Genomic DNA, 105629 nt, shown 5'->3' on the forward strand with positions numbered 1-105629 from the left:
ATATGGAGAGGGGGGAGCTGTGTGAGCTGGACCAGCGATGGAAGATGAGTATGTTCATGTTTAAGTGAATGGTGTAAGAGGGAATGTGTATTTGTTCGTGTTTGGTGTACTGTATGGTGGCAGAGTGTTCATGTGTTAGTGTATGGTGTTAGAGAGAGTGTCTGTGTTACTGTATTTGTGTGGGTTGGTGAATGTTAGCATTAGTGTGTTTATGTCAGCATATGGTTTGAGTATATGTGTATCTTAGTGTATGGTGTTAGTGTGATTGTGTTTGGTGTCAGCATGTGTTACCTTTAGTATATTGTGTTAGTATGAGTGTGTATGGAGCTATAGTGTAAGGGGTGAGCCTATTAGTATGCGCTTACGTTTTAGTTATGGGGGAGGCTTGCCGAAGAAATACTACATCCAGGTGCCACTAACCATAAGCTCACCCTACATATGATTAAAATAATAATTGTAGCACGTTTTGGAAAAAGAATGCATTTATATTATAATATATATGATATTAAAATATATATGCACATACACACACTCTACCATTCAAAAGTTTTTTAAAGACAAGGAAATGTTGTCCATTGAAGGACTATTGTAGCAGGAAATGTGTGGTTTTTAATGGAATAGCTTCATAAGCATACAGCAATCTTCAGTCCAGTGGCACGCTGTGTTTGCTAATCCAAGTTTACGCTTAAAAGGCTAATTGATCATTAAAAAACATTTAATTGTTTTTCATGAAAAGTGACCACACAATTTTAAATAGTAGTTTTTATATTGTCACAAAATACTCCCCTTTTGATGTTGGGATTTTGTCAAGGACCTTCTAGTAACCACACTTCTAGGGTAAATGATGCTCTGGAGATGTTCAGCTCAGTTTTCAAAGTTTATTCAGTGAATATAATAGTGGATATAAGTCAAAAAAATACATGACAAACCCCTTGCTCTTGCTAGACACAGCATCAGCTATCTACAATTGGGTGGCTTTCCCACTTGCCAGTAAGTTAGATTCCAATAGCAGAACACATCTTTTAGAGAGAAAAACTCCTCAGTCCACCAGCTTGGCTTGACAACGGCGTCTCTCAGCTGCATCAGACTGGTCCCTGGTTTTTACACACTGCCTGCTAATTGATCAGCCACAGGTGAGCTTCAATTAGTCCACACCTGTTGGGCTCTTGTCTAGAATACAGACCCTGGCCCGGATTTTAAACAGTGCGGTTGGTTGCTCCCTTACTATAGTTTGTAAATTACCAGCAATGTATTGTGTTTGGAAACCCAACATCTTTTCCATGAACATTCTTTTAACTGACAAAAAAGTTACCAAATCTTCCCTCAACTATTGTAACACACCTCCTCTAAGTGCTAGCGCTCATCTTTATGTTAAGGTAAGCCCCTACGGAAGACAGAAGACAGAAGACAAGGACTTAATGGTAGGTACTGGCTTCCATCTATATCCATTTTGGATGAAAATCCATTTGCATTCACATCATTATATCCAACCAATTTTATGATGCCTACAAAGACTTTTCAATGTTTTAATGTAGGAGGTACCAGTGGTCAGTATGCCTAGGGGTGGCTGTTAATCTAGCACTGTATACTGGATCACACGAACCTGGGCTTTCACTCAGAGTTTTTTTAGGCTATGTTTTCTATTTGCTGAGTAATGCAACAAGGTGTGTGCCTACTCTGGCTTTGACAATTGAAAGACATATCTGTCAACTGCGAAATTGTGCCTGAATGGAATTGTTTTATCAACCATGCGCTTTAGATAATTTTAGGACTAATTCTACCAGTTTAAATTTAAAATTAACCTGTATTTTGCATGGAAAGTGAAAAGACAAAAACAACCTTTGATAAAAATGAACATTGTTTTTATTTGGTTTGGGCACATCTGGGAAAGACAGCCAATTGATGAATATTGCTGTGTGTAATAAATGCCATTTCCTGCTGACTGTATGATAGTTAGACATGACATGAGTGTAAAGGGCAAGCTGTAAATAATGTGCAACATATTGCTCTCTGCATAACTATCCCACGCCCTATATCATTTCTTTGCAGGTTGCCTTAAAAATGTGTTTTTACAGTTTTAACTGTTAAAGCTTTCCAAGAAATGTAATGGTTTCTCCTCAAAATATTGCAGTGACATTGTGAGGATCATTGACTGGTTAGAGAGATTTTCTGATTTATCCTGACTGGCCCAGGTATGTTTCACATAGTTACATAGTTCATAAGGTTGAAAAAAGATGTAAGTCCATCAAGTTCAACCTTTCTACCTAACCTTCATATTCTTGATCCAAAAGAAGGCAAAAAAAACCTTAATTAAGCTACTTCGAATTCTGCCATCAGTGTTGAATTTAGGAAGGGAAGAAGAAAAAGAAAGAAGAAGAAATCATGATTAGAACACCTGTCACCAGAACTATCCACAAACTGGGATATTATCTCTACCATGACAAAACATACAATTATAAAATACACACTCACTGGGTTATAATGACTACAACTCTGTACAGTGTCATTGGAACGTTACCTTCATTGTAGATTGTTATAGTGCCATTATTAGATTATCTCCACTAGTACTAATTATACAACCACTGGGACATTGCATTATACTCAACCTATAGAGATTCTGTAGCACTGCGGCAACAGGGGGAGTAAAAATAAACAATTACAATTTGACAATAACATCGACATGCATTAGACACACTTGTAAAGAAGACAGCCCTTCCATTATGGGCTTAGATAGAAATATTGATTTGATTTATTTTTTCTTCTGTTAACTCACTTTGCATTTTGTTAAATGATAAAAATAAAATATTAACATGTCTATTTTTAAAAACATTCTTACTTGCCTACCTAAACCTTTGCATAGTACTGCATGTGTGTGCATGTATAATATGTGTGCATGTGTGTATATGTGTATATATATATATATATATATATATATATATATATATATATATATATATATATAATATATATGTGTGTGTGTGTGTGTGTGCATATGTATGTGGGGCAGAATAGAAGTTAGTGGAAGTAAAAGGCAGTCAAGCACCATCAAAGAAAAACAGGGAAAAGAAAACAAGAGAATGAGACCTTCCTGTATAGTTTCTCCAAGGCCCAAAGCTCCTTAATCTGGCCTTGGGGATGAAGCAATCACTAAAAAGAATACACATTCAGATTCCAGGGTTCTGCTGAAACCAACAAATACTATTTAAACGCACCTATCCGAGGTATAAATATTGGGGATTGCTTAGCCTGACGATACAAAAATCAAGTTTGACAGGTCCTATCTAATTTTTCATGGCTATATTACTTACCATGGAGCTGAATCAGTCGGACTGGATGGCATTTTAACCCACTGAGACACTTGTGCAATTTAAAGACTTCTCTGGACACCAATAATGAGGCACCTGTGTGGTAAGTGGGGTGCTTAACACTGAGGTTTGGTTAGAAAAAAAGCATATACATTCAAATTCCAGAGTGCTGCTGAAATGACTACCATGTACACACAACAAAGCAAAAGATCAGCACACACCAAGCAAATACTCAAAGTACCCTAACTTACTCAGAACGGACCTGGGTAGTCTCAAAAGCTTACCAATAAATACAGTTAAATTAGCCAATAAATACATTTGATCATTATCAAATCTGCATTTGTTTTTCTTTCTACAGCTAGCATGGCGCAATTCTATTAACAGTCTCTTCATTGTCTTGCTCTATGAGTTCATGAGGCTCTTCCTACTAGGAATATATCTCTTTTTGGTTAAAGATGGTCTCAAATCTGTCAGTTTCAAAAGTGGTTATTAGTGTTTCAAAGATAGAACAACAGGAAACATGAAAAAGCAAATTCGCATAGGAACAGAACATTCTTAAGCAGGTATAATATGTTTAATGGAAGATCTGGAATTAGGTGGATGTCACTTTTCTCAAGCAAAAAGCATAAAAGGAAAACTGCACATTCACCTGCACCCTTTTTTAAAATAACGTAATACTCATCTGCTTTCATATACCAAGACCTTATTAAGCCAGACCTCAATAAATACACAGTACAAATTATCAGTGGTATAAAATACAAAGCATGTCCTGTATACAAAGCATGTCATGTATTTTAGAAACTGCTGATCTACTGGAATTTTCATGTACAACCATCTCTAGGGTTTACAGAGAATGGTCCGAAAAAGAGAAAATAGTGAGCGGCAGTTGTGTGGACAAAAATGCCTTGTTGATGTCAGAGGAGAATGGGAAGACTGGCTCGAGATGACAGAAAGGCAACATTATAAGCGTTACAACCAAGGTATGCAGAATACCATCTCTGAATGCACAACACTTCGAACCTTGAAGCAGATGGACTACAGCAGCAGAAGACCACACCAGGTGCCACTTCTGTCAGCTAAGAACAGAAAACTGAGGCTACAATTTGCACAGGCTCACAATGGAAGACAGGAAGTACGTTGCCTGGTCTGAAGAATCTCAAGTTCAATAAAAATCTGTAACATTGTAAAGTACGATAGATGCTGTAGGAAGCAGGTCAGGTAAGCTGGACTGGTAAACTCAGAACAGGCTAATAATAAGTAGCATTAATAAAGGGCTGCCTGGTTCTATCTTAATTCCCAGGTAAATGTAAGGTGTCAGGGCTTGTTTAACAGCCTATGTGTTAGCATTAACAGGGCTCCTTGATTGCATGTGAATTAACATACATAGTTATAGTTTCAGAGTAGAAGTGTTTATGCGCTGTAGTTTAGACCCACAACCCCCAATTCAGCATTAATGAAAGGGCTCCTTGACTGAGCATGGGATATCATTAACATACCCAGGGTTGAGCAAAGGTAACTAGATATAAGAAGGGGAGATTCAGTAGAAATCATAAGAGGTTATAAAAGGGAGATCTTTACTGATGTCAGACCTCTTTGTATAAATCTGCCACAAGGATTTGCCCCACCCCCCAGGGATTTTTTTTCTGGTCAAAATGATCAACACTGACATGGCATCCCAAAGGGCTGGCATCCGTGCAGAAATTGAGGTCTCTGAGGTATGACTAATTCAGCTGGCAAGTAGCTAAATGCATTCGCCGTGGGCTGGATCCCTGATGAGTGGCAACTAGGGTGTTTACCTTGCAGGGGTTGTTACATCAGTGATACTCATGTCAGTATTCTCAGGAACACCAGCCAGTCATCAAGATTACATCAGTTATACATGACTCCGAAACTCTATGCAACTGCAGGTTTAGGGAGATAGTTCTAAATGTTTTAAGTGTGCAGTGCAAGATGTGGATCTGTTTTATGGTCTCTGGGCGTGCCCATGTTTTGGAGAGAAATTCTTCAATATATATTGAGGGTGTTGGGTATTAAATTTCACTTAACGGTAGAGTAGGCTCTTTTTGGAATTCTGCTGCTTCCAGGTGTTGGGTCCTTTACAGGGTCCTTTACTGGCCCAATGGAGACAGTCTAGCCCACCACACCTGGAAATGGTCATAAGTCGGTTGAATATTATCTTTCGTATGGATTGATTAAAACCAGCAATACAATGGGAAGTGAAGGCCAAGGCCAAGTCCTTCTTTCAAAAATGGTCCACATTTATAGCTGTTATAGATGACTCCATTAAGATATCCCTCTACAACACATTTTGATCCAGTGGTTGTTTCTTCCTTCAGGCACTGCAAGGATCTTATCCAATAAGAGGCTTCCAACCTCCTCGGGCTTAGGTCGGGGAGGGGTCTCAGCGGGTGTGATAGATCTGGGCTCACCTATTTATTTATTCATTTATTTATTTTATTTTTGTGTGTTTCTTTTCCTTTGGAATGCCATTTGTAGGAAAGATGCTCATTCTTTTTACTACTTTTACTGTCTAACTTTCTCCCACTAGTTGTTGTTATGATGGTTTATGTTGAGGAATTTTCGCAATTGGGACTTGTGTGCTTTATATGACACTGATACATGTATATTGTGTTTGTGTACCATCGCTTAGTTTGCTTATAGTGTGTCAAGATATGTGCCATATCTTTCTTTGTATAGAAAGTGTTTTAAAAAAAGATTACATCAGTTAGAAACTTTAAGCTAAGTTTGATAATAATCAGTTCACTGCCAATAACATCCCCGGCCATCATGGCATTAAATGAGCTAAAACTGTGTTACTGAAGTGTCTTGATGTTGAGGCATTCAGCAACACCGAAATCTGCTTCAGAGACTGTCACGGAGCTGAATAGTCCCACTGACTACCTCCGCTGACTTGTGTTTCCTTAGCCAACACACTCTTTCCTGGGACAACACACTCTTTCCCTAGTTTCCCAGTCACTAGCCAAGACTCAGTGTAGGGTATAACCAAAACGAAGACTGCTTTACATTTCACAAAATGTAAAAAGAATCCTGGCATTGGGGTGTCTAGTTTTCAAAAATGTATAATTTGATAAGGTAAAATGAATTGGCCAGGTTCAAAGATGTCCCAAATAGGACATAGGCACAGATTGATCAGGTGGCAGTGGCATATAACAGCTGTAAATGCATACCTAAAGTGCAATATGTGTTAAATACAAAACACACAAAAATGACAACCACAAATTTTGAAAAAGGCTGGCGGTAGAATTAGCGCATGAAAAGAGTCAGGGGTGTTGCTAGGGGGCTACTGGGATGGAAGAAGTATGAAGAAAAGGGAGAGAGAGAGAGAGGAGGGATGATAAAGTGGAGAAGAGAGAAAAGTTAGGGCATATATACAAAAAGGGAAAAGATAGGAAAATGGTGAGGTAAAGAGTAAGAAGAGGAGTGACATATAGAAAGAGAAGAAAAAGAGAGATAAAATGAAATGTGGGATGATAGAGAACAACGAGACAAAAAAGAAAGAGGTTGCTGCAAATGAAGATGGTTTGATGAGGGTAAATTAAATTGGCCCAGTTTCATATGTGTCCTAAATAGGACATGGGGGCAAGCTGACCAGATGTCAAAGTTCCAAGTTGAAAAACTGAATGTCCTAAATCTGGCCTTTTATTCCCCAAACAACTCAACAGACTCATGCATGGATGATATCACTATACTTGGGAGATGATGCTGAACACCTTTAGGGGTGTTGTGTAGGGTGTTGTTGGGAGGAAGTATACTAGGAGCTGTAAGTTCCTACCACAAAAAATGACTACCATAAGCTTTGACAAAGGCTGGGGGAAAATTAGTGCATGGGAAGTGATAAAATACCAGTATTTGAAATAACCTGGGGTGTCTAGTTCTCAAAAATATATAGTTTCATAGGGGTAAGTTGAATTACCTTCAAAGATGTATCAAATAGGGCATAGGCCATGATTACAAGGTTTGAACAAACTGGTTTTGAAATAGAAAATGTTAATGCCCTATAACTTGCAAAAAAAACACAAAAGCCCCATAAAAATGTTGGGTAGAGAGAGAGAGAATAATGCATTTGGATTAAATGTTTAAGAAAAAATTGTACAATTCTCCAAAAATGAGGAGGGACCACAACAAAACAAACAAAGCAGAGAACACCGAATTCCCATTTGCATTTCATTGGTTTTTTTCACTTTCTCTCAATGTTTCCTTGTCCCTGTCTCCTTTTCGGCGGCTCCACTTTTTGCCTTGCCCCTTCTCATCCTTCTGTCTTCTGTATTTGTTATTTGTCTTCTCTCTTGGTTCACTGCTATCCGCTGCATTAAAGGCCCTTTGTAAACAATTTTAGACTGACCTGGGGGCAGACTGCTCCTGTGTGCTAAAGTCGCGCTCACACCCAGAGTAAAAGCTGTGGTTGAGGTAAGGGGGTGAGTGAGGGGGGAGGGAGTACTGTATGTACATTAGAGTGTATAAGTTCTTGTATGTGAACATGTATTTGTGTGTGTGTATCAGAATAAATGTGTATGTATAAGTATGTGAACATGGACAACCTTAGCACTGTTAAGCTGTCTGTGGACAAAGATTGTAAGATTAAGCTGTTTGGGCACAAAAATGGCACTGGGAAGCTGTTTGGGCACAAAAATGGCACTGCTAAGCTGTTTTGGGAAAAATGTGGCACAGTTAAGCTGTTTGAGGACAAAGATGGCACTGGTAAGCTATTTGGACACATATGTGGCACTTTTAAGCTGTTTGGGGACAACAATCGCATTGTTGAGCTGTTTGGACACAAAGATGGCACTGTATATATGGCACAAATGGCATGTGAATGTATAGTGCAACAGTGGTTGCTGTCACACACATGATGTTTGCATTATGGACTGACAACGTGCTAATTCAACCAATTTGAGCATCTGTGAGAAGTCTAGTATAGTTGACATGGATGACTGATCCTGGTGAAAATGGATGAATTTACACTCTTAATTATTTTATTTAAAAAATATATGTTAAAATAATAGAAACAACATTTACATTGAACATGGACAAGAAGAATTACAAGAATCAAAAATAAGGTGAAATGGGCAAAAAGAAGGGAGACAAGTAGCATCATAGTGGAAACATCATCATCATCAAACATAAAGTGCTATACATGGTTTATTACCAGTGAATAAAGGAAAGCCTACCATATAAGTATTGTCTTTGATATGCAAGTGAAATATGTCTTGGCAGGCGTTGTTCTTTGCAATTCATTTGCATTTATGAAATTTCCAATTTACACTTTGAATACACTGACTACAAAGCCTATACTGTCAAGCTAATTGAAAGAAAATGGAAATCAGGACCATACTGAAAACATTAATTATGAAGCATTTTCTTTACCTAGTAAAAGAATTTTGCAGAGTACAAAACTCTCCATGGCTCAAATACATTTTGGGAAATAGCTGTAATTTACCTTTCATTACTTACCTTCAAATATATGAAGTTAGATATTTTCATAATTGCTCAAGAGTAGGCAATAATAGATTGAGTTTATTTTATACTTGCACTTTCTATAAACGTATCTTCTTCTTTGATATTCCAGGGTACAAACAGATTTTGTACTTACCTGCAGTGGAAACGTTAGTGAATGACAGGTTCACTTTAAAGCCAATGTTTTTTCATCTAAAGGATATATGTCCATACAGTGAAACAAGCAAAACATTTTTTTTCCTTGGAGAACCAAATACTGTATGGCAAAAACATCCTTCATCTTATAAGCATAACAGGAATAATTTATTATATGAATATAGAACATCATCAGATGACAGTATCTATCTATACTCATGTTTCATGTAATTGACACACGCAAAATAGTCCAAATTGGTGAAGTGAAATGAAATAATAACTTCAAAAAAAAAATCATCCCCTTTGCTAAGAAGCCCCTAAATAAGATATGGTGAAACCAATTACCTTTATAAGTCACAATTAGTTAAATAAAGTCGACCTGTGTGCAATCTAAGTGTCACATGATCTGTCACATCAGACACATACTGATCTCAGTACATATACACCAGTTCTAAAAGGGCCCCGAAGTCTGCAACACCACTGAGTAAGGGGTACCAGCAAGCAAGTGGCACCATGAAGACCAATGAGCTTTCCAAACAGGTCAGGAACAAAGCTGTGTAATAGTACAGATCAGGGCTGAGTTATAGAAAAATATATCCTAAACTTTGAACACCCCACGGAGCACTATTGAATCCCTTATTGAGAAATGGAAAGAATATGGCACCACAACAAACCTGCCAAGAGAGGAGTGGCCACCAAAATTCAAGGACAAGGCAAGGAGGGTACTATTCAGAGGCGACAAAGAGACCAAAGATAACTCTAAAGGAGATGCAAAGCTCCACAGCAGGGATTGGAGTATATGTCCATGGGACCACTTTAATCAGTAAACTCCACAGAGCTGGGTTTTACGGAAGGTTGGCCAGAAAAAAAGCCATTGTTTGAAGAAAATAATAGGAAAATGGGTTTGCTGTTCGCAAAAGGCATGTGGGAGACTCCCCAAACATATGGAAGAAGGTACTCTGGTCAGATGAGACGAAAATGTCTGGTCTATGTCTATGTCTGGTGCAAAGCCAACACCTCTCATCACCCCGAGAACACCTTCGGCAGGGACTAGGAAACTGGCCAGGATTAAAGGATTGATGGAGTGCACTAAGGAAAATTCTTGAGGGAAACCTGTTCCCGTCTTCCAGATATTTGAGACTTGGACGGAGGTTCACCCTCCAGCAGGACAATGACCTTAAGAATAAAGCATTAGAGAAGTTTAAGGGGAAACGTCGAAATGTCTTGGAATGGCCTAATCAAAGCCCAGACCTCAATCCAATTGAGAATCTGTGGTATGACTTAAGGATTGCTGTATACCAGCGGAACCCATCCAACTTGAAGGAGCTGGAGCAGTTTTGCCTTGAGGAATGGGTAAAAATCCCAGTGACTAGATGTTCCAAGCCTATAGAGATGTACTCTAAAAGACTTGCAGCTGTAATTGCTGGAAAAGGTGCCTTTACATAGGTATTGACTTGGGGGAGTGGTAAATAGTTATGCACTCTCAGGTTTTCTGTTTTTTGTCTTATTTCTTGTTTGCTTCACAATAAAAACTATTTTGCATTTTGTAGGCATGTTGTGTAAATCAAATGATGCCAGGCTGTAATGCATCAAAATAGGAAAAATGCCAAGGGGGGGGATACTTTTGCAAGGCACTGTTCTCATGGTTTTCACAGTGAAGATTAGTGCACAGCTGTGGTGCACAACTCTGGGCCTTCAGGAACGCAGAGAGGCCACACATTTTGGATACTGCAGCTTGAACTCAGGTTCAGTTAAGAAAGTAATTCAACTGGCCTGCTTCCCCTCCTCAATAACTGGAGTTGAGCACCACTGGTATAGAGTTTTAATGTTAATAAAATTCAGGGTACAAATATCAATTGCCCTAATAAACCATTTTTTAATAAAAAAAAGTGTTCTAGATTATCCACTTCCTCCCATCCACAGGAGACAGAGTATTTTGAAAGTTTTAAGGGAGGAAAGTCTTGTATACTTTGCATAATTAAATTCTTATCACATACAGTATTGTTGCCAGCATTAATAGTGCTAATGTAAATCATTGCAAGTCTGCTTCTTTAGTTTCTTCATTGCCACTGTACCAAAGCTGTGAAAATCCTCTGCTTGAATATTTTGCAAGTTTCTGCACTTGAAGGCCTACAAAAGTTTATACAATTTATTGTCTATTTCAATGTTTAAACAGTATGGTTTTAATTCTAATAAATGCATAATCTATACTTATTTTCAGTCATTTTATATAGCAGATATAATTACTACAACATATATTTGTTATTAATAAAACTTACATTTGATAACTAATTCTAATTGAAATAAGCTGCTTTATTAATATATAACTATAACACATGTTATATTTCTGCATCTGAAAAAACAGAAGAAAGTAATCATTAAGCCTTAACTAAACCACGAATCTGCAGGCTAGCTGAAACAGTTAATGTTACTGCTAGCATTAAAGGGATGCCCCAGCCATTATACGCACTTTAATGTATGTGACTGCTGAGTGGCCCTTTCAAATTTTAGTTTTCTTCCTCTTGCAAATATATGGAGGTTTCAGCACAATGGTTTCAGCTCCAAGACTTGCAGTAGGTGTTGTTGGCCAAACACATCTCCTGCTTACCACTGCACAAGATTTGCAAGCATTGCCTGTCTCTTTTCTCCACTTTTTTCTTTCTCACTTTCATGTAGAGAGAATCAGAACAGTAATTCCCAAGCAGTAGCATACCTAGCGGGGGGTGGGGCGGTTCGCCCCGGGTGCCGTCCGTCAGGGCGGTGCTACGGGCTAGGGTGACCACATGTCCGGATCCCCGACAGCATCGTCACTTTTTTTTTTACAAAAAAGAGAGAGGGGCGCCTACCAACTGCTCGGCGCCCTTCAGTCTCCTTCGCGAGGCCTCTAACGCCGTTGCGGTGCACCATATTTGGTTTCGGACAGGTAAATGCTGGATTTTTGGTTTCAGTCCAGAATTTTCGTTTCGGTGCATCCCTAAGCCAGACAATGAAGTGGTAGGCCTACACCACATCAATATTTGGCTTAGTATTTGGTGATAGGAGTTATGCTGCACTATTATCAGTGTCTGGCTCAATGTATAGTGATAGGGATTACGCTGTACCAGCTGTACCAAAAAAATGTACTACCGTAAACTTTGGCAGAGGCTGGTGGTAGAATCTCATGCATGAAAAGTACCAACATTTGAAATAGTAAATTGAATTAGCCAGATTAAAATAAAGTAAATGACACAAAACCTTTACTTTTCCTCTCACTGATTTCTGGGCTTAGAAAGTTTTGCGACTACAAATTCAGGATTCTGGATAAGTAAAAATGAAATAGTTCTATTTATCCTAGGCATACACCTAAATTTCTGGACCAAAACCAAAAATTCAGGGTTCACTAAGCCAAAACCCGAAAACCACCACCCCCACCTTTAAAAATATAAAAAATCCCACACTTTTAATAAAAGTAAGTTACACACCAAAATTGTACAAAAAAATTATAACAATGTTAAAATATATATATATATAATTATGATTGTTAACAGCAATCTCAGGGATACCCAGATTCCAGCATGTACTGGTTGGCTGGGCATGATAGGAGTGTGATTGCTGTCAACAATCATATATACATTAATATTGTTATTGTATTTTTTTGTACAATTTTGGTGTGTTAACCACACTTTTATTAAAAGTAAGTAACACACCACAATTGGACCAAAAAAATCAACAATATGGCTTGGCATGATATGCTGTTAGCAATCACACTCCTTTATAGCCAGGCAACCAGTAAATGCTGGAACCTAGGCATGATGGGACTGTGATTGCTACTAGCAATCACACTCCTATCATGCCAAGTCAGCCAGTCTATGCTGGTACAGGGTGGCTGTATGTGCAGACCCCATACTGCTGGCAGCATCAATACACAAGTGGGGCAGCTAGCCAGGTTTCAGCATGCACTGGCTGACTTGGCATGATAGGAGTGTGATTGCTAACATCCCATCATGTCTAGGTTCCAGCACTTACACATCCATGCTATCACACCACACACACTAATTCATTCACAAATGAATTCCCTCAATCACGCATACTCATTCAAACTCCCTCCCCCACCCCCTTACCTGGACTGCAGCTCTCTCGATGCCTCGATGCCGCTCACAGACTTCAGCAGGGGGCGCGGCCTCCCTCTGCATTCTTTTGTACTGCACAGAGGAAGCAGTACTGGAGCAGAGTCATGTGATGTCACGTGAACTGAGTTCCGCTTCCTCTGTGGAGTACAAATGACCCTCCCACAAGTAAGCAGCAGGGCTTTTATGATCCTGGTTGTCCTGGTTGCCGATCTCACGCGGGCCGCATGTTGGACGCCCCTGTGGTATGCGTTACTATCAAAAAACACCCCAATATGTGTTCAGCAACATCTCCTGAATGCAGTGATACCCAACATGCATGGGTTTGTCGGGTTATTTGGCTGGTAAAAGGCTACTTTTGGAACATGCGTAATTCAGGTTTTCAATACAGGTCATTGATCGCCTACTAAACTCTTTTAAAATGGGCCTCCACTGCCATATAGAGTATTGCAGACATTGACGCCCCGGGGAGGAGCCAGACACGACCCCTGATGCCGATCTCGGTGTTACTGAATGCCTCGACATCAAGGCATTACAGCAACGCCATTTAAGCAAGGAAAGTGATCATTGATCACTTTTTAAGTTTTTTTAATGATGCTTCTGAACCGGCATCGCCCATTAAGGGGTTAATAAGACTTCAAGCTACTACAATTAAATATTGTGGGTGCAGTACAAGATTCCCCAAGACTAACAAACACTGGCTTGAATAGAAAAATAATGTTTCTCCCTCCATTTGCCCTAAAATATGATATAATCCTATCTTAAAAGGAGGTTAAATTATCATGAACCCCAAATGTAGCATGTATATAGTGTAAACCATTAATCCCAAAGCATTTCTCCGTGACCGTCATCAATGGCTTTATTAAGTCCTTTAACTTCTGTGATCTAGCGGGAATTCTAATATATTTTAGGGCAGGTGAGTGAGGCAACATTAGTTTTCTTTTTAAGCCACTGTTTGTTATTTTTGAGGAATCTTGTGCCTCTCTATTTTTGCGTATTTGTTCTCATTCAGATCATTCAACTCATTTGAATATAAGACAAAGACAATGTGAATAAACACAAAATGCAGCTTTTAAATAATAATTTCATTTATTGAAGGTAAAGAGTTAATCAAAACCGAAGGAGTAATTGCCCCTCTAAGCCTAATAACTGGTTGTGCTACCCTTGGCAACAACAGCTGTAATCCAACATTTGCAATAACTGGCAAAGAGTCTTTTGCATGGCCGTGGAGGAATTTTTTGTCCACTCTTCTTGGCAGTAAGGTGTTAATTCGGCGACATTGGCACTGAATTAAATATGCATATACTTGTTATAACTAAAGCTGAGAACAGTATGTTATCTAATCTATAATAGTATGTTTTGTACATATATATATATATATATATATATATATATATATATATATATATATATATATATATATATATATATATATATATATATATACAATCAGCCATAATATTCTAACCACTGACAGGTGAAGTGAATGACACTGATAATCTTGTTATCATGGCACCTGTCAGTAGATGGGATATATTAGGCAGTAAGTAAAGATTTTGTCTGAGAAACTTTTACAAGGGCCAAATTGTGATGGCTATATGACCAGGTCAGAACATCTCCAGAAGTTACCGGTACTTCTGAGTCCCCGGTGTGTAGCTGGGGCAGCGTATAGATGTCTACGCGATTCGCGTAGACAACTTCCGCTGCAGCAGGAAGGAGGCGTGGCTAGCAGCGGGGGTTGTCTGCATCCATCGCGCAGACCTTCCCCGGCTGTCAGAGATCAGAGTTCCCCGCACCGGTGCCGCATAAAGCATTTCTGGAGGCAGAGTGCTCTGTGAAATGCCTTTTAACCCCCTTAATGCCACTCTGCCTCCAGAAATGCCTTTTTTTAACCCTCTATGCGCCACTCTGCCTCCTGAATGCCTAAAACCTCCCTATATGCCACTCTTCCCCATAATATGCCTTTTAACCCTCTAAATGCCAGAGTGGCATGTAGGGGTATAAGGCATTTCTGGAGGCAGAGTGGCACATAGGGGGTCAAAAGGCATATCATGGGGCACAGTGGCATATAGGGTTAAAAGGCATATCATGGGGCACAGTGGCATATAGGGGGTATAAGGCATTTCTGGGGCAGATGTGCATAACTGGGGGGCAGGTTGGAAAATAGAAGGAAATAAAACCAAAATATTTTTCTCAATCATAGCTTTTATAAAAAAAAATAGTTTAGATGAATTAACATTTACTGGTAAAACTTTTTTCCTATAGGGTCGTCTTATATTCAGGCTTTTTCTTTTTTTCCTAAATTAATATTCAGATTTGGGGGGTCGTCTTATAATCGAGCAAATACGGTAACTAAAAAAGTTAATTTTGGTTCTGATAGAAATGCGTCCGTACACACAGTTCATCGCAGTTTGTTGCGTATTGGGCTGCGTAGCCACAGACCAGTCAGGGTGCCCATGTTGATCCATGTCCTCTGCTGAAAGCTCTGCTGAAAGCTCCTCTGCCTCCTGAATGCCTAAAACCTCCCTATATGCCACTCTTCCCCATAATATGCCTTTTAACCCTCTAAATGCCAGAGTGGCATGTAGGGGTATAAGGCATTTCTGGAGGCAGAGTGGCACATAGGGGGTCAAAAGGCATATCATGGGGCACAGTGGCATATAGGGTTAAAAGGCATATCATGGGGCACAGTGGCATATAGGGGGTATAAGGCATTTCTGGGGCAGATGTGCATAACTGGGGGGCAGGTTGGAAAATAGAAGGAAATAAAACCAAAATATTTTTCTCAATCATAGCTTTTATAAAAAAAAAAATAGTTTAGATGAATTAACATTTACTGGTAAAACTTTTTTCCTATAGGGTCGTCTTATATTCAGGCTTTTTCTTTTTTTCCTAAATTAATATTCAGATTTGGGGGGTCGTCTTATAATCGAGCAAATACGGTAACTAAAAAAGTTAATTTTGGTTCTGATAGAAATGCGTCCATACACACAGTTCATCGCAGTTTGTTGCGTATTGGGCTGCGTAGCCACAGACCAGTCAGGGTGCCCATGTTGATCCATGTCCTCTGCTGAAAGCTCCTACAATGGGAACGTGAGCATAAGGCCTGGACCACAGAGCAATGGAAGAAGGTGGCCTGGTCTGAGAGGGGGTAGATATTAAGAAGGGAGAGAGGGGGTATATAGTAAGAAGGGGGCAGAGGGGATAGATAGTGAGAAGGGGTAGATAGTGAGTAGGGGGAGGAGATGGGGTAGATAGTAAGTAGGGGAGAGGAAGTAGATAGTGAAAAGGGTAGTAGAGGGGGTAGACAGTGAGTAGGGGGAAAGTGGGTAGATAGTGAGAAGGGGATGAGATTGTGAGAAAGGGAGGAGAGGGGTAAATAGTGAGAAGGGGAAGAGATCATGAGAAAGGGGGTAGTAAGAATCTTGAAAGAATGAGTAAGATAATGAATTAAGTAATGTGTGCATGAATGGTGAGAATGAATTGTGAGAATGCATTAATGAATATGTGTAAATTATTTGTGTGAATGAGTGAGAGAATGAATAATTGTGTGAAGGAATTGTGTAAATGACAGAGTGAATGAGTGAGTGACTGTATAAGTGTTTTGTGTGTATCACAGATGTATAAGTGATTTGGATAAATGCAAAGATGGCACAAGCAGGTTGTTTGAGCTTTGGGGACCAAGATGGCACAGGCACTGTGTTTATGGAACAAAGATGGCACAGGCAAGGTGTTTATGGGACAAAGATGACACAGGCAGGGTGTTTATGGGACAAAGATGTCTTATGCTGGGCTGTTTGGGGACAAAGATGTCTTCTGCTGCTGTTTGGGGACAAAGATGTCTTCTGCTGCTGTTTGGGGACAAAAATGGCTCACGGTGGGCTGTTTGTGACAAAGATGGCTCAGGCTGGGCTGTAATTTGTGTGTGTAATGTGGGTGCTGGTCAAGTTCTATGTGGACACCAGGGCTGGCTTTGAGGTGTGCAACCTGTGATCTATGCCTGTAATTTAGGGGGAGGGGTTTATTGTGCGGACCATTTCCTAAAAGATCCGCAGTTCGCCGAACCGCTACTTAATATTCAAACTTGCAGTGGGGAAAAGAAAGCTCTGCACAATCTTAAAGCCAGCGGAACGTCTGAAAGCCTGTGCAAACTGAAAACTTTAATATTAATTAGGAAACGGTTCGGCCGTTTCTTAATAAATATTCAAATTTGTAGTTTGCGCGGGATTTCAGTCGTTCCGCCGGCTCTTGACATCGGGCACAGCTTTCCCCCCACAGCAAAGTCACAGTTGGTTCCCACAGAGACAGTAGGCAGCGTACTGCTGAGCGAGCCTGTGGAGCAGCAGCAGTCTGGTAAGAACTTGCTTATATGCTCTTTCTTTCTTATTTAAATTTTAAATTATATATATTTATTATAAATATATATTTATTACTACTAGAATGGTAGTTAGCAATGCATTATGCATTGCTAACTACCATTATATTATTTATAAATATATTATTATTAGTAATTAATTAATGGTAATTAAAAGTCTGGTCATAACTTGCTTATGTTATTTTTCTTTATTTCTTTCTTATTAATAAAATAAACATTTATTATTGTTAAATTTATCAATTTTATTATAAATATATAAAATGTATTTTTACTATAAAGGTAATTAGTATATTAGGTAATTAAAGTATGCACTGGTGCCTTTTTTTGGATTATTGATTTGCCAACCTGCCCCCCCCCGATATGCTTTATACCCCCAGATATGCCAATCTGCCTCCCTGATATTCCTTTTAACCCCCTATATGCCACTCTGCCCCCCAGATATGCCTTATACACCCCTAAATGCCACTCTGCCTCCCTGATATTCCTTTTAACCCCCTATCTGCCACTCTGCCTCCCAGGCATGCCTTATACACCCCTATATGCCACTCTGTGAATGAATTATGTGAATGAAAGTGTGAATTAGTGGGGGACTGTAAAAGTGTTTGCGTGTATCAGCTGTAAAATCATGGAAACCATCAGGGTGTTTGAGCCTTGGGACAAAGATGGCACAGGCTGGGCTGTTTGGGGACAAAGTTGACTCGTGCTGTGCTGTTTGGGGATAAATATGGCAAATCATATGTTTATAATTTGGGTGCTGATCAGGTTCTATGTGGACAGTGTGGACGCCAGGGCTGACTTTGGGGTTTGCAACCTGTGATCAACGCCTGTAGTTTAGGGCTGTTTAGGCTGTGTGCGATGGCCGCCTAGTGATGAGAGCAGCTTGAGGGGGTGAAAGCTCCGCCCCCTCGCACGGACCTTCCACCCCTCACGCTGCTCCCATCACTATGCGGCCATTAGATTGCTGGAAATCTAATCTAAACGGCCACTGCGTGCTGATCCCGCCGGCCAGCGCTACTTTAATACCTTATTTATTTTTAATATGGCAAGCCGATCCGGCATATTAAATAAATGTGAAAAAGGATTAAAGTAGCTCTGGCCGGCGGCATGAGCACGCATCGGCCGTTTAGATTTACATTTCCAGCAATCTGATGGCCGCCTAGTGATGATGAGACTGAGAGCAGGGTGAGGGGTGAAAGCTCCGCTCCCTCGCACTCAGACTGCTGGAGCACCGGATGTCAGGTCAGTGACATCCTGTTAGCACAGAAAACTGCAGCCTGCAGCTACCAGAGGACGGAGGACAAGATGAAAAAGCCCCAAAGTGGAAGAAGTAGAAGGTCAGTAAAGTAATTTATTTTTTGTACAAACTATATGTTTTAAAAACTAAAACAATCGGTATGTGTGTGTATGTAAGTGTATCCATGGGGGACAAACAACATAATGCTTTTTTAAATTATTAATTATTTTTAAATGATTAAACAAAAAAAAGAAATCTCTGTGTCTGTATGTGTTCACAAGTTCAGTTCCCCAGTGCCACCTCTGTCCCCTTTCAGCCCCCCCATGTCATTGCTGTCCCAATTCAGCCCCCCCATGTAATCTCTGTCCCCAATCAGCCCCTGTCCCCATTCAGCTCCCCAGTGTCACCTCTGTCCCCATTCTGGAGGCAGAGTGCCCCATGATATGCCTTTAACCCCCTTTATGCCACTCTGTCTCCAGTAATGTCTTTTAATCCCCTATATGCCACGCTGTCCCAATAAATGCCTTTTAACCCCCTATATACCACTCTGTCTCTATAAATGCCTTTTAACCCCCTATATGGCAGAGTGGTGTATAGGGGCATAAGGCATTTCTGGAGGCAGAGGGGCATATAGGAGGTAAAATGCATATCAGGGGGCAAAGTGGCAAGCCTGGGGCAGATGTGCACAACTGGGTGGGGGGTTGGCAAATAAAAGGAAATAAAAACAAAAAACAAAAATGCAGATGGAAGGGGGGTAGAGGGTGTGAGAGGGTTGTAGATTGGGTTGGGGGGGGCCTTAACAGATTCTCGCACCGGGGCCTTAGGCTTCTAGTTACGCCCCTGCCTTTAATGCTGAGTTTATATGTGATTTCCAGTTGATCTATACCTGCAAAGCTGGGTTTATGCCACTCTGCCCCAGGCAAACCTTATACACCCCTATATGCCACTCTGCCTCCCTGTTATTCCTTTTAACCCCCTATATGCCACTCTGCCCCCCTGTTATTCCTTTTAACCCCCTATATGCCACTCTGCCCCCCAGGCATGCCTTATACACCCCTTATACACCCCTATATGCCACTCTGTGAATGAATTATGTGAATGAAAGTGTGAATTAGTGGGGGACTGTAAAAGTGTTTGCGTGTATCAGCTGTATAATCATGGAAACCATCAGGGTGTTTGAGCCTTGGAACAAAGATGGCACAGGCTGGGCTGTTTGGGGACAAAGTTGACTCGTGCTGTGCTGTTTGGGGATAAATATGGCAAATCATATGTTTATAATTTGGGTGCTGATCAGGTTCTATGTGGACAGTGTGGACGCCAGGGCTGGCTTTGTGGTTTGCAAACTGTGATCAACGCCTGTAGTTTAGGGCTGTTTAGGCTGTGTGCGATGGCCGCCTAGTGATAGGAGCAGCTTGAGGGGGTGAAAGCTCCGCCCCCTCGCACGGGCAAATAAAAGGAAATAAAAACAAAAAACAAGTAGATAGTGGGAAGGGGGGTAGAGGGGGTAGAGGGTGTGAGAGGGGTGTAGATTGGGTTGGGGGAGGCCCTTAACAGATTCTCGCACTGGGGCCTTAGGCTTCTAGTTACGCCCCTGCCTTTAATGCTGAATTTATATGTGATTTCCAGTTGATCTATACCTGCAAAGCTGGGTTTTTGTGTAATTCTGTTGGACTATACCTGCAATGCTATACAAGCAAGCGTTGTTTACATGTGTTGTTTATTTGATCTATACCTGAAGTACAGGGAGGAAGGAAAAGAGAGGGGTGGCATAGTGAATGAGGGGACAAAGGGACCCTGGGGATGATTACGGGGGGAGAGGACCTTTCAAAGTCACAGTAGAGTGAGAAGGAGGGAAGACTGCACTGACTCTCACAGTGGCAAATATTTTTTTCGGTGTGGGAGTGGAGAGAGTTATTGCCTGCTAGGGTGCATGGAGGGAGTTCAAAGGAAATAATTGCCTAGGGTCCAATTTTTTCAATATTTAAAGGAAAAATGTTTTTGTTACAAATATTGTTTTTCCCCCTATATTTAATGTATTTAAGGTACATTATTGTTTCCAATTATATATTATTGTATTTGCTTGCACTTGCACATAAATAATCTCTAATTAAAACTAGTTGTTTGTTACAAGATGTTTTCCCTTTCTTTTTTGTCGAGGTGGGTGCCAGAGAAGTAGTCCGCACAGGGCGCCTGAACACTTAAGGCCGGCCCTGCGTATGCATCACTTACCTGGAGAACACATGGCACCAGGATGTATCCATGGAGGCTCCACCTTGCAACTTACAGGATATAAAATATATATACTGCTAATGTCTTGATACCAGATACCACAGCACACCTTCAGAGGTCTAGTGTAGTTCATGCCTTGATTGGTTCAGGGCTGTTTTGGCGGCAAAATGGAGACCTACACAATATTAGGCAGTTGGTGATAATGTTATGGCTGATCGATATATATATATATATATATATATATATATATATATATATATATATATATATATATATATATATATATATATATATATATACCTTGAGGCAGTAAAGTAGAAGGTAATGACCTTTAATTTGTCACTCTGGATCTTAAAATAAATGCCTTAGTGGACTGAAACATGGAAGCATTAAAACCACAAAGAAATATTTTTTCTTTTGAAGTATAGACCTATAAGTATAAATGAACACAATTAAGTCCTGACAGCATGAAAAAAACATTGGAGAATTCTGTGAGACAAGCTATGCATAGACCTTATATAATTTATTATGGCGTCAATGTTAAAGGAAGAGTCTGTAACAAGGTAGATTTCCAAACTCTAAATGGTTCAGTGAATTCAGGATCTGCAACAAGCCACCACTAGATACATGACATCCCATGAGATATATGTATAACAGGGGAAATTCAAAAGAACTCCGAACAGTAATCACTGTGATATTATAATAACTATAATAAGGTATAATTAAATGCCCTCAGAGTAGCAGGATAAGAGCATAATAAAAATTGTAATATGTCTAGATTTCTCGATACTGTCAGCAAACCGTACATTGTTTAAGAGTGTCTCAAAGGTTTTTATGATTTGTAAAGTTGTCTTGTAAATTTGGGCATTCACATTTATTTCATGGTTTCCTGCTACCCAAAACAAAACACAAAATGTGACCCCTCTGCAAAACTATCTGAGGGGGGCCCCTGTTACCCCACCCATGAGACACAAGCTCATAGTGAACCCACACAGCCTACAGTACTCATAGACAAGCACAGAAGATCACAACTCACAGACAGCTACTCTCACAAGAACAGCTCACAGCACATACAGATACTCATACACCCATTTTTTCTTTATGTTTAGTCCCCTTACTAAATACTTTCTACCACCACCATCATACCTCCTCATATTTAGCATACCGCGCAGGCTCTTAATATGTTAACATATACCGACCATGCTTTGTCACACTGAAGGAAATTGAAGAACATTGACTGCTCAACTGGGATAATGCAAACTGAAAAACACTATGGTAACCGCAGTCTATATTTTGGTCAGCTAAACCAACACACATGACATTCACAATTAAGTGACACCCACTTAAACATAAATTATCATAAATTATTCAAGGAGGCAAATCATTTACATGTAATATCAGTAAAACAGACCACAAACATTGAATATGAAAAAGGGGTGCATTATGCACTAATGCTATCATTCACAATAACACTGTGCATGTTGTCCCGGCCTGGTACTTGGTGGGAATCCTACTCTCCTGTGGTGGTCACCAGCATGTAGTTAGGAATAGTGTGCATGCTACACATAGTCATAGAGAATTTAAAGGCCAACACTTGCCCTATATATTGATATTGCCTGGTCCTAAGTCTTGCTCCGGCTTCCTGTTCCTTTGACTTGACCATGATTTATCTTATTCTACATCTAAATATCAGTCTGATCCTGCCCAAAAAAGGCAGTCTAGAAATGTGAGGCAAATGTCCTCTGTATGAAGACACCAACAACCAGAGATGTACGTTTCGGCCTTCATTGGTCTCATTAGTGGGGATTGGTTGGTATCCCGCTAGGCACAAGAGAGGAAGGAGGTCCATCTTCATAGCTTGAGATGCCCCAAGTGGGGATACACCATTGGACAGGCTATGAAGTGGCTGTCTGTTCTTGGTGAGCATCTCTCTCTTTTTTTATGGCATTTCACCCTTTAGGGATCTCTTCCAGTTCATCCTCTTTTTGTATGGTTTGTATTGTAGTGGAATAAACTCTTCATTGTGGATCCTTATCCAGTCACCTATACCTCGTGTGACAAACATAGATCTGTGAGAGACAGAATACCAACAAAAAAATCCAGAATAACGCATTTCAAATAAGTTATAAATTGATTCGAATTTTAGTCAGTGAAATAAGTATTTGATCCCCTATCAGTCAGCAAGATGTCTGGCTCCCAGGTGTTTTTTATACAGGTAACAAACTGAGATTAGGAGCACTTTCTTAAAGGGAGTGCTCCTAATCTCAGTTTGTTACCTGTCTAAAATGCACCTGTCCACAAAAGCAATCAATCAATCAGATTGTAAACTCTCTACAATGGCCAAGACCAAAGAGCTGTCAAGGGATGACAGGGACAAGATTGAAGACCTACACAAGGCTGGAATGGGCTACAAGACCATCGCCAAGCAGCTTGGTGAGAAGGTAACAACAGTTGGTGTGATTATTCGCAAATGGAAGAAACACAAAATAACTGTCAATCTCCCTTGGTCTGGGGCTCCATGCAAGATCTCACCTTGTGGAGTTTCAATGATCATGAGAACAATGAGGAATCAGCCCAGAACTACACAGGAGGATCTTGTCAATGAACTCAAGGCAGCTGGGACCATAGCCACCAAGAAAACAATTGGGAACACACTACGCCGTGAAGGACTGAAATCCTGCAGCGCCCGCAAGGTCCCCCTGCTCAAGAAAGTACATGTACAAGCCTGAAGTTTGCCGATGACCATCTGAATAATTCAAAGGAGAACTGGGTGAGTTTTGTGGTCAGATGGGACCAAAATCAAGTTATTTGGCATCAACTCAACTCGCAGTGTTTGGTGGAGGAGGAGTGCTGCCTATGACCTATGGATGAATATTCCAGCATGACAATGACCCAAAACACACGGCCAAGGCAACAAAGGAGTGGCTCAAGAAAAAGCACATTAAGATCATGGAGTCTCCAGCCCCTAATCTACAGAAAATCCGTGGAGGGAGCTGAAGGTTGCCAAACATCAGCCTCGAAACCTTAATGAATTGGAGAGGATCTGCAAAGAGGAGTAGGACAAAATCCCTACTGAGATGTGTGCAAACCTGGTGGCCAACTACAAGAAGGGTCTGACATCTGTGATTGCCAACAAGGTTTTTGCCACCAAGTATTAAGTCATATTTTGTAAAGGGGTCAAATTTCACTGAGTAAAATGCAAATCAATTTATAACTTATTTGAAATGCTTTATTCTGGATTTTTTGTTGTTATTCTGTCTCTCACTGTGCAAATAAACATACCATCAATATATATATATATATATATATATATATATATATATACGTGTACTTGTGTGAGGATGAGCATGGATGTGTACTTCCGTGTGTGTGTGTATTCTCTTAGCTTCTACAAATGTATGTACGACATGGGTGTATTTAAGTATATGTCTTGTGAAAGACTGTGATGTCTCAGCATACATTACACTTCAGCAAGCAGAAACTCCCTCTTTCTGCCCTCTATTGTACTTGTCAATGCTTTTGCAGACCATATTTTATATTTTTGCCCTTTATAAGAACTATTTTGGCTGCAACCATAATGGGGAAAAACTGCAGCAGGATCTTTATGATGAACTTTTAAAGGGTTAATATTTGAAGCATCTAAGAGTCAACTAATCCTCACGTATGCACATGATTAATAACAGCTTTCCCCAAAAGTTTTGCAGTATAACATACACTATATGGACAAAAGTATTGGGACACCTGACCATTACACTACTTTTATGACATTGCATTCTGAATACATATACATTAATATGTAGTTGGTCAAAACCCCCCCACACCACCACCACCACCTTTGCACATATAACAGCTGCCACCTTTCTGGGAAGGCTTTTTCCAAGATTTTAGAGTGTTTCTGTGGGAATTTTTGCCCATTCATCCAGTAGAGCATTTGTGAGGTCACATATAGACCAGCAGAAAAATGGCACTCTATTCCATCATATATAACGCAATCACACTTTCTACAAATTACAGCAACATTCATGCTCAACCTGCCATAGCAAATGGTAGACCATGGTAGAAGTTATGCTTTTCATCAGTTACCCTTCCCCTCCTTCAGACTTAAGCAAGCTGTTTTCCTTAGGATATGCATGTTGTTTAGTCAATCATTGTGAGTGATAAGAAAAAAAAAATCTCTTTTTTAAAGATGCTTATTTTTCCAAGCTGTTGAAGGAAGTGAAGTAGAAAAGAGTTTGACAGCTTCATGTGATGCCAACTGTTCCATAGTTTTATGAAAAGACACAGCAGAAACATATGCGGCTAAGTGACTGTAACAGTCTGGGATATTCATCTCTCTGAGCAATTTAGGTTTAGATCCAGAGATTCCTGCCAAATTCTCCACACACACACGCACACAAACACTGTCCAGCTACTGGATGTAGCTTTCTCAGAGGAGCTCAACAACCATTTATAGATCATTATAGTTTACAGATATGCACTTCAGCATGGAATTGTGCTCGCTTGGCAACAAAAGGGCAAATGAGCCATTATATACAGACACAGTTTGTCTAAAAATATATCCGTTTCAGATAATAGGGCTCAATCTATTATTACTGAGATTACAAGATAATTTATTCCGTTCATGAGATACAGTATATATGGGAAAAATACATTAAAACACCATAATACTACATGTACAGTATCTCACATTTTTGTAAATACTGAAGAAATGACACTCTGCTACAATGTAAAGTAGTGAGTGTACAACCTCTATAACAGTGTAAATGTGCTGTCCCCTCAAAATAGCTCAACACACAGCCATTAATGTCTAACACCTTGGCAACAAAAGTGAGTACACCCCTAAGTGGAAATGTCCAAATTGGGCCCAATGTGTCAATACTCTTTATTAAGCAGCAGCAGCAGCTGTTTTTCCTTAAGACTATGATGCTGGGGAGCTGTGCTTCAGGATTTCAGTAATGCAATCCAATGAACATCTAGACACTTGACCATCACACCTATGAGTTTGTTGGACATTCTATTCCAAAACCATGGGCATTTATATGAAACTGCCCCACTCCCCTTTGCAGTTATAAGCTCTGCACTCTTCTGGGAGGCACTTAGCATTGGCATTCTAATTCATCCCAAATGTGTTCAATGGGGTTAAGATCAGGGCTCTCTGTAGACTACTTGAGTTCTTTCAAACTAAGCTTGTCAAACCATGTCTTTATGGACCTTGCTTTGTGCACAGGGGCACAGTCGTACAGGAAGGGGCCTTCCCCAAACAGTTGGCATTTCCAATGCTACGGTATAGAAAGACATTTATATGCTTCCAAATTTGCGGCACCATTTTGCTCAAGGCCCTTTCCTGTTTTCAACAGTACTGTGCTCCATGCACAATGCAAGACCCATAAAGACATGGTTTCACAAGTCTTGTGTAGAGGAGCTCAAGTAGCTGATTGCGGGCCAGGCCTTCTCGACCAATGTCAATGCCTGACCCTACGCATGCACTTTTGGGTGAATGAGCATTAATTCACATAAGAACACTCCAAAATCTTGTGGAAAGTCTTCCCAGAGGAGTGGAGGCCATTATAGCTGCAACAGTGGCGCCAACTCCATATTAATGGTGTTTGAATGGGATGTCCAACAAGCTCATAAAGGGGCAATTGTCAAGTGTTCACATAGTTTTGGTCACATTGCGTGCAATCTAAAAGTTAATTTCTAGGTATATACATAACATAAACATGCAATACATACTGTCCTCAGAAAGATAATTCACAGTGTGAATTCATGATTAAACAGCAAAAACTATGCTCTGTTATCAAGTTAAAAAGTAGTTTGGAGAAATGAATTCCACAGTAACAGATCTGTCATACTTTGTTATGTACTTATTAGTTATTCAGAGCGAAGTGCCAGTAATGCTGTAACTGGAAATTGCTACGGCGCATATCCAAAGTGTGACATCGCACCATTCACTTCAGAGAATTCTTACAGGTCAGACACCTTACTGGTATAAGCATCATTCAGACTTCTTACATTAAAAGTGGGTCACAGGACCGGACTGAACTAAATGGGTTCAAACATAGAAAGTGATTCAGTTGCAATGGGATCCCTATATGACCCTCTTTATTAACTTTTTAACATGTGTTGAATTTGTCACTTTGAGCATATGTTACTGTTTCATCACATATGCTAAAAGTTAACCATCATCAGTTATCTCTTTGGCAACTTGGTAACGTGTGTAACATAGCTCATATTTTTAAACTAAAATGAAAATACCTAATATGTTCATCAGTACATATGGTCATATGTTTTACAGCTGGAAAAAAACAGTTTTGCTATCTGTTGTAATTGGTCTGGCTGCAGGGAAGCAAGGGCCCTGCAAGCGCCTAGCACCAGCCAACCCCCCCCCCCGACATACTGCTGTGAATATGAGGCCATTTCTCTGCGCTCAAATGGAAAATCCAATGCAGATATGTCCAAAAGCACTCCTGCTCCAATGAGTGCATAATAACACATTAATTCAAGAACAGAAAACACAGCACTCCAGGGATGTTGGAAGTGCATCCACACATTTAATAAGTGTGATGAAAGACAAGGGGGAAGCACAAATTTTTAGGGGTACACACATCCCTGTATCTGTACCCTTAAACATTTGTGCTTCCACCTTGTCCTTCATCACACTTAAACATGTGGATTCACTTGCAACATCTCTGGAGAACTGTGTGTAAGTGTAAGTAATTATATTATAAAATGATTTTCAAATAGGTGAAAAACATCGGTACAACATAGTACATAGCCATAGGTCCATTGTATGTTGTATCGCGTGATACAGCAAGATTGACAGCAAAGCTCCTGGTGAAATTATGACCAACGAGGCATGTATGAGCAGGTATATCAAGGGAGCCTTCTTGAGTCTTAACTTGGGCCATAACTGTAGGGGGTGGGACTGAACTTTGGGACGAGGGGAAGAAAAAAAAAGTCCACCTTGCCAAGAGAATGTATGTTGATATAATGAATCACCTTCCCGCAACAGCTGCCGGGTCTGTAGCCCTGCCATGAACTCCTATCAGCCTGCCACACCATTAGCCAAAAGGATCAGCTCCTCCAACTCGTGCTTACACTGTGTATTTTACTGTGTGTATGTTTAAGTATGTTAGTATGTGTGCGTATAAGTATGTTGCTGTATGTGTGTGGGAGGAGCTTGGGGGGTCCCCACCGTATATTTTTTGTTACGCCACTGAGAAGAGAGGCAGCCATATGTATTTGGTGCTAGCACGTATGTTTGGGTGTCAACATATGATGTTATCGTGAGTTTGTGTTTCAGTGTATGGTGTTGGAGTGTCAAATGTGGCGTCCCACTTGCTAAGATATATTTTTCATCATGGGTTTGGCAGAGAATCATGGGGATTTTGGTCCTACAGCAGCTTGGGAGGCACACAGATTTTGAGTTGTAATTGCACCATAATAGACTATAATGTGCCATTCTTTAAAAAAAATGCAGTGATACAGAATACAGAAAAGTGTTTTGTGAGCAAATTAAGCTTATTTCATTAGATGACATGCTGCTGCAGTTGTCATGAGATATTTTTTTCTGCCTACACATATCATTTGCTAAAATGTTTATTTGTTGATAGCTTTATGGCACATAATAAGTATGTATCCCATGAAATCTCAAGGCAACCAATGACATCTCACACAATATGTGTAAATATGTTTTTCGAATGGCTCCGGATAACAGGAAAATACCCCGTGCACATACCCACTTTATCAGCACCATATTGGGTCATCTATGACCAATCATAATTTATGAAGCCTAAATATAAGTTGCAGAACTGATGCCAAAGCAGAGGCCGAAAAAAGTGGCAGGTCATTAAAGACCCACACCGGAACACTCAACGAGACAGTACTGGAGCTGACTGGCGGTGCATATCCCGTGAATGCCATGTCCCTGCAAAAGTCTGGAATTTATTATTACTTCCTCTGCTACCACCACCACCAAAAAACCAGAGCTAATTATATGATGAGTATCAATTACCAAGGTCAGAAACACATACAAGTACAGTAGCTATTATCCATACAAAAAACAAAAGTGATTACCAGGCAGGCAGACAGAAAAAACAGATGTAGGCAAACTCATTGTTTTTGTTCAAGCGACCAATAAAAAATCTGCTTATCCAGGAACAAGTCAAATTAAAAGTACTCTTTGGTCTGCCTCCTGGAAAAAAAGTAACTGAGCGCCAACTATGACATCATAACATACTTACAAGTAGTTAAAATAAAAACAGCTCCGGTCTGTTGGGGCCATCGGGCAGCCATGTGCTGGTTTCCAAGCGCATTTGTTTTTGGATTGTATCCTGTGATTTCTCCTGTTTGTGTAGCTGGCTTCCGACACTGGCATTATTCCACTTCCCTGCGTGTTTGCATTTTACCTCTAAAATGTATTACCACACCAAATTAAACAAATCTAAGTTGACTGCCTTTGTGAGCCAGGCCTGATGGGGCTGTTCTGAAAAAGGTTTATCATGAACATCAGGAATATCCAAAAGATATAGGGATTATGGTGTTACAATCTTTCATTTTTGTTTGGATGCTACCTGTTGTAGAAGTGGTATTTCTAGTCTTAACATAAACATGTTGAATCTTCATATATAAGATTTGCTTAGATTTGGGTTTGCATTCTAGGAGGAAATGTACATTAACAACTACAATAAAAACTTAAATGAGAGTGTGAGGTGACAGGCCAATATATATATATATATATATATATATATATATACACACACACACGCACACATGTATAGGGTCTGAAGGTATGATATCAAAATCTGATTCCTGCATGGTTTATATATATTTGTCACATATGTTTGTTTTTATGTGACAAATGCAATTGATAAAACATCAAAAGAGGCATCTTAGATTTGTAAAAAAAATATATACTTTTTGAAAAAAGGTGATAACGGTATATACCAATTTGAGTCAAATTGTTTCTTGATGTACATGCAGTTTTCACCTTATTTCCAAGAAGTATATATATATATATATATATATATATATATTTTTTTTTTTTAAAATGTTTAGTGGCTCTTTAAATGTTTTATTAATAGCATGTGTCACATTAAAAATCTAAATTACCGGTACCTAAAAGGCACCAGTGCATACTTTTTCCATACTTATATTGAACACTTTGATATATGCTTTATATATATATATATATATTTGCTAAACAGCTTGAAATTCTTCAAAGTGCCTTTTTCACAGTACATTTTACTTACCGTATTTATGTGTGACTGCCTGAGTCTTTGTGTGTGTGTGTGTGAGAGAGAGAGACTGTCTGAGTCTCTGTGTGTGTTGTGTGTGAGACTGTCTGAGTCTCTGTGTGTGTGTGAGACTGCCTAAATATGTGTGTGTGTGTGTGTGAGAGAGAGAGAGAGAGAGACTGCCTGAGTCTGTGTGTGTGTGACTGCCTGAGTCTGTGTGTGTGTGAGAGAGAGACTGCCTGAGTCTCTGTGTGTGTGTGTGTGAGGTTTTTATTTTTTAGTAAGAAAGCTCGTTAGTGGTTACTATCCCACTACTGTATATATGACTAAATGAAATTGGCTGGCTTTACATCTTGTAGGAGCTTTTCTTTGAGGCAGCCAATTGTTGTCGCCTGTGGTTCTCTTTACTATATATTCTCCAGATCGCTGCCGAATAGATCCTTCCCCTGAAACGGAGCACTGCAGAGCCTGTTTTTTTTTTTTAATCAAAGACAGGGCAGTTGCATGGGCCTTAGATCGAACTGACGTGAACGCTGCTTCAGACATAAGATCTATGGCGAGACGTGTCCACAATCCTCTTAGCTACTAGTTCCGTGCCAGGAATGGTTGATAAATCTTCCATAACCTGCCAAATCTTCACTGCTCTGGATGTAGATGCTATGACAATTGCAGGTGTAAAGTTTGCAGCTGTAGCCTCAAAGGATCTTTTCACTAATCCTGCTTTTTTATCCATTGGGTCCCGAAAATGAAGACTATCCTCTAAGGCAGGGTTCTCAAACTGCGGCCCTCCAGCTGCTGCAGGACTATATCTCCCATAATGCGCCTTCAGCTAAGGGGCTGGCTGAGGAGTATGGGAGATGTAGTCCTGCAGCAGCTGGAGGGCCGCAGTTTGAGAACCCCTGCTCTAAGGTGATGGTAGACTTCCTAGCGGGCTTTGTGACAGACACATCCACTTTAGGGACTCCCATAGGTCTGACTGTTTAGAACAAAACACTCTGCTACAAGTGTTAAGCCCTTTTCTCCAGGTGACTGCTCTGAGATGATAGCCGCAAGTGTACAGGAAAGGTCTTCATCCTGCATGAATGCCCTTGAAAAGGGTCTGCTTTTTTAGCGGATACATCTTACTGCATGTCAAACGAGGATCTCGTAGCTGTAATCGACTTCTCTACTTCTTCCAGAGGGAAGAAAAAAAAGATTTCTCCTTGATCTCACCATATTTCAAAGAGGGAACCTGAAATCAGGCAGGATCTGCTACAGAAGATGAACATGGTTATTCCTCAGCATATGGGGCTTTATCTCCCTATATGATATGAAAATCTGTGGGGCTAGCAACTGAAGCTTGTGGGTAAGAGATATTTTTAAAATGATTGACAGTATCATATCCTGCGATTCTTCACTTAACCACCAAGTAATCCTGTCTGGCTCTGGTGCTGGAAGGATCTTCCAGTGTATTTTTGTTTCTTCTTCAAGGTCTGATGTTTTGACTTGGAATTGGCTTTTCTTGGGGTGTTTTCCTCTTCATGAGGTTAAGAGCCCCTGTTATCAGTCATTCTGCAAGAGTCATAATAATACAGTCTAATTAAGACCTGCTTGTTTGAAGCCAGTAAGGTGTATCCCAGGCAGAAATTGCTATTGAAACCAAGGCAGGACTCTCTTACCAGCATCAGAAAGCACCCGGTAACATGTAATTTATTAAAGGCATAATCAGTTCCCCTGCAATTTAGCTAAATCAGTATAGTGCTTGGGCACCTGATAGTAAACATGTGCATGGTGAAGTTTTTGCCGCATTAATTTTCAGGCACCAAATTCCGTTTCCTGGTCAGCAAAAATGTTCCCCCACAATAAGGACTGTCAAAGAGGAGCAGCAGCAGTGGTAGTAGTATTAACATGCAGGCACTGGCAGATGGTAGGCACATGCAGCCCCATGGAGCAGGACCAGATTTCCCCAATATTATATATTACGTTGCGACCAATATTTATCAATAAAGAATAGATGATATGAGAGAAAGATAATAAAAAAAATGAACTGGTCCACTACAGGTTTGGCTAGTAGCATAAACGTCCAACTGTGTAATCAACTAAACTCTATTCCGGAACAGGGGAAAAATTGTCTCCTGCAGTCCCTGTAATACACTACAGTAGTCACTACAGCTTCTCCAATCCACCCTACAACAGTACAGTTTCTGCACTAATATAGACTATTAATTAACTTGTAGTATTATTTATGAGCATTAATCTCAGTCTCACACTCCAACTCCCAGTCTGTATCTGCTACTGATTATATATATATATATATATATATATATATATATATATATATATATATATATATAGGTATATAATGCTTGTCTCTTCCCCTTGTAAATACCGAATGGACGAATGATGAATAATTCTCGGAACTTTTGCAGTTCGTTGGAGATAGCCCTCGATTTTGTTGATTTGTATGAAAGCACAAAACAGGCAATTTTTGTTGAAAATAAAGTTTGCATGAAAACAAATGCACAAGTCTACCTTATACTGGTTATGTTATTTGTTACTAGAGAAAGTTGATAGAAAAACATGCTTCAGCTCCTTGACGTTAGAAACAGCCAATCACGGAGAGTGCCAAGCTCTGGCCCTTTATAAGCCATAATTAAATCAGTTTAAGTGTCCTTGCTCATTAAATGATGCATTATACAAGGCAAGCTCAGCCCTTCTTGCTGGAGGAACCTGCAGGTGTTGGCCCATCATAATAGAAATAGAGAACCGCGGGAGCTGAAACAACAACTCTTCTTTTATTGAATAAACCCATGGTGTTGAAGTCATTTGTGTATTTTTAGGCAAGAGAAAAATGTTAATAATGGCAGCTGAGTACACACAGATTTTAAACAAGGAACTGTATTTTCCTGATTTTCAGAAATGGCATGAGTACATAACCTCAGCAGACAATCAGATGTTTCCTACATGATCACTTTGGTAGCATACTTGTAATTAGCTTCCGCTTCAATTACAGTGCTACTGCGTATGTGCAAGACACGCACATACTAATGCTTACTAGTTTCAGTGAAGGCAGCCAGGAGGGGAATGAGGCAGATGTCTCCTTTTCAGCTCCACTAACCAAAGAAAGCATGCACAATGTTGCATACAGTAAAATGCATCCCCCCCCCATTGTAAGTCCAACAGAAACTGCTGGCACTCCATAAATATATATGCAATGAATGCAACGAACTATTGTATATTAACATCTAAATTAAAACACATATTTTGTCTACCCACTTTTAAACTGATAGCCCTGTTTTTTGCTGAAAGGAAAATTAAATGCAAAAAGGACAACATAGTAATCTTATGTAAAAATTCCACTAACGTGCATATTAACTGGGTAATTCTTTAACAAAAAATTAAACCATCATTGAGCAGCTTAAAAATGTTAAATGTTTTAAAGCTGTAATCGGGTGATGTTTTACAGTGTATTGTTTGTATTGAGCTATAAAATGGTAGCCTTGGAAACCAGACCATCATCTGTAGATCTGAGGCAGAATGGCTGAAACCAGTAGTAAAAGTGTACGTTTAATTTATGTGACCATCTAAGAAATATTACATATTTCGTGTGATGTTCATAGCCTCATGAATTAATGATTCTAGAAACATTAACCAGTTTCTCAGTTAAAACAGCTATTTAAATTTTTTAAAGGAACACATAGAATGTAAGATTAAAAAAAAATACAGCAACAGGAATTGTAGAATAGAAAAAGGTGATGTTTGGCATCTAAGTGAAAACAGTTGACCACCACGGAACACAAGCTCAGAAAGTTAAGTCTCACATGTTGATGCATTGCATGAAGAGTTGCATTAAGATGCAAGCTTGACCCTTTTTAGTGCTAAGCATATAAAATTCATGTTGTTGGCAATATGGGCCAAATATGGTAAGAATGATCATCTACATGCAAGGATTACAGCAAATGTAAGAAAGATATTCCACATTTTCTTATTTGTATATGATATTTGTAAATTTTTTTCCTACTTTCACATCATGGACTTATTTGTGTTGATCACTAAAAAGAAAATCCTAATAAAACCAGGTTGAAACAAAATAATTGTGGAGTATTTGGAAAAACTGGAGTAATGCCAATGTAACAACTAAAAAAAAAAATCTAAATATGGATGAAATTAAAGTAGATTGTAAACTTGTTTGAGCAGGACTCATTTCTGCAAGTCAAATTGTTGTGTTATATATCACTTATGTTCTGTTTACCTATTGTACTGCACTGTGTGGAATATAATGGAGCTGTAAAAACCAACAATAAATGGTTAAACTGAACTTAAGTGGGATGTGTTGGAATGTAGATAATACAATGAATGTTCCTGTGTTTAAGTGCCTCCTAGTGGCAGAAGGAAATATTACTCAGTATTTGAGCCAGTCATGTATTTTTGGAATTAGGCCATTTCTAGCAAAGAAAAATATTTCAACATTTGACAGCACATACTCAATTATTCTAATTTATCTAAATCCTTGCTCTAAAGTATTAACAAAAACCCTAGTCTTAAGCATATTTGAAGAAGGAATAGTCAGTCATTGCTTTTTGCATAAGTAATTTACTGAACCTACCCACAGCCTTTGATTTTTCTTTGTCAATCAGCGCAATGTTTATGGTGATATTTAGTGTGAACACATACCTGATAATAGCGGAGATCAAAGACAGAATCAGATGGAGCCAGAATCATCATCTTCATTTTCTACCTTCTCCACACCTCTTTAACCCCTTGCGGACCAAGCCTTTTTTACCCTTATTTGTGTTTTTACTATCCGTTCAACTGTAATGTCCCTCTCTTTCTCAGCTAGTGAATCCACACAAATGATATATTGCTTTTTAAGCACAACTGGGACTTTATTTTAAAATCATATTCAATCCGCCAATCGAGGGATATCATGTCAGTGCAAGCGCCGCCATGTTGCACCAAGTTCAAGATAGGGCAAAATGATGGCATTTTCAGTGACATCCTCTCCCCGATTAGAGGGATCAAGGAAAGGACTCAACCTGACGCGCTGCTGTATTGCCCAGAGTTAAAATACAAAAAGATAGAAGATGAAGAAAAAAAAAAAAAAAAAGATTCACAAGTGGTCTGCAAAAGCTGTTGGCAGAGAAGGTAGGGACACATTTACAGAGTGTGAGAGTGAACAAGAAGGAGCATGTGAGAGAGTAAAAGTGAATGTGGGCACCGGGCAACAAACTTAGTTCTGAACTGAATGGCAAGGGAATTAAGTTTGTTGCACGACAACGAATGGGCCAAAAAAAAAAAAAAAAAAATCAGGATTTTCAATATAGGGCAAATATAACAAGTTGTGCTTCACTTTTTTTTTTTCTTCTTCCAAACTTAGCATGGCGGGACTCTAACTTCACTAGTGGTCAGAGATATCAGAACCACCAGAGGGTATTTTACTAGGGCCATTTGACACCCTTTAGGAGGCAATATTCTTACCAGTCTATTTTAAAGTTGGAGGTAACTTTTTTTCCGGCTTTCACTCTTTATTCTGGTTTTTACTTTTCAAATTGCACAAAATGTAGAGACACGTTTTAATTTGCATGTGTTTATTCATGCATTAGCTTAACTCAAGTTCACAGGTTATCATCACAAAGATCTACAAACTCAATACACACATAATTTAATCTATATTAAATCTTGAGAGCATCAAATTTACAAAATAAGGTGTAAAAAGTCAGCAAATGAAAGTATTTTTTCCCCAGAAGACCAACTCTCTATGGCATTTTAAAATCTAAGCAGGAGGAACTAAGTATCTTTTTACAATCAAATTATTTACACAGAGCTCTACCACAGATGAAGTTCTTGCTTGAAAAACAGTCTTTTAGATATATATATATAGCAGCATATTAAATTAGATAAAAGCACAATTAAGCAGCTGCGAGGAGAGTATAAAATCAAAATGATTTTTTTAAAAAAAAAATTAAGAAAAATAACTTATAGCATACAGTATGGAGACAGAACTGAAACAGATCCAACAAAGCTCTTCCTGAAATAATGGTTTAGCCATTTTCCGCACATTAAATCCTGTGCACAAGTGGGCACATGTACCTTGGCCAGGTGGGTATAACGTTCCAAAGCATTAGGCTTTTGATTTTTTCAACTACAGGCACATATTAATACTTTACATCAAGATGTGATATTAGATAGTGGAACATCACTTAAAGTGAACAGTTTCTATTATACTCTGTTAAATACACACATTACTTTGCTTAATTTCAGCTAGTATTATGGTTGCAGATTAGTGTGACCATTTTTGTGCCCAGACAACATCCATAACAAAGTGCATACATTTTGATGCCAACAGGCTTTCTATATGTGTAGGTGAAGCTTGTTACATAAGCTAAGCACTATTAACAATACAGCAAACATTACGTTGGATACAGTTTCCAGTTAGATCCAGTATAGTTAAAGCCAGTAATCATTAAATGCCCGAATGAGTCAAAAACAGTAAACAGCGTATCACAGTATCATGTAGAACACAAAGCTCAGCAGCTTGCAACATCTTCACTGGTGTCACCTCCATCTGATAACTGTCCATCCAGTAATCCGTTAGCTTTCCAAATCCTCACTGTCTGATCACTGCAACAAAGAAACAAAAGTCAAAATTGCCCAGGCAGGATGACAACTGGTAATATAAACAAAAAGAATGTTCTACAAGTGAAAAGCAAATTGCAAAACAATTTCTAACATTATACTTTTTGTAGTTTCCCTTACAGTGCACCCAGTCAGAATTTTTTATTATCCAGTTACTGATTTATATTATTTATAATTTACTCTGCATAATTGATAACTAAGGTCTTCATGGAGTAATTGTATGAATATTAGTATTAGCAAATTAGACCTAAATATAAGAATATGAAAACAATTAAAAAGTGCCCTACAAAATATGTATATATATTGCGATATTTAAAGTAATACAGGAAATTAAGAGACTCTTACTCTGATGCTGTGAAGATATGAGTTGAGTTCGTGCAGATTGCATTTATAGGGCTATCGTGTCCTTTGAGATCTCCTATGGGTAAAAGGGTGTCTACATTCCAGAGCTTTAAAATGCCTCCTCGACAACCACTTAGAATAACAGGGAAGTTCGGCACAACTCCAAGAGCACATACCCAATCCTTATGGGCATTTGGAACTTGCTAATGGGGGGGGGGGGAAAGAAACTCAAAGTAAACTGTACAAACATATATATTTCTAAAGTTAATATAGTTTTCAAATGCAAACTACGGACTGTATATTGCGATAAGGAAGAAGCACAAATACATGTAGCAACAAAAATTTTAAAACAATGAGGCTAAAAAGCAGATAATCACATATACAGCTAGGGAATTTGGCTGCCACAAAGTAGGTTCGCAAAGCCTGGTTTACCCCAGGCAGAGTATTGAAAATGATATTGTCATTTACAACTTGTATTGAAAGAAAATAAGGAAACCTATAAAATATTAAACTGGGAAAGCAAACAATTACAAAATTGTAATTTTATAAAAATGTTTTACACAGCCATGATTGTCTATTCTTCCACATCCAGTATGTCATAGAGACATCTAGGAGCTGCCAGTGTTTCAAATACAATGCTAAACCAGTACAAATTAAGAAAAATCATGTCACATGTTCTTATACATATTTTTGTCAGATATTTCAGCTGCTGAGCTATGGCACATGCACAAAACACATGAACTCAAGGATGCCCAAGCAATTACCTGAATAAGATCCTTTCTAGATAGGTCCCATTTCTTAATTCCATTGTCTCTGGATCCACTGAAAAGGTTGTCTCCATAGATGACAAGTGATTCAATTCCATCATAATGAGGAGGTTCAAAACAATGTGTAGGACTTACAGTACCAAGCGCGCCTTCAGTTATATCAAACATCTGGTGGGAAAATACAAAAACAAATTATACACACGTATATACACACACACACACACGTGTATATATATGTAAATATGTACAGAAAAGCATAGGGTTTCTAACATGTAAATGTAAAATTACTTTTTGAAGGTTAGGAAATAGTTCCAGAATTGTTATAACAGGCAAGACATTTATAATTCACACACCTTTATATAATGATCCTTAGAACCAGTAATAATCAGATCTTGCCCATTAGCTATCTGATCTACTGTAAGACACATAACAGGTCCAAGATGTCCGCAAAGCTTTCCAGTAGGATGAAACCTTCAAAATAAATGGTGATTAATACCATATCATAAAATACATATACAATATAATAAAACAAACGGTATTTTCATAAATCTTTACTGTTACCTATTAGTTATTATATCTTGATACAAATGAATGGAGTTTTTTTATGCAGGATCTGTAAACCAAAGCAACACATTTACCCAGAACTGTGCTCACAGGAAAATAATTGTAGGCGCTAATACCTTCCTTTACACTCTATGATATTATGGTTGTTGCATAAGAGAAACCTTGGAATATATTACCTCTTTAGATCCCACATCCTCACTGCATTTCCAGCAGCTGCATAAAGTACAGTGCCTGTGGGGTTGAGTGCAATTTGATTGATTTGGTTCTCTCCAGCAGGTATAGTTACTGTTCGGTTCTGACTTCCAGCACATGAATCCCAAGCCACCACTTGACCGGAAGATCTAAACAGACCATAATAGTAAGATTACATTAGCATAATCAAATTACATCACTTTGAAAAATTGCTAGTATCCCCAGGGCATTAAGACCCTTATGGTTGAGAATTTTTGTTAGCCTTAACATTTTTCTTCATTAAAATGCATATCTCAAGCACATAATGAGTTTAAATAATGTCACTTATCTCCTTAGAAAAAAAAGCTGGCACCCCCTCAAAAAAATTAAAAAACAAAAAACAAAAGAAAAAACCTCAGACACACACACACACACTGTCACCACTTTTTTACTGCAGGGACATGTGCCATGCTTTTGGCCCAACCTCTGGTCGGCCCAGTGCTAAGGATAACTCTGGGCCGTCCTTTTTCCACAAAATCTAACTGACCAAGTAGGCAACTGCAAAAGTGAATCTTATGTTAAAACAGAAAAAATCAGCAGCATTTTAATTGTGTCTGTAAGTCTCAAAAATAAAGTCACTGGTGCATTGTTAGCCTTCTCCTTTATTAACAAAAAACAAAAAACAAAAAGAAAAATCCCTTTAATAAAGATGATGGAATGTGTACTGATCTACAGTAAATACTATGCTTTTTAAACAAATGACAATTCACAGGTAGAATATTGTTTGTACAGAACATCAATGTGGTAAGTATATTTCATTTTAAAAGTACTACTTACGTAAGCGTCCGGACACATTTAGCAGAGTCTCTGATGTCCCACACCTTAATATAAGATGTTGAAACAGTGAACACCAGACTGGTGTAGTTGCAATACTTCACAGACACAACATTATTCGGATGACCTCCAAGAGACATAATTTCTTGCCCGGTGACAAGATTCCATACTTTACAAGTACGGTCTATAAAAAATGAAAATATATAATTTTTTTTTAAAAAAAAAAGTCAAACAAATATATTGAATACAGAAAGCTTTGTTTATATGTTGGAATAGCAAAGTTGGAAAATTCAACCATGTGTGTTGTCAAACAGTATTTTATTCATTCTAAATGAAAAACAGCCACCAAGAAACTAACACCTGTGTGTTTCCAACCACATATGAAGAAAATCTCTTCTACTTAGTTGTCACATCTACCATTTGGAAAAGGAGTAAGATTTGTTTGGCCTCTTAAATTTTTAACCAATAAGCACATACTCAAATGCCATGACTAAAGATGTGTAGTCCAGATTATAATGCAATAAAATATTAGATGTCAACATATTTATACAAGAGAGAATAATGTTGCTGACCTTTAGATCCAGTAAAAAGCAGATCATCAGTAGCATCTAGGCAAAGCACAGCCTTGTTGTGCCCTTCGGCTATATGAGTGCACTGCAAAAGTGATGACTTGCTGCCTCTGGGGGTAGGAAATGGGTTAATTATGCCCCTAGAAATAAAAAAAAAAAGAAACATTTAACTTTGGCACTGCTTATTACAAGTAATACTCCATTTTGTGACTTACCTGTGTTTAAATTTTGTAAACTTTTTGCACATTCAATTGAATTGGTAATTAAGATGACTTTATATCATCGTTAGTATTACCGAAAAAGATTTTAATGAATATGCAATCAAACAAAAACACTGTCTTTCATTTCTCTCTAAATTAAGCATACATCTGTAATCATGTATAGGTAAAAATCATGCTTCTTAAGTATACATTTACTTAAATCCACATGGAAAACCAAGGGAAAAAAATGCCTATTTATAAATTACCATGAATGCAACGAAAACGGCCTCTTTGGTTAAAAGCCACCCGTTAGTTTGGTTTGGTTAAAATGTAGCGAATTAAAATATCACCAAAGATATAAACCAGATATATGTTATTTATTAGTCAATAGGTAATTAGACTTGTGCGTTCTGACAATTTCTTCAATTTGTACAAATGTCCAAAAACGAGAAGGGATCCACAAGGAATAGGAAGCATAGAGCTCAGGATTTTCATTTAGTTTGTTTTCCCACTTGTGCTTACTCTATACCCCCTTGCTCTCATTCACGCTCTCTCACAATGTCTCCCTACCTAATCCACCAACCGTGTTCTGTCCCCTTGCCCCCTCTTCTTCTCGTCCCTTCTTGTTCATCTGCTTTTTTGTCTACTTTTCCCTGTGTATTCTTTCTTTGTCCACTTCTCCATTAATCAGGTCCTTCCGTAAAAGGGCAGAGCCTCAGACTGGCGGAACGGGGGAGAAGCTGTTCCCGTGGTGCTGCCTCTTTGTGGAAGTACCCTGAGAGGCCAGAATAATGAAGATGGATTCGCGAAGAAAGAAAGCTGCAAATTTGTCTTAGTTATTCTGGCCTCCTAGTGTACATCCACAAAGGGCTAGACATGGGGACAAACTCTTACATTCCTCCACCCGGGGGGGGGGGTGTTGGCCTGGAGGCTCTTGCCTTTTTGCAGAAACGCTCAGGAAGGCCTGGTTCACGATGAAGTGGACGAAGACAGAAGACTCAGGGACATTGAGAGAAAAAGACAGAAGAACAAGAAGAGGCAAGAGTAAAAGCTGAAAAAGGAAACAGGGATATATAAATCAGTCGGCGGAGAAGCTAGGGACATAGTGGAAGTGAATGACAGAGAGAGAGAGAGAACGTAAATGAGAGCGTGAAAGAACATAAGACAATAAACAAGGGTGAGTCAACAAATTTTATTTCCGAATGTAAAAAGCCTTCTGGATTTCATCCAAACCAAAAGGGAAGGAAACAAAATTCGCTTTCTGAAAACGAAAGGATCAAATATGAAACAAAAAATGTGTCTGAATCGTTTTTGGCCCATTTGCACATGTCTAACAATAACTGTTTGTATCTTTTACCATAACAAAACAAATGATAAAAGCAGATGACATGCAACAGCCTTTTACATCATCACAACTGGTAGAGAAGAATGAAGCTCAGATGAAGGCCCCAAGCCTCCAACAAATAGCTGAAGAGTGATATATGGTGTGATTTAAAACTGTTAACTCAATATAAATACAGCCTTCTCATGCTCCATGGATTAATGCCATTTTTAGGTACCAATGGCACTTATCACAGAATGGTTGCAACCACTGTCTTTAACTGTCACATTTAACGGAGCGGAGTGATATTTTTTTCACCTTACTCACTGAAGGTCAGCATTATTTTTCCAGTCTGACACTAGCTGTAAATTAGACAGATTACATGGAGAGAACATACGATCTGACAGTGGTCAAGCGACAAAGGTCCTTTATAAAAGCTTAAAACAATACAATTACATCAAATATTCATGCTGGGATTATGGCATGGTCATCGCAACATAATGTCAAATAAACACAAATTCATATTGCCATAACAAGCATGCAAAACCAAGAGCAAAAGCTTCAATAATAAAGGGACTGGGTTTTGCAAAAACAAGCTTTAATACTCTACTTATTTTTGAGGCGCAAAAGTGTTTGTTAAAAAAGGAGGAGCATGCAGGAAAAGAAAGCTTTAATGGCGATGAATTAAAAATGTACAGAGAAGGAAATTTGTACCTGTGTACCTCGGACAGAGAGGAATCACTTTCATCAGACCTATAAAGACCAATAGTAGAGTGCGAGAGGAAAAAATACAGATATCAGATAGGTGATGTCTCCTCCCTGGATGAGTAACACAGAAACAGAGGTCTCAAGGTACACACAATACAACTACATTGTGTTCTCCTAAGAAACATTCAGCATTTCAGCCAACTTCTATCACTGAGCACTATTGACAGGATGGCAAAAAAACATTTGTGTGTGTATGTATTTGTAATTAAACGGCACACTTGCACATATGTATGTATATCTGGTAAAATGTAGTTGGTCTCTGGATTTTTTATAAGTAAAATGCTAAGTGAACTACCCACTTACATTTCTCTTTCCCAAAAAGTGACAAAGAAATATACGCAAACGGGTGGGTCTGAACACCCAAATTTAGTAGGATTATGCTCAAGTACAACAATACAGCAATGTTTGTGCCATCTAAACTGACGTGTAAGAGGTGGCTAGAAACCTTAACCATAATTAACCACAACCATAATTTGTATAGTAAAATTACTAAGTGCTAGCATTTTTCATCATAAAGCACCATATTCCCTAGATGTTTTTCTCACAACTTCTTACATCCCCTTCTTGAGTTATGTATAAACTGTAAAATGTTACGCGACATCCTGTTTTCCTTAACTTCCAAACACATTAATTTCATATATGTGATGTAATACTGTTTCTAGACTTGGACATACTTGAAAACAAGAGAAACCTCAATGTAAAGTGGTAAAACACGGTCTAAACAAACAAACAAATATACAAAAAAAAAAAAAAAAAAAGATGTATGCTAAAAATATACAGGGTCACATTTATAAAATGCAATTCGGGTGCAAAATTTAATTTGTGGGCCAATTACCAAGGGGACAAGTGGGATATTTTTTTCCTCATTTTAGCGCAGAACCATTATTAGTATAATTGACTATCACATTTTTAAATGAGCATTTGCAAGAAAATCACCTGACCTATGTCATGTGCATTGCATGTTTGTGTACGTTTTTATTATTATAATAAAGAGGAACTGTTGTCGTAACAGCTTTTATCACATACTTATTAATTAAAACTGCCTATAGCTTGTGTTTTTGTTTGTTATAGTTTTGGAGTAATTGTTTATCTTGGGGTGGCAGGGACTACATTATCCGATTAATTCCCTGTCCTGAAGTTCTCCTTCATTCCTTACACTCACTTTGTGCAGCTCACAAGAACAGAAATGATAATTTATTTTTTTAATCAGAAATGATGATCGGACAAAGCTTAAAAGGTACTTGCCGCAACAGGTTCTGCCCCAGCGACAGCAATATATGACGTGAGTATTGTAAGGTAAATAACCTTGTTTTTAGATAATGATTTAAAAAGTAAACTTGCTATATACAAGATTTGCATTATCATTTTCTGAAGAAGAAGAAAAAGTACAGTCTTTTTAATCTGTAAACAGATCTACATGGGTTTATTTAAAAATGTAGGATTCAGGGAAGGTGACAGATCTGATAAGGAAAAGTAACAGGGGACTAGAAGATATTTACTGTGCAAGAGCTGATCGATTGCCACTTACTTAAGACCATTTTAAAACTGTAGTGTCCAAGGCCTGACTCAGACAACCCTGTCTATGCAGTTAGTGTACCAATCCACAGGTATTATGATTGAGAGAACCAATCCACATTTCTTGATTAAAAACAAGTAATATTCTGGGCCCCAGGTTCACAAATATAAATATTTCCTATAACAAGAAAATAGCACTTATAACCCCTATAATAAAGTCACAGTCTCTCCATAATTGCTTCTGCTTTTGAAAATGGTTCGTCAATATTTTGTGTGCCTCTGGATTAAGCATGAAAATGGCTATACCAGCAATATAAAACAAAAGTGCTTAAGACAGACGGAAAATCTATTCCATATAAATAGTTAACTGGTTACGAGTATATTGAAATGAATCAAAAATACCAATGAAAATCATGCTTATTGAAACAACCTCAGTTTTCATAAAAAATGAACACAGTACAGAAAATAAACATGTAACTTGATACACAAGAAAATCGATCAAACAATAGGCAACAATTTGGCATGTCAACTTTTGTAATTTAAGATGACTATGAAAAACATAGTTTGCAATGTTAGAAACACCAGGTCATTTGCTAAAGCTGTCAAACCAAGAAAACCAACAAAAAGCAGGGGTTTTCTGAGAATTTGAAAGGTCGCTGCATTTTTGTTGGGGGGGGGGCATTTTGGGCAAATGTTTGGCAAGACGTTTTTAGAAATTACTTATTTGTTTAGCAACATACAGCTGTGAGAAACTTGGAACAGAAAAGTATTTTAATAGATCCTTCATGCATTGTACTGACATAGCAGCAAAGACATGACTGTGCGCCTGACTGAACAAAATGTATATACAATTTTTTGATGAGTAATGGCTTTTTATATAAAAAAAATAACCATTTTCAGGTCATTAAAACATCTGCAATTCCATATATAGATTGAGTACTTAAGATTTTTTTACTGGGGAAAAAAGCATACAGATGACAGATTTACTACAGACAACAAAAACAGGTATTTTTTCACCTGGCTTTTTTATTCTAAGCTAAATCAGGTAAACCAAATTAATCAAATATATTACAGTTGAAGATAATGTCAGGTTTTCTCAGGATTTTTAGGTTTCTGATCTGAAATAAAAACATTAGCAACAATTCCTGGAGCTATTTTATAAGAGTTTAGTAAGCCAGTTTAGGCTTTGTAATTTATAGGCAGGAAGGCTATGTTCTGTGTGTTTTTTCATATTTGCCAATAATGTTAACATGTATTATTAATGGGTTCTACGCAGTGCCAGCTCTGTTTTTTTTTTTTAATCATCCTAGAACACATATGCCCAACACTCCCACCCATACGCACATCATTAGAAACAAGGCAGCCCCAGTGGTTCGGTGGGCTAGGCAGCCACCTTTATTTTGAGACTGGCTCTGACTAGATGGTCCTAAAAAATAACATTAATTGTGTGTTTTGTGCAGAGCTGTGGCTAGAACCCTTACTTTGTTTAGGAGCAAATATATAAGTTGCGACCTAAATAAGCATAATACTAAAGGTGTGACCTAATAAGTGTTTATTTGAACATCAGGAATCACAGTCAACACCACACTGGTAGAGATTGAGGTCTAAATCTTAACCCCTGCTCCATATTTATCTTACTGAATTACAATTTACTCAGACCATTCATTATACTACAGCACATTATACAAAAACTCATTAATAATCAGAAAGTGAATGTTGCTGCATTGAAGTTATTATATATAAGCAAGAGAGCCATCATGTTACTTCAACATTCAATTCAATTGTTATGAGTCCCTAATCATTTTATGAGTAAATATTTTTAGTGTTAGTAACTGTAAATAGCACTATTTTTTTAGAACAATTCTACAATAGTGTATCATTCTAGGTACTTTGTGCTTGTTTTTTTCATGCTTAAAATGTATATTACTTTTAGATTTTAAAAAAATTCTAATACAAAAATACTAATTTTCATCAGACTATTTGTGTTTCTGTTATTAACAAAAAATGCACGTCAAGGGGAAAATAATAAAATTGTCTTAAACGGGAGTCAGGCTCCAGTGACTTACTTATCCTGCTGAAAAGCTGCGTTTCCCTGAGAAACTGTGAGACGGCTAAAAACATTCATTTCGTTACGGGACCGACTTGTTGGGGAAGAAGGAGGTGACAGACTAGCCTCTGAAGTTCCAGAATCTGAGCTATAATAAGAAGAAAAAAGAAAAGAAAAAAAGAACACAACTCACTTCAACATATTATGAGACAAGCCTATAGGGCAAAGACATTTAGTCAATAATGGCAAAGTTAACAAGAGTTATGGTGTCAACTATATCACTCCTTCATTAACTATGAGGAGCCAACACTAGGAACTTTCTCCAGAAGAAAATTCTAAGACGCTATAATAAATACCTGGGAACTCTCCCTTTAGTGAACATATTGCAACATGATGCATACACATGCAACATAGGGCAGCAAAGATTACACACAAGGATAGAAACGGCAGAAACAATGAGCCATGTCAGTCTGTGTATGGAATATTTTGTAGAGGAAAATAATATACATAAATTACTGTTGATCTTTGAGGCAAGAAAACAGAAGAGTGTCATTCTTACTGCACCGTGCAGAAAGCAGAAGATCAAAAAGAAGAAACCATAAGTGACATGGTAGCAGGTCGGCACTGGTGCCCTTACCACTTCTGTTCTTTGGTTTTTATTGTTTTATCTCCACCTTTTTCATAAGTTTTCCTTCTTGATAACGGTGAAGGTTCAGGTACACGTTTTTCAGCCAAAGGGATTTGCTTTGCCCTGACAAGATATTGTCATTATAAGGAGAGAGATAGAAATTCACAGCCCAGAAAAGAAAAAAAAAAAAAACAAAAAAAAAAAAAAAACACCTTATCACAGTTGGAATCATCCACACCGAAACCAAATGCTATCAGTTGGAAATTTTGGTTGCTAACAATACAGAATGTTCCTTGGATATTTTTGGCTATTTTAATAGAGATTTTTCATAATTTATTTTACAAAAAAATATGTTATGACATAACAGCATGAAAACAATAACAGTGTGTATTTTGGGATTTAGTGAGATGAGACACGTGTGTTAAGTAAACCCAGCAGAACAATGTGCAGAAATGAAACTTGAGGCATGTCTTAATGAGTTGTAGTTTGAACATTTGTATCATATTTCCATAAAGGACATTTCATGTGATACTTTTAAAGGTACTGATACATGTACAAAGGGGATTTTAAAAAATAAAGCAATTTTTATTTTTTTTATGTTTAAAAGGGAAACTTTAACAGAATTGCAGTGCCCAAGAAAGTCTAGTAACAAAAGTTTCGGCTATAACAGGTAAACCTGTAGGCAACATCCCTGAAGACAGCTCTTCTGAACTCTCTACTCAAGTCTCTACTCAACAGTGAGCATTATTAGTCAATGTTGTGGTATGTCACACCTGCCCATACTCAGGATTGTATCATACCCTTCTCTGCATTAATCGTTTGCAGCTCAAGGGAAGTACTAATAAAATGCCTAGCACAGGCTTAAACAGGCCTAAAACACACTAGCCAATAAGCATGCTTGAAAAACAAATAAAAGGCAAATTAAGATAAAAGTGTATATTACCTGGCTATATTAACTGTAGTTTGATGTTCCAACAATCTCCAAAATCATAACAGAGGATTGATGTGTGATGGGTTTTAAATCTATCCATTCTCCAATGACATTATTAACTAAAGTCATTTGCTGCCTTTAAACTTCTGCTTGCTTTGAAACCGTTTTTCACTACCTAATGATCATTATTTTTCTCGGTCACTGAATAAATGCCTATGCAACAACCAATCGGAGTCATTAAAAGCATGCATGAACCGTTGGGCATTAAGAATTTCAGGTTATTAAAAGAGTCTTCCTCCAGGGCACAGTACAGATGGGTGAGAATAAAAGAATCTTTGCTTAAAGCTCTAGGCCATCATTTACAATATGGTATTAAACAATCAGAAATGCGGTGCAGCAAAAAGATACAGCTCAAGCAATATGTAATAGGCTGCTTGGCTTATAGCATGTTAATAGCCATAGGCCTTTATAATAGTTTCTTTGAAGCTCAGCACTTTATTACATGCTAATGTCCCATTCCATAAAATATTCACATGCAAGCACAGGCAAGAGCGTAAAGGAATGAATTTCAATACGGATATTGATTTAATACGCAGAATGTTTCCTTAAGACTGGCTTTTTGCAGTATCAATTCCAGATATTGGGGGCCAGGATACATACTGATGAAAAGCTAAGCATGTAAATATTGTAATGCAAGCCATTTTTTGTAGCCAGAGCATAACCAAAAGGAGGTTTGTGAAATTCATGCATGTCATTAAAATGGAATTCACAAGGAAAGCAGTGGATGTTAATGTGTCAGGAAAGACTTACATGCTGCCTATTTTAGAAGGTAAACCAGAAGGTGGTTGTTGTAGATCTTTCTCCCTAACATTATTTCCACTTGCTTCCAAGTTCGGTACAGTCTCTGGAACTTCTGCCACTGGCGGGAGGTAAGTGGACACACCAGGGTCTCCTGTGCCTGGATCCGCGGGTGACTCGACGTTATCTGCATAAAGCAGCTCCAGTTGAGTAGTAGTTCGCCTTCGAGCCTGTTTACAGTATATACACAACATTAAAGCGCATGTCCCAAGTGGCAAAGAGACTAAAAAGGTGTTTCACATTTGGCAATTAATGACTATACATAGGGGTATTAGCATGCTTACGTATATACATCATAGAATACTTCTTCCACGCTCACCTTACTCTTGGGTTTCACCTCACCGCACAGTTTCATGAGATCTGAAGACAAGGAACTGAAAAGAAAAATAAGGGAAAACATTCAATATTACACCAGTACATATATTGAAATACAATCCTGATAACACATTTTCACGATGACATTAACAATATTATTGTACTTCCTTTTAAGGTAAATCTATGGAATCTCAATCACGAAGAGTAAAGAATCATTTACATTTATAGCTTTATCTTTTGATCGCCAAGGACATCTAAGCATCAGCTAGGTTGAGCATCCAGTGGAAACCCAGTGAGTAAATTTTTTGCTGTATTAGTGAAATGATGAGGTTGGTATTGATTATATGTTGGCATGCAAAAAAACTGCACTAATTGCCAGTCAAAAGAGCAGTGTATTCCAGCTCTAGATATACTTGTGACACTTGTACATAAATATGGAAGAACTACTGAAATACAGCAATAAATTAATTGCAGCAACATACATTCCCAGATGACAAATCACACACCTGCCTTCTGTTCCGGGACTCTGCAACGACCCTTCTTCATCGCTGCTATTTTCTGTATTCTCTTAAAAAAAAAAAAAAAAAAAAAAAAAGTGAACATTAACATCAGGTTGATCTAATGAAACAGATTGTTCACCTGAATCACAATAACATGAGGGAAAAAGGATCTTGGGAACTTTTGTTCATTCCTGGAAACACTGCCTGATGTCAGAAATAAAACTATATGTACTGCAATTTTACTTCCTACTCGGGACACTGCGACATCTGTTCTTTTGCATTCAGTGTGGATAAAGCAACCCCCACACTGCCTACACTTGTAAGCCCCCCAGTCTAAACAACCCTTAGCACAAGCTGGTGTACCAGCTGAAGAGCAACACATCTGAAAGTCTTCTACATGTCCTTTATTTCAATGTCACCATTAATTTAAGAGGAAACTTAACAAAGGGGCTCATCGCAAGAGAAACTCTATGCCCGAGCATTTATCAAGCTAATGGAAAATTTGCTTAGACCCAAGGATTTGGCTAATACTCAGATCATGTTCCTTATAACGGCAGAAGCCTTGGCATTAACCAAAAACAGAGGACAACATACATTATAAGCAGTGCATAAGAAAAGTAAATACCAACAGCTTAGAAATCTTGGAAAAGTACAAATTATGTTGTTTCCCATCTCAGGGAGCAACAGGACCTCAAACAAACACCTTGCGTTTTTTTGGTCTTCTGTTTGTAAGCCTAATGTATAACAAATATTATATGCAGTATATTGTAGTAGTGTCCTCAACGTACTCATTCAGCTCTATGAATGCCACCATCTACATGCCCGTTACTCACAGTGCATTACTGGGTTTAGCTTTTCTTATTACAAGATTCCACACTATCCCAATTGGCTGTCAGTATAGTATCAACGTGACAGACCTATCAGAAGTCTTAGTATGTTACATGGCAACAAATCATTAAAAGCAGGAAGAGGAGCAAAAAGGAGTGGCTCTTATTTTAGTCAGAATTGTTGTGTGAAAATGCTATGGTGTGGTCAAATGTAGAATATTTCCAAGATCAATCTTCACAATACTCACTGTAACTGTATCTGATTATATACAGTAATCATCGGCGAAAAGGTAAAATAGAAGCAAACTTTAGAAGCATGCCATTGGTTTTACTGTTGGTCACTTTTTTTTTAAATGTATTATACATTATTTCCAAACTGCTACTGACAACTTTCACCCACTATCCAAATCCAATTAAGCATATTTCAAATACTAAATAGTAGATCTGCTTAAATTAAAACAGTTTAACAGGATTGATGCCTGAACATGGTTCTATGGAGCCCCATTTCCCATATTTTAAACATGCTCCACAGACATAGGGGAAAATATAACCCTAAACATCAATTACAAATGTAGGATCTGTTTGGGAAAAGCTATGATCCTCTGAATTATTCCACATTATGAAGCTGCACATTATTCAGTACTTAATGTTATTTAATAACTGTAGCTAATATTGATCTCTCCAATAGCTTATTTTTTATATATATAATTTATACTTAATATGTTGGCTTACCTGAAAATAAGTGTATTGTGGTTTGTCTTCCACATCCAAAAATTAAAAGTTAAGATGAGATGGGATGACTCGACATGTAATGTTGTTAAGTGCACTGTAATGCCATGGATAGTCTAAATTTTAATGTTAATAACATATGCCAAAGGCTGCATATGAAGCAATATTGTCAGCATTCAGCTGTTAATATTACATACTTGTCAAAGTATACGAGTTTAGAAACATAGGTTACACAGATGTTCTCAAACTAAGACATGCAACGTGTGCACATTCTCAGAAGGTTTGCGTGGTCTTCTGGTTAGTGCTAATGGAGAATTAGTAAGTCATGCATTTGCACAACACATAATAAGCTAGATATACTCACCCAGTGGAATGCTATCTAGGTCTGTGTAAGATCAAGCAACAAGGAAACAAAAACCAACACTACAATCAAAACAGATCAATTTGCCAAGAAGACAAAAAGCATTCCTACCAACTGTTTTGACATAAAGATCACATGAAAGAAACAAATGCTTTATAGAGACAAAGCGCATAAACCACTTTACAGGAGAGGAAGAATCATGTTGGGATCCAGACTACATATAACAATGGGATCGCCAACCAGAAGTTCTCCAACAATTAATGCCAGTCATTGCCACAAGGACTACAAGTGGATAGACCAATAATCTTTTATACCTTGCACTGCTTCTATCACCTTGTCCTTTTAAATATCCATGGTTTACTCTAAAATGTGCCTTACATGTTGAGTGTTTTCCAGGCCCAAAGTGTTCTGCATGGTGTTATTATGCAATCGTTAACAGTGTTCTTTTTTTGTACCATTATAATAGGAAAGCTGAATGCAGTACCATGTAATCGCACAATTGTAAAGTATTGTTCCATGGACGGTGGCAAATACAGGGAAGTCAATCAACTGATTGATTACATTTGACAGGAAGCTTTCCAAGGCAGCTGTAATTGGTATGGTGTTATCGGTAGTTTATGTGTGGGAATAAATTCAGGCGACTAAGATATACCAGGAAAATAAAGCATGCATATTTAATGAGGCTAATTCAAGGATGTTATTCCAAAGTTTCAGTAATTTAATTTTGTCACGGTGTGCCTGTAGTATATGAAGCTTAGGTTTTATCCACGAGAAGAAAAAGATGTGACATTTTGGTTTCTGTAACCCTATTCTCACAACACTTTGTATCCACAATACAGATAATGAGCAGGAACTGAGTGGGGGGATTTTTCGCATAAATGAACTACAGTGGTTTCATTGCATTGTCTGCAACATAATTCTTAGTATAACAAAAATCACTTTGGTGTTTTTTTGCACAACTGCTTTAAGGTAGAATTTGTTGAAACTGATTACAGATACATAACTCTCTCCTGTAGGATAGGGTTAAATGGCCAAAACATAGCACAAACCAAAAGAGTGGAATACACAAAGGAAGATTCACATCACAAGTGCTACTACTCTCAGAAATAAAGGGAATTACCTCAATAAGCAGAAAATCAATTTCATGTGATCTTTACAGTAAACATAGAATAGATGCTGTAATTACCATGTTAAACGGCCCACATCAATAATGTATTCTTCTAGAAGAAACCTAACCATCGTTTACTAATCCCGGTTAATATTAATTCCAAATTAAACTAAACCAAGAAGTTTGCCAATAATGAAAGATGAGAGGAAAAAAAACTTGTTGAAACTGTATGCAAAGAAGATTTAATCCTTTGTGACCACGATTTTTAGAAGCTTTTCTAAGTTTTGCATTTCAAAGCTCAACTAGTCTAGATTAAGTACGTCACAAAAATATAAATATATGTAACCATGGTGCTATATGTACATCGACACACGTATCTAGATAATTTACAGAAATATAGATGGATATGGATAGGCTCCATCTTTGTTTATGGAAGTTTTGATGGTCCCTAGCTCGGTATTTTTCTAAACCAGTGAACTCCTGTTTACAGAAGTCAGTGTTAGTGTCAAATTGAACTAACAAAGGATAAAACATGTATCACCTCCAGATAGAGAAAGCCTAGTTATTTACCATTAAATGTATAATGATAAACATTAAATGGAAAGAAGCAACATATTATGTTGCGCCATCAACACCCCTCGGAGGTGAATTTGTATTTCACAAGAGAAAAAAAATATAATCTAATTGATACATAGAATAAATCTTGCACATGACATCACAATGTGCTTAATTAGACATCTTTGAATTTAACGGTTTTCTGTCCAACCAAAAATGCGCATTGTAAACAACATTGCACTGTTGGAAAAGTCTAGGGAATTAATGGATTTGAGTTTGACTTAAATTAATTAAAATTTTCTACAGCATTTATTCACACCTTATGACTATCTTTCTCCGGCGGAACGTGCGCAAAAGCAAACATGCAATCAAGACAAACGTATATAAACAGAAAGAACCTTGTAAGGCATGGCCTAGAAGAGCATCAAGTTCAGGATTCAGTTCCGCCTTTTCCTTTAACATATGAAACAAAAGCTGATTTTGAGTAGCACTGGTGAATTCAGTTTGTTTGAGACGTCCTTCAAGAACTTTAATCTGAGCCTCTCTCTGTGCTGCTAATAGACCCTACAAAAAAAAAAGAGGAAAAAAGCCATTTTTAAAAGCTATATACAAAAGCATTTTACCCAAATATTTAATGTAATTGTTAATTATTGTACAGGTACCAAATAACCAAAGATTATAATAAGCAGTACTGAAAAATACACCTGAAAGTGATCTAAGCAGTCTCCATGACATCTGCTATACAACGAGTTACACTGGTTGGTTAAATGGTGTGAAAAGCTCAATCGTGAAGCAAATAATTAACTACTAAATAATATTAGGCTTACCTTGCTGACAGCCATTGAAAGAAAATGATCCAGTAAGTATCGTGCTTCTGTAAGAGTGCAGGAACTAATAATCGCAGTTACATCCAACGTATCACCCTCTTCCTATAGGAACACATATACAAGTCTTATATACATACTTGTGAGGGCATTAGATAATTCTTAGATCTATAAAATCGCAGCAAACACATTAAACACCTAGATAAAAAAAACGTTTATGAATGTAATCCCCACTAATGTGACATTACTCTGTGCGAGCCACTCAAGCCTGGGTTGAATACCGTTTGATCATTTTTTCTTACTGGCTCTTCCACCACGGTGTTGTTCTATAAGGATTTACACAGACTGAAGAAAATATCCTCAGGTCAAAAAGGAAGTACCACAGTAAAACAAATGTCTTTGCACACTGAAGTGCTGTACACGGTAATGTAGTTAAGCACTGAAGAAAACTTGGTTTTATGTCATTTTGTTCAGACAATCTTCCTTAATCTGCGGAACCGGAGGTTCACAATATCACAATGCTCAGAGTGTCTGTCAGAGTGATTAAGACATCATTATGTTTACCAGAAGGTAGTATAAGAAGTCAGACTGAAAACCCATTTTCATTTAAAAAATGGTGTTAGTTCCCCTTTACATAGTTTTGCTGCTAGCATGTTATCCCCATGATAGTCAATTTAAATGGGAAAGAAAAATCATTATATATATATATATATATATATATATATATATATATATATATATATATATATATATATATATATTTGTTTTGTTCTTTAAATAAAAAACACAAACAGAATCCAAAGTGGTTTGTTGTGGCCCCCTCTCTACCTTCTGCATATTTTAATGCATTTAACATGTAAGATATTGGTAATTCTCAATTAAGACGAGCTAGTCCTAATAGTGATACGATCCCAGTCCATGTGTACCTTTGCCTCTTCCATCTGCATGATGCTGGCTTGACAGTCAGATATGCTGTCATTTATGTAGTCAACATTGGCACTAAGGCACTCAATTTCTTCATTGAGGTTATAAACATTTTTGTCGGCCTCTCCATTTTCCTTCAAAATTCGGTCTCTCTTCTTCATCACCTTTTCTTTTCTTTTTGTAAGTACCTCCCGTTGCTGTTGGGGAAGAGGGCATGTTTATTCTTTTGGTTGTGAACCATCCTATCATTTTTTTTTTGTTGAAGCAAAGAACAGAGAATCATTTCTTAAAGGTGGACTGCCTTGACAATATACCTCTTTAGAGGATCAGTCTAGTCCTCAATGTATTTTTTATGCATATTTAACACCTGTTAAATTAGAAGGTTCTAAGCCATCTGGGCTGTACCATTAAGCATGCGTGTAATATATAAGTGCATGTGACTTTATAGTATACAAGCAAAATTTTGATGCTATCATTCCAACAATAGGAAAATGAAAGTGTTACCGTCAGTAGTCTGTTCATGTCGGCTTCCATATTAGAAATAGTCATCCTCTGCATCACAATGTCTGTGATCCTGCGCTCCAGTGACTGCCACTTCTGTCTGGCTGCCTTTGAAGTGTAAATGCTTGTTCTTTGATGTTTTTTCCTGAGAACATAGTATCAGGCACATTTATTTAGAAAGCTTTGTTACATATAGAGGACTATAAATTCAAAACTAAAACCACACACATAACACAGAAAATTATACTTCCAAAATCACCTTAATTGAGACAAACTTATTATAATTAAAAAAAACACTGGGATGAAGTGCAATCAATCCACCCACACTGGATGTTCTCAGCAGGGAATTGGAAACACTGTTCATTAACTGCCTTTATTAGAACCATTATTTCAGTTAGTTCAGGTAATTCAAGTATATTTCATTTTGCAGCAGCAATATTAATAGCTTAGTTTTGTTTCTGTGTTAAATCGTCCTAATAAAATTCCAGCTAATAAAAAAAAGGAACTACCAGCTTCTGTGCTCATTGTTCAAAATAATTTATTTTCTAGGCACCAGAAAAAATATGTTTCTCTCATATACAAGTTCACTGCCAGCCTACCTGTGAATATGCATTACGTACATGGGCAAACAAAGTGCAAAATGGTGAGACATGGTGCAGTCGCCAAGGAAACCAATGAACTTTTCTGCTGACTGTTCTGCCTTTACCAATTTCTATAAATATTGCTCTTTATATGTAACTGCAAATCTAGTTTTAGGCGGTAGCAAATTGTCATAAGAAAATAAATGCCCCTATGAACCCCTAGTGGTGGAATCTTCTAGCTCCTACCCAACTACTGTGATATATTCACACAAACAACCTCCCCTCCTATCCTGCTCTCTGATTTCACTCACGACAACGTGTTTGTGGTACATTTATAATATACAGCTATGGAAATACACACCCACACACATATAATTAACTTGTATCATAGGAGAAGGTGCAACTAAAAACATAGGCCTCAAATGAAGACCAGCATTTTGTATTCAGCAAATTGTCTTCACTAACATATGTAATGATGTACCAATAGATGACATTAGCACTTTTGAGCATTAAAAATAAAGATCCGTTCTGGTATATTCATGAATACTTTACTTCATTCAGAATATACACTATTTGGGGGACATGTTTATTTATACAGTTCAAAGAACTTTTGATAGATATATATTTTTTTTTTTTTGTTTTAACATCTGAAAATTTAACCTCATCAAGAAAAAAAAGCTTGGAGAGTGTTTGGAGGACACCGAACGCTATAATAGCTACATTATAAATTATTTTACATGCAGAGGTACTAGGTAAAGTCATTAATCCAGCCCTTGATAAAGCCTCTTTTGTTTTAGTTGCTCTCATGCTGAATTAGGCACAAGTAGTGTGGTATCAGGAGGGAAGGAACATAAAATAATAAAGTGCCATAAAATGGGAAGTGAAGCAACCCATTGTATGGTTCACTTTTTACATGTGAAAAGCTTGACTGCTCCATTAAATGAAGATACAATATGGTTTACCTAGTTCCATTTAATGCGGTGGTCGTCGCAGGCTGCACTTTGGCAACAGGAATTCTCAGTCTCTGATTTCCTACTACTCTCGTAGAATCACGCTCATCTGCATAATTTGATACATGCTCAGAAATGGGTTCAGGTAAACTTATTTTTCGATTCACCCTTCCACCAACTTTATCAGACATTGGTTTTACTTTCCGCCTAAGAGAATTGACCTAGAAAGAGAGAGAGAAAAGAAAAAAAGTTCATAAATAAGATATTGCATCAAACTAGACAGAACAATTCAATACAACATCCATAGTGAAAGCAAATATTTCAAAGTATTAATGTGGGATTCCAAATGCTTTCAGGAACACTTAAGTACCTCTTCTGTCTTGCGACGCAACACAACTTCTTGTTGTCTTTTTTGGGCTTCAAGCTGTTTTAGCTGATACTGTATATAAAAAAGGTAAATAAAAAAAATGATTCTGATAATTTTAACACAAGTTTTACATATTACATTCATATTAAATTGACACAGATAATAAAATATTTTGAAAACTTATTGTTTTCCACTTGCCCAATAATAGTATATAATCTGAAAGCATGTGTTTTAGGACTGGGAGGATCACATGTCTGCTCATGAAAGTTTCTTACATTTAAACTTTTTCCCCAATCCTTATTTACTGCTATGTGACAGGTGCCTATGAGAAACAATTAACTCTTTATAGTACTCCGAGATGGCATTCATATAAATTAAGAAAACTCACTCCTATTCGACCATTAACACACAATTTTTTGTTGACAAATGTAAATCACTATAAAATACTAAGTTTGGATACTTATTGTCTCAAACAACGAGCTAAAGCTGACACTAACAGCAAATTCATTTAAAGCTTACTATGCTGTGGGCACATAGGTTTGTCTTAAACAGGAATGGGGATGAACCGGTCATCTGGGTCCAGTGGATACATTAGGATCAAATAATCTGTCATAATGGAAAAGCTGCACTTTTGTGGTTAATTGTGCGAAAGAAATTTAAGATTAAGCATAGAATACAATCATTTGCAGAACAATTCTCTCTCCCCAAAATAAGGTCTTATACTTTTAAAACCACTGTTTATTCATTTGCACTTGGGAGACAAATGCCAAGCAGTAAAATTTCACCTCCATTGAATGTAAATTCACTCACCTCTCGTTTCCGCTGGTCCTTTTTCAGTTGTGAAATTTCACGGGTTCTGCGTGATTCTGTTAATCTGGCCTTCTCTTGCTCTTCTTTCATTTGTTTCATAAGCCGTACCTGGATAGTGAGAACACATTTTCATAATAAATGTCACAGATGCACACTAAAATGTATGCTACTTTAGACAGAACAAATTACCAAGCACTTTAAGGTTTTGGTTTCACTGTACAAACATATCTGTTCCAACTATGTATTACACACTACCAGAGAAGCACCCTGTGGAAGACCTTTAGGATTCTAGTCAGAGAGTTGAAACCGTAACTCTACTGCAAACTCCTAGTATGGTGAATAAGCCCTTCTCAATAGAAGTCCTGCTAATGAGTACAAAGACAGCAGAAAACCAGTAGCTATATAGACAGGGCCGGCCCTATAATGGGGCAGACTGGGGCAATTGCCCCAGGCGGCACTTTAGAAGGGGCGGCACTTTGCCGCCCCAAGCGCTTTTTTTTGTTTTTTTTTTGAAGCGGAGGAGAGAGAGAGGGGCGCCGAGTGGTTTTCGCTTACCCGCTCGGCGCCCCTCTCTCTCTCTCTCCTCTGCGGCGAGTCTCCCTGTTCGGGTCCGGTGCCGGCTTGTAATGCAGAGCGCCAGAAGTGACGTCAATTTCCGGCGCTCAGCATTACAAGCCGGCACCGTGGCAGAGCAGGGAGACTCGCCGCAGGACTGTTTAAAGGTAAGTACCGGGGGGCGGGGGGGCTGTAGATTATGGCGTCGGCGAAGTTTAAAACGCCCCCCCCGGCGTCGTTTTAAACTTTGCCCCCCCCCCGGCGTCGGCGGCGTCGTTTTAAACTTCGCCCCCCTCGGCGGGGGGGCATCGTTTTAAACTTCGCCCCCCCCCGGCGTCGGCGGGGGGGGGGCGGCGTTTTAAACTTCACCCCAGGCGGCGTTAAGTCTTCGGCCGGCCCTGTATATAGATGTATTAAAAAAATAAACATGTAGCTTACCATCACCTAAAAACCTAAATTCTTATTTTTGTGACATCATCATAAAACATATCCTAATGTACCACAAGAATTAAAAAGAATTTTCATAAGGTGCAGCACAGTTAAATTTCTGTCAAAAAGGCATACTTAATTGTTTATGGCTATTTCTCCGACTTGTATTATCAGCTCTTACTAGTGTATTTTCTGACCACCCAATATTTGGAATACCTTTGTTTTCTTCATTTCCACCACCTCCTGTTGCAACTTCTTCATCTGCTTTTCATACTGTGACTGGTTTTTCAAGAGCCGGGCATGTTCCTTTTGAGCGGCCTGCAGTTTTTGAAGTTCTTTATGCATTGTCTGAAGCTTTTTTTCATACTCAGTCTTGATCTTTTTTGTTTTTTCTTCAGTGCATGTTTCCATTGATCCTGAAACAATTTTACAATTGCTAATTACACAAATAATCTAAATAAACAGCACAAAATAACAATCCATCTATCCAAGAGACAATCCCAAAATCTGCCAATTGGGAATGTAAAAGACACACAACTAGACTACCAAACACATTTTTAACTCTAGGTGGAACATTCACCAGGCAAAGTCCACTTGCACACACCTCTGGGGGTAGCATGTTTCCGTGATTTTTATACAGGCGGATAATAATTCAGTAATGCAATACATGATGTGGAATGTTCCAGTTGTACAAATATCAACACACAATGTAATAATCATAAAGTTACCCATGTTCTGCAGGACACGATCTCTCTCTAATTGAGTGTCCTGTATTTTATGCTGCAAGGTCATCAGTTTCTCTTCATACTGCTGCTTTAGAGTATGCAATCTTCGCTGGCTGTTTTCTAATTCATCAATCAGTTTCTGCTTTATAGCAATTTCACAGGTAATGTTAGCCAGATCAGCCTGGTAATTCTCTGTTAAAATAAACAAGGAGTTTATCATTATCTGAAACAAAAAGACCCATGAAGGACCAGGGCTGAATCCCTAAACAATCATATGCACAGCTCCCAAACCTTTTATAAAACAATAAATAAATAAAGCCACTCCTCGGCATTCAAGTGTGTGTGGTCAGTTAGCCAACACTGTGAACGTTAAGTATCATCGCTAAGCGCGATACATTTCTGATGATTCTCCCATGATAGTTTATTTTTTTGACAAAACCATTCAAATGGTCCAGGAATGGTCTCTAGCTGGATTTAATTATTAACATTGTTACAAATACACTGTTCATTGATTAAACAATTTTCTAGGAATTTTTCTTTAACAACCTTTCTCTTCCAATTCAGAATCTGATTCATCTGAACTATCGCCAGCATCTTCATCCTCCTCCTCGTCTTCCTCCTCTTCTTCTTCATGATCGCTCCCATCTTGGATTTCTTCCTAAAAAAAAAAAAAAAAAAAAAAAAAGAGAACATTACCGTTTCTCAGCTAGTAGGTAATAATCCGCATTATATAAAGTATTCAATTATGGCTGTAACATACACAACATGAACGTGAAGGTGTACAAGAAGAAAAAAAACACCAAAAAAAAAAAAAAAAAAAAACTCACTTCCAATTCATGGATTTCTCCTTCAGTAATCCCCTTTTCATCTGACTTCTCATTCTCTGTGTTCTCATCCCTGACAACACTGAAAACAAAAGTCAATTAGATTTACATTTTTCAACAATTTAACGGATCAAACATTTGAGGTTTTGTTTAAAATGATAGCTGCCACCTTCTGTGAATTAATGAAAATTATTTAGTAAAGATGCATCCCACCCCCTAATTTTTCAATTTTCTATGGACTCCAAGGCATTTTAGTGCATGACAATCTGGGTATGCGTTTTTTTTTTTTGCATGCACTCTCTTACATATTACATGACAGGAGGTTACTCAGTCTTCTCAAAACTGCCTCTAGCTTGTGCTGTTTGTTTATCTTCAGCGTAATTGCTTTAAAGATATTTGGTTTAAGGAAGCAGACAATGGTGGCAAAAGTAGCCTATATAAATTAGTTAACCTTCCACTTAAGGGAAGGAAAAACATAACTTATATGAGGAATAATATGTAAATGAGAAAAGTAAGATACATAAATATTAAAGTTGGAAACATTGGCTTATAGCACAGAGAACCATGGCATGTAAGCAGATGCATGCTTAATTCAACATTAATCCTGCTTATGGTTTGTGCCTTCCTTTCACAAAATACAGACCACTGGCTAGAACCAACATTCACAATCAGTCTATCAATCAAAAAGCTCCAAATATTTGTCATACACCTGCACAAACTCAATCAGTGTGATCGAGAGATCTCTAGCTGACATTTTTCAGCATGGGTCCGACCATAGTTTGTAAATGATCAATAGACCCTTCGGACTGCATAAAGAGTTGTCATTTACAACAAAAGAGAAAAACACATCAAGCAAATTGGATTCCATAGTGACGCAGTCTATGCATGTCTAACATATCACCGAATTTAACCCCTTGGCTGCTAAGCCATTTCACACCCTGGTGCTAAGCTAGTTTTCGGCATTTTGGTGCATCTCACGTTTAAACGTGTTTCAAGTAAATTTCTTGGGAATAAAGTATACAAACCATATATTGTTTTTTTCAGCACACCCAGCAGATTCCAAATATACCATTTTTATATGTGTATGTCTCATTAGGTTTGCAAAATACAACCAAAAATGGAAAAAAGTGTAATTTTTCACTTCCGACTCAATAAAAACTAGTTTGTAATGTTATTTTTCTAAACTCTAATATCAAAACCTGTGTTGCTAAATATTTGTAGTAGGTAACCGGTCTGAAATAAACAGACATTGAGAACAGTAGACTGTGTTTTTCTAATATTTTATTGCTAAAAGTTAAATTTATTAGACTATCACAAAATTCATCTTTAAATTTAATGCATGGCTGCGTCAATTAAACAGCTCTAGCTGCCCGGGATGTTAAAATATGCCAACAAAACTATATATTTTTAGAAACTACACCCCCAGCCGCAGCAAATGAGGTCTTATTTGTATTTGTATCACAAATCTGACTTGCACAACAAATAAGTGAATATCACACAAATAAAAATAAAAAATAAATAAAATTAAAAGCGACAAGTTCATTTATGTCTTCCGCACTCCAGGTTTGTCCTAGAAACACATGCAGCCCCTCATTTGATGCGCCAAGGGGTGTAGTTTCTGAAAATATATACTTTATGTACCATAATTCAACTTCCCAGCTCTCTAGAGCTGTCTAAATGCAGGCATCACCCCTAAATGTTTTAAGACAATTTTTTAACAAGATTCTCCAATCTGCCATATCTGAAGTTAAAGTGGTCTAGACATCTGGGAAGTTAAATTAGGGTACATAAAGTACACATTTCAAGAAACTACACCCCTTGGAGCTTCAAATGAGGGGTTACATGTATTTCTAGGACAAAAGTTAAGTTCACAGATAATAATGGAATATGTCGCTTTGGCTAGAAAATATGTTTTTTCTAACCATAGCGACATGTTCATTTGTGTCTTGGGCACTCCAGGTTTGTCCTAGGAACACACGCAGCCCCTCATTTGATGCGCCGAGGGGTGTAGTTTTTGAAAATATGTACTTTTTGTGCCATAATGTAACTTCTTACGTGAGCAGTAATGCCACGTCAAGGCTTCAACCCTAATTACTGACCATTCACACGCTTTTCATATCTCCATTCACTCGCAGAAGCACACACCATACTTTCCATACATTCACTCACAGAAGCACACACCATTCTTTCCCCTAACAATCCCAAAGAGATGATCGTAAAGGGAGAAAAAAATCACTTTTACAGCAAAAATAAGTTTTGCAGTAAAAATGCAAGGGGCTCCAGGGATGACATGGTTAACTTACGTACTACAGGCTATACGGCTGATTTTTGCAGTTCATCTGGATTTCAAAAATTGGCTTCCTCTACCACTGGCTAAATTTAACCCCATGATCAAAGGGATCATGGGGTTAAAATTTAGTATCGGCCATTTTTAAAAAGGGAATGTGACTTTTTATAGCTGTATGATCGCTGTGGTAACATTGGCTACCACAGTGATCATTTAGCTAGAATACTTAAACTTTTTTTTTTTTTAAAGTTAAACCAGTTTATGTTTAGATAATTTAATTTGGGGGTCTCTAGGCAATTTTGATCTTTATTTATCTGCCTTTAGAGACCCCCAAATCATTTTTTTTACTTTTTTTGTACATTTTTATTTTTTTAACATAATATTTTTTATTCTTTTTTTACAAGCATTATACCGTTGGAAAGGTGAGGCGATTACCTTTCCAACGGTATATGTTGGGGGTCTGTAGCTGCTCAGATGCCTGAGATACAGGCATCTAAGCAGCATGCCCCCATACCGTGAAAACTGACAATTGTCAGTTTTCAATAAAGTTGCGCGGTGACGTCATCGCGTCATTACGCGCGACGCCACCGGCCGGATCGGGTGGTCCCAGTGATGCCCTTCAAAATGAGGGGCAGATCGCCGGGGTAGGTGGTGATGGGGGTCCACAGACCCCCATCAAGGTAGGAGAGCGCTAGCGACGGCATGGTGCCGTCGTTAGCACCTGACTGGGACTGCTAGCGACGGCACCATGCCGTCGTTAGCAGTCAAGGGGTTAAGGTGTGCAAAAATAAAGCAAGCAATGTTTATCTGTTGTAGAAAAAAAAAATACAACACATGACTAAATACGATTTTGCTAATAAACGAGGTATCGTATTAAATTACAAGTAAATGAATGTATTGTTAAATGTAGCCATATTGGGGTGAATCTCATGTACACTATATGGACAAAAGTATTGGGACACCTCAAATGCTCTACTGGATGAATGGGCAAAAATTCCCCCAGAAACACGCCAAATCTTGTGGAAAGCCTTCCCAGAAGAGCAGAAGCCATTATAGCTGCAACTTCATATTAATGTCTATGTATTTAGAATGCAATGTCCCTGTTGGTGTAATGGTCAGCTGTCCCAATACTTTTGTCCAAATAGAGTAGCTATAATAGAGGTACAATATATAAGTTGTTTAGATCAAAATCATTGCTATCAGACAGCAAACAAAATGTGCGACTTTGAAAGGCATGACTAGAAAAAACATTAATAAAAGAAGCACACATAGGAAAGCAGGGAAAAGGAGTTAAAGTGAAAAACTGTTGAAGCAAGGGAACAGCTACTTTGAACCTATTTCACGGTCCATTTCATATAAATGTTTGCTTTGGAAAGACCATGGCGATTTCAGGGTACATTTATTGGGCATAAGACAAGAGTTCTGCATTGTCAACCTAAATTAGACAGTCGCTGCTGCTGACTTGCCTATGTAATGCAAACAATTCAAGACTGGTTTAATGAATCCAGCATTTTTTTTTAATGTCCATCCAAAATATTGCTAATTGTTTTACATATATATTTTTTGTTACGTATGCAAGAAACATCTGCATTTAATACATACAGCATTTGCACAGAATATTATTTAAGTTCAATTTTTAATTTTTTTTTACCACCCAAGCCCTGAACAATTTTTAAGATTAGGCATAAGGAAACTCATGCCTTTTTCACCCCATCTGCAAATAATGGTTAAAGCAATCATTTACAAAACAGAACTATTAGATTAATAGTGTAAATAGCTCCCTCTACTACAGGGAAAATAGACAGCTAAATTAGTTATACACCAGGATTAAAAAGTTAATGCAGAAAAATGCTGGAATCTTATAATGGGGAATTTAAAACATTGAAAACTAGTTTTATTGTAAATAAAATGGCCATTGGAATAAATGAAAAGAACTCGAGAAGTGTCCCAACCTTCTTTCTTCTTGATCGCTTTCCTGGAGCTGCAGTAGCCTTCAAAAGCAGAAGTACAGAATAGGCAGCCCAAGCCAATGAAGAACAGACCAGACAAACAATGAAAGTCATAAGGTAAAAATCATGCATGAACTTGCACCTTAAAACATACAAACATATCTATTCACATATACAACTATGTAAGCAATGAAAAATGCGTTTTATTTAATGCTACTCGTGTAACCAAATATTAGGGCTATGCTGGTTCAAATTAGGGTGGGCTACATGTTAGCATACATGCAGCTACAAAAAGAAAAAAAACACTAATGTTATAAGTAATTCATGACAATCATAACATAGATAAAGACTATGGCAATGTATGGCACTGTGAATGTATACAGGTGTAGGGTGTAAAAGAGTCCTTGGTGTATTTGCATACGTTTAACCTGATGTCAGATGACTTAAATCACCAACACTGATGCAGCCCTCTGTATGTATGGTTCCAGGTCCGTCTGAAAAGCCAGTTGGTTCTATCACTGCAATTATTTTCCAGTAACTGGAAAGTGTTCACGAAAGACGTCCTACCCTCCACATTGAAAAGGTGGGTAGCACCGATATATGTTTTCAACTATAACCAAGTGAAAACTACAGGTTGAGAGAATGCCTGAATATGTGTGAGCTAATATAAATTTTGTATTTACTTTACAGTGAACCAGCATTTTGTTAAAGAGATTCTGCAATTGTCTAATACGTGTAACACAACACATAAGGAAAGGTTACAGACATTAAAACAATTACAAAATACATCTGAAACGATTGTATGAAATGAATTCTAGGTTATAGGGCTTCTTTAAAAGTTCTATTTAATGGCTTTGTATACAGTGGCCTCCACTAATACTGGCACGCTTGGTAAATATGAGCAAAGGCGGCTTTGATCTTTTTCTTCAAACAATACACAAAATATCCTGCTCTCATTGATATCAAGCAATTGCAAACAAAACCTAGGTTTATCCCCAAAAAAGTAAAATTGCTAAATATGTGTACCAGAATTATAGGCACCCCTATGAATTGATATGAGTAAAATATATTAATTATTTTCCCATTGACATTTTACATTTTTAGTATACATGGGTGACTACGAACAAGAAATTGTTCAACTATGACTTTCTGTCTCACAGGGTTATAAATATAAGGTAACACATAGGGCAAATTTTCTTAACCATTCATCACAATGGGTAAGACCAAGGAATATAGCTGTCATGTGTGGCAAAGAGATCTTGAGCTTTACAAAATGGGAAGTGGCTATAAGAAAATAGCAAAAGCATTGAAAATGCCGATTTCCACAGGGCAATAACTTAGAAGTTCTAGTGAACTGGAAGAGTTATGAATTAACCTGGAAGAGGACGTGTCAATATTATCTCAACACACTGTGAAGAGGATGGTTCAAAGTGGCCACAAAATCTCCAAGGATCACAGCTGGATAATTACAGAAGTAAGTTGCGTTTCGGGAGCTGAAAGTCTCAAAATCTGCAATGACCTACATCAATACAAGTTGTTTGGTAGGGTTTCAAGCTTTCAAAAGCTTCTACTGTCATCTCAAAGCAAACTCAATCGCCTTCCGTGTACCAGACACTACTGGAACTTTAAAAAAAGAGCTTCTTGGCAATAAAACCCCAGAGATGTATCTGTGCACACAGAGGTAGGCATATGCAAAAGCGCCTCATGCCCATGGTTAAATATGATGGTGGCTCTTTAATGTTTTGCACCTGTTTTCTGCCAAAGGACCTGGACATTTTGTTAGGATTCATGGCATCATAGACTCCCAAATATCAACAGATATTAAATTAACACCTGGCTGCCTCAGACAGAAAGCTTAAAATTGGCCGTGGTTTGATCTTCCAGCAGGCCAATGATCCAAAATATGCAACATAATCAACACAAAAATAGTTTAGGGACCATAAAATCAAGGTCCTATGGATATTTTTCTTAAACTGGATAGAACATGTTTAAAAATAGGAGAAACCTCACATGAACAGCCTTGTTCATGGTCTGAGTGTCCACTAAGTTATATGCTGTGCACGGGTGGGGGGGGGGAACTTGTGTCTTTACCCACTTTTCCCCTTCTGAGGGAGTTACAGATGGAGACATTAAAAACATATATAAAAAAAAAAAAGCGTGAAGAAAAATGCCAAAAAACAACATAACATTCAAGCGGCAGACTGACAAACCAGGCAAGTTAAAACTGATGACAAATGACATGTGATATGAGAATGGGTAAAATGCTTACCTTTTCTTCTTCTTTTTCTCAATCTTTTTCAATTTTTCCAAGTCTTTTTTTGCCATGTCTATGATTTCAGTGGTCTCTTTCTCCGCAGGAAGTAAAGATGCAGGGAAAGGAGAATGAGCAGAAAAGTAGGAAGATCTTGTCGAAGCTCTTGACAAGTTTCTCCGAAGGTTTTCATTCACTGCTTCGCTTTCTAATAATTTGGCTCTAGTAAGAGGTTTGAAGGGGAGAAATTAAGCTTTTTAGTATGTTTGTATGGCTAGTACCACTAGATGGTGCCATCCTCTGCCCAGTTACATTAACTCAGTTTCTGCAATTTGCACATATCTATTTTCAATAACCAAGGGAACGGGAAACATGTCACTATACGCTAATTAAATGACCTTGCAACAGGTCCTGCAGTAGTTTTTAACTCCCATTCTTACCTTTCTAGCTTACATAAAACTTGGGCAAACTTGGGCAAACGTGTATCTACTAGACATTCTAAAATACACAGACGTAGACCTGTTTGGCAAACAGAACGGCTTTCAAGTATAAATGTTTCTTTAATACACAAGAGGGCAGAGAGACTGTCTGAAAGGGTAAAACTGTGGGTCCTTGCCAAACAATTTAATTACCAAATTACTCATATTGGGGCTATTTTGACCCACAGGTGACTTATGAGAAGCCTGTCCTGGACACTAGCTGTCTTCATAAAATACAAATAAAGGCACCCCATCCTCACATAAAACAATGCCTTAAAGGCATAATCAGAAAAAAATGTGCTATTAGAAAAAAGATAACTTGGCGACCTCCCTCTTGACATTGACATTCCATGACAATGCTGTAAAGAGACTTCATGCAAAAAAAAAAAAAGTTTTCTTTTTTTTTTTTTTAAATAAATTGTATTTGACTTGTGTACACGTGATAAACAAACGTGATTCTCTTTTAGGGGAATGACAAAGCATCCCCTAAGCTTCTGAGGACAACATTTTGAGTAGTAAACGGACTATAGTTCCTTTGGTTATGAAAGCAGCACTCTGTTATTATGGGTTGACATATAACATATCACACAGGAGCTAAGAGTATTACATGCATCTTTTTGTCCAGTAGGGGATAGACAGTTTTTAACAATGTTGACTGGATGTTTCATTAATTAAAAGAAAAAACACAAAAACCACTACATCTCTTAAAAATACTATACCGTAGGTCCTCAATCTCTTTGATGTAATTGTGAATCATGTTGCTTATTTCTTCATTTCCATCTCCTGTTGGAAAAATCAAGACTTTACATTTTTGTTTCTTTAGGAATTATGAAAGTATTGTTGGCACCTACATTATTATATAACAGTTATAAAATCCATATTAAAACTATCTATATGCCCTCTTTGCACATTTCATGTTTACTTTTTTTTCCCCCCAAAACTGTTTATTGAAGCAAAGCATATACATCAGTTAAGCATTCGAGTTCCACATGGATTGGATGTACCAAAATGAAGATAAAGAAATGATACCGGATAACAGTAAGGGTGATGTCACATTCTAATTACAGATTATGCTGGGTTAACATGGCCAAAGAATCGCATATATGTATACAAAGAATGTTCATTAAATTCAAATTGCATTGTAACTCATTGTAAAGATAAGACCATACAGTTATGCTTGGGGTTTTTTTTTTCCCCATCTTCGAAAGTATAACAAAAATTAATAAAGAAACGAGAAAGGAAATGAAAAATAATAAATGAACAAAATGAAACAACTCTTTATACATTTACAGTTTTATTATGATAGTATGATAGTATTTATTGAGCTTATTGTATAATAAGCTAAATGAAAAACCAGGAAGAAAGATCTAGACCAAACACATTACCATTAAAATACTGCGTGCCTAGTTGTAGAACACAACCGAAAACGTAATAAACTTGAAAGAATCTTACCTGCTCTAGCAAGGACCTGGTTGGCTTGATCACTCATAAGCTGGGTGAGCCTCATTCTTAAAGCATCAATGGTTTCCTGCATGGCCTTAATTCTCACCCGCAGATTGCTGTTTTCAGTTTGCAGCATTGCATTCTCATGGACCATATCATTGATGCTCTCAACACCTTCTTCATCAATAATTCTTTTACCCTACAATTTGCAGATTTAAAAAAAAAAATACATCAGTTTTCACAGTTGTTGACCATTGTCCTTCCCGTTTCACTGACAAGATTGTAGCTATATTATTAATATTGTTTTTATTATTAAAGGCGAACCAGTTCCCTAGTAATTTTGTGTAATTATAAAAACTAAAACCTTGAAACAAAATACCAATATGGAAATTTCATACATGCAAGAAAAGAATGTTAACAGGTTTGTGTTTGACTTAAGCATGGATATCAAGTGAGAGCATTACAATTTGTTAATTAGCGCTGAAGCCTATTCTACTATGTGATAGCCACTGAACAGACACTTCTTTCACTTACTGTCTTGTACTCCGTCAGCTCCATCTGCAGACGGGCTATTTCATTCCTCAATGCATTTATCTGCTGACTAGTTCGATCTTGGTTAACCATAACTTTGTTCTTGATGTTACGTGCTCGATTGGCATACTTAAGTGTGTTCAGTGTTTCCATGAAATCTCTGTCTGAAGGGCTTATACAAGCAATCATAATTGTTTGGCTAAGATTAAAAAAAAAACAAAATTAATAAAACTGACATTATTAATAAAATACAGATTTCCTTAAAGATTAACTTCAGTATAGTGCCAGTCTAAGTTTAATGGCAAAAGCTGCAAAATCCAATTCCATCATCAAAGCAGGTTTTAAAAGATCTGAACACGTGGCAAAAGGTAAATGTCATCAACACGGTCATATCTGTTCAATAACTTAGCTAAGCTTTCCAGACATTTTCCACTAACAAACCAATACCAAACTTACATAAAAAGTGTAAGTGAAGAAAGATAATGTTCATACCTGTTACCTCCCAGCGAGTCCTGAAGCAGACGTGTTAACTTAGAGTCCCTGTAAGGCACATGAGTGGCCTTCTTGCTTTTATCTCCTAAAGCACTAATTACATTTCCAAGGGCCAACTAAAAAAATAAATAAATATATAACATGAAGCATTTCAACGTGTGCAATGGAGCTCTGGAATTTTCATTTTCTATTTCATCGTAAAGTATATCTATTCACTATGCATATACACAATATTAGGCAGGTGGTCATAATGTTATGGTTGAACGCGTATTGCATGTTGACTATAAAGAAATAATAAAATAGTTTAAGTATCAGTCTTAAACTATTTACGATATTTTAAAATTACAATAATAGGAAGCTAGATATGGTTTGCTGTAAAAAAAAAAAACAAAAAAAAAATAGGGCCACTTACCAGTCCACAGTTAATGGAAATGCCTTCCCTGGCTCGATCTCCAGTAGCTCCAGTTCGCTTCAACCGTTCTGACCCAGCCAAGTCAACAAAATGAAACTTGGCAGTAAGGGTTTCAAACTCATTCATTTGATTAGATTCAGATGTGATCCTATTATCCAAGTCATTCTCCTGAAATAAACATGGCAAGCTTTGTAAGGATTCAATGGTAGCAAGTGTTGATATGCTGCTCTGTACAGGCTGTAGTAAAAGCTGTGGTGCATACTAATGCCAATCTCACATCGGTTAGCCACGAAAACCAGTAACAGCGCAGTGTCAGGCATTACATATTTCATGATTATGTAGAAAAGCCACTGTTACAGCTTTTAGTGAAGCTCAATAATCTAACTTCATTTTATGCCCTTGTTTGCTGTAAGTATAATTATTTAGGAGATATTTAGATTAAAAGCTAAGGCACAATGTGGCTGACCTTACATATGAATTAACTTACTGCCCTGGTGTACATTGTTTCCCATCCAAGGAAGGGAGCAAACTATTAGCCCTATCAAACACATGGGTCCCAACAACAGGGAAGTTTTCCTGCAGACGCACATACTGGTGTTATCTATCCTTCTCATCTGCCATATCAATATAATGATTGACTCAGTTTGTCAGTTGCCAACAAAGATGGTCAGAAACACAGCCTCTGCGTGACCAGGGGTATTCTCACCCTACTTACAGATGATGCTTTTTTGCTATTTTTACTATGCGCAATCACAATTTCCACTCTTATGTTTAAAGCACCCTCACAATCTATACCTTAATCTTCCAAGTAAAGGTAGGGCCTCGTTTGATATAATTGTTACATTGGATTCCTTCCACAATTTACACTGATTTATGCTCAGCAACTAATACCTTAAAATGTTTTTTTTTTTTTGTGAGCAACAGACTTTCTTACCACTATTTTTTTTTTTTATTAAATTTTTTTTAAGTTCAGGGACAAGGATGGCTGTTTATATTTCTAATGGTAGTAGGTATGATATGTGTATGTCTCTATTACTACACCTTAACCTTTTTCATTTACTTTTTGTTATTATTGTTGTACTTTTTGTAACCAGACAGTTCTGGGGTCTGTTTATTTTTCATTTTTAGTGTCATTAACTACTTTCATTAAATACTTTCATTTTTTACTTTGACCCTGAATGCAGCTGACTACGTAGTGATCAGCAGGTTGGGCTCTATAAACTTTGAACTTGTTTCTGGCTGTGTCAGCAGGTTACATTTAATCTGTCAGCACACAGCCAGAAACTCTGACTCCTGCTGACAGCCTGATCTCCTGTGTACCAGCCAGAAAACGTGGTAAAATGATATTATGACTTACTGCTAACATCCTCTAAGCATCATTAACATAGCTGCTGTCATGGTGCACACACTGTTTTTATATTTAACACCAATTGTGTGTTTTAAATACCATTACATGGGTTTATTTAGTGTACTCAACTGGAAAAAATATAGGAAAACTGACAGTAAGCTGGCTTATTATGCAAGTTATTTATCTAGCCATGGTGAGCACTACTTTAATTAAAACACCTATGGTTGCCATTAGTCAGTATTATTAAACTAGGTTACATACTTGGTTTAAAAAGAAAATTTAAAAAACAAAAACATACGTTATTAAGTTTGGAACAAACACGACTTTGACATAAGTGGATGGTGAAAATGGCGTGTGAACGAGAACTCTGAACATTCATTTGGGTGCTGGCAGTAGTTCTGGATAAGGCACCAAGCTTTAAGCACTGGATCATCTGAAAAAAGGAACATGCGAGAGACAAATTAAATCTGTAAATTACTGACATGCAATGCTCATTAGTAGCAAACAGGAAGAAGGGGTGCAGACTTTAATTTAGAAACTTGCTTAAATACTGTCTCAGTCCTCTTCTTCCAGAGATTTTTATACATCTATAAGGTTGTTATACACGTGCTTGTGTGTTACAGCAACACTTTTATGCATTATCCTCGCAAATATCAAATAGAAACAAGACATTTTGACAAACCTCTTCATGTTTATGATACACAATTCATAATAAACTTTAGTGTGAACTTGGCAGACTACTTAGTCAAAAGCCAGCTTAACTACATTCCTTAAGGGTTCATGAGACCTTTACAGTAGCCTTCCATAAACATTAAACACATTTAATAAATCAGGATTTGGCCTAATTCACAGAGGAATCATTACATAGATTTCACTGGAGAGCTATAACAAGTGAAAACCTGCTAAGATATCTTGTTCATGAAAGCTCCTAAAGTAATGCTTAGTTTTTAAATGCAATACTTAAATTAGTTGAATTGTGAAGTCAAAACACATGCACAACTTTATAAAGCTACAGCTTACTTAAACTAGATTTTTATGAGTAACTGATGTATCGAAATCCCTTAACATTCTGCGTTTAAAAATGAAGCTAATACGTATATTTTAAAATCTTTAACGGAACAGATGTGTGTAACAGGTGCCCAAGGATGATGCACAAGTGTTACCGATTTAAAGGGTAAAAGCACATCAACTCTTCTAATGTTCTAAATACGTGAATCATAAATACGTAACATGCACTTCAAAAATCCAGGAAGGTCAAACTTGAGCTATTACAAGAACATTATGTTGGTTGCCATACTGATTGTTTTTGTTTAGTATTTTGAACATAAATTACTTTCTACAAAACGGCATATTATTTACTGATTTATAGAACACCAACATATTCTAAAACTCTCTCCTATATTAGTCAAGAAATAAAACCATCCATAAGTTTACCTTGGAAGAAGTGTGACAACACAGGAAAAATGTGTGCACTTACCTCGGCTTCTGAGCTCACACTACGTGTTGTGACTCCAACTGTGTAAATTCCTCCATTCGAATCCTCATGTATTTTGATGTTTGACTTTTTGTTCCTAGCTTCAATATCACGGGTTGAATCAAACAAATCAAGTACTTCTTCATTGTAAAGCTAAAAATGAATGTACAAATGTTTTATAAATTATTCAGACAATTTTAATTTTGTTTTTAGGCAACAAATTAACACCCATTAACAGCCATAACCATCAATGAAAAAACCCCATGTTTGTTTGGCTACCTCTACCTGTCAGTCATTGATATGTACTCCATAATCCCTTCCCACTTTACCTTAAAGCGTGCCAAAACAGGCTGTAATGGCGGCAAAAGAATTAACGAATCTTAACGAAATTTCAGAGATTTTGCCCTTCGTTTTTGTTATCAGTGATTCGTACGATCACTGTGCAGTGCCTTTTATTTACCTACTGCCCCTTATAAAAAGAATTAGGCTGTTCCCTTTACAGTAGTTCTTCAACAGGAAAGTTTTTTGTACCGTGTACATAGACAGAATTTTTTTTATACAGGTTGACATGTCATAACGTAATGTTCCCTTTTTGTTATGTAGGTGCAAAAGTTGACTAAAACATACTTTATGGATGCAATAGGAAGCTAAAGTATATTGATACATATCAATATGCCTGCAATGTAATTAATGCTATATGACCGCCTTGAATGAGCATAGGTAGTATTTTTTTTTTAACTCCTAAAATAAGCCTATAAAGTACTTTATCAACATTATCTAAGCTATCTTGAGTGTAAAAAGCAAAAACCTGAAGTTGATTTTTTTGGCATGATCAACAGTCATTGTTCGTAGAATAATATATTAAAGGCAATAACAGTCATCTAACAATTTATAGAAATCACAAATATTATGCTACTTTCTATATAGCAGTCTTGTGAGATGTCTGCTGAAAAAAATCACAGTATAAAAAAGGTATACTGCGTACCAGTAAGAATGCATTAAAACCTAGGACACCTAGAACTTGGAAAAGGTTTATCAACATTTTGCTGCCGTTTTATAAAATTGATTCTACGCATTAACACTTTTATATGCTGATGAGAAAGAATACTGTGATGTGTTAAATGAGTGAGGACTCAATTGCTCAAGCAAGTATTAATCATTTTGAATGAGCCAAATAAATGAAACAAACCTCCAAAAATTGAGAATTGACTTTAAAATCTGGTGGTGGAAGCCCTTCTTCCAGAGCAGCTTGTTTTTTTTCCTCAATCAGTTTGAAAAGATGCTTAACAGCACGGGTGATGATGCCTTGTTCTTCTTCACATAGGTTCACGTCAAATCCTGTTCCCATGGTGTAGGTTTTTCCAGAACCCGTCTATGAAAAGAAAAGAAAATTAAAAAAAAGACAGTGATGCAGATATTTATTAAAAGCGAACTGCATGCTTCCTGGAAATAGCTGAACTGCCAACATTTTGTATAAGATCTTGGCGTTTTAGATTTTGAATATTGCACTTTTTGATCAAAAATTGCAAAGTTTAACCGATAACACAGCAAACAGAATGTAAATCTCACTGGGTTGACAGTAATAAAACAGAAAATGTAAAAACATCATAGGTTTAAGTTCTGCAAAGGTGAGCATTACATTCCCTCTGGACTTCAAATAGTTAAAAAGCAGAACTGAAATATAACGATCTCTTGAAAGACAAAAATTAAAAACACGCTCCACGCTAATTCGTTCAGAATAAAAATACCGTTCACACAGAGAGGAACTAGACAGATAATTTCTTCGTTGTCAGAGATAATACAAAAGTCAACTTTGGGTTCTCTTTATAAAAAGAGAAAAAAATGCTTGCATAGTAAATCAGTCCCTCAAAGCCACTATCATTACGTCTTTCACAGTATTTACAGAAGATAGCCCACTTCCTTCAATCAAGGTCAAAGATAGCCACAGGATAAAATGCATGCTAATCTAAAAACGGTATGGATCCACAAAACAACTTACTTGGCCATATGCAAAAATTGTTGCATTGTATCCTTCAAAGCAGCCTTCAATAAGTTTTTCTGTGCACTGAGTGTAGATTTCATCCTGCCTTGAATCAAGGTCAAAGACATAGTCGAAGGTAAATGCTTTATCTTTCCCAAGCAGTACTTGAGGCTCTCCGGGTGTAACAGACGTGCAAATATGACAGCCTTCAATTTTTTCTTTGGCCAACTGTGGTCGAATTCTGCATAAGACAAAAGTGAAAATTATAAACATTAGTAAGAAAATATGTCCACTCACTCTAGGCACATATATAGAATTGTCCATAGGTATTTGGACAGTGATAAAAGTTGTTATGTTTTATATGTACTCAAGTATGTAAACAATAAGTAAGATGATACATTTAGACTGTCTGCTTTTGAGGATCTACATACAAAAACCGTGAACCAAGTGGGAATTATAGTGCTTTCTATATACTCTCCCTTAACGGAGGGATGAGAGGGGTGTAGGTAAAGTGCACCCCAAAGCCTTGTCCCCTCGTGGTAACTAATACACACACTAGCACAAACACAGATACATACACACTTGCACCCTGAACACACCTGACACCCATACTTTATCATTTAGAAGGCAAAGGTAATTAGATAAATATAACAATCTAGATTTGTACTTAGTTGCATATTCAATGCATTCTATATTTGCCTGAATTCTGCAACCCACTGACATCTCCAGATCTCATCTACTATGGAGATATTAGCTGCTTATACTGCAGCCATCTTCAGTTCCTCTTTTTTAAGCATATGCTGAAAAAATATATCTAAAGAACAGACACTGGTATTTCTCAACTGCCCACTTAAGGTCAGAAATTCTACCGTATTTTTTGTCTGAAACCATCATACTGGCCAACTCCTTCCTGCCTTAATGACAAATATACATGCAAAAAAAGTCTCTCTGCTTCCTCTCGATCTGAATGAGAAACATGATGAACCAGAATATTGTTCCCTTGCACGCAACAGTTCTACCTATTAGGCATATTCTCCACAGATAATTTAATTTCCCTTTGACTGTAACAATACTCATGTTATAAGCCTGGGGTGTATGGCACGGTCAGATAAATCACATGTAGTCAGGTTGTGGGGAAGGCTTAAGTATAGTAATAGGCAATTCTGTTGAATTTTAATTTTCTGTCCACCTTAAGGTGTGACTTACTACAGCTTTCAATACAAAAACATACCTGAGGGATAAAACTTTACATTTTGGCAAAATTAGTTCTATTTGCATCTTAAAACCAACAAAAATCAGTTACGATTTGAAGAAAAAAAAAAAATATAAATAATAATTTTAAATAAATTATACACACACACACATATATATATATATATATATATATATATTATTTGTCTTGTTCTAAATCTGCCTGAGTTTGCACAAATTATGCAAAATAAGATCAATCACTGAAAGGCCATTCTCTTCAATGATTATGCAACAAAGTATCCACGAGATATCTACCAAGGTGATAAAGTAACTGTTCCGAACTTTCAATATTTGCTAAACATTTTAAAACGGAATTACTAGTCACAAAGGGATAAAAATACACATTCAATGTATCTGTAATCCAAGTCACTAACACATGAGAAGACTTACAATACACGAAAGACAAGAAAACCTCCATTATATCACAAATATGTAATTATCCTCAACATTTACCAGGAAGTGTGTAGTAAATCTTACTTCACACCGTCTCCAGGTCTCAAACATGACAAATTACTAACCAGGCTCCAGCTATTTGCTACAAAATTGTAGGCTTTCTAAAAGACTAGTGTATGATTACAGTCTGGACGTGGGACATCAATTATTACTAAGAGGCTCTTGTCACACCTTGATTTAGATCTCACATGAGGGCTATGAGTAAATGTCATGCTGACCAAATTTAACCAAAATTAAGTAAATAAAAGCTCTTTGGAGGCAGACAAAAATGGCCAGCGTCACTATTTAGCGCTATCGCCTTTTGCCTCCTGTAAATCTCTTGCACTTGAATACTCTGCCTTAATAGAGGTTACGGCCCTAAAGTAGAACAAAGTTACACTCCAGACTCCGCTAATGAGCAATGCGTATTAAAAGTAGTGTGCAAATATCTTATTATGAATTCTTCATTTGGAGAGAGAAAAAAAATTCATGTTGGTTTTGGCTGCGTGAAGCATCCAATACCTGGCAAGAAAGCTGGCGTGTCCCTTTAATTAATGTCTGCCAATTGCTCTGACTTGTACAGTGATTCATAAACTGCAGAGACAGAGGTTTCAATTATTTAAAACATATGCATTATTTAATATTACGCACCAACAACCTGATTTGCGAAAAAAACACCAGTTCATATCACATAACGGGTGGAACCTGGAACCTCAAAAACAGAAGCCTTGCTCTTCGCCGCCAACATAAGTCCATTATCACAATGTCGTAAACTGATGCATCTGCTGGCTCAATGATTCGGATAACAGGAAGCCAGTAAGAATGAGTCACTGGAGTTTAAACTAATAAAGGATGCATTAAACAAAGATGCTGTTTGCGAGGCAGTTGTTTTGCACGGTGAATTTATTTCTTTATATTCGGTATTTGACATTTCTGTTTCTTCGGGCATCTGTCCGTATTCACCGATCAGAGGCACACCTTCACTGAAAGCTGCTCATAAGATTCCACATTGTGACAAACCTTGGGGGATGTAAAAAGTACTGCATACTTGCTCTGAACATGAGGGACTATGTACAAAAAGCAATTCTGATCTTTAAAAAAACAGTGTTATCACCATATTAACCCATGGAACATCATTTGGCGATTTGGTCATCAAGGGTTGTCATGGTGATATGACTACTTTCAAACGGCACCCTAGGACCACTTTTAGCCCACATATGATTAGAGAGACAGAAGTCACATATTTCTCGGCCTGATGGAGGCACACACCTAACAAAAATAGAATTTTCCCCTGGACTGTAGAATGACGCACTCTAAATTCACACGGGAAAAAACAGAAGATGACAAATCGCATTTATCAATTAAATAAGATTATAGTCCACTGCAGAACCCCGTGTGCTCTTATACATACTTAATGGAGAGATAGGACAACAATTTAGAACCAAAACTAAAACAAAGATACTACAAAGACATTTGTTACCTTCTATTATTGTTTCTCATGCCACATGAATGGGAACTTTGTTTTGCATTGCGTTACACGTAGTTCCCTTGGCCTGTGGCCATATTATTACCCCTAGACATGACAGCTATGGTGGAGAAATACAAACAAGTTGTGAATACCAGGGGGTATCTGGAACCGTATGCAAAACACAACAGCAGCAGGGAACCTTCTCTACGGAGTCTAAAAAAAATATCACTATGAATTGAAGCTTTTATTCTCTTGCTATTCAGCAAGGCTTATATAAAGCGGTTTTCAGCTCTTTAGCTTAAACCGTGTGAGATTTTACACAGGGTTTTACCGGGCCACCTCAGATTTCACACCAATATTTAGCATGAAAAAAAAAAACAAGGCTTGCGTGAAGCTCAATTTTTCATGCATGACTTTGAAGGAATGAGGAGGTTTGTTTTACATTAAAACACATATGTAAATTGTGATTATTGGACACAGCCACATGGTGGCTAATTTTAGATGGAGAAGTTGGTTCTGTATTTGTATAAAGGGAACACAAGAAGTTCTGTTCCCCAACAGAGACTGAGCTGTTCACTGTAATTCTAATCTCTTCTCTGACCTCATGAACCTTCTACATGGTGTCACTGGAAGAAAAAAAAAAGAACACTGATCTGGGACATTTACAGGGGGGCTGACTAAATGGCAAGAACAGAATTTCATAAAGATTCATCTATAAATCGGCACATAAGCATTACCCCATTGAACATTGCTACGGAATAGGATAGTACTCTATAAAACAAATAAAAATACTACATGTTCTGAAAAAAGTTTGTCTTACTGATTTGTGACTCTTAAGAAAGTGATTTACTTACATAAAAAGGGAGAGTTTACTAAAGAACTATTCATATCCGCCGAGTCAGCACTGGATGTAAGCATATCATGTGCATGCAGATTTGTTTGGCCCAACTCATCTCCTGGACGCCGGGCAAAAGCATATGAGGGATTCTACATAACCACCCCACACACACCCTGTGCATTTCAAGAGGGAACCCTAGAAAAAGTTTAATGGGGCATCACATACGCATTAAAGTGCATGTAATGGCTGTAGTGTCCATTTAAGTAAGATAATTTAAGCGGATAAGGGAAGAGTTGTTACTTACTACAATTCACCCTTAGCCAGACTGGTGATGAAGTTGATAGGAGTAAACTTCATAACTAGTCTTGCTAAGAGTGAACTGTAGTCCATAACAGCTACATATTAAAGTACTTTGCACCAGAGCTACAGTACCAACCCCTTCTATTGGGGTTCAATTAAAAATGGATATACATCCAGAAACTCTTGCGGTGAGCATGCCACATGGGCACAGGCAGCAGGAGATCAGCCTGTATTCAAAAACATCCCCAGCAAGCCTAGGAGAAGAGCAAATGCGCAGAAATCTCTAAACCCCTTAAAGGAGGGAAAAAAATAAAAAGGGACCACTCAAATGTCATATTCATTAAAAGAGTCAACGTTTTAGCATTTTACTTTTATTTAGCACATCCTTGCCAGGGATGCCCTGTATATAAAAGTTCTATATAATAAATTCTTAAATATGAATTGTCAGGCGCGGATAAGTAGCATGTTAGACCTGAACGTGCGGACAGACACAGAAAACCAGTAGCTACACAAGTAATCTTTTTCCCTCAAGATTACCAATACCGCATATCCACCCACCTCCCTAACTGGGACGTCTCTGATATTTTCCAGCCACGAAGATGTTGTTGGCTAAAAAATGAAATCAAACAGCTGTCTGTCACCTGGCACTAAGATGAGGCCACATTAGCTTACATTGTCAATGCTGTGAAAGGAACTTTTATGAGCAGATTCAATTTCTACTTGGCTGTTTATAGAACGCATGACTAAAACGTTCCATCAAATACGACTAGGTCTTTCATGTTTACGCATCCACTGATTTTTTTTTTCACTTTTAAATAGAACAAGATTTGACTTTAAATGATATCATATGTGTATTGTCCACTACTGAAGAAAATTTTGAAATCCCAGAAAATTCAAAGTATGTGATAACAGATTATGCTTGTTCAAATGCCAATAATTCATAATATTTACAACAAGAAACCATGGTTTATTTTGCAAAAAAACACACTTGAAAAATATTTTGCCTCTAATTTTTGACATCTGGCAAGGTACATGTATGCGTCGCCTCTCTCTCAGCCAGCATTTTCTTCCATGTACATCAAAGCGGAACTAGGAAGCATAACAGTAGATCTGTGTTAAGGCAGGAGAAGTCAGAAACACAGTTCAGTGTTTCAGGTCTTATGGTCCTCGACTAATCTGATCACATTCAAATACTATTTTAGGATTGTGGAGGTCGTAGCACAAACAAAAGCTCAGGGAGCTGCTTGTTTCATTTGCCTAGGCAAGACGCTTATGGCAAATACATGCAAAAAAATGAAACATATGAGATATGGACTCAATAATTACCAGTCCAACATATCATTGAAACACACAGCCCTAGTATTACGGTACTTTTAAATTGACTACAAGTACAGAGTTTAGCAATTCTTAATCCCCCTCTTTTGAATAAAATTTTTTATACCTTCTACACGTGATTCAACCAATTAGCACAGTAATTAAACCGTGATCAGTTTGATGTATAAAGTATCTACAGTTTGGATAAAGTATCTACAGTCTGAAGAGGGTGAAGATTTCCAAGGGTATATCTTATTTAAGGCTAACCACTTAATGGTTACTTCACATGTGAAAACTGATCCAGTTAAACTTCTAAATACATAACCATATGAAGGAATGGGATCACCCACACTGTGTCCAAACTAGCGGTGATGTATTTACTACGGGGACCATTCATAAACAGCAGAGTATTATACTGCTAAACGCTTCAGGAACATTTCTTAATGTCAAATCAAAATGAACTCATTTACAGATTATTACAATGCCTCTATTATCGTTTACTTACATAGTGCTAACAGAGCTGTATAAAGGAGGCTCTCCATAAAATTATATAATTGGAAACAGAGAAAGTGTACCTGCTTTCTAGAGATTACAACACATTTATGAATACACAGTCATATGTCATCATTTGTTTGTGTGAATCTGCATTTTATCTGGAATATCCTTCACAAATGTTTTATCATATATATATAGCTTTGTGATGTGCAGTGGAATATTTGCCTCCATATAGGTAAAGACATGATTCTACATATCATTATTTTCAAAATAATATCCTTTATACAGACAGGACAAAAAAGGTCTCATCTGCTCAGCATTCTTCCATGTGTTTTTTCTAGACAGTTGAAAATATATACTTGATTGATCACTAGTTGTAAGAACACACCCCAAGTTCAAGCAGAAATATGCATTTTTTTCGCAACTGACAGCTTGAAGGCACCACATACAAACACATGCCACAGAGCACCTAAATGCTACAAATTGCACTCAGAAAATATTAAGAGAAAGCCTAAAAAAGTTACACGTTGTGTGGAAAGATTCAGGTGCCCTCAGATGGACTAAAAAAAAAAAAAAAAAAAAAAAAAAAAAATCAATATTTTAGTCTTTCTTCAATGTTTAATCATATAGGAACGGCGAGTAGAGACTGCGTGAAATATGCTGAAGATTAAGTTATAGAACCAAGTGTCAGATGATGTTGGAACAGGATACATTATAGTATGTGCTTTACGCTGTTATAAAACCATACACAAAATGTATGTTGTACAGTGTACGGATATTATTTCTACTTGTAATAAAATGTATTTCAGGTTTTTAAGGGACACTCCAGCCATCACATCCACTTTAATGCATAGGATAGCCGAGCGTTCCATTTAAATTATCATTTTGAACCCTTGAAAACGCATTCCTAGATTCTGCCGAATAGAGCGTATGTTGTGAAACAAATGGTCAGGGCTTTATGGATAACCCTGGTGGAACTCAATGGGATATAATCCCTAAATGCTAAAATGTTCCTTGAGGACTGTGTTGCAAACTGTATTCATATATAATGATGTAAAGAAAGTGTCTATCAGTACAGCAAGATTTTAAAGTACGGATGTTTACAGACAACCGAGATGGCAAAGCACATGGATTACATGGCACTCTGGAAGTAGGCTTTTATCTCCACTTCTACCACCATAAAGCATGACCGCCCCTACTGCTTGGGCCACATGCTCTTACACCGATCAGTTTCGTAGTAGTCATGGTGTAGCATTTGTGCTCATAGCAGGAGATTTCCACGCCAATAGTTCCGTATAAAGCACAGAGCACAGTAACCTTAGGTAAAGTCATTACGTTTTGTTCTCAGTGTCTTCTGATCCACAGCACTGATAATGTCGCGTCACGCAAGCCCATGTCCCATGTTCCAAGTACTACCTGTCAATATGCATCTACTGCCTATTTACACCCCAACTACAAGCATTATTTACTTCAATAAAACTGACAGGAATTACAAGAAAACTTCAAATGATTGTTATACAAACTATTTCCTAAAATGTTTAAGTGTCTGTTTCACAGAACAAGATTATCTGGTTTGTCATTCAGTGCTCTGTAATTATGGGTAAAACCTCAAGCAAGGCAACAATTTTGATAACAGCTTTAGGGAGGTGGGGGATGATTAATCACGCACATTCTTCAGGTATTACTGCATATAAAATGTATCAACCCACAACTGTAAAAAGCAAAATGAGGTTAGACCCCCCCCCCATTTGAGGCTATAACAGCCTCCACTCTTCTGGAAAGAAGTTTTTGGAAGGTGCATGTGGGAATGTGTCCATTCAAACAAAACTGCATTCGTGAGGTCAGGCACTGGTGCTCCTCCAGACCAAACTCATCAAACCATGTCTTTTGGACCTTGCTTTGTGCAAGCATGGAAGCATGCAATTGTCTAAAATGTCATTATATGCTGTAGTGTTAACATTACCCTTCGCTGGAACTAGGGGGCCTATCCCAAAACCTGAAAACCAGTCCCAGACCAATATATCCCTCCTCCATCAAAGTTTACAGTAGGTACCTGGCGAACCCAGATCCATTTATCAGGTTTTTAAACACAATACGCACTTCAGCAGCCACCGAGGTGCATGGTCTGTCATTTAGTAGCTGAGCTGCTGTTGGTCCTTCCACCCCACAATAATAGCAACAATACTCGCGTAAGAATAACATATCCTGAACCCAGATAGAAATGTTGTGTGCTTGACAAATTTGAGTTCTAGTGATCTAGCCAGAAAATTTGACTCAGTTAAGAAGCATTTGGCCCATTTGGTCTGCCCATCTATCTCAATATAGGCTCATACTTTAATCAGTCCTTGGTCACATCTTAGATTCAGGATAGCTGTGTGTCATTCATTTTAAACTCCATTACTGAATCAGCATCAATCACTTCTGATGGGAGGATCTACCACTCATCTACCATACTCTTGGTAAAATAAAACTTCCTTACGTGACAACTAAGCCTCTGACCTCTTGTTCAAAAATGTCTCCTTCTTTGAAATAGATCTCCTGTACTTGAAATGTATTTCATTTTATGCATTTAACTGCTTCTATCATATCTCTATGATGTTCACTTGTTTCGTACAAGCTTTACATATTCACCACACACACACCACCTGTGTAGCCTGTTCCAGTTTCTCATCAGACAGCTGTTTGGGCAAGTCCATGAGGCCACAACCAATTGTTGATTGCAGAAAGAGACAGGTTATTCACATTGGAATAACCTTTTATCTATATATATTTGCCAACAAAGCAGCTAGCGCTATGTATAGGTAAACTCTCCCAACAAAATGACAGAAATCATTTGTACACTCATCTTTAAATTGCACCTGTCAGTACAAAAATATGATTAAAGCTACTCCTTAAGAAGTGCGTTTTCATTAAACCAAAAATGTACTTTTTCCAGCTAGGGCTGTCTAGCTAGATCTTTCACAACAGCCCAAATAAGCTCGCCTCATAGCTGCAGAACATCAATACCAGAAATACAGAGAAGACTACGTGAGAAAAATAACTCACTATTCAGATATCCTGCAAACTCCCACTTTGTCGAATAAAGCCCTGCGTGCAAGGAGTCATTAAAAGCCAACATTTCATAGCAACAAAAACATACATGGCAAAACGTATACTATGATATTGCAGAGGAAATACAAAAAGCTTTTTGAATGAAAATAAGAAACGGTGAAAAAGCTGAGGAACTTAGAAAATAAGTACAAGAGGAAAGACACAAGTGTTCATACTTAATTAAAAAGAGCACAGTGAAGTTATGTTTAAAATACGAGGAATGATTATTTTAAAAAAACAAACACAGAACATTACATTTTAGATACATTTCTTAATGTTTTGTATGCACCTACATATTCATGTTTTTGTTTATGTAGTTTTATGTATCTATTATCATTGCTTAATAGGAAGAGCTTTTAATGGCAGAAACCTCAGCTATATAAAAAAAATCATAAATAATAAAAAAGAAGCGATTTCTCTATTTGTATAATTAAGAAGCTGCTCCGCTTTGTCGTGCCATTTATTGCAATACATAGCATTTTAATCCTTATTAGATGTGCAGTCTTGCTCTTTCCTCTAAAGTATTAATCACATACAAACTTAACAACCATATACAGCTTCTCTGGCAATAACCTGAAGCAAAATATTACTTTAAAAAAAGAAAATATAATAATATACCTATGGACAGCTTGGGCATTTAACATACAGCATAGCATATGTATGGGCATGGCTCAGTAAACGAATCATGACTGAAAAGCTTTCAACACCACATAAGCCACGTGTCCACAAATCCTGGAACACATTCTTCTACCTCATGAAACTAGTAGGTAAATGCAGCCACTGTCAATACACAGACATGCTGAAGATGGAAGTCACAGTTCACAAACAGCTGGGGAGGTACATGATGTATTATTGCAACAATGAAACCATTTTGGATTAATATCAGGATTGTCAACGCTTAACCAACCATTTCCAGTGTTCCAGAAAACAATTTTAATTATATGGTACAGCAGATTCCTGCAAAGCAAGTGCTGATATAACGTGGCCAATCCGGCACATGCAGGCCTCTGTAGAAAGTCACAGCTTTTAATACTCTAAAGCAGTGTAAATCACCAGGGAAGCTTGTACAGCCAGAGGTATTTTAGGCTCAAATATGAGAAAAGTAAATTTCAGGAGGTAAATCTGCATCTAATGGGACTTGGTATGGCCTTTGGAAAGAGAGAATGGTGCAGACGCCGACCTAGGGAAATATCCTGAGATAATTTTTTTTAAAAAGCCAAACTTTGCTTTACTGTAAATTGCCTTTATTCACATATGCTAAGAAAGCCAATAGCATCACAAAGCACTTCATATTCAAAATAGACTGGTATAGATTGCATAAAAAAAAACATAATAAACACATGCAACCTATAAATATAAACTTATAAAACCATATAACTGTTCGGACAAAAGTAGATATAAATACAGCTGACTAGCAATTTAATTGCTGCATGCTTCATTCTTTAATTAATTTACAACAGTCATGAACGGCCTATCCAAACAGTTTTTTCAACCCCTTAATGACAAAGCCAGTACATGTATGGGCTCAAAATGCATTGTTTTCAATGGGTTTTCAAGGACCCATTGTCCTTAAGGGGTTTTTAAATGTGTCTAAGAGGTGATCTTTGCTACAGCCATGAATGCATACGATAGCTAGTAGGTCTCCCAGATGCATTTGCATCTCCTAGCACATGATAAACTTGCCAGTGAGCTCCAGCACTGACTCGACAACATTGCGAGCAGGCTCTATTAAGACCCTTGTGTGCATGTGCTGATATGGATCAAATTTATTTCAATTGGAGTGCTTTCCTTCCACCGATTGGGTGCTTCAAGCAGCCAATCGATCGCAAGAACTGTACAATCTATGGACGTGGCAGGTAGCTCCAGCTCTACAACTGCAGTTTCTACTTTAGGCAAGTGATTTTTATTGATAAAGCATTTAGAGTAGGATTAAAGAATAAATACAATTGTACAAAGGCCCTACATCTGTTTTAAGGCATAATATTAGCCTCATATGAAAAATTCTACTTCAATTCTAGTTTTAAATTTTACAAATGTGGCACATTTTTTTGGTCATGCCTAATCTTGTTTGGCAATGTATTTCATTTTTATGCACGCAGAGAATTGTTCTGTTAGGTCAGAGCTGCAAGACACCTATGTCAGTTATCATATTTGACAGCAAAGCGAAGCTCCAGGCATATAATGTACATCATAAGAAGGTATGGAAAAGGTGCATTGGATCAGAGGTATATCGTCCGGTGACTTTTCGCCAAAGAACAAACTTTCTTTGGTTGCAGATATTGTCACAGCAAGGCGGGCCATACAAATTAAAGCTGTGCATTATGTGCCATTATTGAGAAATGTCATAACAGGTTTTGCCCATTAATGACCCTGATTTAACATAGAAGGGTTTTTCACTCTCCCTTCTACTACCTTAAATCTTACCTTACCAGTTATCAATGTGTCAGTCTTTTCTCCCCAACTTTACCACTCCTAAGGGATCAGCACAACAATGTTGGTATATATATCTCAAATATCTATATTACTAAGCACTATAGTCTCAGCTTATGTAATAACATTATTATTCAATTGAAGTATCCATTCAGAGTTGATGGATGACAATAATAAAACACATTGGGGTTTATTTACCAAGGGGAGAGTTGTGATTTCAATTCCCTCAATTCACTGTTAATGATTAAGGGCCAACATGCTGCAAGAAGAGCTGGGCTTTCCCTTTATAATACACACTGCAACATAGCAGGAGGCTTTGAAGATATCTCACTGAATTAACCACGCTTTGTACAGGACCTGCCAAGCAATCCCTACAGCAGGGTGGGACCCTCATAATGAATAGTGAAGTCAGGGAGCTGAAACCACAACTCACCTGCAAACTCTTAATCCTGCAAACTCCTAAGGCTTCCTTTGGCATCTTATTCAGGGGTTGAAGAGATCATTGATCTCCCTCTAATCTGCCCAAACGAAGGACCTAACAGACCTCTGCTTCAGTGCTCCCTCGCGCTGTGTTCCAGCAATTGATGCACTAAAGCAGCGAGCACAGTAAGGGGCCAATAAAACAGATGTCTGTATGAAGAGACCTCTCACGCCTACCATGGAAATCAAGAAGACAGAAAAGGAGAGGGAGATGGAAACAAGATAAAGGAAAAGGAGGAGAGATTGTGTGTGTGTGTGTGTGTTAGGGCAAGTATGTCTAAGAGCAAGCGCTTGAGCGGGTATTCCATGTGCGTGTATGGGTATGCCTTTGTACTGATGTTTTGGGCCTCAAGGGAATAGACTACTGGGTATTGTTTTAAAAGGCCCCTTTCTATTCCAGCATGACTATACCCAGTCCACAAAACAAGGTCCATAAAGACATGGTCGGATGAGTTTAGTGTGGAAGAACTTGACTGGCCTGCACAGAGTCCTGACCTCAATCCCATCAGAACCCTTTGGGAGACAGGCCTTCTGATCCAACATCAGTGTCTGACGTCACAAACGCTCTACTAGAAGAATAGGCAAAAAATGCCACTGGAATGCCTTGCCAGAAGAGTGGAAGCTGTTATAGCTGTAAAGGGGGAACCAACTACATATTAATGTCTATGTATTTAGAATGCAATGTCATAAGTCCCTGTTGGTGTCCCGATACTTTTGTCCATATAGATAACAGAATGCTAAGTATACCAGAGCACTCCATAAGAAAACTTAAAAAGGGGGGAATTATTTAGCATTATATTATACAGTTAAATATGGTGTATATATATATATATATATATATATATATATATATATATATATATATATATATATATATATATATATATATATATTTATTTATTTTTTTTTTTTTATTTTTTTTTTACTATAAACACACTTCAATGTTTCTATTTAGTTAGCTGTTACAAAATTACATGGTGATGAAAGACAACTTTTATCCAAAATATGTTCTTCAGTAGGTTAGATGAAGGAATGTTATTTTACATTTTTATATATATATATATATATATATATATATATATATATATATATATATATATATATATATATATATATATATATATATATATATATATATATATATATATATATATATATATATTGGATACCAACTTGGGAGATTTTACATGCATATCCATGAGTATTACAGAGTGTTCTTTCATATAGGAAATTTGTATTTAGCAGAAATTAACTTAATAGGATGATTGGTTAAATTCTTGGAATCAAGATGATGCAAAACCAGAAAGTAATCAAAGGAAACACAAAATATGCGTTTGAACAAAAATATTGTAAAACTCAGCAGTGTTACAGTTGCCCCGGTGAGGAAATGCTTGAAACAGTAAACAGGCTTGTAATCTCAATACTTGGGCAAGAGAGGAAACTTGCTACAACCTGAGACACAAAGAAAAATAGTCTGTGAAACCACTGAGAAATGTGGCTGATACAAACCACGTTCTAAATGGTTATACAACTATGAGAGACGATAATTTGCTATAATATGTTTGCACAAAAGTGAGTAATTTACATAGCACTCCCCAAAAATATCTTCACACATATACATAACGGTTTACTAAAACAGGAGTTTGCATTTATGTTTGTAGGAGAGTTTCAACTCGTTGATCAAGGCACACTTATGCATTGTGAACGGCTATCCCGATATTTCTTTTAAAATGTCGTTTTTAAGTGGCCCTGTATAATTCAATCTGTGAGGAAATTTTAAAGAAATCTGAAAAAATAATCCACTGCACAGGACGATTCAAGCTATTCCTGCAGGAGAATCTCTTTGGGTCTTCAAACATGGCGATGCTCACTTCTGCCTGCTGTCCACTCTATTCTTTGCTGCAGAGGACAGTCATTGAGAGAACACGAGTTGGTGGTATCCAAAACACACCGAGTTGTCCACCATGTTAAAATGACGCTCCAGCCATCGTATATACTGGAGATGTGTTCAGCCAAACAGGTCTACATGCATGTGATAGACCACCTTAAAGGGGTATGTCATGTTTTCTGGACACGAGAGGATTAAAATTGGATCGTGTACAGCCACTTTAAAAAAATAAATAAATTTATATATATTTTTTTTATTATTATTTTTTTTTTTATGAATTTTTACCTTAACTCTATGGATCTGCACTAACATGTTCCTCGAACACTTCCCCCTCCCCACACATGAAAATAAATAAAAATTAACACTTTAGGGTTAAAAAACAAAATGGGCAGTTGTGCAAAGACCAGGCATTCAGCAGCAGTCTTAGCAGCAGATGACATAATATTAAGTTTAAGGTCTTACGGGCCACAATGTCTCTTCCACCCTTTTAGGGGATACAGACCTCCAGTCAGCCCCAGGACTAGCTTGTTGAGGGTCTTTTCAGAGCAACTTTCCTGCTTCAAGCCAGCGTGTTTGATCAATGAGGTTGAGCATGCCTCATTATAAAATGGGACCCTGTTTTGGAGGAAAAAATACCCCCCCCATCTTAAAAAACCCAATGGATCAATTCTCCCTCGCTTTCCTTCGGGCAGCACCTGATTGACAGGTTGATATCTGATTTTAGTGTTAGTGAACTGGAAAATGTTGAGAATCACTGCTATAGTCCAGTGCATTGAAAGGCAAAACATAGTTTACAGATGTCTGGGTACACAGTCTTGAAATTTTTAAGTAAAACAGGTGTTTGACAAGTTCACACAACACAGATGACCCTCCTACTACACAAACATGCAGACACATGACTACATGAACTGAAGAGTTTCACAGCAATTGAGTGGCATGAAATACTAGAGCACGCCTTGGCTTATTTTTTCAAGGCTCTATGATCTCTTTGCATGGAGAATGAACATAACCTGCTACAGCATGTTGTATGGTGCAAGGGTGTTAAAAGCAGGCAAGTGAATGCATATTGATAAAAAAAAATAAAAATAAATCAATGAGTTCTAATCCAGTTCTAGGTCTTCATTTTAATATGTTGCCAAGCATCACAACAAAACCACATCTGTACATCTGACACAGAGACATGCATAGCTCAGAGAGTGGGTGTGTTATATGATGCGGTTCCACAGAGTATGGTTAAAAACAGCACAAGCCACAAATTGCAAGATATATAAATATCACTTTTTATACTTCACGTTTTGTTATTTTCAACTACCTGCTTTAGACTGTAAAAGCATGTTTTACAAATGACAAAAGTGACCGGTCAGGAAATGACAGCTGGATGGTGACACTGGTCTCCAACATGAAGGACCACTTTAAGCAACTAGCAAAAGTTGTATTCAAATTACAGAGGGAACAGAACATCAGATGATAAACAAATTAGTACAGCCCCCTGAAGGCCATTAGTTAGGCTCATTTAAAAGAACAATGGTTAAAGCCGCACCATTGCAGAAAACCTCTATTGAGATAGACTGGCCCCTTCACAAACATTACACAGAAAGGCAAAAAAAAAAAAAAAAAAAAACCCACGTATTGTAGGCAAAGTCAGCGTGAAAAGCGCAGTTTTATTTATTCCCATCTGGGTGCCGAAGACAAACATTTTATTATAAAGACTACTGCTGTCTAACCGGTAGTCCACAGTAGAGCCCTGCGCGGGACTACTTTTTTAATCCCGCTCCCGCGGATTTTAATCCCGATCCCGCAACGTGGGTGTTCCGCTCCCGCCACATTTGTGGCCAATCATGCCCGCCTCCTTACCTGATTTCCCGCGCAGTCCCGCGCGGCTGCCCTCGAGTTGTTCCCTCACGGTGTCTCTTCTCTTGCTCCGCCCAGGAACAAGGCAGAGTCACAGGAAGTGACGTCACATCAGGTGACTCCGTTTTGTTCCTGGGCGGAGCAAGCTAGGAGACATTGTAAGGGAGCAGCAAGAAGGCAGCCTTGCGGGACTGCGCGGGATTACCGGGACCCGCAGGTACAGTGCCTGACCACCCGCTCCCGCCCGCAAGTTTTTTGGCGGGTCCCGCGGGACCCGCCTCCCAGTGCAGTCCTCTAGTCCACAGGACAGATGTGGCCCTAGAAGCACACTCCTGTCCTATCTAGAATACCCATATGATGTACTGCATTGCATCATTATTATAATAGTACCACCTTCTGTACGGTATGATTTCTTCTAAATAAGAGTTGAAAGGCACAAATCATTTCAGGTTGAAACAAGAGTAAATTTTAAGTTAATTATCCTCTGAAACCAAGATCAGCAATTTGGACATAGTAAAACAGCTCAAATTTAAAATTTGCTATAAAATTTACTTAACAGGGTTGTTAAATAATCTGGACAAGCATATAAACAAAGTATAGCCAACACCCTGAAAAATCATGGAAATAAAAACCTCAGGGTCCAGGATTACTGTAGGAGCTACACTTTGTTGTCACATTTTTAATGAAAAAGTCTGGTATGTCACGGCATAATGTTTCTAATATACACTACAGCACAAACGGAACGGCAGTTATTTCTTTAAGTATATGACCTTACCACTGGAGTATGAGATTTGCAGATACAGTCCCATAGTTGAAGGCAAAAACGAAACCTACAGAGATAACTACAAGTAGGAGTGTGTCTAAGCTATACATGTACTGAGAATGTTTGCTATAGCATTATATCCATACCTGGGAACTTTCCGGGTACAGCACCTCTTCTCCGGGTCAACACCCGAATCCTCCGGGCGCGTGAGAGAGGTCTTGACCGGCCACACTCTCTGCCCATTTCCCTTTTAAATTGAGGTGTTTCCTGCAACGTCCGGGTAGCCGAAGCCCAGAGGTTCACAGTTATGATTATTTATTTATATAGGTCAAATGTTACCAAGTTTTTAGCTTTAGTGAAAGTTTATCTAGTAAGCTTTTAAGAAAGAAAAGCTATAAAAACATTAATAAATTTATATTTTATCCAAGATATGCATGATCCCAGTTGGATGGTGGTGGGGGCACAGATTCATCAAAGTAAATTGCTAATGCTAGGGAAGAGAAAAACATATTTTTATATTTGCTAGACATTTAGCTAACAATTGTATACACAGAATTAAAAATCCTATCTCAAGTAAACCAAAAACATACATAGATAAAGCAGACAGGTGCGATCAGGAAAAAAACCCTTGTCATAGCCTAATGAAGATGCTCATACATTTTTCAAAGACCTGTGCAGTGACTGCAATTTTCCATGAGTGGCTGGAAGAACACCATGCTTTCTTTCAGAGAGCATTTGAATAATTGAAGTGCATGTCTTGTCTAGGACCAATAGTACGCACACAGAGGTAACGATTACCATCATATCAGAAGTGGTCAACAGGTAATGCTATTGTAGCGCACCTGCCAAGATCATCAGTGCTGTACGAACATCACAGGTCTATGACGTTCAGCGATTTAACGAGGCAGGTCATGTAATTGATTAAAACAAAAAAAATCTGCACACACACAAAAAAGGTATAAACCAATTTATACCATGTCTCCTTTCAGTCTACCACTGACAGCCAACCTTTTAAGTTATTTTACAGTGACCTTTATGGATTTGTCTCATCTCTGGCTCCTAAAACTTTCTGTTTGGCTCCCAATTTGCCCATCTTCGGTTGTGTTCCATGCACAACAGCTGAACAGCCATACCTAAAGTTGATGCTCACAAATATATTTCCCTTTCATATTACCAAGATATCTTGGCTTTGCATCTTCAGGCCCCTTAAACAGCAAGATATGATCTGCCAGTGGAAATGACTCGCGTATTAAGAAATCAGGAAATGCATTTTCTCAGAGACGTGTTCATGGTGATCATTACACATTTCAGCACGGTACATGTGAAATACTGAATTGGCTTCTCAGTCTAGTTAATTTATGCCATAGGTACTCTGGTACCTTTACAATACAATTAAAAGAAGCTTCTCGTGTAAAACTCATACCGAATTCAATTTTGCATGGACTTCTGAAGTTTTACTGCATGCAAATTAAAATGAATGCATCGGTCGAATTGTGAAAGGACACCTCTAGGACCAAATTAGTTTCAGTTCTTCAATTTGTGTCACATGACATTTTGACAGAAAGCATTCCTATAAATGCACTGCCATAATCCCCAATAATTCCCATTCATTCTGATTGAAAAGCACATTTACCTAAAGATAAATGATCATACCTAGAAAACATCGGTATCATTAAAACCTATGTGGACGGCTGATGTTTATTTGGAAATGTACTGGGCTGAACCGCAAACTATTCTGATACTTGAAGGCTACATCCCAAAATACATAATGCAGAAAATTAGAGACTGGAATATTACAAAGCAATAGTTTTCTCATAGCCTTGTGTACCACCAAGCCAACATTTAAATAAGAAATAAACCCTAAATTCACCTTGGATGGAACCTTAGGGTTTAGGATTATTTATTGTTTTATATAGCACCAGCATATTCCACAGCACTGTACATGGGTCAGTAGGACATAAGAAGTAGTGCGTAACATCATTTGACTTACAGAAACAACAGGTAAGGAGAGCCCTCCTCAAACAAGCTTACAATCTAGAAATAAGACAAAGACGTACAGGCCAGCCTACACATTCCCATAAGGAAGAATAGGAAGCAGCACAAAACATTAGGCACCGGGAGTAAAATTGTAGCAGCATTGTCGTTTTAAGGAATTTTCTAGCTGTGCAAGCAGTTTGGACTCACAATGGCAGGCAAGCTGTAACAGCTATACTTCATACACATTATATTTTAGTGACAGATATACAACCTATAAGAAAACAGATAATACTATAACAGGATCACCGCAGTAGGAATGATTAAGCAGCCCTGGCACTTTAAGGCCAGTGGCCACCAAATGAGGAAAGTGCGCAGCTGGATGTGCATAGCTGCATGTTTTTTACATCCACACAGAGCCGGCCATACACCGGAGCACCTGATCTGCCGCTGGCTACGCAGCCAGCAGCCCAGCACGTTCTGGTGTGCCAGATGGCCAGTCAGGACCTGATCACAAAAGAGGTTCCAATAGTGAAGGCTACGTCCTCGCATATGTGTTATGTAGTAGTGCTTAGACTGACAATATCATTCATATGCCCCATGGGATCATGAAAAACAGGGGACATTTTGCATAAGATGTCTTGAGGGGTCATCAGAACCGGGAAATAACCCCCTAACTTAAAGCAGGAACATAAATAAAAACAACAACAGAAGTGTTTTCAGTACTAAATGCAGTTGGAGTTTTATCACAGACCCCCCCCCCTTAAGAAGATGGACTAATGTCATCAGTTTCTAAGCTGACCTGATGGAAGGCGTCATCTATCATTAAAAGTGCTATCTGCTCTTGGACCAATATGCCCACATATATTTTCCTGATCAAGGATGATTACAAGGAGCAAAATCATTCAGATTTTGAACATAGAAGGCAGCATATAATTTACGATTAAAATTGATTTATACTGTACAATGTATACATAACATATCGCAAGTACTGCATCACATAGCAATTTGGACATACAAAAACAAAAGAGGACAGCCTTGCTCAAAAAGCTTACAATCTACATCTAGCAACACAGTCTTAGAGCCCCTCAGCTTGTTTCATAGACTAACGGAATATCCAGACTCTTCAGACAGGGGTCCATAGAAAAATGTGAAAAACAAGTTCTTACATACTTTTAATCCAACATTCTACCATTACTAATTACAATAATGAATGCATCTAACGTGATCAACAAGAATACACACTTTGCTCCCTAATGCTTACATTGCTGGGGCGGATGGAAACACTAAATATGTTCCACTGTTTATTCACACACGTCTTAAACTCCAGTTACATAAAAGCATAGAATACGACTGCAGATAACAACCATTTGGCCATCTATTCTCATTGTTCCTGATGAAAGACTCGGATCTTCATCAGCCCTTGCTCTTGTCTCAGATTCCGCATAGCTTTGTTTAAATGGCCTGACTATATTAGCCACATCTGATGGGAGGCTGCTCCATTTACTTACCACCATCCCTGAAAAATAAAACTTCTTTACATGACAACTATGCCTCCAACTTTCCAGTTTTAAAATATTTTTTCTATCCACTAAAGCGCATCAAACCCAGATCTATTCGCTGTTCCTTTTGAAGGGACCTTGGGAGTGTCGCCATGAGAAAGAATACAAACGCATCATCAGGGTAAGATGAGAAGACATTTCTCCTTGAGGTTCGTTGAATGAACCTCTGTGTTACAAGAAGCACTGTTACTTTTAGGCCATTGTTCTCTCTGTATATCAGCCGAACCTATAACTTCATAAATGTGCATTTTGGTGAAATACGAATGATAAAACTCACAAAGAACGCGCTTCAGGCTAAAGTAATAAATTGATTTTAGTCATTGTAGCCACACAGTGTTCCGCCCTGAATAATGACGGAATGTGGTGCATCTTATTCTTCACACTGATTATTTTAGATTTATAATATTATTGCTTTTTTGTTATTTTTCAATACAGTATTTCTAAAAATTAGATTGTATCAAAACAAAAAGACAATGGCAACAGAAAAACAAAACAGAGAGCAACCCCCCAAGCAGAGAAATGGGATGAACTAGTTATATTTAACCCCACACTGAACAGATTGAAAAACAGTCTGCTGCAGACAGGTGCAGCCAAGAAAAAGGGCCAACAGGGCCAAAGGGGCAGGTGAAGGGCCAGAAATCACAAATCTTCTCCGCAGTTTAGGCCCCGACAGATGGGATGTGCTGCAATGAATAGGGAGTTTTCAAGGATTTTATTGCAAAAGGGAGGCCTGCTGAGCCTTCATAGGCAGGACGTTCCACATCATAAAGGTGATATTCATTCAGGACATTTTCTCCAGAAGGGCAAGAGGGTTAAACAACGAAAATACATGTTTTAACCCTTTGATACTGTTGTCACTGCAGGGGTTAATGCGAGGCGCGGAAGATGCCCCAGGCATGTGAAAGCGCGTCCCCTGCCTGTGACTTCGTGCCCCCAACCCCCCTCCCTGACCCAGTACAGGTGCACAAGTGAAGCGCCGCGTCAGTAAATCATTCACCCTGTGAAAACACACCAGACCCCCTGCACTCACCCCTCCGAGACCTAGGGCAGCAGGTCCAGCGGGGGGAAGGGAACATACCTGAGAGCCACCCGCACCGAGCTCTCGTCCGGAGAGCCCGACATGATGGACCTGCCGTCACCGAGCCGTGAAGAAGCAACGCTGCAGATGGCGCCCGGTGTTACGCGCGAGTCGCTGTCCTCCTTGTCACCTGCCCTCCCCGGTTCCCATGTAACGCGAGCCTGCTCAGCCCCGGGACATCCTCAGTGTGATGGGAGCCGAGAGGCAGCAGTGGCAGGGGGAGGAGCTGCTGCTGGCACACAGCACACTCACCGTACAGCCAACCCCGGCCGGCGGCGGCCCAAGCCACGCCCCGTGACGCCACATGTTGTGCCTGCTGCGTCACCCTGCTCATAGTGCTGCATACAGAAGGCCGCTTCATTAGCTGCTCCGATAAAGGCATGCATATATATGCCCCAGGGATGAGTAAACATGTTTTCTCTAGAGAGTGCGCACTTTCCGCGCTACACCCACCTGAATACCATGGGTATATGCTTTATCCTGCCTGTGTATACAGCATGAAGTAATATCAGCAATATGCCTTGGTTAGCCTGGTAACTGTTTATGCCATTACACAAATCAGGATTTATTTACTTCATTAACATGTATAGTTATTAGTTATGTATAGCATAACACGTAAATAAAACTGTACGTTAGAGCAGTGCCCCTGTCCCAGAAGCATTTCATGGAATATTGCTTATTTCTGCTTATGTCGTGGTCATTGATAACATGTTTCTCCGTAGCCATGGCGACTTGCCAGAAACAAAGATGGTGGTGTTTGATTATTATTGGGCTCTGCTGCCCCCACCAGGATGTTAGCGCCTCTCCCTCCCAGCGATGCACCACCTGGCAGCACCCGGCTAGGGATGTATCATGGATGGGGTGGCTGTATACTGTTTATACCGTATTACCCCTTGCAAGAGGAACTTTGATGCAGATGATGCTTTTATAAATCAACTTACTTTGTGTGATGAGGCGACAATGTCAACGTGCACTTGTTGTGGGATGGCTAACAATGCATTAAGACACACAGGTTCTTCAACTGAAACAAATGAATAGTTTGTGTTGTTTCAGGCTGGAGAATCTATATTCCATATATAACTATTATATGATAGATTTTTTAAGATTTTATAATAAGCATTTTGTGTGATTTTTGTTTTTCTTTAATTTAAACATTGTAGAGGGCTCAGTCACACCTTACACATAAAACCTGTTCGTTGGGGTATCACAATTATGCATGATGTCAGTCAAAAATAATAAATATGAGCAAATTCAGGAAGAGATTATCGCGAAAGCAAGTCTTACAATACAAATTACTAAATTTACTTCTGCATTGTAGTGTTTCTCACAAACTTCATACATATATATCCTCCACGGGCAGGTTAAATGGAAGCTGCTGTAGTAAAGTTTCAAGGCGTTCGAAGAACCGTAATGGTTTACGAAATGTGGCAAATATGTGCTAACATGGTCTGTATAAACATTCTAGCAACGTAAGCGTCCTTTTATCGTGTTGAAGCAGCACATAGATAGGTTTCCTTGTACGCACTTCTCTTTGAACATAGGTAGCAAGTATATTTATCTTGATAACAGCAGATAAAGAAGAAATACACTAATGTGAATAGATGGCTGACTTACAAATTGGAAAAAAATGTACAATGGAGAGCTGCATGTCTTTTGTGACACACAGAAAGACAGGATTTAGAACGTTTATAAACTGATGATATATGTTTCATGTGTTAAGTTTAAAAATAGTGCTAGTTTTTTGTTTTATTTAACTTTTTACATTATTAACCTATAATTTTATACTATGTTTTTTTTTAGTGCTATTCTACCCACTAAATGCAGCCTAAAAACTAGCAAATGCCCAAAGGTTTCCCATAAATGATTTTTATTCATGTAAAGTTTGCCTCCTTCATATTTTTTTCTCAGTACTTTTAGGCTGAATAATATATGCATGAATCTTAGGACTTAGTAGTATAAAATAAGCATAAAACAGTGAACCAACAATCTGAGCTACATTTCCCATTCATGATTCCCATCAGTACTTTCATTGCCTGCATCCATCAAGTTCAGCCTTTCCCACATCTGTTAATTGTTGTTGTTGTTGCAAGACATACCAACCACATTGCATCAGCATGGACCAGCAGAAGCCAAAAAATTACCTTGCATATCAACTCGGACTGCTTAATGGGTTAAATCAGTTTGATATACCAATGGAGATTTATAGTCTGTGGTGGCACAAGCAACTGGGTGGGTGCTCCTGAATGAGTAGTTAGCCTGTCTCATGATCACCTGTTTTCAAAACACTGTGTTATTACATCTCATTAAAACATATTTCTTCACAACACAAATTGGAAAAAAAATACAATTATATACTATGTCGTGCAACTTCATTTTAATTATGTCTTTTGTCTTTGAAACAATTACCTTTTCATAACCAGCCTAATATCCACAATAGGGTGTGGTAATGCTTACTTTACAGTTGCTGAAAACACCTTTCAATTGTTGCAGAGCTGGTTAAATGTGCTTGTTGCCTGGAAAACCAAGAGTTTCTCACGACCTTACCTTAAATGAGATAACATGCACAAGGATTTGTATAAAATGAGATGATAAATGTATTCTAGCTTTTTGTTAAGCTCACACTTGTGTTAAAAGGATAATGGCAATGATTTAAAATGATAGATGCTGTGGCTTCAGTTTTCCATTTGTAGGCATTCTGTAGTTGTACTGCAGAACCAGTTCAGTTTTAAGAATTAAGATGAGTCCCCATTTGGCCAATTATGACATCTAGAAGGGTAGAGCAGAAGTGCCCTTGTGAGAAAGACTTTGCTTAGAAAAGGTACACTAAGGTCTGTGCAAAAGAGCCACTGTAAATAATTAGTCCATTCTGTTTGTGCACAACATGGCCGATGGCCGATGTTTGAGTATGCATTAGCAAAGGTTCACCAAGGGTCAACAACTAGTAGTTAATTATTAAACGTAGAGTGCCATTTAGTGAAAGCATGACTGGCCAGCTGTCAGCTATGTGGTGGGCCCATGCTCTGAGAATGGGTGGGAAGGTACTGACAGGTATGCGCTGCAGTGTTTTTAGTAGGACATTCAATTATGCCCTAGTGGTCATTCCAACCACTTTTAAGCCTATTTATATACATAAGCAATCATTTAGTAAAAATAAGATATATAAAATATTGAGGGCAAGAGATGAAAACAAAAGTCCCTGGTTTTGCCTTAGAAAATGTGTATATAGCTAGAACAGCAAGAAACTGATGATTAAATATATTAACATATATACCGTATATATAATTTTAGTATTCTAGCAAGTGCATGGCACACATTACAATAAATTGCTCCATTGTTTTTGTAATTATATATTTATCGATTTGTCTTAGTCTGTCAGTTATAGTTTGTTATACTTTATGAATATATGTACTGTCAAAAGCACCACATACATTGTTGGTGCCACATAAAGATAACAATAATAATGCTGTGCCAGTAGTGTCTATTTCAGTCACATATAAATAAACCTCTCCCACAAAGATGTGCATTGCTCCAAAGTACTAGCTGCTTAATTAACCCTTCTATTAGACTCTTTAACCAACAGTTTCACTTAATAATTTATGTAGTCAATAAAGAAATTAGTAAGAGATAAGAGGGGTATGGCAGACATGGAATTAGCCAGCTTAAGAGATCAAGACGGCAAAAAAGAAAAAAAGCATCAATATATGGAAGGATACATAAAAAAATCAATACATTTAAAGATTAAGGTGAGAAAAAATGGAATTTTTACCAAAAACACACAAGTTAGGTCCCCACAGGTTTGTATTACAGTAAAACCACTAAAGTCTCCTTTTTGTACTACTTCAGTTTGATATGTTATTTTTGCTGCAATAAGTATTGATAGCACAGTTACCCATAAGTCTAAATGGAACAAAGTTACATTTATATCAAAAATGCAATTTGTACAAAAAAAAATGTAATTGTTCACACGGATGATATGTTAAGACCAGTAGTGAAGTGGCACCCATTCAGATCGTTCTTGACACATTAATTGTTAGACCTACAGTTCCTCTCGCGTTCTCACCTTAGCTGCTAGTATTACCATGCCAAGGAAGCAGTCCATCTAGTCAATACCAATGAAAGTGAAACTTGCAGTCCTGGCCTCAGAGCTGGTCCAAAATCTTCAGGAAGGGCTGGTTCAATGTGATCTCTGACACAGTGGGAAGTGGGCACTCTGTGGGGTCATGCAAGGCATTCTTGTGAGCACAGGGTAAAAAAGACACCAGACAAGTTAAGGCCTAAATTAGTGTGATCGGGGGACAGCGTGTGAGCGATGAAGTGTGTGTGTGCGTGTTAGAGAATGCATAAGCGATACATAGGGACTGAAACAGAGTCCCCAGACCAAAAGGTGCTAGCCCACCACTTGTCCCTCCCTACGCGTTAAGTGATTATCTGGGAAAGAATGTGAGGTGATATAAGTAGCCTCATCATAAATCAAGTATTAGAATTAAATACAAAATTAAATTACTTATCAAAAATAAAACTATATATTTATATATATATATATATATATATATATATATATATACTCACTGGCCAATTTATTAGGTACACCTGTTCAATTGCTTGTTAATACAAATAGCTAATCAGCCAATCACATACCAGCAAGTCAATGCATTTAGGTATGTAGACGTGGTCAAGACAACTTGCTGAAGTTCAAACCGAGCATCAGAATGGGGAAGAAAGGGGATTTAAATCACTTTGAATGTGGCATGGTTGTTGGTGCCAGACCGGCTGGTCTGAGTATTTCAGAAACTGCTGATCTACTGGAATTTTCACTCCCAACCATCTGTAGGGTTTACAGAGAATGGTCCGAAAAAGAGAAAATATCCAGTGAGCGGCAGTTCTGTGGATGAAAATGCTTTGTTGATGTCAGAGGAGAATGGGCAGACTGGTTTGAGATGACAGAAAGGCAACAGTAACTCAAATAACCACTCTTTACAACCAAGGTATGCAGAATACCATCCATGAACGCACAATACCTCGAACATGAAGCAGATGGGCTACAGTAGCAGAAGACCATACCGGGTGACACTCCTGTCAGCTAAGAACAGGAAACTGAGGCTACAATTCGCACATGCTCACCAAAATTGGACAATGGAAGACTGGAAGAACGCTGCCTGGTCTGATGAGTCTCGATTCCAGCTGTGACATTCAGATGGCAGGGTCAGACTTTGGCATAAACAACATGAAATCATGGATCCATCCTGCCTTGTATCAACGGTTCAGGCTGGTGGTGGTGGTGTAATGGTGTGGGGGACATTTTATTGGCACACTTTGAGCCCCTTAGTACCAACTGAGCATTGTTTAAATGCATATTGTTGCTGACTATGTCCATCCTTTTATGACCACAATGTACCCATCTTCTGATGGCTACTTCGAACAGGATAATGCACCATGTTACAAAGCTCACATCATCTCAAACTCATGAGAATGAGTTCACGGTACTCCAATGGCCTCCACAGTCACCAGATCTCATAGAGCACCTTTCGGGTGTGGTGGAACGGGATATTCACATCATGGATGTGCAGCTGACAAATCTGCAGCAACTGCGTGATGCCATCATATCCATATGGACCAGAATCTCTGAGGAATTTTTCCACCACCTTGTAGAAAGTATGCCATGAAGAATGAAGGCTGTTCTGAAGGTAAAAGGGGGTCCAACCCAGTACCAGCAAGGTGTGCCTAATAAAGTGGCCAGTGAGTATGTATATATATATATATATATATATATATATATATATATCATATACCTATATGATTACCTACAGGCAATACATTTATAAAATACATCACAGAAAGACAATTTACATTTCATATTAAAAGTCTTTGATTAAAAAACTTTACTTTACCCTAAAAACATTTAAAAAATCATAAATTACATTTATTCATTAAGAATTCAAATAAGAGTCAACCTGTTAAAACACAATAAGTATTGTTTGATGGGGTTGAAATCAGGGGTCTGTGTGGGACGGTCAATTTCTTCCACACCAAACTCATCCAACCATGCCTTTATGGGGCATGGGGCACAGTCATGCTGGAACAGAAAAAAGGCCTTCCCCATGGTTACAAATTACTTAAATCCAAATATATTCAATGAAACTATACTTATGGGATGTTGTAATTTAAAAAAAAAACATTTGAACCAACTTCATGCATTTTGGTAATGTTATAAGATAAAATAGTATGAAAATACATTTTAGGACTTTTTTGGACTTTTTTCTACTTAAAACTTTCCCAGATCTTTTCCCATGATACACAATTCACTTCAAGTCAACTACCAATGAACTGGGAAAAGTTGTGAAAATTGTTGCAAATTTCCTGGCCCCAGGGGAAAAATGGTAAGTATTGATGAATTAACACTTATGGTGGTTATCTATAAAGCGGTCAGACATAAAATGGGGTAAATCTCGCAAAATTTAAAATGTAGGCATTACAGAAATAGTTTCTCCACCAGACTTTTCAGCAATGTGACATTTACACTGCAAAGTGAATTTGTGCATGTAAAGGCATAGTCACACGATAAAATCTGACACAATCCCAAAAAAGTTTTTTGGGGGTGTTTTCTCAAAAAAAAAACACATCCACAACGGAAATATGTAACTTTTCTTCAGTGTGCCAACGTACTATATTGTGATTTAGCGCCACCTAGTGCCCAGTACTGTCACTTTATTTCAAGTCATAATTTAAACACAGCTCGATTTTTATGTATAGTTTATATACACAAACTACAAAAAGTATAGCTACAGGGAACTGAAACTAATCATGAATACCTCCCGTCCTCCTTAGTCATACATTCGCTGCCCTTGGAAATAAACTCCAGCATGATAAAAGGTGAGGTATAAATAGAAAATGCAGACTTGGTGGAGGCGGATTTAGAAACACAACTGAAATTGATATGAACAGTCTGTGCTTAACCTTGATCTTATTCCGGATCTTTAGATGCGAAGGCTTACATCAGATTGAGTGGTGAGAAAACCATTCTTAAAATACTTAATAAATGCCTGTAAAGTAACCCAGTAGTGTAGTACCCAAATCTAGCATGTGGTATATCCAGGTCATAGTAGGTAAAGGGCACAACCTATTTGCTCAATGACCTGCTATGTCAGAGATGCAGTACTTTGTAGTACTAGCCATGCAATTACAGTTCTGGGTAAATAAGCAAATATTGGCTATTTAAGAGTTTATTCATTGGGCAGCCAACTGGTTCTTTTTCAGCTGCTATAGCGCTATAAACCCCTGTCATCCTCAGACTTGATTGCTAGACATGACTGGAGTTCACAGAAAGATTTAGTGTCAGTATAAAGATACAGCTTACCCTGAGCGTATGTGTCAGAACTCCAGTCTTCGTAAATACAGCCATGATGCTTACAATAAATTGCTTGAAATAAAATGTTATTTTCCATTTGCAGTCTACTGCCTTGGAAAACCTCAAGTCTCCCTCTTTAGGACTCAAATTCATCCTCTCCTCCTGTGATGTCCCTCTTTTTCTAGCAGCTCAGAATATTTACTGTGCAAGAATGTATCATAGCGAGCAGCACAAAAATTCACAATAATGTATTTAAACAGCAGAAAATGCTTATAAATTGTGTAAAAATAATTCATTTTTCTCCTCTAAATATCTTACTCAGTACAAATAAATCGCAAAGTCAAGTACAAAGTCTGGGTAAAGCTCTTCACACTAGCTATGCCTTTAACCACACACTGAAAATGTAAGTAGGTTATTTAATTTGTTAGGATGTACGCCTTGGTGCTATTACAGTGTATGTCCATACATATTCTAGCACTTGATTTGTAGTCATGTTTACATGCAAACGCAAGAACACACAATGTAGTCTCATGTTCACAGTAGCTAATATCATAAACGACAATCGTAGCTACGTACGGTAATTTAAGTTGAAAAAAGTCCATCAAGAAATCAGAAAGAGATCATAAATATGCATTCACTCTGCTCCTAGGCCTTAAAGGAACTGTTGCATATGAAATTAAATTTATGTAGATTTTAAAAAGTTGCCTCTGAGTCTAGCCTTGTCCACTATTGTCTTTTTTTGTTGTTGTTTTTGCTATCTGCCTACAGATTGAGAACTGTCTTGTCAACGTCAGATGATTATTACGCTGCCAAACGTCCAGTTTAATAAAACAGGTAAGGATAAGGAATGGTGAGAGTGGTTCTCGTCATCATTTACTTATGTGATTGATTAATTAGTTTATTGCCAAAGTATTTAACTTACGTAAAGGAGTAAAGGTATATATCTATCTATCTATCTATCTATCTATCTATATAGATAGATAGATAGATAGATAGATAGATATATTAAAAAGTGGCATGTATAGGGTTAAAAGAGCCAGAATATAAACTATTTAGATTTCAGTGCTAAAATGTAGTCCTGGTACTTGGAGAATAACGACACTTTCAAAACAGAAAAGTTTGCGCTGTGCAATTGGTTCAAGTTTTTATTGAGCATTCATTCATATCATTGTTAAAAAAATGCATTCTTAACATTATTGATTAATACAATCTAGGACATTTGAAACAAGCACACGGTTTGCAGAAAAGTCACATTCCTGATTATAGTTTCCGTGCCGGTCGTTAGAAAACATTTTTTGGAACACATTTGGTAAACAACATGTGTTACTGTGGTGTGCTTTGGGGAATACATCATTTTACTTAATTTTAGCTTGAGCAGATGATTTACATTAAATGGTTTGGATTCAGCATTGACACAGTGCAAATATTACAATAAACAATTATTAAGTCTTCATCTCAGGGGCTCTCTTTCCATTCATCAAACAGATTAAAAACATCTTTCTAAATTAAAGTTATAGAATTTCCAAGAGTTTCTATGTTTATATTTGAGTATCAATTCTTTCCATGCAATGGAAATGTACTTTTATGGCATTCAGATTTAAAATGGGCTGCTCACTTTACTTTTTTAATCTTGATTGGCCATGCTGTAGTGTATAGGCAATAGCTTTATACATGCTGCTGCAAGCCTCCAAATTTTGCTATAAATATTCTGAATATGTAGCTCAGCATCATTCAGTATACTTTTACCATCTGTGACCATATCTTTAGTGTGCATCTTTTTGTCTTACAGTATGATTTTACGCTTAATTTGATGACATGTCTAAAATCTAGACTGCAGAAAACAAGAACTCACTAAAAACGTACTCATGAGAAGGTAATTCAGCTTCCGTGGTGCGGATGCCAAAAAAACATTCTCCAACTGCTCAAATGCATTTACAAACATGCAAATCTTGTAATTACAGCCCAATGAGCATGGTTTCCGCATACCTACCACTGTGCTTCTAATAAAATCAAAGGACACATCAAAGCGACATTGGTGCCCATTGTTGCCACAGCAGAAGTTCATTACAGCCCATTTGGTACAGCCCATAGTGTGGATGGTTTTATGTCTGCTGATATTTGAATATTGGAATGAAAGTGAAAATGTTTAGCTAACTTCACAGAAATGGCCGTGAATGTGGTGGTGTAATTTGTGTATAATTTAGCACAGGAGTAGCGTAATGGCTTCTTTGTTAGGCTGTAGTCCGCTTGTTGGCATTGAAAGGGTTAATCTGTCACTGATACACTTTTTGCACATGCATTGTATTTGTTGTT

The 105629-nt window shown here is 37.8% G+C and overlaps 1 protein-coding gene across 7 annotated transcripts; it reads right to left on the reverse strand.

The window, feature by feature from the left end:
- Positions 1-35645: 35645 nt before the first annotated feature.
- On the reverse strand, positions 35646-96199 carry KIF21A (kinesin family member 21A). Of its 7 annotated transcripts, XM_053465359.1 has the most exons (37): positions 95972-96199; positions 74776-74998; positions 73966-74148; positions 72780-72929; positions 71601-71735; positions 69955-70122; positions 69543-69658; positions 69054-69249; positions 68529-68718; positions 67796-67859; positions 66616-66819; positions 64350-64388; positions 60114-60192; positions 59833-59944; positions 59290-59478; positions 58778-58977; positions 57578-57685; positions 56771-56839; positions 56413-56621; positions 54873-55014; positions 54371-54565; positions 53448-53549; positions 53019-53184; positions 50961-50981; positions 49047-49107; positions 48545-48599; positions 48178-48395; positions 46446-46559; positions 45828-45956; positions 42193-42231; positions 39961-40097; positions 39392-39572; positions 38560-38724; positions 38173-38290; positions 37817-37987; positions 37056-37255; positions 35646-36695 (listed from the first exon to the last, which is right to left on the reverse strand). In XM_053465359.1, exons 1-37 carry the CDS (start codon positions 96013-96015, stop codon positions 36602-36604), a joined length of 4986 nt encoding a protein of 1661 aa, XP_053321334.1. In that variant the 5' UTR covers positions 96016-96199; the 3' UTR covers positions 35646-36601. The 7 variants fall into 7 exon arrangements, with proteins under 7 accessions (XP_053321334.1, XP_053321336.1, XP_053321335.1 ...); XM_053465361.1 differs by lacking the exon at positions 64350-64388; XM_053465360.1 differs by lacking the exon at positions 50961-50981.
- Positions 96200-105629: the final 9430 nt, after the last annotated feature.

The sequence above is a fragment of the Spea bombifrons genome, chromosome 4 (assembly GCF_027358695.1).
Source record: "Spea bombifrons isolate aSpeBom1 chromosome 4, aSpeBom1.2.pri, whole genome shotgun sequence".
NCBI lineage: Eukaryota > Metazoa > Chordata > Amphibia > Anura > Pelobatidae > Spea > Spea bombifrons.

Bases quoted from the DNA above. Each gene is read 5' to 3' on its own strand.
- KIF21A (XM_053465359.1), bottom strand. From the start codon at position 96,015: ATGTCGGGCTCTCCGGACGAGAGCTCGGTGCGGGTGGCTCTCAG. The intron at 48,600-49,046 runs GTGTGTGATTTG...TTTTCTTTTCAG, and splicing joins AGTCCCGGAACAGAAGGCAG to TTCCTTGTCTTCAGATCTCA. The intron at 37,988-38,172 runs GTGTGTGAATTA...TTTTCCCACCAG, and splicing joins CTAAGGATCATTATATAAAG to ATGTTTGATATAACTGAAGG.